A 144179-nucleotide genomic window follows, 5' to 3' on the forward strand; every position below is an offset into this window, starting at 1 on the left:
AACCCATAATCACCCCAAAACCCGGTGACACAAGTGCAAGAGTCTTAACTAGGAATGAAAAATAAAATACAACATCTGTCCGGAATACAAATTTAGACAGAAAAAATATAAATACTCTGAAGAAGATTATGCTGGTTGCGGATCGTAGTATAGAATGCAGCTCACCAAAGTCCCCGCGATAACCAGGCCTCTACATCCACAAGGCCACTAGATATATATGTACCTGCACAAAATGTGCAGCAAGTGTAGTATGAGTACGTAAATCAATGCGTATCCAATAAGTATCCCATCTAACCTCGAAGAAGTAGTGATGAGGGGTCAACTCCGACATTTACTATGGGCTAACCATAAATATCGATATTATGCTTAAGCATGGATTGTATGAAACAGTTGTAAACTCAATAACAAGAAGTGAGTGGACTATTATTTTATTAATAGGAAAGTTTTCCAACTTATTCTCGTCATTTAATAGTTTATATCTCAAGCCTAAAGAAGAAATATCACTTACAATTGGTTCCAAAGATTTATCATGCGCAAATTATGCCGAGGTCGTACGGCCCGATCCAACATAATATTTTAACTATGCAATGTCGAGGGTCGAGCGGCACGAACCATAGATGCATTTATCTGCTACCGAGGCATTCGGCCCGCTCCACAAAAGAACCAATTCAAGATTTATTAAGGGCCAAATATTCCAAGAATTACAAATTCTCATTTTAACTGTCACAATTCCTTTATCAAGTTTCTAAGTGTTTTAAACAATTAAATTAACAAGTAGGACGCAAACATCGCAAGTACAACATGATATGGGTCCTAGACTACCCGGACATAAGCATAATAGTAGCTATGCACGGACTCTCGTCACCTCGTGTATACGTAGCCCCCACAAATAGAAGCACATAATAATTTGTTTCACCTATGGGGTTAATTCCCTCTTACAAGGTTAGAAAGGAGACTTATCTCGCTCTAAAATTCCATAACCGGCTCCAAAGCCCTTCTAACAACTCAAATCAATTCCCATCGCTCCAAAACTAATCAACAAAGGTGAAAATCCATAAATATACTCTAATACTCATTATAAATCAATTTCCAACACCTCTCGAAATGTCGATAAAAATCACCCTCGGGCCCACATGCCCGGAATCCGAATATTTTCAAAGACAAACACTACCCATAGCACTACGAACTCAAATATATAATTTATTCTCAATTTCATGCCCAAATTCGTGATCAAAATCCAAGAACACCAATTTCTAGGTTTTTCTTCAAAATCCCAAATTTCCACAAATTTTCATGCTTCAATCCATGTATAAATCTTGTATTTAACTCACAATACGTGGGAATCACTTACCTTGACATGGATGATGAAAATCCCTCCTTGAAGCCCTCCAAAATCGCCCCAACCAAGTGAAAAAATGAGAGAAGAAGAGCCAAATCCCGCTATTAAAACGATTCTGCCAAACGATCTTTCGTACCTGCGGTGCCTTGGATGCATCTGCGGTCCCGCACCTGCGAAAAAATCCTTGCAGGTGTGTATTTCCCTTACCTGGCCTAGCTCTGCATCTGCGGACAAAAGGGACCGCTTTTGCAAGTCCATCCGCTCATGCGACTACTTCTCTCGCTCATGTGGTCATGCAGGTGCGCCAAAACTTCCGCACTTGCGGTGGCTGGGCTGCCCTCACTCTTTCACTTCTGCGGCTCGTAGCTCGCACCTGCGGTTGACCAAGCGCAGGTGCGATTTTGACAGTAACTGAGAGCTTCAACTGTTGCTCCCAATTTCCAACTTGGTTCGAGCCTCGTCCGATTGCCACTTGGAATCGCAAACGGACATCGATAACATTGAAATACGCCTCAACCCAATTTTCATGAAATTCTTCCAAAATGCCAACTTCCACAATAGGTGTCGAAACGTTTCCGGGTCATCCGAAACCCGATACGTACATACGCCCAAGTCCAAAATCATCATAAGAACCTGTTGGAACCTTCAAATCCCGATTCCGAGGTCGTTTACTCAAAAATCATACCTTAGTCAATTCCTCCAACTTAAGGCTTCCGAAATTAGAATTTTCTTTCCAAATCAACTCCGAACTTCCTGAAATTTAATTCTAACAACACGTACAAGTCATAATACCTAAAGTGACGCTACTCAAGGCCTCAAACCACTGAATGACACGCTAAAGCTCAAAACGACTGGTCGGGTCGTTACATTCTCTCCCACTTAAACATATGTTCGTCCTCGAACATGCTTAGGACTGCTCTGGAGTTGTCTAAAATAATTGTTTAACACCTCGTGCACCTACCCATGCTACCACAACTCAGTTGAGCACATTAGCTCGAGCAAATCTGAAGATCATTCCCTTTAGTTAGGCAAAAAGCCTTAGAGCCAAATTCCAACATCCAAAATTCTCTACTAGGTCTGCTTCCAACATACGAACACTGTTTCAAACACTACACAATGTACCAATACATGATTGTATACTCTTACTGAATTCACACTATGCACCGCATTATTCACATTCCCTTAATAACATCCTCTGACAACAATAGCCGAAATCCCACGAGTCTTATGCTCATGACACACCTCATGACACCTATAAGTCTTGTTCCAACTCTTGAAATGCCACGACAGAGAAGATGTGTAGAACTCATAACCACCTGTCGAATTACAATTTATGGAGTCTCTCCTCCCGACAAGAACCATTACCTCATTCTGGACTGAATAACAATATTTACTCTTTAATATGCTTCATATAAATTAGATCGCATTGATCCTAGGTCCAATAATCTCATCTCACCCAGTACAAACTGCTCAGACAATAAGCCACCTCAAACACTGCCAAAAGTGTCATATGATGCCACAATGTGCCAACAAGCTACAAACTCGAATGTAAATACATAAGGAAACGAACTCTGGAAAGATCTACTCAACCCACATAACTAATTTAAACAACTGAAAAGATGTCATGAATCTTTCTCAGAAAATACGGGACAAAACACACAAGAATAGAAATAGGGAACTGTGCTCAACATCACGTTGTTGTAGCGTGCAACCCGATCCACACATGATACCGTTGCGGTGTGCAACCTGATCCAACCATGATACACACTGCGGCGTACAACCCGATCCAAACAACATCTCTGTGGTAGCGTGCCACCCGATCCACACATAATAATAAATAAGGAAATACCCATCAAGCCAGAAATGTTTTATACTTAAGAAATACCTGAATATCAACCACAAACACGCGACGTGCATAATACAAATCCTGGGGAGACGGGTAGCATCATACGCTATAGAACTCAAGCACAACTAAGGTGCGATATATGATCTACATCTCGACAGCTATCCTGCTCACATAACACCACCGATACGCGGGACCTCAACGTATTGTATAAATAATCAAGCTGTCTCACGACCCACATGGCACAATAAAGTATTACATTAAATAACTGCCGACGAAATTAACATCACATGCACGAATATTCCTCCATAAGGAATGTTATGCTGAATGAACACACCCAGGCTAGTGTAGAATACACATCCACATGTGGACCCATCAACGGACCTCAAACTTATTCTTATCATACCATGCTTGGGAAAATACCCTCTGAAGGATCAACGATGACCTTTTTCCTATGACACACAAGAACAGCCGTCGAATCCGGAACAAACTTCCATAATTCACAACCAACTGAAAAGAGTGCCTTTCAGGCCTAAACTCTCACATTAGCAATAGTACCAAATCTCCATACTTGGTTCCAATCTTTAATCAATCAAGTGATTACATGTCACACTTATACATTCTTTCAGAGGGATACGCTCCCATGACCTTTCGCACCAGGTAACAAGTCTGCACATCCATACCACTGGCCACACTAATGTTGTAAAGCAAATCAAGAAGCTGCAAATTAGTACACAAAGTCTCTTACACTGGACACCGATCTCAAGTGACGCTAGAGACAATACCAGCTTACTCTAAACATTTGAATCCTCCCCTGCTCATCCGAGCTCGTGACATTCTTGTCAATATCAAACCGCAACCTTGATCCTTAGCTTCCAATTTCCCATGCCGCTCACTGCACCTAACATGCCAATACGTGAAAGTACCATAATTCCATAATAACCCCTGATCCACTAATAGAATAAATACTTCATCATATAGAAACATTTTACTTAGCTCATTTCAGAAGAACCAATGCAACACGTAACTAAATTCCCAACCCGTAGAAAATACATCCTCATGTCGTGATCTAAACGGCCATAACTCTTCCGGAAATCCCTTTACACAACAAAGCCATACGAATCGAATACCTCCCAAATCAACCAAGTTGTAGTGGCTCTCAAGCCCAAGTGTACAACCACAAACTACATGTATAACTTCACGCTGGAGAAACTGGTCATTGTCATAACTGTGTTGATTCAACCATTACCAATCGAGCCACTTCTTCTAATTTACTCGGGACTTGCCCTAGAAATAATAATAGCTCCATTCAAAACATCATGAACCCAAATCCACACTCATCTTGAGTGACCTTATTTGATGAGTCCACGTTGTCTTCAAAACCCACGAACCATCTCATATCCTCCTTATGCGTATATCCGCATCTTCAACTAGTACACCCATTCTGAAAATCCCTATATGAATCCGAAGTTATTTTCTCCCATTCCTCCAATGGCACACCGCAGACCGAAGATAACGTAGAACACTCCAAGCCACTTTTCATAATCCACTGCAAAAGCTCTATACTTAACTATACTACTGGTTTGAAATCCTTAGGCACCGCACTTTGAATTTTGAACCCACTAGAAACATTGTTAAGAGTCACCCACTCTAACTTGTTCCCAATTATGATCAAACTCCAAGGCCCTGCTAGCACATGAACACCTTCTCAAAGAAGCACTCGGCTGACTTATTTCCCTTGTACATCACATCTACATGAAATATAAACTTCGAGTCTTCCCAAAGCCTGAACATGAATAGATAAGTCCAATTATAGCACACATCCCTCAAACCCTTTGCTCAAATTACCACTGATGTTCTCTTTCTAAGTCATAACAACCCACCAATATGCCAATAATTCGAAACCTCACAAGTAGATAACCATGTAATCCAATCGTAGGCGGTGGGGCTCTCCCACTTAGCTTGGAGCTACCATTGTATAACTCTGGAACCCACTGAGACTCCTTATCCCCCATTGACATGATTTTGCACAATCAACCCGCCAAATTCCTCGAAATCCTTATGTTAAACATTTCATGAACATTCTAAATCACTAGCCACATTCACATATCCGACCTCTTACTGGATAGCTAGTAAGATCCTTGGTAGAGGCTTCATCAACACCACACGACTGCTAACCTGATCACAGGAGATAACCCACCTATAAAAATTACATGCCGACATCTTCCAACAACGCTACCCCGAGTACAATTACTACGAAACCAATAAACCCTCCTGAGCCCGTGCTCATTCATCAGCTGTAAAAATCCATTCACTACCCATTGATATCAACTAAAGGTGTGATGATACATTCCAATTCAAGTCATGTTGCCTCCCTCTTTATATTAAGCAACCCCCTTCTATCGTATCCAACCTTCCTCAGTAGTAGCCAATATTCCAAATTAGTCTGTAGTCCTAGTCACTGTCCACCATGAATCCCAAATCACTCTAGACTTTCCCCAAGGCATGTAGTTATCCTACCACATAACCCATATGTTACTTTGCCACTCTCTCACTTTGGTCAAATCCTCTCCTTTAAGCAACTACTCGACTTCTGTTTCTCACACTTGGCCTTCTATAATTTTAACCACCGCAAGACACCTTCCACATGTCCTTCCTCATCCTTCACTGCCTAGTTGTTTCCTTAAATCAAAATTTATCTCTGTAGCACTTGAACCAATTGATCGCTACCAACCTTAAACCTTTCCGAAGATCATCTTGCTCGAGCCATCAGCACTAGAAACACTGATTCGATTCCGAAATCGCTACACCCAGTTATTTCTGACAACCGCCTCTCCGGCACCATTTCACAATACCCCGCCCCGAAGGCGAATTGAAGAAGACTACAACATCGGCAAACTTAACGCATCCAATCCAGGATGACGACGCCACATCACAGATGAAAATTCTACCGCGCTCGAAATACCCAGTCTCGTTACTCCATCAACACAAACTTGAACGTTCGTAGTCTGATTGCCTCTCCTCCACCGGAACTAAATGCTAAACCTCTAAGCCGGGAAATCAGAAGTCCTTCTATCAAGTAATTTACTATCACGATCCATAGATAAGCACCCTACCATTATACCAACACTATGCGATAGCAATACACGAATCATCATAACAACCAGTGCCAAATCTCAAACCATAGGCAACACTGATACTGAGCTAAAATGACAGAACGGCCTTCCGCAAGGTGATGACAATAACCCAATCAAATACGCAGGGAGAAACATCTCGCACCACATCTGCAGTACCACTAAAATTCCTCGATTCCAAATTTATAACAAGTGCTTCACGTTGCACAAGATTGAATAGGAAGGAAATGAAGGCATAAGCCTCAAAGGAATCAAATCGCACGATGAGGAATCAAGAAGGGAAGTGCTCCTAACAATCCTTTAGCCTCTCAAAGATAAGTACACATGTCTCTGTACTGATCCACGAGACTCTGCTAGACTCGCACATGACTTGAGAGACCTAAGTGAACCTAGTGCTCTGATACCATGTTGTCACGACCCAAAATCCATTCAAGGTCGTGATGGAGTCGGACACCGCTATCAGGCAAGCCAAAAATAAATACTTAATTTGGTTCTCATTTTTTAATATTTTTGAAATCATATTTCCTTCAATTAAATAGTAAAATATAGAATTTATAGAGTAAATAATAATATTTTTAACAATTGCAATACAGGACAACCCATAATCACCCCAAAACAAGGTGTCACAAGTGAATGAGCCTCAACTAGGAATGCAAAATAAAATACAACATCTGTCCGGAATACAAATTTGGATAGGAGAAATATAAATACTCTGAAGGAGACTCTGCTGGTTGCGGATCGTAGTATAGAATGCATCTCACCTAAGTCCCCGTGATAACCGCACCTCTGCGCCCACAAGGCCACTAGATATATATGTACCTGCACAAAATGTGTAGCAAGTGTAGTATGAGTACGTAAATCAACGTGTACCTAGTAAGTATCCCGTCTAACCTCGAAAAAGTAGTAATGAGGGGTCCACTCCGACACTTACTATAGGCTAACAATAAATACTGATATTATGCTTAAGCATGGATTGTATGAAATAGCTGTAAACTCAATAACAAGAAGTGAGTGGGCAATTCTTTTATTAATAGGAAATGTTTCTAACTTATTCTCGTTATTTAACAATTTATATCTCAAGCCCAAAGAAGCAATATCAATTATAATTGGTTCCAAAGATTTATCATGCGCAAATTATGTCGAGGTCGTATAGACTGATCCAACATAATATTTAAATTGTACACTACCGAGGGTCGAACGACAAGAATCATAGATGCATCTATCTGCTACCGAGGCATTCGGCCTGCTCCACAAAAGATAAAACACATTAAACAATTAATTCAAGATTTATTAAGGGGCAAATATTCCAAGAATTAAAAATTCTCATTTTAACGGTCACAATTCCTTTATAGAGTTTCTAAGTGTTTTAAACAATTAAATTAACAAGTAGGACGCAAACATCACAAGTACGACATGATATGGGACCTAAACTACCCGGACATAAGTTTAATAGTATCTACGCATAGACTCTAGTCACCTCGTGCGTACGTAGTCCCCACAAATAGAAGCACATAATAATTTGATTCACCTATGGGGTTAATTCCCTCTTACAAGGTTAGAAAAGAGACTTAACTCGCTCCGAAATTCCATAACCGGCTCCAAAGCCTTTCCAACAACTCAAACAAATGCTCATCGCTCCAAAACTAGTCAATAAAGGTGAAAATTCATAAATATATACTCTAATACTCATTATAAATCTATTTACAACAATTTTCAACTCCGCTTGAAAAGTCAATAAAAATCACCCTCGGGCCCACGTACCCGGATTCCGAAAATTTTTGAAGACAAACACTACCTATAGCACTACGAACTCAAATATATAATTTATTCTCAATTTCATGCCCAAATTAGTGATCAAAATCCAAGAACACCAATTTCTAGGTTTTTCTTCAAAATTCCAAATTTCTACAAATTTTCATGCTTGAATCCATGTATAAATCATGTGTTTAACTCATAATTCACGGGAATCACTTACATTGACATAGATAATGAAAATCCCTCCTTAGATCCCTCCAAAATCGCACCAACCAAGTGAAAAAATGAGAGAAGAAGAGCCAAATCCCGCTCTTAAAACGATTATGCCCAGTGATTTTTCGCATCTGCAGTGCCTTGGCTGCATCTGCGGTCCCGCACCTATGACAAAATCCTCGCAGGTGCGCATTTCCCTTAACTGAACCAGCTCCGCATCTGCGGACAAAAGGGACCACTTCTGTGAGCCCATTCGCTCCTGTGACTACTGCTCTCGCACATGCGATCACGCAGGTGCGCCAAAACATCCGCACTTGCGGTGGCTGGGCTACTGTAACAACCCGACCGGTCATTTTGAATATTTTTACATCGCTCAATAGTTTGAGGGTATGAGTATAATGTACTTTGACTTGTGTGAATCATCGGTTTTGGTTTGCAAGTATTTCGGAATCAAATTGGAAGAAAGAATTTTATTGTTGAAGCTTTAAATTTGGAGACTTGACCAAGTTTGACTTTTTAGTATTTGACCTTGGTTTGGAATTCTGATGATTCCATTAGCTTCTTTAGGTGATTTTGGACTTAGGAGCGCGTCCAGAATGTGATTTGGAGGTCCGTAGTGGAATTAGGCTTGAATTGGCGAAAGTTGGAAATTCGGTGATTTCGGTCGATAGTGGAATATTTGATAGAGGGGCTGGAATGGAATTCCAGAAGTTGGAGTAGGATCATAGTGTCATTTATGATATGTGTGCAAAATTTGAGGTCATTCGGACGTGGTTTGGTTGATTTCGGCATCGGTGGTCGAATTTGGAAATGTAGAAGTTCTTAGGCTTGAATCCGAGAGTAATTTGGTGATTTGATGTTGTTTTGAGTGATTTGAAGGTTCGACTAAGTTTTTATGTTGATATATGACTTGTTGGTAGTTTTGGTTGAGGTCCCGAGGGCCTCGGGGTTATTCCGAGTGGTTAACGGATTTGTTAAAGTTGGAAAACACAACTGAAGTTGTTGCTACAGATATATCCGCACATGCGGAAGGGGGAGTCGCAGGTGTGAGGTCGCTGGAGCGCATGAGGAGTTCGTAGGTGCAGGAAGTGCTGAGCTAGGCAGGATGCACAGGTGCGAGATAGTGGTCGCATATGCGAGCCCGCAGGTGCGAGACCTGGGGCGTAGATGCGAACAAGGGGATTTTGGCTGGCTTCGCAGATGTGGAGTCTTACGCGCAGGTGCGAAAGGTTGGCCGCAGATGCGGAACCTGGGATCCTAAGTGAGTTCCGCACCTGCGATGAAACTTTTGCAGGTGTGGTGGCGCAGAAGCGAGAATTTGTCCGCGTGTGCGAAAGGCCTGGGGAGAAACCATAAATAGCACACTTCGCGAATTTTGGCTCATTTCCACTATTTTCAAGTCGGGTTTTGGAGCTTTTGGAGTGAAGTTTGAAGGGTGATTCAAGGGCTATCAGTGAGGTAAGATTCTTGAGCCCTAATACTCATATATATATGGTGATTTCCCGTTGTTTAATCATTTAATTAGTGAAAATGAGGGGTTAGGGCTTGGGATTTTGGAGAGCTTAATTTAAGGATTTGAAGGACCAAACGATGTCGGATTTTGATAAATTTTGTATGTATGGACTCGTGAGTGAATGGGCTTTCTAGTTTTGTAAATTTTGTCAGATTTCGAGACATGGGCCCGGGGGGTGGGTTTGAGCCAATTTCGGGGTTTTGGTCTGAATTGGTAGTTTTTCTTGTAGAATTCATTCCATTAGCGTATATTAATGGTATTGTACTGATTGTGGATAGATTCGGAGCATTTGGAGGCCGAATCGAGAGGCAAGAGCATCGCAGGGTAGAGATTTGACCGGTTTGAGGTAAGTAACAATTATAAATATAGTCTTGAGGGTATGAAACCCCGAATTTCGTATCATTCTACTATTTTGAGGTGACGCACATGCTAGGTGACGGGCGTGTGGGCATGCACTGTTGGGGATTGTGACTTGGTCCGTCCCATAGAAACTGTAAAGTTGCGTATTTTGTTGAAACTATATGATACTTATATGTTTTAGAAAGAGTTTCTGTAAATTGGGCTGAATGCCATGTTTTGGGCCTTGTGCCAGTGCTGTTTGGACCCTTAGGGGCCTTTTCTTGCTATCCTATCACTGTTTTCGATTAAAAATCTATACTCAGTCATGGTTATACCTATTTACTACATAACTCCTTTTTTCTTACTCTATTTTGATGCATATAAAGGTTGTTTTGGGATGAGTACCCGGTTTTTACTGAAATGCCCGAGTGGCTTGAGAGGTTTATGATTGAGTGAGGCCGAGGGCCTGATTTGTGAGGATATTTATGGGATTGGGCTGCACGCCGCAGCATGTTTGATATAGGCCGAGGGCCTGAGTGATTTATGCCATGATTTGGCTTGATATAGTGCTTGGGCTGAAGAAGCCCCTATGGAATCTGTACACACCCCCAGTGAGAGCAGGTACCTACTGAGTGCGAGTGCCGAGTGCCGCGTGCTAAGTGACTGGGAGGCATGAGTGATTGTGAGGTATGCCCGAGTGGCATGAATGATTATGAGGTATGCCCGAGAGGCATGAGTGAATGTGAGGTATGCCCGAGGGGCTGTATATGAGTGACTGTGAAGTATGCCCGAGGGGCTGTATATGAGTGATGTTTTGCCCAAGGGGTTGTTTATGATTTCATCATTTTTGCTCACCTTGCATTGAGCCTTGCTTGAAAACTGTTGAAAAATATATTTAAATGATTTTTTTTGAAACTGGGTTTAAACGAGATGTTTTGATTTTAAAAGCATGTGGTATTTTACTAAGATTTCATGATATGAACTTTATATGCTTATTGCTCGTCACTACTGCTCAGTCTTTATTTATTGTTGTTACTTACTGAGTTGGCGTACTCATGTTACTCCCTGCACCTTGTGTGCAGATTCAGGCGTATTTGGACATGGTAGCGGTTGTTGACTATTTCGGTTGCAGATTTTTCCCGGGGATAGCAAGGTAGCTGCCTGGCGATCGCAGCCCTGCTCTTCTCCCTCTTATCTTCCTTTAGATGTATTTAGCTATTTTCTAGGCTGAGTTAGTCTTGATATTGTTAGACAGATTGTAGTAGATGCTCATGACTAGTGACACCCCTATGTCGGGCTTTTCTTTTCCGCACTTTTGTTTTGATTTGAACTCCTTTACGAAGGTTTTTATGTTAAATAGCCTTGATATTATCTTTGAAATAAAAATATCGATTTGTTTTGGAAAATGAGTCGGCTTGCCTAGTTCCATGATAGGCTCCATCACGACAGAGTTAGTTTGGGTCGTGACAGTTGCCCTCACTCTTTCACTTCTGCGGCTCGTAGCTCGTACCTGCGGCTGGCCAAGCGCAGGTGCGATTATGATAGCAACTAGGAGCTTCAGCTGTTGCTCCCAATTTCCAACTTGGTTTGAGCCTCGTCCAATTGCCACTCAGGGGCCCGCCCGAATGTACTAACAAGTTTGGAATCATAAAACGGACTCGCTCGGACCCTCGAAATGCCCGAAACAACATTAAAACTAAGAATTGCACCCCAATTCAAGCTTAATAAACTTTAGAATTTCAAACTTCTACATTCGATGCCAAAACCTTTCAAATCACGTCCGATTGACCTCAAATTTCGCACACTCGTCACATTCGACATTACGGACTTACTCCAACTTCCGTAATTGAAATCCGATCCCGATATCACAAAGTCCACTATCGGCCAAACTTTCCAAAAACCTTCAAATTTCTAACTTTTGCCAAATGACCCCGAAATGACCTACCGACCTCCAAATCCACTTCCGGACGTGCTCCCAATACCAAAATCACCATACGGAGCTATTTCCAGTCTCAGAATCCCAAACGGACATTGATAACATTGAAATACGCCTCAACCCAATTTTCATGAACTTCTTCCAAAATGTCAACTTCCACAATAGGCGCTGAAACGCTCCCGAGTCATCCAAAGCCCGATCCGTACATACGCCCAAGTCCAAATCATCATACAAACCTATTAGAACCTTCAAATCCCGATTCCAATTTCGTTTACTCAAAAATCATACCTTAGTCAATTCCTCCAACTTAAGGCTTCCGAAATTAGAATTTTCTTTCCAAATCAACTCCAAACTTGCCGAAATTAAATTCCGACCACGCATACAAGTCATAATACCTGAAGTGAAACTACTCGAGGCCTCAAACCGCCGAACGATGCACTAAGGCTCAAAACGACTGGTCGCGTCATTACAAAAATCATTATAAGAACCTATTAGGACCCTCAAATCCCGATTCCGAGGTCGTTTACTCAAAAATCACACCTTAGTCAATTTCTCCAACTTAACGCTTCCGAAATGAGAGTTTCTTTCCGAATCAACTTCGAACTTCCCGAAATTCAATTCCGACCACGCGCGCAAGTCATAATACCTGAAATGAAACTACTCATGGCCTCAAACCGCTGAACGACATGCTAAAGCTCAAAACGACCGCTCGGGTCGTTACATTCGGTGTCCTAAAATTCTATACCAATATTGTAACTTCGGTTTGTTCGGCTTAAATATTAACTAGTGTATAGAGTCATAGACTGTAATATTCTTAATTAAAGTGCTCACAAATATGAAAATAAAAATGTTGTAAGTGTCGTTTATTAATTTTTTGTTCAAAACCAGCAAATATCAACCCATCGAGAGAATAAAAGTACATAAAGGAATAAATTTAATCATTAAAAATATCTCATTACTTGCTTAGAGATAATTCCTGAACTTAAAGAATACAACAAGGACTAATCCAGCTGATGTAATTCAATACACGAGAAGAAATACCCCAAAATCCTAAAAGTATTTCATTTAGCTGTTTGGTATCCTAGAGAATAAGAGTCAAAATCTGCAGCCTACATTGTTCCTCATTTTTCCTAAATAAGTACATAGGCATTACTACTAGCCCCAAAGAAAAGTATTATGTAACTTAGTATGTTATAGTTAATAATATGTGTATCGTGTAACGTATTATATATTTTGGCACTGTATCGGTATTTCAGTATTATTTTTTTAATTACCAAATACCATACCTAATACCAAAAAAATTTAAAAACTTAAACCAAAGACCATACCAAATACCAAAATTTTCGATTTCGGTATGGTAATTCGGTATTTACCAAATTATACACACCCCTACATATACATGTCCGCGGTCGCGTAATACAATTTCTGCCAGTAGATGTTTCCTTCTTCACGATCGCAATTCCTCTTTCGCGATCGCGATGTACAAACACCTGGGCAGAACATAAAAGTACTCTATTTTGAGGGTTAGCCATTTTATCATTTTTGGAGTTGTAGAGCTCGGTTTTGAGCGATTCTTCGTGGGTTTTTCAAGCAAAGCAATTGGATAAGTGTTCTATATCCGAAAGTGATTATATTTCATAAATCCATATTTATATTCATCGCTTATTTCGGATTTAGATGGATGAAATTGGATTTTTTGTAAAATCTTCCAAAAATATAAAATGAAGATTTGAAAGGCAATCCGATGTCAGAATTCGATAATTTTTTTATGGTTGAACTCGTATCGGAATGGGCGTCCGGAATCCGTAATCTTTCGTTGGGTTCCGAAAAGTAAGTCCCACATTGACTTTTGATTGACTTTTCCGAAAATGACTTAAATTAAGTCTCTTTCGAATTGTGAATAATTTCTAAAGCTCCAATTGAATTGTTGGCCAATAATTTGATAGGTTTGATTGGTTTGGAGACTAACTCAAAAGGAAAAGTTGTGATGGAGTGATCACTTGTAATTGGTTAACCTTGACTTGAGGGAATAGAACCCTTGAATAATTTGTTACGTGAAATTCATGTATAACGACGTATAGGCGAGGTAATGAGTGCTTATACGTATTGATTGTTTGCATATTTATTTGAAAATCATAAATTATTTTAAATCATGAATTAATTATTATAATTATTATTTCTCTCATACTCCTTGTCCAATATTAACGTCTTGAATTCCTGCTATAATTGCTACATGCTTATTTGACTTATGTCTCTTAATTGCTACTTGACATTTAGCATATTAAATATTAAATTACATATTTTCTCCCTGATTTCCACAATTAATTGCTACTTGTCATAACTTGTTTCCTAAATAAATCATAATTATTGTATGCTTTGTTGCCTAATAAATTCTTATTAAATGTGGTATTTATTGGAGTATTTTTACATTTAAGTGTTGTTCAATTATATTGTTTGAGCGGGTTGCACGCCACAACGAATTTATTTTAAGTTTATATTGTTGGAGCAGGTTGCACGCCGCAAGGGAATTTAATTGAAAGATTATATTGTTGGATCGGGTTGCACGCCGCAACGGATTTTATTCTAAGTTTATATTGTTGGAACGGGTTGTATGCCACAATAAAAATTAATTAAAGGATTATATTGTTGGAACGGGTTACACGCCGCAACGGAATGATAAAAGAAAGAATTGGCTATGACTGTTGAATTGACTTCAGTTATCGATATGATTTAACTGTCTTACCTCTATTCCAGTTATTATTATTATTATTGCGTACAAGTTAATGTTAGCGACCTACCTTAGCCGCGTCACTACTTCGTCGAGGCTAGGGTCGACACTTACAGAGTACATAGGGTCGGTTGTCCTTATACTAAACTCTGCATTTCTTGTACACATGCCGGAGTTGATCCCAGCGGCATACCGTAGATTATCTCGGATTCGGCTATCAGAGGAGACTTGAGGTATAGATGCATGACGTCCGCAGCTCTGAAGTCCCCTTATACTTTATCTTAGTTGTGTTCTTTCTTTCAGACAACTTTATTTCATTCAAACCCTTGTTTGTATTATTCTAGAAGCTTGTTTACTTGTGACTCTAGTTCTGGGATGGTATTTAGACATTGTTATCATTTTGGTTGTTTACTTTAATTCAGATATTATTCCAGGTGTTGGTTTCTTTACTATTTAATTAAGGTGATTTGTTAAAAAAAATTAAAATTATTCTAAAGTTGGCTTTCCTAGCAAGTGAAATGTTAGGCGCCATCACGGTCCCGAAGATGGAAATTTCGTGTCGTGACACTTGTGGTAGAGTTACGTGAGTTACATACTATTAGAGGAAAATGATATTTTGTTTGAACTGCTACATTTGTTATAAGATTTGTTGTTATTGATATTGTTGAGAGTATTGTTGACGTGGCGAGTGGTTAGTGTAATTAGATATTTGTATATAGTGGTTAGGAGGTTAATTATACAAGTAGTAGTTGTAGACTGAATATAACAGAGCATTGACAACTCATTTTCATATATAACATAAAAAGCAAAATTTCCCAATTCTCTCCTTTTCTATGATTTCTCACGATCTATGCATCTCGAAGCTTCCCTGTCTTCCACTTAACATGGTATCAGAGCTTTGTGGCTGATTAATCGTACAATTCTTGATTGTTTTCGCTATTTCATAGTCTCATTTACATCAATTGAAGGTTGTTCATTGTTGCATCCATGGGAGATCAAAAGGTCGAGAAGCTCAATCATACCCATCCAATGTTTGTGCACCCGTCTGATACTCCAAGCTCAGTGCTAATTCCGGTTCAACTCAGGGGTTCCGAGAATTATGGCCTATGGCAGAGATCGATGAGGATCGCACTGCAAGCCAAGCAAAAATTAAGTTTTGTCATGGGAACATGTACTAAAGACCAATTCAAATCTAAGCTGCATGAGGATTGGGAGACATGTAATGCGATTGTCCTTTCATGGATTATGAATACGGTTTTACCAAATCTTCTAAGTGGAATCGTCTAAACCTATAATGCGCACCCAGTATGGGAAGACTTTAGGGAAAGGTTTGATAAAGTAAATCGAATGAGGATTTTTCAATTGCATCGTAGAATTGCAACACTTTTGCAAGGAACAGATTTTGTTTCCATGTATTTCACGAAATTGAAAGAACTTTGGGCAGAGTATGATGCCATGACACCTACGCCAAATTGTGGATGTGTAAAATCAAAGGATTATGTGGATCGCCTGCACAGACAGAAGTTACTTCAATTTCTGAGTGGATTGAATGATTCCTATGCATAAGAGAGAAGGCAAATTCTGATTAAATCAGTTGAACCAACACTGAATCGGGCGTATGCAATGATTATCGAAGATGAAAGTCAGAAGGGAACATTGAATGGTTCCACTGCAGGACTGAACTCTATTATAGAAGAAAATGACATTACTGCTCTATGAAGTGACAAAGGTTCTCAATAGAAGTTCAAGAAAAATTATAATGCTTACTGTGAGCATTACAGAATGAAAGGCCATAGCAAGGAAAATTGTTATCTAACTCATTGGATATCCAGCTGATTATAAGGGCAGAAAGAAGCAAAGTGCCAATAATGTGCATTATGTTGGTAGTGGTACACAAAATGTTGGAATTAGACCTCATGGGAACACTAGATTTCATGGAGAGAGATCTTTTGAGCAGACATATGGACATCAGACTCCAAGTCATGGTAAGGTGCATACAAGGATGCTCACATTGGCAAGGGAACCACTGAAACTTACATGTTCCTTTGACCTTCACTCGAGATCAGTATATTCAAATTCTTAGGTTTCTTAATAAGGACCAAGTGCCAGAAGTCTCTGCAAACGTGGCAGGTATTGTAACGACCCAACCAGTCGTTTTGAGCATTTGCACTTCGTTCAGCTATTTGAAGTCCCAAGTAACTTTGTATCATGTATTATGACCTGTGTGAAGCGTCGGTTTTGTTTTTTTAGGTAATTCAGAATTTATTTGGAAGAATTATTCTCGACTAGGAAGCTTTAAGTTGGAAGAGTTGATCAAGTTTGACTTTTAAGTATTTGACCTCGGAATAGATTTTTGATGGTTCTGTTAGCTTCATATGGTAAATTAGGACTCGGGCATATGCCATAATATTAAATTGGAGATCCCAAACTGATTTGGCATAATTTTCCGAAAAATTGTTTAACTTTGAAAAGCTTCAAATTCCAAAATTTGGCCATAATTAGATTTTTGTTGATATCGGGTCTCGATTTGGATTCTAAGAGTTCGAGCAGCTTCGTAACAATATTTATGATTGGTGTGCAAAATTCAAAGCTCTTCTGAGGTGTGTAGGCATGTTTTCCATTAGTTTTTGAAAAAATTTAAAAAATTGATTTTATAAAGCTTGAATTCATTGCGATTCGTAGTTTTGATGTTATTTTTGTGTTTTGATCGCTCGAGAAAGTTTGTATCATGTTTTAGGACTTTTTTGTATATTTGGTTGGGATCTAGTGGAGCTTGGATGAGTTTCGGATGGGTTTTTAACGTGTTTGGTGTTTTGGCATTATTTTGAGCATAAGCATATAATGATCCAAAGGTCTATTTTTAGTTCTAGAGATCGGATTTCGATTTTGAGACTTTCGGGAGTTTGATAATAATTTATAGTAATGATCTGGAATGTTTGGTCTAATTTTATTAAGTCGCGATTGGGTTTTTACTGTGAAGCATTAGTTTATTATTTAACAAGCGAAAACGGTATCGTATCGAGCAAATGAACTCTGAATTGAGTTTTGACAGAACGATTATGTTCGTATTATTATTTTGTGACTCATATGAGTAAGAATCGTCGAAATCCGAGTTCGTATGAGGGAGTTAGAGTCTTTTTAGTAAAAAATAAATTACTGGTGCAAGCAAGTTCTGGTGCGCACCTTTTGCGACCATATTTGGTACCTTTAGTGACCGGATTTGGACATTTAGTGACCACATTATTGTTTTTATTGGGAAGCTTTTTAATAAGCTCATTTCAACATTTTTAGAGCTAGGGAACTCGGAATTGGGCGATTTGTTAGAGGATTTTGCACCATATGGAATGGGGTAAGTGCTCTCTACTCGGTTTTGATTATATTTCATGAATCTATCCTCGTTTTTGGCATTTGGTTGATGATTTCAAAAGAGATATTGGTGATTTTTGTCTAAAATTTCATAAAGTAAATTTTTGAGTTTTGAGCATAGATTCGGAGTCAGATTTGAGTGAAACTAGTATGATTGGACTCGTAATTGAATTGGTTGTCAAATTTTGTGAGTTTCATTGGGTTCCGAGGTGCAAGCCCGGGTTTGAATTTTTGGTTGACTTTGGGCTTTTGATTAAAGATTCGACCTTTATCGATTGGGTTTATTTCCTTTGGCATTATTTGATGTTCTTGAGTTGCTTTGGGCTAGTTTTGAGCCATTCAGAGGTTGGTACGCACGAGATAGCATTTTTGGAGCATTGTTTGGCTTGCTCGGTATTGGATTTGGATGGTTCGAGGTAAGTAACACTTCTAAACTTGGTGCTGAGGGTATAAACCCCCAAATATATGTGTTTGGTGCGGAGGTGATGCACATGCTAAGTGACGAGCGTGTGGGTGTGCACCGTAGACATTGTGACTCAATCGATTTTGTGGAACTGTATAGTCAAATAATCTTGTCATTATCCATGCATTTTCATGTGTTAAGGAAACTGAGTTATGACTCATGCTAAAAATCATGCTTAAGCTATATGCTTATCCTGTTGGGACCCACTGAGGTCATTTATGTTGTTGAGTTATTTTGCCTAAATTGCAATAACATACTCAGTCATATTCATTCATTTCATATCATATCTCAGTCTCTGGTATCATTTCTCACAGCATATTATCATTGTTTGGGCCGATTGGCATGAGATTTGTGAGGCCGAGAGACTGGAGAGATTGATGACTAAGTGAGGTCGCACGTCTGATTGTGAGGATGATTATGGGATCGGGTTACTTGCCACAACATGCTTTATTAATTCATGCCATGATTGGCTTACATTAGCGCTTGGGTAGGATCCACTCCTCCGGAGTCTGCACACCTATAGTGAGCGCATGTAACTACTGAATGTGAGTGCCGAGTGGGAGCGTGAGTGTGAGTGTGAGTGTGAGTGTGAGTGTGAGTGTGAGTGCGAGTGTGAGTGCGAGTGCGAGTGTCGAGAGCAAGTGCTGAGTGATTGGGAGGACTGAGTGACTGTGAGTACTGAGTGACTGTAAGGACTGAGTGACCGTGAGGAATGAGTGACTGTGAGGACTGAGTGACTGGGAGGACTGAGTAAATTGATACTCTGAGAGTATGCATATGGTTTTATCACTATATTGTATTGCATTTGACATGCACACCTGACATACAGGCATAGAGATGCATTTTCCTCATGATGTACGGTATTACGTCATTCATGACTTCACATACATATTGACATGTAGGAATAGAGATGTACTTTTCTCATGCCATCTGATAATGAAATATTTACCTGTTTAAAGTTTTTGGAAAAATCATAGTTTTTCAAACTTATTCATATTTTGGTGATTTCGGTAAAATATTTGGGTTTTACTGTTATACTTGAAAAGCATGCCTATTTTCTGGAACTGTGAATGAGCTGAGCATTATATTTTTGAGTTACTACTTGTACTGTTTTAGTTTTATTGTTATGAGTTGTTACTGGCTATTGGTGTTGGACTTAGACATTTGTCCTAGCTCATCGCTACTTTCAACCTAAGGTTAGGCTTATCACTTATTAAGTACATGGGGTCGGTTGTACTCATACTACACTTTTGCACCTTGCGTGCAAATTTTTAGATGTTGATGTTGTTGTGCATGGCGGGAGCTGGCATTGAAGATGTACATGCGTTTCGGTCATAGCTGTATTTTCTTCTTGATAGCTTTAGAATTATTAATCTATTCATGTATATTTCAAACAGATGATGTATTTATTTCATACCATCTTTGTAAACTTTAAATCTTGGAAGCTCATGATTTGTACTACCAGTCCTTGGAAATTCTTTGTATATAAGTTTGATCATTTTATCATTACATTTATCAATAAATCTCATTGAATCAGATTATTATAAATTGGCTTACCTAACGGGTTGGGGTTATGTACCATCGTGACTAGTTAGATTTTGGGTTGTGACAGGTATTCTCTGTTGTTCTTGTAGGACAACTAGTAATGAACATGATTGGATAGTTAACACAGATGCAACAAACCATATGGTTTCTAAATCTGATATGTAATCAGAAGTTTGTAAATTGCCCAACTATGAATCCGGGAAGGTTCATTTACCAAACGGGGACAAGATACCTATAGCTCATATTGGTAATTATAGGCTGATGCAAGGGAATATCTCTAATGTGTTGTGTGTGCCAGATTTTATATACAACCTTTTCTCAGTGTCAAAATAGAATAAGGAGCTAAACTGTTGCATGGCATTCTTTCCTGATTTTTGCCTTATGTAGGACCTTCACAATGGGAAGGTGAAGGGGACTGATGAAATGCTGGATGGACTCTATTATTGGCATCAGTTACTCAAGAATAAAGTGCCTACATCAGTAGCTTTAAGTGTCATAAGTGATGAAGATCTTTGGCATAGGAGGTTGGGTCATGTTCCTTACAAAGTTCTACAACATATGCACTTACTCCAGCATCAAAATAAACTTAGTAGTAGATCTCATTCTGTTAAGTCTTGTTCTATTTGTCCACTGGCAAAACAAACTAGATTTCCTTTTCCACAAAGTACTAGAAGAGCTAAGGTTGTGTTTGATTTGACTCATAGAGATGTTTGGGGACCTTATACGTGTAATGACCCAGCCGATCGTTTTGAGAATTAGAGCCTCGATCCCCTAATAACTGTTTTCCCCACGTTTGTTTCCGCTATTGGGACTTGCCGGAGAGATTGGTTATGGAATTCAGAGAGTTTTGGGACACTTAGTCCCTAGTTGTGAGTTTAATCCTTAGAGTTTGGATCGTAACCGGAACTGTGTGAAGATGGATTCGGAATGAAATTTTGTCGACTCTGTTAGCTCTGTTGAGTGATTTTGGGGTAAGGAGCGCGTCCGTAATGTGTTTTGGAGATCTGTTGTAGTTTAGGCTTGAACTGGCGAAAGTTAGTTTTTCGGAGATTTCGGCCGATAGTGGAAATTTTGATATCGAGCTCGGAATGGAATTCTGAATGTGGATGTAGGTTCGTAGTGTCATTTTTGACCTGTGTGTAAAGTTTGAGGTCATTCGGACTAGATTTGATGTGGTTCGGCGTCGTTTGTAGAATTTAGAAAATTCTAAATTCTTAGGCTTGAATCCGTGCTTAATTCATGATTTCGGTATTGTTCGATGTGTTTTGAAGGCTTGACTAAGTTCGTATGGTGTTTTAGGATTGGTAGGTATGTTTGGTTGAGGTCCCGGGGGCCTCGGGTATGTTTCGGATGCTTAACGAAATGAATTTGGACTTAGGAAAAATCTGTTGCCTTTGCTGGTTCTGGTGTTTCACACCTGCGGAAGGGATGCCGCAGGTGCGAGAGTCACGGGTGCGGAGGGAGTTCGCAGATTCGGAACTGGTGGGGCTGGTGATGGAGCACAGGTGTGCAAGTTTGACCGCACTTGCGAGCCCGCAGGTGCAAAGCGTGGGCGCAGGTGCGGAGCCTGTCTACTTTAATGAAATGCGCAGGTGTGGCGTTTGGTCCGCAGGTGCGGTATCTGCATGTGCAAAAAATTCCCACAGATGTGGCCCTAGCCCGAATAAGTGACCTTTGCATCTGCGATGATTTTTTCTGCAGGTGCGGGACCACAGATGCAGCCCCATGAGCACATATGAGGATATCGCTGGGCAGAAAAGGGAATTTTGAGGGTTTAAAATTTCATAATACAAAAATTCGATTTAGAGCTCGGTGGGAGACGATTTCTCGAGGGATTTTGAAGGAGAACTATTGGGTAACTAATTCTAACTCTATTTTGATCATAATACATTAATCTATTGTTGTTTTCCTCGTCTAATTAAGGAATTTGAGGGTAGAAGTTTGGAAATGGGGGAAAAGGTTCCCTTATTGAAAATCTAAGATTTAAATGGGAATTTGACGTCGGATTTAGATGATTTTTGTTCGAGTGAAGTCGTGAGTTAACGGGTGTTCATAATTTATAATTTTTACCCGATTTCCAGACATGGGCCCGAGGAGAAGTTTTGGGCGTTTTTCCTAATTTCACGCTTTAGCTTCGAATTAATTAGTTAAATTAATTACTTGTAGCTATATTTACATTATGCAATGAATTTGATTAGATTTGGGCCATTTGGAGTCGGATACTCGTGGTAAGAACGTGATATCGAGTTGATTTAAGCGGTTCGAGATAAGTGGCTTGCCTAACCCTGTGTTTGGGACCTTCCCCTTAGAATGTTTGATATTAAGTGATGTGTGGGCACCGTGTACGTGAGGTGACGAGTACGTACACGGGCTATTATTGCAAAAATCCCATTTTTCCTTTCTAAATCATAAACTGTTTTCCCTTATTAAATTGCACTAATACGTTTAATTGTTTAGCTTAGATTAGAGAAGCATGCTTACATGTTTTAACTTCCTATTTGACATTCTGTGCGACATGCTTTGTTAAGTCCCTACTTTCCCTATCTATGTTCAGTATAAACTGTATAACTCGATGCCATACCTGTCATTTCATCCTGTGTTGCATATTTAAAATTGGGACTACGGACGTATTCTGGGAGATCCCCCAGTCTTGCATATTTATTTTGGGACTACGGACGTATTCTGGGAGATTCCCCAGCACTGCATATTTACTTTGGGACTACGGACATATTCTGGGAGATCCCCCAGCACTGCAAATTTACTTTGGGACTACAGACGTATTTCGGGAGATCCCCCAGCACTACATATTTACTTTGGGACTACGGACGTATTCCGGGAGATCCCCATGTACTGCATATTCATTCAAAACTATGAGACGGTATCCCGGGAGATTCCCCATTGTGTTTACCTTGTTCTGAGCCAAGGGCTCCCTTAACTGCTAAATTTTCGAGAATTTCTTTAACTGTGTTATCGTAAATTTTACTTATATCTTTTACTATTTAATTTATTACATTTACTCCGGTAGGGCCTTGAACTGACCTCGTCACTACTCGACCGAGGTTAGGCTTGGCACTTACTGGGTACCATTGTGGTGTACTCATGCCCTTTCTTGCACATGTTTTCGTGTGCAGATCCAGGTGCGAGCTATCAGCCTCGGGCTTAGTGCGTGCTGCTGATTCTAGGAGACTTCAAGGTACTTTTGCTTGCGTCCGCAGATCTTCGGAGTCCGCTTCTACTCCATCGCCTAGAGACTTTCTTTATTATCTTCAAACTTTTGTATAGAGCTATATAGATTATTGCAGCTTGTGACTTAGTGATATTTCGGGTCTTGGGAAATTATTTTATATATGCCGAGTGGTACTACTTTTGGCTATTCACAATATACTATTTATCTTTAAAATGTTGTGTTTTCTTTACATTTTTCGTAATATTAGGCTTACCTAGTCGTAAAGACTAGGTGTCATCACGACACCTTATGGAGGGTTAATTTGGGTCGTGACAAGTTAGTATCAGAGCACTACGTACATAGGAGTTGCGAGTCACAAGCTGGTTTATTAGAGTCTCGCGGATCGGTGTGGATACGTCCATACTTATCTTCAGGAGGCTATGTAATTGTTAAGAACAATCACATTCCTTTGATTTCCTTGTCGTGCGAGTTATTGACATCAAAAATCTAAAACTCTATTCTATTCTTTCTCACAGATGGTGAGGACTCGTACCGGGAGGACCGACGATCAGGCACCCGAGCCCCCTGCCAGAGTCGCCAGAGGCCGGGGTCGGGGTAGAGGACGACCACACGGTGCAGCCCGAGCACCTGCGAGATCTGCATCAGAGGATCCCCCAGCAGCTCTAACTGGAGGGCCAGCACCGTAGATCCCTATTGCTACTCCAGCCCTCTAGGAGACTTTAGCTCAGTTCATGAGCATGTTCAGCACTCTAGCTCAGGCTGGACTATTTTCGATAGCTCCCGCTATATTTCAGGCCGGGGGAGGGGCACAGACTCCCGCAACTCGCACTCCTGAGCAGAGGGTCCAGGTTGATCAGGCCCCAGAGTATATTTCTATGCCCCCAGCGACTCCGATTCAGCATGAGACCAGGGTAGCTGCTTCTGAGGCAGAGCAGCTCAGACTTGAGAGGTACAAAAAGTACCACCCACCTACTTTCAGCGGACTAGCTTCAGATGATGATCTGGGTTTTCTTGAGGAGTGTCAACGTATTCTTCACTCTATGGGTATTATGGAGACGACTGGGGTTTCTTTCACCGCTTTCCAGCTGAGAGGAGCGACCTATCGGTTGTGGCATGCCTATGAGCTGAGTAGTCCATATGAGGCAACCTCACTCACTTGGACTCAGTTTTTAGAGATGTTCTTGTGTGAGTATGTTCCTCAGAACCTCAGGGATGCTTGGCGCATAGAGTTTGAGCAGCTGCGTCAGGGTGTTATGAGTGTGTAGGAATATGCAATCCATTTCAGTGAGTTAGATCGCCATGCACTGGATCTGGTTGCTACAGTCAGAGAGAGGGTTCGTCGCTTTATTGAGGGACTCCACCCCAGTATTCGGACAGTATGGCCAGGGATTTGGAGATGGACATCACTTATCAGCAGGCAGTGAGCATTGCCAGGAGAGTGGAGGGCATGTTCACCCTGGACAAAGAGGAGAGAGAGGCCAAGAGGTCTCGAGAGACTGATCATTATTCAGGAGCTCATTCACCAGCAGCACGCTATGGTAGGGGTTTTGAGAGTCGCCCTGTTCATTCAGCTCTTCCAGCAGCCAACAGTGTTTCAGCTCCTCCTAGACCTCAGGAGCCCTACTATACACCGCCAGTATCAAGTATGCCTCTTACTTGAGGTGTTATCACCGGCCAGTCCAGCAGGCCAGGTCCGAGTCAGTCTCAGCTGCCGCATCCTCTGAGGGGTTGTTTTGAGTGTGGTGACACTCGTCATATGGTTAGATATTGCCCTAGAGCCAGGAGGGGTGCACCTTCACAAACTTATCATCCTCCACGTGCTCCACTAGGTCCTCTGGCCATTCTTCCAGCCCCAGTTGCCACCCCACCTCCTCAGCCAGCTCGAGGTGGAGGTCGGGGAGGTTGAGGTCACCCTAGAGGGGGAGACCAGGTCAGGTACTATGCCCTTCCACCCTGTTCAGAGGCCGTCGCTTTAGATTCAGTCATCATAGGTATCATCCATGTCTGTCATAGGGATGCATCAGTATTATTTGACCCAGGCTCTACATATTCATATGTGTCTTCTTATTTTGCTCCACATTTGGGGATATCTCGGGATTCTTTGAATTCCCCTATTTATGTATCTACTCCTGTAGGAGATTCTCTTGTTGTAGACGGCGTGTATCGGTCATGTTTGATTGCTCTTAGTGGTTTTGAGACCAGAGCCAATTTATTATTGCTCAACATGGTGGACTTTGATATTATTTTGGGCATGGACTGGTTGTCGCCCCATGATGCTATTCTTGATTGTCACGCTAAAACCGTGATGCGGGCTATGCCAGGTTTACCATGATTAGAGTGGAGAGGTACCTTAAAGTATACTCCCAGCAGAGTTATTTCTTTTCTTAAAGCTCAACAAATGGTTGAGAAGGGGTGTGATGCATATCTAGCTCATATGAGAGATGTCAGTATTGATACCCCTACAGTTGAGTCAGTTCCAGTAGTGAGGGACTTTCTAGATGTGTTTCCAGCTGATCTTTCGGGCATGCCGCCCGACAGAGATATTGATTTTGGCATTGATTTGTTGTCGGGCACTCAACCCATCTCTATTCCTCCATATCGTATAACGCCTCCTCAGTTGAAGAAGTTGAAGGAGTTGAAAGAGCAGTTGCAGGAGTTGCTTGATAAGATTTTCATCAGGCCTAGTGTATCACGTTGGGGTGCTCCGGTCTTATTTGTAAAGAAGAAGGATGGTTCTATGCGTATGTGTATTTATTATCGGCAATTGAATAAGGTTACAATGAAGAACGGGTATCCTTTACCTCTCATCGATAATTTATTTGATCAGTTACAGGGTGTCAGGGTGTTTTCCAAGATTGACTTGCATTCTGGCTATCATCAGTTGAAGATTCGGGAGCCGGAGATCCTGAAGACTGCTTTCAGGACTAGATATGGTCACTATGAGTTTCTTGTCATGTCATTTGGGCTGACCAATGCCCCAGCAGCCTTTATGCATTTGATGCACAGTGTGTTCCAGCCTTATCTTGATTCCTTCATCATTGTGTTTATTGACGACATCCTGGTATATTCCTGGTCTCGGAAAGATCATGAGTAGCACCTGAGGACCGTACTTCAGACTTTGAGGGAGAAGATATTGTTTGCAAAATTTTCTAAGTGTGAATTTTGGCTTAATTCAGTGGCATTCTTGGGCCACAAAGTGTCTTGTGATGGGATCAAGGTAGATCCAAAGAAGGTGGAGGCAGTGCAAAGTTGACCTAGACCGTCATCAGCTATGGAGATCCGCAGTTTCCTTTGTTTGGCGGGGTATTACCATCGCTTTTTGGAGGGATTTTCATCCATTACAGATCCTATGACCAGGCTGACCCAGAAGGGTGCTCCATTTAGGTGGACTGAGGAGTGTGAGGAGAGCTTTCAGAAGGTCAATATAGCTTTAACTACAGCCCAAGTATTCGTATTGTCTACAGGTTCGGGGTCGTACACTGTCTATTGTGATGCCTCGAGGATTGGCCTTGGAGCGGTATTGATACAGGATGGTAGGTTGATCGCCTACGCGTTTAGATAGTTGAAGGTGCATGAGAAGAATTATCCGGTCCATTATCTCGAGTTAGCAACTATTGTTCACGCACTGAAGATCTAGCGTCATTATTTGTACGGTGTTCCTTGTGAGATCTACACTGATCACCGGAGTTTGCAGCACTTGTTCAGGCAGAAGGACCTTAATTTGCATCAGCGGAGGGGTTGGAGCTACTTAAAGACTATGATATCACTATATTGTACCACCCGGGGAAGGCCAATGTAGTGGCCGACACCTTGAGTCGCCGGGCAGAGAGTGGGGAGTTTGGCATATCTTTCGGCAGTTGAGAGGCCCTTAGCCTTGGATGTTCAGGCCTTATCCATCCAGTTCATGAGATTGGATATTTCAGATCCTAGCCGGGTATTAGCTTGTATGGTTGCTCGGTCTTCTCTTTATGATCGCATTAGAGAGCATCAGTATGATGACCCCCACCTTCTGGTTCTTCAGGACAGGGTCCGGCGAGGTGATGCCAGTGATGTGAATATAGGTGATGATGGTGTGATGAGGATGCAGGGTCGGATCTGTGTGCCAAATGTAGATGGGCTTCGGGAGTTGATTCTCGAGGAGGCCCACAGCTCGCGGTACTCCATTCGTCCCGGTGCCGCGAAGATGTACCAGGATTTGAGACAGTACTACTGGTGGAGGAGGATGAAGAAGGATATAGTTGGGTTTGTTTCCATGTGTCTCAACTGTCAGTAGTCAAATATGAGCACCAGAGGCAAGGTGGATTACTTCAGAGGTTAGAGATCCCCGAGTGGAAGTGGGAGCGGATCACCATGGACTTTGTAGTTGAACTTCCACGGACTTTGAGAAAGTTCGATGCTATTTGGGTGATCGTGGATCGGCTGACCAAGTCAGCTCATTTTATTCCAGTGTTGACCACTTATTCTTCTGAGAGGTTGGCTGAGATTTATATCAGAGAGATTGTCCGCCTTCTTGGTATTCCAGTATCCATCATTTCAGACAGAGGTACACAGTTCACATCACGGTTTTGGAGAACCGTACAGCAGGAGTTGGGTACTAGGGTGGAGCTGAGGATAGCCTTTCACCCTTAGATGGACGGGCAGTCCAAGCGTACGATTGAGATTCTTAAGGATATGCTATGTGTCTGTGTGATGGAGTTTGAAGGGTCATTGGGACCAATACTTTCCACTTGCAGAGTTTGCCTACAACAACAGTTACCAGTCCAGCATTTAGATGGCACCGTATGAGGCTTTGTATGGTAGGCGGTGCCGGTCCCCAATGGGATGGTTTGAGCCGGGCGAGGCCCGATTGTTGGGTACAGATTTGGTCCAGGATGCTCTGGATAAGGTGAAGGTGATTCAGGAGAGACTTCGCACAGTCCAGTCCAGGCAAAAGAGTTATGCGGACTGGAAGGTTCGTGATTTTGCATTTATGGTTGGTGAGCAGGTCTTGCTTCGTGTATCACCTATGAAGGGCATCATGAGATTTGGGAAGAAGGGCAAGCTGAGCCCGAGGTTCATTGGTCCTTTTGAGATATTGCGGAGAGTTGGGGAGATTGCTTATGAGCTTGCCTTGCCTCCCAGCCTAGCAGGAGTTCACCCGGTATTCCACGTGTCTATGCTCCGGAAGTATCACGGTAATCCAACTCATGTATTGGATTTCAGCTTAGTCCAGTTGGACAATGATCTATCTTATGTTAAGGAGCCAGTAGCCATTTTGGACATGTAGGTCAGAAAGCTCAAGTTAAATGATATTGCTTTAGTAAGGGTCCAGTGGAGGGGTCAGCCGGTCGAGGAGGCAACTTGGGAGACCGAGCAGGATATGCGCAGCCAGTACCCTCATCTTTTCACAGTTTCAGGTATGTTTTTATACTCGTTCGAGGACGAATGATTATTTTTAGAGGGGGAGGATATAATGACCTGGCCGGTTGTTTTGAGAATTAAATCCCCGATCCCCTAATAACTATTTTCCCCACGTTTGTTTCCGCTATTGGGATTTGTAGGAGTGATTGGTTATGGAATTTAGAGAGTATTGGGACACTTAGTTCCTAGTTGTGAGTTTAAGCCTTAGAGTTTGGACCGTAGTCAGAACTGTGTGAAGACAGATCCGGAATGAAATTCCGTCGACTCCGTTATCTCGGTTGAGTGATTTTGGGGTTAGGAGCGCGTCTGCAATGTGTTTTGGATGTCTGTAGTAGATTTAGGCTTGAATTGGCGAAAGTTAGATTTTCGGCGATTTTGGCCGATAGTGGAAATTTTTCTATCGAGCTCGGAATGGAATTGCGAAAGTGGATGTAGATTCGTAGTGTCATTTGTGACCTGCGTGTAAAATTTGAGGTTATTCGGACTAGATTTGATGTGGTTCGGCGTTATTTGTAAGATTTGGAAAATTCTAAATTCTTATGCTTGAATCCGTACTTAATTCATGATTTTGGTGTTGTTCGATGTGGTTTGAAGTCTTGACTAAGTTTGTATGGTATTTTAGAATAAGTTTGTATGTTTGGTTGAGGTCCCGGGGGTCTCTGGTGTGTTTCGGATGCTTAACGGAATGAATTTGGACTTAGGAAAAATCCGGTGCCTTTGCTGGTTCTGGTGTTTCGCACCTGCGGAAGGAAGGCCGCAAGTGTGAGAGCCGCAGGTGCGGAGGGAGTGCACAGATGCGGAACTGGTGGGGCTGGTGATGGAGCGCAGGTGCGCAAGTTTGACCGCACCTACGAGCCCGCAGGTGCGAAGCCTGGGCGCAGGTGCGGAGCCTGGTTGCTTTAATGAAATGTGCAGCTGCGCCGTTTGGTCCGCAGGTGCGAGAAATGCCCGTAGATGCGGCCCTAACCCGGATAAGTGACCTTGGCACTTGCGATGATTTTATCCGCAGGTGCGGGACCGCAGATGCGGCCCCATGAGCGCAGATGTGGATATCGCTGGCCAGAAAAGGGAATTTTGAGGGTTTGAGATTTCATAACACAAAAATTCGATTTAGAGCTCGGTGGGAGACGAATTCTCGAGGGATTTTGAAGGAGAACTATTGGGTAACTAATTCTAACTCTATTTTGATCATAATACATTAATCTATTGTTGTTTTCCTCGTCTAATTAAGGAATTTAAGGGTAGAAATTTGGAAATGGGGGAAAAGGTTCCCCAATTGAAAATCTTAGATTTGAATGGTAATTTGACGTCGGATTTAGATGATTTTTATTCGAGTGAACTCGTGAGTGAACGGATGTTCATAATTTATATTTTTTACCCAATTCCGAGACGTGGGCCCGGGGAGACGTTTTGGGCGTTTTTCCTAATTTCACACTTTAGCTTTGAATTAATTAGTTAAATTAGTTACTTGTAGTTATATTTACAATATGCAATTAATTTGAATAGATTCGGGCCATTAGGAGCCGGATACTCTTGCCTATACTCATGGCAAGAACATGATATAGAGTTGATTTGAGCGGTTCGAGGTAAGTGGCTTGTCTAACCTTGTGCTGGGGACCTTCCCCTTAGGATGTTTGATATTAATTGATGTGTGGGCGCCGTGTACGTGAGGCGACGAGTACATACACGGGCTATTATTGCAAAAATCCCGTTTTTCCTTTCTAAATCATAAACGGTTTTCCCTTATTAAATTGCACTAATACGTTTAATTGTTTAGCTTAGATTAGAGAAGCATGCTTACGTGTTTTAACTGCCTATTTGATATTCTGTGCGCCATGCTTAGTTAAGTCCCTGCTTTCCCTATCTGTTTTCAGTATAAATTGTATAACTCGATGTCATACCTGTCATTTCATCCTCCGTTGCATATTTAAAATTTGGACTACGGACGTATTCTGGGAGATCCCCCAGCACTGCATATTTACTTTGGGACTACGGATGTATTCCGAGAGATCCCCCAGCACTTCATATTAACTTTGGGACAACAGACATATTCCGGGAGCTCTCCGTGTACTGCATATTCATTCGGAACTAAGGGACGGTATCCCGGGAGATTCCCCATTGTGTTTACCGTGTTCTGAGCCAAGGGCTCCCATAACTGCTAAATTTTCGAGAATTTCTTTAACTGTGTTACCGTAAATTTTATTTATATCTTTTACTATTTAATTTATTACATTTACTCCGGTAGGGCCTTGAACTGACCTCGTCACTACTCGACCGAGGTTAGGCTTGGCACTTACTGGGTACCATTGTGGTGTACTCATGCCCTTTCCTGCACATGTTTTCGTGTGCAGATCCAGGTGCGAGCTATCAGCCTCGGGGCTAGTGCGTGTTGTTGATTCTAGGAGACTTCAAGGTACTTCTGCTTGCGTCTGTTGATCTTCGGAGTCCCCTTCTACTCCCTCTCCTAGAGACTTTCTTTATTATCTTCAAACTTTTGTATAGAGCTACATAGATTATAGCAGCTTGTGACTTAGTGATATTTCGGGTCTTGGGAAATTATTTTGTATATGTCGAGTGGTACCACTTTTGGCTATTCATAATATGCTGTTTATATTTAAAATATTGTGTTTTCTTTACATTTTTCGTAATATTAGCCTTACCTAGTCGTAAAGACTAGGTGCCATCACGACACCTTATGGAGGGTTAATTTGGGTCGTGACATATAAACCCCTGAATATACGTGTTATGTGTTTGGTGCAGAGGTGATGCATATGCTAGGTGACGGGCGTGTGGGTGTGCACCGTAGACATTGTAACTCAACCGATCCTGTGGAACTGTATAGTCAAATAATCTTGTCATTATCCATGTATTTTCATGTGTTAAAGAAACTTAGTTGTGACTCATGCTAGACATCTATTTAGGCTATATGTTTATCATGTTGGGACCCACTGAGGTCATTTATTTTGTTGAGTTATTTTGCTTAAATTCTAATAACATACTCAATCATATTCATTCATTGCATATCATATCTCAGTCTCTGATATCATTTGTCACAGCATATTATCATTGTTTGGGCCGATTGGCATGAGATTTGTGAGGCCGAGAGACTGGAGTGATTGATGACTAAGTGAGGTTGCGGGCCTGATTGTGAGGATGTTTATGGGATCGGGTTGCATACCACAACATGCTTTATTGATTCATGCCATGATTAGCTTACATTAGCGCTTGGGTAGGATTCGCCCTTATGGAGTTTGCACACCTATAGTGAGCGCAGGTACCTACTGAGTGCGAGTGTCGAGTGTGAGCGCAAGTGTGAGTGTGAGTGCGAGTGTCGAGCGCAAGTGTCGAGAGCAAGTTTGGGAAGACTGAGTGACTGTGAGTACTGAGTGACTGTGAGGATTGAGTGACCGTGTGGAATAAGTGACTGTGAGGACTGCGTGCATGGGAGGACTGAGTGAATTGATACTCTGAGAGTATACATATGGTTTTATCACTATGTATTATTGCATTTGATATTCACACCTGACATACAGGCATAGAGATGCATTTTTCTCATGATGTATGGTATTACATCATTCATGAATTCACATACACATTGACATGTAGGCATAAAGATGTACTTTCCTTATGCCATCTGATAATGAAACATTTACCTATTGAAAGTTTTTGGAAAAATCATAGTTTTTCAAACTCACTCATATTTTGGTGATTTCGGTAAAATATTTGGGTTTTACTGTTATACTTGAAAAGCATGCCTATTTTCCGGAACTGTGAACGAGCTGAGCATTATATTTTTGAGTTATTACTTGTACTGTTTTAGTTTTATTGTTATGAGTCATTACTGGCTATTGGTGTTGGACTTAGACATTTGTCCTAGCTCATCACTACTTCCAACCTAAGGTTAGGCTTATTACTTATTGAGTACATAGGGTCGGTTGTACTCATACTATACTTATGCACCTTGCGTGTAGATGTTTAGATGTTGATGTTGTTGTGCATGGCGGGAATTGGCATTGAAGATGTACCTGCGTTCCGGTCATAGTTGTCTCTTGTTCTTGATAGCTTTAGAATTATTAATCTATTCATGTATATTTCAAACAAATGATGTATTTATTTCATACTAGCTTTGTAAACTCTATATCTTGGAAGCTCATGATTTGTACCACTAGTCCTTGAAAATTCTTTGTATAGAAGTTCGATCATTTTATCATTACATTTATCAATAAATCTCATTGAATCGGATTATTGTTAATTGGGTTACCTAGCGGGTTGGGGTTATGTACTATCACGACTAGTTGGATTTTGGGTCGTGACAGGTATTCTTTATTGTTCTTGTAGGACAACTAGTAATGAACATGATTGGATAGTTGACACAGGTGCGACAAACCATATGGTTTCTAAATCTAATATGTAATCAAAAGTTTGTAAATTGCCCAACTATGAATCCAGGAAGGTTCATTTACCAAACAGGGACAAGATACCTATAGCTCATATTGGTAATTGCAGGTTGATGCAGGGTAATATCTCTAATGTGTTGTGTGTGCTAGATTTTAGATACAACCTTTTCTCAGTGTCAAAATAGAATAAGGAGCTAAACTGTTGCATGGCAATCTTTCCTGATTTTTTCCTTATATAGGACCTTCACAATGGGAAGGTGAAGGGGACTGATGAAATGCTGGATGGATTCTATTATTGGCATCAGTTACTCAAGAATAAAGGGCCTACATCAGTATCTTTAAGTGTCATAAGTGATGAAGATCTTTGGCATAGGAGGTTGGGTCATGTTCCTCACAAAGTTCTACAACATATGCACTTACTCCAGCATCACAATAAACTTAGTAGTAGATCTCATTCTATTAAGTCTTGTTCTATTTGTCCACTGGCAAAACAAACTAGATTTCCTTTTTCACAAAGTACTACTAGAGCTAAGGTTGTGTTTGATTTGACTCATGGAGATGCTTGGGGACCTTATAGGGTACCAACTTTTGATAGCAAAATATATTTTCTTACTCTAGTTGATGACTGTAGTAGGATGGTTTGGGTGTTTCTGCTCAAGTTGAAAGTGATGTTTCAGTTGTAATAAAGGAATTCTTATTGCTTGTGAAGACACAATTCAATAGTACTGTTAAGATTTTCAGAAATAATAATGGTGCAGAGTTCTTTAATTCCCATTGCGCAGATATGTTTAATAATGCAAGAATCATTCGTCAAAGCTCATGTGTACACACACCATAGAAAAATGGAGTTGTGGAAAGGAAGCATAAGCAAATTCTTGAAGTAGCCAGAGCTATCGTGTTTCAAGGGTCCATACCTTTATGTTTTTGGGGTCTTTGTATCCATAATGCTTGTTATCTTTCTAACAGAATCCCATCCACTGCATTAACAGGCAAAATCACCTTTTGAGGTGTTCTTTGGCAGAAAACCAAATCTTCAGCATTTGCGGGTTCTTGGTTGCCTTTGTTATGCTACCAATCCCAAAGCTAAGAGAGACAAATTTGGTGCAAAGGCAGATGCAGCAGTTCACTTGGGATATTCCACCACACAAAAGGGATATAGACTTTATAGTCTAACTAATCATTCCCTTTTTGTGAGCAAGGATGTATCATTCCAAGAAGATAGCTTTCCTTTCAGTACATCTACCATGAAGATCACCCCAGAAGTCACAGATGAGGGGGACATTTTTATTCCTATGACTGTGGACAGGACTGTTTCTTCAGAAGCTACTGTAGGCCATCAATTAAATGGTCCAGAAATACCTTCTTCAAAAGTTCATGAGGCACCAACAGTGTTTCTAGATATAGCTTCTGGGACTTCATCTGCTACTGGAGATGTATCACCAACACCTGTTGCACCAGTTTCTCCTGATCCCTGTGGTACTACTCAACACGGGGAGCTTCTTTGTATACATGTGGATGGTAGTACTATGAGAAGGTCCTCTCGACCCACTAAGACACTTGGCTGGCTAAATGATTTTCTTCATGAAGCAGCCAAGCCTCCTGGTGAATCTTCAGAAGCCAATGCAGTCTGTAGATATCCTTTTACTGACTATATGTCTTATGCTGTAATCTCTCCTTCATATTATGAGTCCCTTTTGCAATTTCTCTTTTGTTAAAGAGCTAGAGTCTCTTGCTGAGGCCTTAGGTTGATGCCATGGACTAGGAATTGAAGGCCTTGAATGATAATCATACTTGGACTCTAGTTGACCTACCAGCTGATAAAAGGGCCATTGGGTGCAAATGGGTCTTTAAGGTCAAATATAATGAAACAGGGGAGGTAGATAGGTATAAGGCACGATTGGTGGCTGAAGGTTATACACAAAAAGAAGGTCTTGACTACCAAGAGACATCCTCTCTTGTAGTCAAGATGGTAACTGTTAGGGCCATTCTGTCTTTGGCTGCAATGCATAGTTGGAAGCTACATCAAATGGATGTCTTCAATGCATTCCATCAAGGTGACATGGAAGAGGATGTATGCATATTGCCACCTCCAGGGTTTGTGAGCCAGGGGAGTCTCACAATTTTTGTAAGGTGTACAAGTCCCTGTATGGTCTGAAACAGGCCTCCCGACAGTGGAACTTGAAGCTAAGTGAAGCTATTGTGACCACGGGATTTCAGCAGAGTCACCATGACTATTCTCTTTTTACCAAGCAGTCTGGGTCAGATCAGGTACTCATCTTGGTCTATGTGGATGACCTACTCATCACAGGGTCCTCTCAGTCTCTAATTCTTGATGCAAAATCCATGTTGCAACAACATTTCAAGATCAAGGACTTGGGGGAGATGAAATACTTCCTTGGCCTTGAAATTGCTAGGAGCAAACATGGAATTTGTCAGAGAAAGTTTGCCTTAGATCTGATTGCAGAGCTTGGCCTTTCCGGTTCTAAACCAGCTAGTACACCTTTGGAGCTAAATCAGAGGTTTACCAGTGTTGAATTTGATCATAACAATACAGGGAAGACACATGCTGATGATCTGCTACTTGATCCTACTTGTTATCAGAAACTAGTTGGGAAGTTACTTTACTTAACCATGACAAGACCAGATATAGCATATGCCGTACAAAACTTAAGCCAATTTATGCATAAGCCCAAGAAATCTCACATGGAAGGAGCCTTGCGGGTGGTGAGGTACTTGAAGAATGCACCAGGCTTGGGGATATTCATGTCAAGCAAGTAGTCAAGACAACTCTCAGTGTATTGTGATGCCGATTGAGCAACTTGTCTAATGACAAGGAAGTCTGTAAGCGGCTTTGTGGTAAAACTAGGAGACTCCTTGATCTCCTGGAAGTCCAAGAAGCATAACACAATTTCAAGAAGCTCAGCAGAGGTAGAATACAGGAGTATGGAAAATGCTGTTGCAGAAGTTGTGTGGCTGGTTGGATTATTCAATGAACTGAAGATCAAACTGGAGCTACCAGTGAAGTTGTTTTGTGATAGTAAAGTTGCAATACAAATAGCAGCAAACCCCATATACCACGAGAGGACCTAACATATAGAGATCGATTGTCATTTCATTAGGGAAAAGATACAAGAGGGTTTGATTCGAATAAGTCATGTATCCACAGATATGTAGTTGCCAGACATTCTCACCAAAGGATTGGGGAAAGCACAACATGATTTTTTGTTGTCCAAGCTAGGAGTGCTCAATCTCTTTTCACTACACAGCTTGAGGAGGAGTGTTGAAAGTATTGATGACATGGCGAGTGGTTAGTGTAATTAGATTTTTGTATATAGTGGGAGGTTAATTATACAAGTAGTACTTGTAGTACCGTATATAACCGAGCATTGACAACTCATTTTCAGATATACCAGAAAAAGGGAAATTTCCCAATTCTCTCTTCTCTTCTCTCTGATTTATCACGATCTCTGCATCTCGAAGCTTCCATGGCTTCCACTTAACAGATATAAACCAAAAATAGTAATATTAATACAAATACTTTTTTATTAGTGACTACAATGTAAAATGTCTAATTTAAATCGGTGGAAGCGTCTTGCTATAAATTTAAGTGGGTTTGGCGCCCCCTGCCTAGCAAATTTTGCTGATAGCTATAATAAACTGCTAATTAAAATGGGATAAGCCCATTGTCTGAATCAGAAATATTTATTGCGGCAACCAAATATTTATGACAAATTGAAGCAATATAAATTTTTAGTAGTTGACTACGGAAACTCGATTTGCATTTTGATCACACAAAACAAATGGACGTACTAGAGTAAAAAAGGATTTATACCATAAGGCAACTTTAAAGGTAATTATAGTAAATATTCATAATATGTGAATTTGGTTTTCTAAAAGAATAAGATACGTAATTTTTTAAAACAAGTTAAACTACAGTAATTTGTACAAAAATTAATATACACTGTAATAAACCTCACGGAGAATTATATTAGTAATGTAAGGTTGGTAAGCGCCATGTAAATGCAAATCAACCTAATCTTAGACTCCTACAGCCAGCAGCATTAATTCCCAAACTGCATAAGCAAAGCCGTTCTTGGGACGTGCCCAATTAAATTAAAGTCATATATCTGTAGATAAATTAAAGCAAATTCTTTATACATTATATTACTTAAACTTCTATATAAATTGGTATTGCAGCTTAAATAATTGACAAAATTAGGCTGCAAGCTAAGGTCCTCCAATGGCAAAGAACGAGAACAATTGCGTTGATCATGAGCAGCTCCTACAAGCTGAAGCTCTAACATGGGACCACATTTTGAGTTTCGTGCGTCCTTCTTGTATAAGATGTGCAGTTGAACTACGAATTCCTGATATTCTTCGCAAACATGGGATTATGACAATTTCTGACCTTGTTGCGTCTCTACCTAATCTGAACCCTTCTAAAATTTCCTTTCTTCCCGTTTTAATGCGAATTTTAGTTCATTCTGGACTTCTCAATTACCAAAAAGAAGTAGATGGCTATTCCCTCACAACTGCTGGCTCTCTCCTCGTAGAAAATGAACCTTTTAGCAAGAGGTCACATTTCCTTTTTAGCCAAAATCCTGTTTCGTTAAAGCCATTTTCTTCCTTGAGCCATTGGTTACAAGATGATCTTCCCACTGCTTTTGACACAACGTACGGGAAATCCATGTGGGATTATTGCGCTGACGAGCCAAAATTTGGTAGTATTTTTAATGATGCAATGGCTAGTGATTCTAAATTGATTTCCCATTTGTTCATTAATTCTGAGCAGTATAAGCATGTTTTTGAGGGTTTAACGTCGTTGGTAGATGTTGGAGGTGGCACTGGAACTTTGGGTATGGCTATAGCTAATGCTTTTCCAAGATTGAATTGCATTGTGTTTGATCTCCCTCATGTCATTGGTGATCGAAAGGGAATAACGACTGGGAACTTGGAGTTTGTTGCTGGGAGTATGTTTGATAACATTCCTTATGCTAATGCAATCTTACTCAAGGTATTACATTACTTTTCCTAATTTAATCATTTTTCAGGTCCCTTCGGGATATCCGATAAAATTGGAAAGATAAAGGATAAGATTCACATGGACATTGCGCAAGGATGACATGCACAAATCAAGAAATGGTCTAAATTTTAAATTTAAAAATCATTTTTTCAACATTAATTTTATTGACCTTTATGCGCACTATAATACATGAAGTCGCAAAATAGTTTCTTTTACGTTAAAGTAATTGAACTTATACTCAACTATAATGGTCAAGTCACAGTAAACATTACCCTATTAATTAACGTTTAGTTACTTTATTATCATAGAGGATAATATTCAATTACTTTAATGTATAAGAAAACACTAATTATGTGAAGTAGTTGTTATAAAGAGTAACTTTACCCCCTATAAGTGAAATCCTTGTGAATATAGTTAGTAACAGTATTCCCTTGAGATGTTAGTGTAAAATTTAATCGAAAATATTCCTATACTGTAATTATTTATATTTCTTTAGCTGAGGGTCTTTTAGCTGAGGGTCTATCGAAAACGACCTTTTCGATCTCTTAGAGTAAGGGTAAGGCTGCGTACATCCTACTCTCCACATACCGCACTTATGAGAATCCACGGAATTATTATTGTTGTTTGTTGTTGTATAATTACTTATATATAGTTGTAACTGCATGGGTAAAACAGTTTATTTTGCACAACTGGAGTGACGAAGACTGTGTGAAGTTACTGAAGAAATGCAGAGAGTCAATTCCAAGTAAAGAGAAGGGAGGGAAAGTGATGGTCATAGACATAGTAATGGAGGATTATTCGAGCAATAATATTAATGAGCAGCTTGTTCAAGTACAGCATTTCATGGACGTTATCATGAGGATTAGTTACGGTGCCAAAGAGAGAACTAAGACGGAATGGGAAAAGCTTTTCCTAGATGCTGGTTTTAGTGACTATAAAATAACAGCCAATTTTGGCATGAGGTCTCTAATTGAAATCTATCCTTAAACAAGCATATGGTTATGGATCATCATATCTTTAATTAACAAAACAAAATGAATCTTTGCCGCAGTTGCTCGACAGTCCATAGTTTCTTAATTAGTTTGGCATCTGATATTTGGTGCAACATAAGTTGATTTAATGGGCGTATTTGGTACGAAAGAAGCACACTTTCGGGAATAATATATTTTCATCGTTGTGGATGTATTTTTATTGGTGTATTTTTGTTGACTCAGAATTATGTATTTTTATATCTAACGTGAAAAAGTTCTAAGTTTGTCCTACTAATAATATAACTCAGTTTCGAATACACCCCTTATATTTTAAAATCACATGCTAACATCCCATATATTATGAAAATTCTACATTTACGCCCCCATGAGTTATATCACTATACGTATTTGTAACTAAATTATTTTCAAATATAATACAAAAGGAAAATAATTAATATAAAGTTTTTATTTATTATTTATGAAGTTTAAAGGATAAACATTTTTATTAAAATATTTATTCACACCTTTGATTAATTGTGTTTTGGAATATGTGTCTTTTAAAATTCTTAAATAGAAAATGAACACAAATTACTTATGACTTTTTTAAAAAACAAATTAGAAACAAGAAAATTACTTAATGATTTTTAAGTCACTTTTCTACATTTCCTATTTATAAGCCTTGATATCCTAAAATATTTATTCTCTTTTTAAATCAAAGACGTGAATAATTTTTTTATAAAAAAACATTATTCATCTCGTATATATCTTTATATCACTAACGAAGCTCCACCGTGAAAGGGTGGACTCCCATGTCTAAATTATCAAGAAAAAATATTGATATTTCCTCCTTAACTTTTGATTAAATTTAAAACTATACCCTCATTAAGAAGTTAGGGGCAAAAATAATTTTTTTTAAAAGACATAATAAGATTAAATCAAAAGTTTAATAGAAGGCAAACTTTAGTCAATTTCAATTATTTTTTTTTGGTAATAAATGTCATAACAAACCAACACTTTAATGCAATTTAAGAGCATCCCGGTGTTACACTATTATAACGACAAGGACCTCCCTTATCCGCTATGTCCTCCTAATACATCCCAACAAGAAAAACTAACAAAAGAACAAATACATATTGGAACTCTAGCTATCTACAGATATGTTGAATCAATGATAGACATTTTCGCGCCTTCTTTATTGTTTGTAGGTCTTCTAGCCTTGCTTTAATCTCTCTTTGTATTTGTGCTGCCACAAAATCTATATTTACACATGTACTTCTAAAAAAATTCGAGTTTCTTGCTTTCCATGTGTGATATATCAATGCTCCCCATATAGCTGAGGCCACTTTCTTCTTCATATGCTTCCACTTCCTAGTATTCAACCAATGCAATATTTGAGTAACCCCTTTGCTCCCTAATTGTATACCCAACAATGCACTAAGTTCATCCCTTACTGCTTGATCCACGTCCAATCCGCACTCAATAGTGAGTGAAAAAGGTCGTTGGAAGAATAGTACCCAATAAGAGTCGGGGTCGATTTTCACAAGGAGTTTAATATGAGTGTTAGGGGTATACTCTTGAAGAAAGCAAATGGAATAACTAGATTGCATTTCCAAATACAGAGTTTTAATTTCTAATTCTAATTTTACTCTACCAATATTAAGCTAAGAGAATAAACTAGAAAGCGAATGATTATTTTTGGTGTTTTTCCCAAATAGTTAAAAAGTCTAGGGATGTGACCTTAACCTAGGTGTTCGCCTAATGGGTTAAATACGTTAACACTTATTTTGTTGATTGGGGTGTATTATAGCTCTCAACTCTACGTTACCCACTCAATACCTCTCGGTCATAGAGTGATTTTGTCCAATTTGTCTTTCTCAAACCCAAATGGGTATCAAGCTAAATAGTTGACGAGTTCTCACTATATCTAGTTTGAACTCTTTAATTGGGCTAATCAAACCCTCAATTATTCCAATTCCTTGTTAGCCAAGTTATCCTAGATTTGGTCAATCATTCTCAAGTAAAGACCAAGTCAAAAAGGCATGAATCAATGTTTGTAATCATTAATTCTAAAATTAAAGCATAAACTAGGCTAAATAATCAACACACAATCATAAACAAGCATTAAATTAAATAACCATAAGGTTTACACACTAAGGTTGGGTCACAACCCTAGTAAGAATCTAGCTACTCATAGTGAAAAATGAAGAAAAACAAGAAAAAATACTAATTAAACTCATAATCTAAGATTAAATGATAAAATATGATGTTTAAATCTTAAAATAGTCACAAACTTCCTAAAATAGCAAAATCCAACGGGTACAGTAGCTCAAACTTCGAAACTTGACCTAAAAATGTGATTCTCGTTTATTTATAGTGGTCCAAAAATCGCTGACGAAAATGCCCCTTAGGAGGTTCTGCGGCTGCACAATTTCATATACGGTCCGCAGATTTCTTCAGCTGGCAGGGTCTTGGATTCTGCAGCCGCATAATTCTGGTCTGCGACTGCAGAGCATCTTTTGCGGCCGCACAATTCTTTTGCGACCGCACAATTCTTGTGCGGTCTTGTGCGGTCCGCACTTCAAGCAAGGCTTCAAGTCTTTGTCATTTGCACACTCTATGAACTTTTAATCAATTGTCAGTGCAGACTTTGTTCTACGGTCGCAGAAATCATGTGCGGTTAGCAGATCAGCTAATACTCTATTGGGCTTCTTTACTTATTCTGCGGCCACAGAGGGAATTCTGCAGTCCGCACTTTCTACTGCGGCCACAGAAATCCTTCTACGGACCGCACATCTTATGTTCTGCGCCCCTTCTTGCCTTGTGAGTCGGAACACTCCTTTTTGAGTTGGATTTCATCATGGGAGCCCAAACTTCTAACATTACTGCAATTTGCACACTTTTGTTAGTTTTGGAAACATAAATCAATACATTCGAACTAAAACAAAAGTAAAAAATGTGCTAATAAGTGGTCAAAATCCACACTTATCAACTCCCCAAAACTTAAGTTTTTGCTTGTCCTCAAGCAAATAAATTAGTTCCCACCTTCTCAGAGTTACAAGTCATTATAGCGAGTCAATGGTATCATATATCAGTTGGGACCAATAATTACTCACACTACTCATGCATTATTAACAAGGTGACAAGTCAAATATTCATGCACATATAGTTCTAATATGACATTTGAGCTTCAAGAATTAACTTTACTTCAAGGACTCTTGTTCTATCATGTAGATCATGGTGGACTCCAAACTCTTCCTCCTCTACTTTCCATTTGCCAAGCTCACTTAAGAAATTAGCACTTAATCTTAAGATTCATGAAAGGTTCACTCGTCTCTCACAAGAGAATATCACAAGTACGGCTTCAAGTACCATAGGCTTGCCTCTCATGTAGATCACCTCTAATGTAAGCTCACTCGGTTTGAAATTAAGTAGAACTTCTTTCGGGTTATAACAATGGCTTTTGAATTATGGTAGGATACCATATGGGTAAGGGGTTATACCTTTCCTTAAGCACTCCACATTTTCATTTCTCGACTCACGATTACCAATTTTAGAGGCATTTTCTTTTCATTGGGGACTAGAGAGACTTTAAATCACTCTTTCTTGTTAATTTCATTATCGTTATCCCTTTTTGATTGCTCATGTTAGGTATTATTACCTCTTTTTGAATCCATCAACCTTTCCACTTATTCACTTTTTTATGCATTTTGTTTTGTTCTTTTCTTGCCTTCTCTTTTCATAGAGATCATTTTTTTCTGTTTTTATGCCTTGATACCTTTTTCAAATTCCTCATATCTCCCCCAAACTTATGCTTTAAGCCACTTATTTTATAAGAGTGTTAAGGAAAATCTGGGTGCCAAGAAAGGGTCACGACAAAATAGGTAAAGGCTTATAACATGGTTATTAAATGAGAAAGTCTAGAGGCTCAAAGGGGTTGACTAGGGATAACAACATTGGACATTGGTTGGCAATAGAAAGCTCAAATAGGCCAAGGAAAGCCTACAATCACATCTCAAACCAAGCAAAATTTAGGATTTTGCCTTGAAATACATTCGGGGCAAGTTCTAGACCATTCGCACGGATACTTGGACTAGCAAAAATTCATCTCACCCCTCACGCAACTAAATTGTAAAAGAGGATAGAGTCGAGAACCTACAACAATCACATTCAAGTTTAAAGATCACTATGGTCCAATAAACCACTCGATGATCACCAAAGTCAACTCAAGAGTCACAAAGTCACTAACTAGAGTTATTTCTTTCAAAAACCTTGTCTCTAATTATAAGCACGTAGTTAAGTGTGTTGGTACCAAATAAAGTATGATTAACTCTTCGAGAATGACTTGATTAAGTCTTTTTATTCATTACTACTACTATTATTACTTAAACACAAAAATTGACTCATTCCCTTAAGAAGGTTATCACGCCATCCATTGTTGGGACGAGCCATCTGGTTCACACAAAAACTACCTTTGGAAAGAACCGTGGCATTAAGAAAACTAAAGGCTTATTATCTACTAAAGCATAAAAAGAAGCTACTTAACAAAACAAGAACTAATATGGAAAAAATAAAGAAGCTAATAAGCAATAACTACTAAAGATAGATAAATATACATAAGAAGAGAGAGAGACGATAGATAAATATAAATAAGAAAAGAAAGAGTATCATCAAATTATTACAGACCAAATGTATCCAAAGTGTACCAGTGTATCAAATAGACTCCTCCCCCCCCGAATAAATGTAAGCATTTTCCCCAATGCTTAGCAAAATAAGAGTAAAAGAAGAGAGGGTGAAGAAAACTCCCTAAGGATCCTTGGACATCTCAGTGACCCCAGCAATATCATCTCCCTCAGGGTCAGCCAATTATATCTCATCATCATCAAATTTGGGCGTGGCTGGGTTGTGGAACATCGCACGCACTGCCTCAGTAGTATCGGTAGCAAGGTCTAGCTCGTCAGACTGGCCAACTGGTGCTACCGGTGCAGATGGTGATGAAGGATTTGGGGTGAACTGGTGCGGGTCAAGCAACATAACAAAAGGAAGGTCTCCAGTTGTAGCAAGTCTTGTCACCTCCCTCCGGAGCTTGTCTACTGATTTATTGCTTATCTGGGACTTTTTTTATCTTCTTTACTGCCTTTCCTATCTCCTCAATAACTGGCTTGTGCTGTACTAAAGTGTCCATGATCGTCTTCTGGTTCTCCAAAATCTTCTTAAGATTCTCATCAATGTCAGAAGGAGACAGTAATGCCTGAGAAGTGGACTGCGTTGCAATGGTACTAGACAAGTCATACAACTTATAAATAGCTATCTGCATCCAATTGTTAAGACTCGCCAAAGTCTGGAAGGCTCGCAAAGAAGATAGGGGAACTGTGGGCACGGGCACTAGCTTTAGAGAAACTCTAGGGGCTGTGGTAGGATATGAAGATGATGGCGGAGGCATAGCAGTGGCACTGGTAGAAGGCTCAATAGAGGTGGATAGAAGATTAGTTGCCTCAGAAGCTACCACTATGGGCTCATCAGACTGGCTTGTGGTGGTCAAAGGCTGGACTTTCTTCTTTGGGTTGCTCTCATCCATCAGTGAATACCAGTCGAATGGCTTCTTCGGCTTCACCTTAGTGTCAAAATCTCTCGGCTCTACCTTTAAATCAGTACGGTACACTGCGATAGTGTTGGGATAAGGGTATGCCGAGCTGTCCTGCTGTGCAATCACTAAAATGTTGGCCGACATCACGGCACCCATATTGTTTGGGTACCCGGACATGATAGAAGCCACAAGAACTGACCGAGGAATTGGAAGGTGAGTCTCGTTCTGGCATGGATCCAATCGGCTACAAACAAAGGTCCGTCACCCTTTTGCCTCAAAGCTCAAAGTACTCCGCTGAATGGGAACCCCAGCGGTGATCCATGATGGTGGTGGCCGTGGTGGTGCTAGAATATCAGCCAACCAAGGTCAGACTTCCTCCTTCAATGCGCACTTCTCTATATACTCATTTGGCACAACATCCTTGAAGCCCAAGTATGCATTTAGAGTATGCATATCAAACCTCACCTTGAGGTTATGTACTTTGGTCACCTTCATCTCTTTCTTGATATGAGCAAGATTGGCATAAAGTTCTCGGACAAGGTATTCTTTGGCATCCTCCACTCTCTCGGTGAACCGCATCCACCCCTTGCGTGTCTTGCACTATCTCAATATTGCGGGGTTATATGTCTCCAAATATTTCAATAAGAACTGGCGCTCAAGAGTCAGTGACCTCACTGGTCACCACATACGAAATCTAGTGAAGGCGGTCAAACTGACAAATCGATCCTCCCAAACCTCTTTCTTCTTTGATCTCTCTATACCTATAGTTGTAGCATCTCCCCCTCTACCATCATCGGGGATCTCATGTATAACCGGTGCCTTAGGAACTGGTGTAGCTGATAGCTCAGAAGCCTGGCTAGCATTCTCCGACCCATCGGAGGTGCTGTGAGATGAAGACGGCTCATCCCTGAGTTGGTATCTCCATTGCGGCCTCAACTGTACGGCCATCTGCTCCTTCTGAATAGAGGTTGAGTTGCCCTTGGACACCTCCCTAGACGGTACGTAGGAGCTAGACTCGGAGAGGTCTGCACCTCTCCATATGTCGGCTGTGGTTTTCTTTCTGATTGTCTTGGGTTGGCCAAGGGGCAAGGTAATTTTACCTCGACCCTGAGAAGATTCACCTCTTCCCTTTAATGTGTCGCTGCGGCCTCTTGATTGAACCATTGTTTGTATCAAGCAGAGAAGATTGTTAGTTGCAATTCATTGTTCAAACACATACAAGACTCATGTAGGTAACGAAGAAACACTTGGACACAGTGGGGTTATGAATTTAATGTATGTTTGCAGGATAAGGGATCTGCGGTCCGCACATTTTCGATGTGGGGCTGCAGATGGAACTTGCGGTCTGCAAATTTTTGTTGTGCGAGCACAAAAAGGAAGTGCGGTCCGTACATTTTAGGTTTTGGCCGCACTTCTGAGTCCCAAAATTGTTAACTCTCGGATGACAGATAAATGGCCAATCTGCGGCTGCCATGCAAAATTTGCGGTCCGCACAATTTGACTTGCGGCCACACTTCTGAGTTTCAAAAATGAAGACTCTCTGAAGACAGAGAATGGGTTGTTCTGCGGCCACAAGAGAAAATCTGTAGTCCACACATTTTAACTTGTGGCCGCAGATTCCGTCCTCACTTGGGTTGCCAAAAAATCCAAATCTGCGGACCGCACAATTCAAGTGCGACCGCAGAATTCAAAAACTTACGAGCAGACAGCTTTTTTAACTTAGATTTTTTTCAATTTCTTGCACAAATAGGCATGCAACGTTGTAAAAACATAAAATTTCACTAACCCAATCCCATTAGAGCATGTATCAAGTTTACCTAATTCAGATCAACCCCACATGGACACACAATTGAACTCTAATAACATATGGCCTAAAAAGAACTAAAAATCTACAATTTAAACTAACACAAAAAATTAACATGAAATTGAAGCATACTAGATAGAGTGAGTGCAATTAGTGACTAATCGAGGTGGTTGTATGTGTGGATAGTTGAAATCCCCAAGAAAAATTAACAGGGTAATAGTGTTTTGTTCAAAAAGGGAAAAGTGTAAAATGAGCCCTACTATTCTATTTATACAAAACACTTTGAAAAGGGAAAAGAGATGAGTGCGGCTGCACATTTTCTTGTGCAGCCCGCACTCTTTAACTTGGGAGCTTTATCTCAGAATTCCATCTGCGGTCCGCACATTTTCTTGTGCGGCCACAGATTTCACGTGTGACGCAGATTGACCTCCGCACTGATAAGTTTAAACTTCAAAGAGCTGGTATATTTGACATTTCAAATGTGCTATCTGCAAGAGAAATGTGTGGCCACAACGCTCTTCTACTATGGCACATAGAGATGTGCGGTCCGCACAAATAAAGTGTGGTCTGCATTATTTTGAACACTTAGCCATATTTGCGTCCACCCTTCTTGTAAGTCACACTTATCCCTATAGCATACTTCAAACCAAGTTAGAACACAAATAATACCTAACTACAAAATAAAAAGAAAAAAACATGGATTGCTTCCCAAGAAGCGCCTGATTTAACGTCGCGGAACGACGCAGAAAACACTCAAATGAAGTGAATGACCGCTACTATGTGGCTATCTCCAAACCTGCCCAAGTAGTGCTTCACCCGGTGATCATTGACTCAGAATACTTCATTGTTTTTGTTCTTCAAGTCTGATGCACGAAAAGGTATCTCACCCACAATTTCAAAAGGACCACTGCACTTGGATTTTAGCTTCCCGAGAAACATCCTCAACCTTGAGTTAAACTATAATACAAGATCGCCCACCTTGAACTCTTGGTTCCACATGTATTTTTCATGAAGATATTTCATCTTTTCTTTGTACAAGGACGAACTCGCATAAGCATGGTACTGGAACTCATCCAATTCATTCAAATGTGCAACCCTCAAGTTAGCGGCTACATCCCAATCAAGATTCAACTTCTTTAGAGCCCACATTGACTTGTTCTCTAGTTCCACCGGAAGATGACAATATTTTCTGAACACCAACTGATGTTGACATTCCGATAAGTGTTTTGTAAGCCATCCAATAAGCCCATAATGCATCATCAATCTTCATGCACTAATCCGTCCGATTAGCATTCACCGTTTTGGACAAGATACTCTTTATCTCCCGGTTGGAGACTTTCACTTGCCCACTAGCTTGTGGGTGATAGGGATTTGTGACTTTGTGAGTAACACCATATTTGCTAAGTAAAGTGTCAAAAGCCCTGTTGCAAAAGTGTGACTCCCCATCGCTTATAATTGCACGCGGAGTACCAAACCTTGTGAAAATACGCTTCTTCAAGAAAGCCACTACACTTCTCGCCTCATTGTTGGGCAAAGCAACTGCCTCAACCCATTTGGATACATAATCCACCACGACCAAGATGTAGATGTTTCCACAAGAACTCACAAAAGATCCCATGAAGTCAATACTCCACACATCAAAAATATCAATCTCCAAAATGGTTGTGAGAGGCATTTTATTTTTCTTTGAGATTCCACCGACCCATTGACATTCATCACATCTTTTCACTAACTCACTTGCATCCTTGTAGAGAGTGGTCTAATAGAAACCACAACTAAGCACTTTGGTTGTCGTTCGTGCTCCACTATGATGACCACTATATGGCGAAGAATGCCAAGCCCCGAGAATTTCACCTTGCTCGTATGCCGGTACACATCTTCTAATCATCTAATCCGCACAAATCTGGAAGAGGTATGGTTCATCCCAATAATAATGGTTACAATCCCTTTTGAGATACTTCCTTTGGCTTGAAGAGAACTCGTCCAGGATGATTCTACACACAAGAAAATTTACTAAGTCCACGAACCATGGCACCTCTTTCATTGAAATTGCCATGAGTTGCTCGTCAGGGAATGAGTCATTGATTTCAAGTCCATCATGCGGCCTCCCCTCCTCCTCCAAACGAGACAAGTGATCCGCCACTTGGTTTTCACTACCTTTTCTATCTTGGATGTCAATATCAAATTCTTGTAACAAGAGTACCCATCTCATCAACTGAGATTTGGAGTCCTTTTTGTTCGTAAGATAACAAAGCACCGCATGATCCATGTGGAAAATAACCTTTGCACCCATCAAGTACGGGCGAAACTTCTCAATTCCAAAAGTAATAGCAATGAGCTCTTTCTCTGTAACGGTATAGTTGACTTTGGCATTATTCATGGTCTTACTAGAATAGTAGATTGGATGGAAAATCTTGTTGATACGTTGCCCCAAAATAGCCCCAACCGCTACGTCACTTGCATCACACATGAGTTCAAAAGGCACACTCTAATTTGGAGCGGTGATGATGGGAACGGTTGTCAACTTGAGCTTCAACAATTCAAAAGCTCTCATGCAATCATCATTGTAATTAAACTTAGCATCCTTCTCAAGAAGCTTGCACAATAGGCTAACCACCTTAGAGAAATCTTTGATGAAGCGCCGACAAAAACCCGAGTGGCCTAAGAAACTCCGCACACCCTTCAACGAAGTTGGGGGGAAAACTTAGAAATCACTTCAATCTTTGACTTGTCAACTTCAATTCCATTCCTTGAGATTTTGTGGCCAAGGAAAAAACCTTCCTCGACCAAGAAATGGAATTTCTCCCAATTGAGCACCAAATTAGTTTCTTCACATCTAGCCAACACTTTGTCCAAATTTGCAAGACAGTCATCAAAACAATCTCTAACCACTGAGAAGTCATCTATGAAAACTTCAAGGTAGTCCTCCACCATGTCCGTGAAAATAGCCATCATACACCTTTGAAAAGTCGTCAGTACATTGCACAAACCAAATGGCATCTGCTTGAAAGCAAAAGTACCATAGAGACATGTAAAGGTTATTTTCTCTTGATCTTTCGGAGCAATGAGAATTTGGTTGTAGCCCGAGTACTCATCAATAAAGCAGTAGAAAGCACGATCGGCCAATCTATCGAGCATTTGATCTAAGAAATGAAGTGGAAAGTGATCCTTCCTTGTGACTTTATTGAGCTTACGATAATCTATACACACCCTTCAACTGGTCACCGTTCTTGTGGGAATCAACTCATTCTTATCATTGGTGACCACCGTCATGCCCCCTTCTTTAGGACACATTGAACTGGAGAAGTACATGAACTATCGTAGATGGGATAGACAACCCCGGCATCCAACCACTTGATAATCTCCTTCTTGACCACTTCTTGCATAGCCTCATTGAGTCTCCTTTGATGTTCAATGGATGGTTTGGTGCCATCCTTCAACTTGATCTTATGCATGCAAAAGGTAGGGCTTATCCCCCGAATATCCTCCAAGGTCCACCCAATAGCCTTCTTCATCGTTTGTAGCACTGCCAATGTGGAATCTACCTGCACGTTAGTCAAACAAAAGGAAAGAATACCCGGCAAAGTAGATCAAGGACCAAGAAATTCATACCGAAGATGTGGAAGCAATGGTTTCAACTCCAAGGCAGGAGGCTCTTCAATAGAAGGCTTTATAGGAGGAGTTGTCCTATTTTCAAGATCCAAGGACAATTTTCGGGGTGCATAGTTGTACGACCCCATTCCTTGCAAAGAGTTCACACATTCCATAAAGCCATCCATCTCGTCATCATCAAAGTTGAGCAAGACGTCCTCCAACATATCACCAACATTGATTGTAGCACTTGTTTCATCAACAATAACATCGGTCACCAAGCCCGCAAAAGAATACACCTCATTGCTATTTGGTTGTCGTATGGACTAACACACATGGAATATCACTTTGTCATCACCAACCTGAAAAGGGAGTTCTCCGGCTTCAACATCACAAAGAGCCTTTCCTGTAGCAAGGAAAGGTCTCCCAAGAATAATTGGCACTTCATAGTCAACCTCACAATCTAGAATGACAAACTCCGCCGGGAGAATGAATTTATCAACGCGAACCAAAATATCTTCAATCATACCCAACGGCCTCTTCATGGTACGATCGGCCATTGCAATCTCATAGGGGTGGGTGTTGATTGCCCAATTCCTAAAGTCTTGAAAACCGAATAGGGCATCAAATTGATAGTTGCCCCAAGATCACAAAGAACTTTAGCAAACTCGGCACTTCCAATTGGACAAGGGATCGTGAAAGCACCAGGATCCTCCAACTTAGGATCCATTGAATGCACAATTGCACTCACTTGATGAGTGACTTTGATGATCTCAAAATACATTGATCGCTTCTTTGTCACAAGATCTTTCATAAACTTTGCATAACCGGGCATTTGTTCCAAAGCTTCACCTATGGCACATTGATTGAAAAACCCTTTATCATTTGAATGAACTTCTTGAATTGATTCTCACCATTTTACTTGGCAAGTCTTTGAGGGTATGGGGTGGAGGCTTAGGCAATGATGCCTTAGCCTTTTGCACTACCGGCTCTGGTATGTCAATAATGTGTACCCTAGACGGGTTCATCTTCTCTTGAGTCTCTTCTACACTATTTTCAATATCAATCCGAACTTCCTCATTAGGTTGCACAACATTGTTCAGGGCCTCTTCTTCTTGCATCACTTAATCATCAACAACAATTTGCCTTTCACTTAAGGTGGGTGCATTCCCGCCTCTTCCACCTCTTGTGATAACCGCCATGGCATGCCCGTATTGTTACCTCCCTTTGGGTTTACCACCGTGTCACTTGGTAGTGCCCCCTTAGGATGAGTATTTATAGCTTGAGATATTTGACCCATTTGAACTTCTAGGTTGCGGATTGATGTGTTGTGTGAGGCAAGTTGGGTATCCAAATCGGCATTCTTTTCCATTATTTGGGTGAACATACTTTCAATACGCCTTATCTAATTGTTTGAAGAACTTGAACCATGGGAAGGATAAGGAGGTGGTTTCTCAATTGTTGGTACACGGGGCCTTTGAAAACTCGACCCCCGATTGCCTTGATTGTTGCTCCATCCGCCTTGATTGTTACCTCCCCAATTTCCTTGGTTGTTTCCGCTCCAATTTCCTTAATTGTTGTTGTTATGCCAATTCCCTTGATTGTTTTTCCACTCCAATTTCCTTGATTGTTAGAATTCCAATTGCCTAGATTGTTTTGTGGTTGCCATTGTTGTTGGCTTGGGCCATGGAAGTTGTTTCTTTGCCCTTGAAAATTGTTCACATATTGCACTTCCTCTTCTTGTTCATTATAGGAATCATCTTGCTCAATACCACCATCTTCTTGCACATAATTCTCCACTCTAGTTTGCACTTGTGGACCCTTGGTCCTCCTCTTGTACACTATCATGTTCAATCCCTCCATATAATTGACTTGCTTAGGAGCTTGAACTTGGTTTAGTTGAGCTTTTTCTAGTTGAATCATGGTAATTTTCAATTCGGCGATGGCTCGCTTATGGTCTTGCAATTATTTGTGAAGGTAGATCATATTCGGGTCACCTTATAGAATATTGGTCGGGGATTCCCAAGCCGACGACGTTTCCATGATCTCATCCAAAATCTCACATGCCTCCGCATAAGGCGTATTCATAAAGTTCCCACTGGCTAGTTGATTCACTAGACATTGGTTGGTTGTGTTAATCCCACGATAAAAGTTTTGTTGAATCACATTTTCCATCATATTGTTGTTGGTAAATTCCTTTACCATTTTTCTATAGCGCTCCCATATCTCGTGTAGCGGTTCATTCGGCTCTTGCTTGAATGCTAAAATCTCATCTCGAAGTGTAGCCATGTGCCTGAGAGAGAAACACTTAGCAATGAAATTTTCCTCCAACTCATCCCAAGTGTGAATTGAATGGTTCGGCAATCGTTCCAACCAATCTAAAGCTTTTCCCCGTAGAGAGAAGGGAAAAAACCTTAGCCTCAATGCATTCTCGGAGACATTAGTTTACTTGCTCCCCCAACAGGTATCCACTAAGCCCTTCAAATGTTTGTAAGCATTTTGTGTTGGAGCACCAGTAAAGAAACCTCGTTGCTCAAGCAAAGTGATCATCTTATTGGTGATTTGGAAGTTGCTCACCCTAATACGGGGAGGGGCTATCGCACTAACATAACCTTCGTTGGGCAATATCCGGTATGGAATCGCTCATGGTGGAGGTGGGGATGGAATTGGAACATTGTCATGAGGTACCCAGCCTCTTCGATTGTCTTGTGGCTCATGAGGTACCTCCTCTACTTGCTCCTCCTCGCCGTCTAATTCCACCAAAGGAAAATTTTCAAGCTCATTGTTCGCCATGATTGTACCTAAAATTTCACACACAAGTTAGTAACACAGAAGGAAAAGAAGATATTCCAAAAACAAACCCAAATATATAGCTAACACCGTTTTTAACTCCCCGGTAACGGCACCAAAAATTAATCCACGTCCAATCCGCACTCAATAGTGGGTGGAAACGGTCGTTGGAAGAATAGTACTCAACAAGAATCGGGGTCGATTTCCTCAAGGAGTTTAATATGTGTGTTAGGGGTATACAGTTGACGAAAGTAAATGGAACAACTAGATTGCACTTCCAAACACAGAGTTTTGATTTCTAATTCTAATTTTACTCTACCGATATTAAGCTAAGAGAATAAACTAGAAACCGAAAGATTATTTTTGGTGTTTTTCCAAATAGTTAAAAAACCTAGGGATGTGACATTAACGTAGGTGTTCGCCTAATGGGTCAAATACGTTAACATTTCTTATGTTGATTGGGGTGTATTATAGCTCTCAACTCTACGTTACCCATTCAATATCTCTCGGCTATAGAGTGATTTTGCCCAATTTGGCTTTTCAAGCTCAAATGGGTATCAAACTAAATAGTTGATATGAACTCAAGTCGGGTTCTCACTATATCTAGTTTGAACTCTTTAATTAGGCTAATCAAACCCTCAATTATCCCAATTCCTTGTTAGCCAAGTTATTCTAGACCCGGTCCCTCTTTCTTAAGTAAAGACCAAATCAAAAAGGCATGAATCAATATTTACAATCATTAATTCTAAAATTAAAGCATAAACTAGACTAAATAATCAACACTCAATCATACACAAACTTTAAATTAAATACTAATAAGGTTTACACACTAGGGTTGGGTCACAACCCTAGTAAGAATCTAGCTACTCATAGTAAAAATGAAGAAAAACAAGAAGAAATACTAATTAAACTCATAATCTAAGTTTAAAATGATAAAATATGATGTTTAAATCCTAAAATAGTCAGAAACTTCCTAAAATAGCAAAATTCAACGGCTACAGCAGCTCAAACTTCGAAACTTGACCTAAAAATGTGATTCTCGTATATTTATAGTGGCCCAAAATTTGCTGATAAAAATGCCCCTCATGAGGTTCTACGGCCACACAATTCCATGTGCGGTCCTCAGATTTCTTCAGCTAGCAGGGTCTGGGATTCTGCAGTCACACAATTCTGGTTTGCGGCTGCAAAGCATCTTCTACGGTCGCACAATTCTTGTGGGTCCGCACTTCATGCTAGGCTTCAAGTCTTGGTCATTTGCACACTCTTTGAACTTTGAATCAGTTGTTAGTGCAGACCTTGTTCTGCGGCCGCACAAATCATGTGCGGCCCGCAGATCAGCTAAAACTCTGCTAGGCTTCTTCACTTTTTCTATGGCCGCAGAGGGAATTCTGCGGTCCGCACTTTGTTCTGCGGACCACACATGTTATGTTTTGCGCCCCTTCTTTCCTTGTGAGTTGGAATACTACTTTTTGAGTCAGATTTCATCATGAGAGCCCAAACTTCCAACATTCCTGCAATTTGCACACTTTTATTAGTTTTGGGAACATAAATCAATATTTTCGGACTAAAACAAAAGCAAAAAGATGCTAATAAGTTGTCAAAATCCACACTTATCAGTGTTGTAATCCATTGACACTCCCTGAATGGATGTTTTTGAGTTTTTGTTGTTGTTATGTCACATAGTTGACAGGTGTCATCATCAAATGGTATATGCAATCTTTGTAATCTCTCTTTAGTAAGTAGTCTATCTTGGTATACAAATGATACTATAAATCTTTGCCTTGGTAACATTGCCTTGGTCCATATTAAGTCACCTTCATGTAGTCTTGTTAAGTCTGTGAACAATGCATTATAGCTCCTTGTCACATAATACACTTCATTAGATGTTAGTTTATACCTACCATTCTGATACCGTTGTGCTATATTCCCTTTTAGTGGATTTAGTTTCCTCCAATATCAGTTGTTGTCATGTGGTGGTATTATTCCATCTTGTTTTATATAAATCTCATGCACCCACTTCACCCATAACAGGTTTTTTTGTCATTCAATTGCCACAGTAGCTTTCCTACTGAAGCTTCATTTCATTTCCTGCATCCTTTGATATTAAGTCCACCAAACTTCTTTGGCTTACACACCTTTTCTCAGGCTACCAATGCTACTTTTCTATGCTCCTCTGAATTGCCCCATAAGTAATCTCTGCACCTTTTGTGTACCTCCTTGAGGATACTTTGGGGCAGGATAAAAATAGCTCCCCAGAAGTTGTAAATGAAGAATAAAACTGCATTGACCACTTGCAATCTTCCAGTATAAGATAAGAGCCTAGAATATGCCTTAGTGATCGTGTTTGTGATCTTATCCACCAGCTAGTGACACTGCATTTTACTCCACATTTTTTTTATGATAGAGGCAACCCAAAATATCTCATAGGCAAAGTCCCAATGGTAAACCATGTCATGCTTAGTATTTCCTCCTGCATCTCAGTAATCATCCCAACCAAAAAATGTTTGATTTCTCAGTATTAGCTTCTATACCTGTCACATTGTTAAAATGTTCTAATGCTTCCATTACTCTTTATATTGATCTTTTGTCTCATTTACAAAAGACCATAAGATCATCTGCAAATACCAGGTGTGTAAGTTTGAGTGTTCTGCTCATAAGGTGATACTTAAAATCAGGCAGTGTACTCATCTTCCTCAACAATCTTGATAAATACTCCATTACAAGAATAAATAACAATGGAGATATGGGATCTCCTTATTTTAATCCTTTCATCCCCTCAAAATACCCATGGCCCTCCCCATTGACTTTCACAAAAAACTTTGTAGATGTAATGCATTCCATGATCAAGTGAGTAAATGATTCAAGGAAGCCATATCCCTTCAGTTCTTCATGTATAAAATCTCAGCTGACCATATCATAGGCTTTCTTAAGATCAATCTTCATGAGGCACCTAGGAGAAGTTTGCCTATTATAGTGCCTCATGAGGTCATGACATATCAGGATATTGTACACTAATGATCTCCCTTCTACAAAAGCAACCCGGTTATCATAGATTAAGTAAGTTAGAGCCTTCTTCAATCTTAATGATATGCACTTATACAACACATTGCAGCAAGAGATGGGCCTAAACTAGGTTGCAAATTATGGTTCTGCTACCTTGGAAATCAAAGTTATCATATAAGAGTTTATTTGTTTTAACAGTTTCCCTTTTTTGGAAACTTATAGAACTGCCTTAGTCACATCCTCCCCTACTATACTCCATGCTTTCTTGAAAAAATCACTACTATAGCCATCTAGACCTGGGCTTTTGTTTATGTCTATACTAAACATGACATGCTTGAGTTCCTTCCCTGTATACTCTCTTACCAGTTCCAATTGTTGATCTACTGATAAAGTATGCCCACTCCTCAAAAAACTTGTAAATGCCATGGTTCTACACCTTTCCTTCCTCCCCAATAGATCTTTATAAAACCTCACAAAGATGTTGATTATGGCTTCAGGTTCTGTTTGCACTATATTCTCCTCATCTGTCAATTAGACATTTGCTTTCTGAAGTTTCCTATGCTTAATAACTGCATAGAAATACTTTGTGTTGTCATCTTCCAGTTTGAACCAGTTTACTTTGCTTCTTTGCTGAAGAAACATTTCAGCTAGATATGATAATTTTTTATATCTTTGAAAACTAATTCTCTCATGTTATTGTAGTCCCTAGTCCATTAGATTGCTTTGTAATTCTAATTGTGGTAAAGCTAGTGCCTTCTTGTCCTCTGCAGCTTCAGCTAATATATTCTCGAAATGCTGCCAGTTTAACTCCTTCAAACTTTGTTTGAGTAACTTTAGTTTCTTCACCACTTGCAACATGATACACCCTTCAACTTGTACTTGCCAGATTGCTACTACTCTGGTCATGAAATCTGGGTAGTTTTTCCATGCATTACAATACTTGAAAGGTCTGTTAGCATCTATTTCATTTCTTATCCGTTCAATCTTCACTAGGCAGTGGTCACTAATCCATTCTGGGAGGTAAACAGCTACAAAGTCAGACATTTGATGCAACCACTCATCATTCATAAATACCCAATCAATTTTAGAGAAAACCATATTACTGCCATGCCTATCAATCCATGTATATTTACTTCCTTTGGGTGATATTTCTACTAACCCATATACATCCACACATTGTTGGAACTCCACCACTTCATTTACTGTCACTTGATTCCCCCAACCCTATCATTTATATTTAGAATTGAGTTAAAATCTCTCATTATTATCCATGGTTTATTGATACCTTGCTTAGCAACTTCCAAGTAGTTCAACAACTCTCTCCTTTCCTCTCTAGTGTTATAGGCATACACTATTGTTACCATATAGCTCAGCTTCAGTGTAATATGTTGTACTCTACAAGTGATGGCTTGAGCATTACTGCTCGCTTGGTCCACTTTGAAGTAGTCAGGTCTCCGCACTATCAAAATTCTTCCATTATAATGATGCTGCAAGTTAGTGATCCACTTCCATCCAAGAAATATTTTATTAGCTACTGCTTCAACTTTATTTGCTTTAACCTTAGTTTCAAGTAGACTAAGGAGTCCTATTTTCTCAGAATTGCAAAAGATATTTACATCCTTTTGCTTATTAGGACCATTAATGCCCCTAATGTTCCAGCTTAATATCTTATCCATTACCTGAAGGAGTTATTTAAGTATTCCCTTCATTCCTGCTATGCTTATCCCGATGTTATCCATCCACTCCATCTTTAGTAAGCACCTGAAATGGATTCCTATCTTACACTTTCCTGGAGCTTTGTCTCTGATTGTTCAATGGAGTAACCCAGCCTACTTGTTGTGTTGTCTTCTACCCCTGCCCATGTGTCTTAGCTTTAGTTGTTAGCACCTATTTTGGCTTGGTATTTCCTTTGTCTTGCTAGACTTTCTTTGTTAATTGATTTTCTTTGGTTCCCTTATCCTCCACCCTTTCCTTGCCCTTACTTTCTACCATGTGACATGTTTCCTCCTATTGCTCCACCTGCTTTGGTGACCTAGGTTGAGATTGCTTCTTCCTGCACTCCTCCTCCTTGTGCCCATATTTTTTGCAACACTTACAGAGTATGAGTTGCCAGTTATATTGCACCCTTTGTTCCACCAAATATCCCCTTTTATTTTGAAACACAATTTTATCTGGCAGTGGTGTATCAATATCTACTTCAAAAGTAAGCGAGCAAAGTTCAGTCCTAATTTCTTCTCAGTTTGCTTATCCATCATCAATGGCTTCCCAATCAAACTCTCAATCTTGCTAAGCCCCTTAGGGCTCCAATATTTAAAACCAAGTCTTGGCAACTTAACCCATATAGGAACTGTTTGCAATTCCTCCCTAGTAAACTCCATGTCAGCATTCCATGCTTTGACAATAAAAGGTTTATTTTTAAAGTGGTATATACCCCTTTGTAGCATCTCATTCTTCCCCTTCTCAGAGTCAAATAGCACAAGAACAATCCCATTTTTCAGCATAGTTATCTTATTGATTCCATGTTTAGCCCACCGCCTTTGTATAAAATCATTAGTTACAGCAAATGGTGGGCGAGCCCCTATCATATAGTATACTGTAGTTTTCCAATACAGAATTTCAGTACTAATATCATCAATCTCGATTTCACATACCGGTGTTTCACCATGCATCTTTGGTTCAACAAAATCCAGGTTGAAACCTGCATTTGAGACCTTCGTTATGTCGAAATTCACCGGATCTAGATTGTTTTCTACTTCTTCTGCCCATGACAACTTCTTCACTTCTGATCTTCACCTGGAGACTGCAATTCCACAGTTGAAATCAATGGAACAAAGTTTTCCCCATTAGTTTCTCCATTTGCCACCTCTTCTACTATCTTGCTTGGTTCGGCAACTGTAATTGCTTGAGTTCCTCTCAATTTTCCTTAACCTCATCCTTGAGTTAAGTTCATTTGTGCCATGACTGCCTTCTTGGATAGGATGCTTACTCCCTTTCCTGTCATGGATAGCGTAGGTTTGCTAAATGTTGGCCCAAGTGAATTTTTTTTTATGATTGACAAAGGAACTCAAGCATGAACCAGGTCCATACACAGTGTACACAGACACGGGCAGATTCGAGCATAAAGGATGCACATGAAGGAGATAAGCTCAAGTTGTTATATCTGATATCTCCTGATCGAAAAGGTTGCATAAATAATAAGGAGAAGGACTCCTTACTCGAAGAGAACTTTATCCAAGATAAGGGAGGAGTTAGAAGTTGAAGATAACTAGAACTCTTCCACCAAGGAAGAGTACAGCATTAGAATTCTAGTTATTTCTTATTCTACTAACTCTATACATTGCAGGATGTTCTCATTCTACAGGTACGCACAAACGCTGAAATTAAACTTGAGTTGAGAGCAAAATAGCAAGGCATATTGCAAGAAATTCTTGCGTGATCAAGTGTGCGAATCTGAAGCTACATGAACCAGATAGAAGAACCAGTTTCAAGTGTCTGTCTTTTATTCTAGATTCATTATAGTAGGTATTTTCAAATTGTGCCTTTCAGCTTTATCTAGAGGCAATTATATTAGGTACTCTAAGTATTCAAGTTAGAGTTAACTTGAAATTGTCGCAACTGTTAGACGTTGGTTGCTACAAAGGTATTAGAGATAATCCTTAGGTTTACAAAGAGCTTTATAAATGATGTTTTGACTCACTGATTTAGTGAAATGTTGGGGAAACTCCTACTGAGTAGTAGGTCGTGGTTTTTTTACCTTTTGAACCGGGTGTTTTCCACGTAAAACTAATTGTGTTCTTTACTTTCCGCATTTACTATTTTCGCAACAGTAGTATAAGGAACACATAGAAGAACTAGGTCCTTATATAACCAGTGCACGCGAAAATTGGACACCACACAAATCACCCCCTCTTGTGTGGCATTGAAGTATAAAAGATCAATTGGTATCAGAGCGGGTTCTCCTTGAAGAGGCTTCCACCTTAGGAGAAGATCAACATGAGTGCACCACCTGAAAACTGGGAAGGGCAATCCACTGCAAGGCCACCACTCTTTAACGGCCAATACTACTCTTGGTGGAAAAACAGGATAAGAGATCACATTATAGGAAAGAACTATGAGCTATGGGACATTGTCACTGATGGTCCACTGGATATCTTAAAGATAAATGCTGAAGGAATAGAGGTGCCAAAGACAATAGCAGATTGCACTGCTGAGGACTTGAAGAAATGGGAGAAGAATGTTAAAGCCAAGAAATGGATTATTTGTGGACTTGGTCCAGATGAGTATAGCAGAATCCAAAGTTGTACAACTACTAAGCAAACTTGGGACACACTGCAAGTGCCTCATGAAGGAACACCTCAAGTGAAGAGATCTAGAGGAACTCTACTGTATTCTTAATATGAGAACTTTGCTATGAAGGAAGGAGAAACCATTCAGGAGATGTACACAAGGTTCACTACACTGACAAATGAACTAAAGTCTCTTGGAAGGATTATTCCTGAAGAAGATAGAGTTGAGAAGATACTGACTAGGGTTTTGCCTATCACTTGGGAGAGCAAAATCACTGCCATTCAGGAATCAAAGAATATTGTCACTCTCCCACTGGATGAATTAATTGAAAATCTCACTGCATATGAACTTAGGAGACAACCCATGAAAATTGATGTACCTAAGAAGGAAAGGAACTTGGCACTCTGAATCGCTGAAGGTTCTGATCTAGAAGATGATGAAATGGCTATGATCACCAAGGACTTCAAGAAGTACCTGAGGAGAGGAAAAGGCTCTTCAAGAAGTGGAAACTATAGCAAGTCAAAAACTCTTGGGAAGCAAACCAATGATGGTTGCTACAAGAGTGGAAAGACTGATCGCCACATCAAGAATTGTCTTCTATGGAAAATTAAATGGAAGAAGGAAAGAGCTGACCGAAGGAATAGGAAGAAGGAACAGGTTCAACCCAAGAAAAGTAACAACAAAGGATCAACCAAGGATATGGTCGCTGCTTGGGGAGAAAGCTCAGATGAAAGCTCATATGATGAGGATGAGGATGAACAAGCACTTATGGCTATTGGGGAATCTGATGAAGAAACTGAAGTAAGTGTAATTCATCTCAAACACAAGATTAAATTGTTGTCTAAAGAAAGGTTATCTGAGTTACTTCTAGAACTAATTGATGAATCTGAGGATGTAAACAATGAAAAGGAACAGTTGTCTAAAGAATGTGTGATTTTGAAGGCTAAGTGCAAAAACCTAGAACTTAGGGTTAGTGAAACTATAAGTGAAAATATTGTGTTGAAGAACCAGGTTCATGCACTTGACTCAACTATCCTAGAGCTTAGATCTAAAAATCTAAAACTGAAATTAGGAACAAGTAAAAAGACAGTTGATCACATACAACTCACTCTAGAAGAAAATGTAGGAAAAATAAAAGATGAGTTGTATAAAAGGGATGAGCAGGTAAGAATCCTAAAGGAGATCTAAGCAAGGTCATGCATGAGCTAGACAAAACTTATAAATGGAACAGGTCCTCCAATGTACTTTCATGGCAACAAGAACATCATAGTAGCAACAGAAGAGGACTTGGCTTTGGGAACCTGGCACCTAAGTGGGATCCCAAAAGAAAGTACCTCACACTTTCTAAGAACAAGATTTGCACACACTGTGGTAAAACAGGTCACTATAAAAGTGAATGCACTACAAAAGAAAAGACTAGTCAAAGAACAAAGAATTTGTTCAAGGGAAGAATAGGCTACCAAGTTGGGTTAAAAAGAATTTGATTCATACTTTTGCCTATAGAAAGGGACCCAAACTAGTTTGGGTTCCTAAGACTAAGACCCAAACTAGTTTGGGTTCCTAAGACTAACCCCTGATTTCCTTTTGCAGATCCAAGTAAAGGGGAGCAACCAAATATGGTACATGGATAATGGCTGCTCAAAGCATATAACAGGAAGCAAGAACCAGTTCCTTTCACTTGAGGACCTTAAAGGAGGTAATGTCTTCTTTGGAAATGGGAAGAAAGGTGAGATCATTAGGGTTGGAAAGGTAGGTAAGATTGATTCTCACTCTATTGAGAACATCTACTTGATAGATGGACTAGAGTACAGTCGAATAAGTGTATCACAATAGTATAATAGAGGTAACATGGTAGCATTCACCTCTACAAACTAGTTTGGGTCCCTTTCTATAGGCAAAAGGATGAATCAAATTCTTTTTAGCCCAACTTGGTAGCCTATTCTTCCATTGAACAAATTCTTTGTTCTTTTGACTAATCTTTTCTTTTGCAGTGCATTCACTTTTATAGTGACCTATTTTACCACAGTGTGTGCAAATCTTGTTTTCAGAAAGTGTGAGGTACTTTCTTTTGGGATCCCACTTAGGTGCCAAGTTCCCAAAGCCAAGTCCTCTTATGTTGCTACTATGGTGTTCTTGTACCCCTGATTTCCTTTTGCAGGTCTAAGTAAAGGGGAGCAGCCAAATATGGTACATGGATAGTGGTTGCTTAAAGTATATAACAGGAAGCAAGAACCAGTTCCTTTTACTTGAGGACCTTAAAGGAGGTAATGTCTCCTTTGAAAATGGGAAGAAAGGTGAGATCATTGGGGTTGGAAAGGTAGGTAAGACTGATTCTCACTCTATTGAGAACATCTACTTGATAGATGGATTGAAGTACATTCTAATAAATGTATCACAATAGTGTGATAGAGGTAACATGGTAGCATCCACCTCTACAAAATGCTTTGTGATTAATCTTACCACTGACAAAATAGTTTTGTAGGTAAAAAGAGTGAACAACATATATGTTGTAGATCTGTCCACACTTTCAGAAAATGAACTCACTTGCTTAAGTGTGTTGGATAATGATCCCCTCCTTTGGCCCAAGAGACTTGGACATGCCAGTCTAAGTCAACTCAACAAACTAGTCTCCAAGGACTTGGTGATAGGGCTACCTAACATTAAGTTCAAGGAAGATAAATTTTGTGAGGCTTGTGCAAGAGGGGGGCAGGTAAGATCCTCTTTCAAAAGCAAGAAAGTGGTAAGCACCACCAGGATGATGGAACTGGTCCATATGGACCTTTGTGGACCAATGAGAACATTGAGCAGAGGTGGTAAGAGATATGTGACGGTGCTTGTTGATGATTAATCTAGGTTTACTTGGACAATGTTTTTAACATCTAAAGATGAAGCATTTGACATGTTCACTTCTTTTGTTAGAAAAACTCAGAAACAACTAGGTAATCAACTTGCATCAATTAGGTCTGATCATGGTACTGAATTTAAGAATGCTAAATTTGCTGAATTTTGTGATGAGCATGGCATAAATCATTATTTTTCTGCTCCTAGGACTCCACAACAAAATGGAGTAGTTGAAAGAAAGAATAGGACATTGGAAGAAATGGCTAGGATTATTCTTCTTTCTAGTAAACTTCCCCATAATTTATGTGCAGAAGCTGTGAACACTGCATGTTACATCATAAATAGGTGCATTACTAGACCTCTTGTTGAGAACACTCCCTATCAGTTACTTAAAGGGAGAAAGCCAAACATATCCCATCTTAGGGCGTTTGGATGCAAGTTCTTTGTGCACAATAATGGTAAAGACTCCCTAGGTAAGTTTGATCCCAGAAGTGATGAGGGAGTATTCTTGGGATATTCTTCATATAGTAAAGCTTATAAGATTTATAACAAAAGAACTATGTGTGTAGAAGAAAGTATACATGTGGTTTTTGATGAAACTAACATTCTTTCTAAGAGGCATGAACATGATGATGAAGCAATTAGGCTGGTAAGAAACTCAAATGAAACCACATCCTAGACTGAAGCTACACCAAAGGAAGGAACATGTGATGGAACAGGTCCTTCCACCTAGGGCAACTTGACAGGGGGAACTGAACAAAAAGGAACTGATCCTCAAACCTCGGGGGAACTTGTCCATGAACATGTTCCTCAGTAACAAAACATTGAAGGAACATCTAGGGAAAATCAGCTGGTTGTGAAACCTTACAAGTATCAAAGTTCTCATCCATTGAGAACATAATTACTTATCCAACCTCTGGAATCAAAACCAGATCTTCTTTGAAGAATCTTTGTGCTTTTCATGCCTTTTTATCTCTTATTGAACCTAAAAATGTTGTTCAGGCTTTGCGCGATGCAGACTGGGTTAATGCAATGCAAGATGAACTCAACCAATTTGAGAGAAGTCAAGTTTGGCATCTGGAACCAAGACCCAAGGACATATCATTAATTGGCACAAAATGGGTCTTCAAAAACAATCTTGATGAAGATGGAACAGTTACAAGGAACAAGGCAAGATTAGTGGTTCAAGGATATAGTCAAGAGGAGGGTATAGACTATGATGAGACTTTTGCTCCAGTTGCAAGATTGGAGGCAATTAGACTCCTTATAGCCTTTGCTGCTTATATGGAATTCACTCTATATCAGATAGATGTCAAGAGTGTCTTCCTCAATGGCTATCTAAAAGAAGAAGTGTTTGTTAAGCAACCTCCGAGATTTGAAAGCAAGGAATGTCATGATCATGTATACAAGCTTGACAAGGCACTTTATGGTCTTAAGCAGGCTCCAAGAGCATGGTAAGAAAGATTATCAAAATTCTTGCTTGAGCATGGCTACAAGAGAGGTAAAATTGACAATACTTTATTCTTAAAAGAAAAAAGTAAAGATCTCTTGGTAGTTCAGATATATGTTGATGATATAATTTTTGGAGCAACTACTGATAAGTTAAGTAAAGAATTTGCTAAACTAATGGGCAGTGAATTTGAAATGAGTATGATGGGTGAGTTTAATTTCTTCTTAGGCTTACAGATTAAATAAAATTCAAATAGAACTATGATACATCAGCATAAGTATGTGAAAGAGTTGCTTAAAAGGTTTAAAATGGAAGATTCCAAAGAAATTGACACTCCTATAGCAACAACCACAAAATTTGATGTAGATGAACCTGGTTTATCTATTGATCAGAAGTTGTATAGGGGAATAATTGCACTTGACTGCTGTCAAGAGGATCTTGAGATACCTAAAAGGCACCACTGACCTTTGTCTATGGTATCCAAAAGGTAGTAATTTTAACTTAGTGGGATATGCTGATACTGATTATGCAGGTTTTCTTGTGGATAGAAAGAGCACCTCATGTATGGCATACTTTCTTGGCTCATGTCTTGTGTCTTGGGCCACCAAAAAGCAAAATTCGGTGGCCTTATCTACTGTTGAAGCTGAGTATGTTGTTTCTGCCTCATGTTGTGCTCATTTATTGTGGATCAAACAACAATTAATGCACTTTGGAATTGATGTAGGTTGTATCCCCATCTTTTGTGATAACACCAGTGCAATTAGTACGACCAAGAACCCGGTTCATCACAAGAGAACTAAGCACATAGATGTTAGGCATCATTTTTTGAGGGACAACTATGAGAAGGGTTTGATCACTGTGGAATTTTGTGCTACTGACAAGCAAATAGCTAACATCTTCACAAAATCTCTAAGTAGAGATCACTTTGAAAGGAACAAGTTAGAATTAGGGATGATTAAGATCACCTAAAAGGAACCAACTCTAATTCAAAACTTTGTTAGAAAAACTGGAATTTTTGTACATAATTAGATTAAATTTTGCTCGGTCTTATAATTTCATCAGTATACTCTTGTGCCATGTGCTAAAATATCTCATTAATATCTAATGATATTAACTTATTTTCTTGAAAAATTCATAATTACACAAGAGATTTCTCAGTGAAGAACCTGGTTCATCAAGATTACATGGTACGTACTCTCCACTCTGCATATTTTGAAATAATTATATTTGGATTATGATAAAATGGAGAGTCTTATTTAATCCTAACCTCCTTGAGCTTATCTGTTATAAAATGAACCGGTTTCATTCAAAAGAGTCCCTAAAATGCAATAAGTGCCTAGATTGTAGGGAGAGTCATAAACATCTCTTCAAACTAACTCCCAGTTTGATTAGACATCTAAACTTCTGAAAAAGTAGTTGTTACCCAATTAAACTCTACCTCTTTAAATCGATTAGGCCTTAGTTGTTTCTTCACTTCAAAGTCTAAGCCATCAAACAATTCTCTCTATCTTCTCTTATCTTCCAAACATACACATACTCATCTTCTCTCATACCCAAACACAGCAATGGCAAACACTTTTGAGAATCCCTCATCACCACCCAAAGATCCATACCCACTCCTTCCACCACACCCTCAATCACACCTATCTCCAATAAAGGAAGATTCAAGATGCTTGCTCGCAAAGTAGTCGCTAGAGGAGAACAAATCAAGAAAATCAATGAGAAACTGAAGGCAAGGCATGTAGATAAACCCCAAAAATCTAATGAATTATTCAAGTCTGCTACTGGGGGGAAGAAACTGTTTCTTCTGAAACAGAGCAGGTAACATCTGGTCCTAAAGTTACATCTGAAGTAATCTCTGAGGTTCCTTCAAATTTAGAAACTAGATTTGTTCTAGTACGAACTGTGGCTAGGGTAGAGATTGCTGAGCCTGAGAAGATCGGTAGTAAAAATAAAAGGAGAAAAGAAAAGGAGAGTAAGTGTGCTCGAGGTAATGTGAGGGGAATGGGAAAATGAGTGGTTGAATCTTCACCCACTCCTGTTGGTTTGACTGAAGAAACAAGAGTTGTGGAAGTATGATGTGAGGAATCGGCTGGAAAAGAATAAAGTGTGAGAGAAAAGGGCGAATTGGGTCTGGAGAAGCTGCTGAGGGGTTGGTTAGATTGGGGAAGAAGGTTAAAGAGCCCGTTCCTTCTGTGCAGCAACCCCTCGAGGACCTACTAAGAAAAGTGTCTAACAGTTATAATCCTAAAAAGAAAAGGAGTTCAGCAGTTAAAGTCCCTGGTATTGCTAGGGCAAATAAGAAAAGAAAGGTTGCCTCTTCTATCCCTGTAGAGACTCCTCCTACAGTAGGAAGAGCTACAAGGTGTTAGAAGAAGCAGAGTGAGGCTGAACTAGAAAAGGCCTAGAAGAAAGTAAGAGAAAAGTTATTGCAAAGGGAAAGAAGTAGGTGGTTAAGCCTGCTGAGGTAGTTGAAATTGAGGAGATAGACCTGGTTCTTCATGATGAAGAGAAGACAGATAAAATGGAGGTTGTGACTCCAAAAGCAAAGAAGATCAAAACTTCCACAAAGAAGTTTGTTTCAAAGACAAAGTCTGCAGGGCCCTCTACCTTGGCTAAAAGAATCAGGTCTGCCTTGAAGTCCAGAAAAGGGAAAATATTAGAAGAAGAAGAAGAAGAATAGAGTGAAGAAGAAGAAGAAGAATCTGATGCAGAGAAGAACAAGATGGTTAAGTTTGGAAAAAGAACCATCTTAAAAGGTAGACTCCTCATGAACTTGGAGGAGGAAGGCATGGTGATGCTGCTGAAAAAGTTACAATTGCAGGGTTGGAAGGACATGGTCCTTCAGATGGATAGAAATCTTGCCATAAATAAAATTGTGGAGTTCATGGCAAACTATGAGATCAAAAATGGCAGAGTCATTAGTGTGGTGAAGGAGGTAACAATGAGTTTTGATGACAAGGAATTGGGAGAAATCTTGAGTGTACATGCTGCAGGGTACAATGATTACAAGAAACTCAAATGGTCAAGTCTAGAGAATCTCCCTACTGCCCGTGCCATTACGAGGAAGTTTGGTGACAATGAAGAAGAGCTTCAGCCCAAGGCTATATACAAAAGTGAGATGAAGCTACCCCATAAAGTGTTGTTCGAATTTGTAAACAAAGTTGTGCTGCCTAGGCAGGAAAGGAGACACATTGCCACATTCATGGACTTGGTCCTTATGGAATGTCTGGACCGTGAGAGGCAAATCAATTGTCCTGGATTCATCATTCAGCTTCTCGATAGGGTTCTGACTGGCACCAAAACTCATGCCATACCTTATGGGTTCATTCTCACGGTTGTACCCGCACACTTTAAGGTACCCATCAAGAAATGGGAAGTTAGTATAAGCAAGGATCACTCTGGGGAAAACACTTTGACTGCTTGTGACTATGAAGTCCACACCACTCACAAAGAACCTGGTTCATCCAAAAACATACCTGTAAACAGCAAAGTGCGAGCCTTGGTGCAAGAAAGTGGGGCTAAGGATGCTAAAATTGAAAGGCTGAAGAAGAGGTTGGCAGAAATATAAACTGAGAGAGATGCTCTCACAGTTGAGCTTGCAAAGGGAAAAGATAAGAATGACGGCGTTCTTCATGATATGCTGAAACTGCTTCAAGCCAAGAACCAAGAACCTGGTCCTTCCCAGCCTTAAACCTTTCCTAGCCTAGTTAGTCAAACCAGTGACCCGGATGGTATTTCTTTTTTGATCTTTTTGCTCATGATCCAGTGTTTTTATTTCTCTTTATGCTTTGTGGATGACTAATATCAATGATAATCAACTGTTTTTGTGCTCTAACTATTTGTTGATGCTTCTTAGTTGACTAATATCATTAGATTGATAAATCATACTTGACTCCATGATTGCATTTGAAGTAGTCCCAGTGGCCGTGAGTAATTTCTATTGAAATCTGGTTATCTTACATAATTATGCAACTTTTTGATGATGCCAAAGGGGGAAGATAGGTTGTGCTTTTTACTTTGGACTATGATGTTTATAACCTAATGAACCTGGTCCTTGATGATTTGTGACTTTAAAATGGAAAGTGTTTTAACATTATGTTGATGTTGAGCTAAGTTGACACAGGGCCTATACGTATGAAAAGCACAGAGTTTGTCATCATCAAAAAGGGGAAATTTGTTGGCCCAAGTGAAGTTTGTTTTGATGATTGCCAAAGGAACTCAAGCATGAACCAGGTCCATACACAATGTACACAGACACGGGCAGATTCGAGCATAAGGGATGCACGTGAAAGAGATAAGCTCAAGTTGTTATATCTGATATCTCCTGATCAAAAAGGTTGCATAAATGATAAGGAGAATGACTCATTGCTCGAAGAGAACTTTATCCAAGATAAGGAAAGAGTTAGAAGTTGAAGATAACTAGAACTCTTCTACCAAGGAAAAGTATAGCATTAGAATTCTAGTTATTTCTTATTCTACTAACTCTATATATTGCATAATCTTCTCATTCTACAGGTACGCACAAACGCTGAAGTTAAACTTGAGTTGAGAGCAAAATAGCAAGGCATTTTGCAAGTAATTCTTGCGTGAGTCAAGTGTGAGAATCTGAAACTACATGAACCAGATAGAAGAACCAGTTCCAAGTGTCTGTCGTTTATTCTAGATTCATTGTAGTAGGTATTTTCAAATTGTACCTTTCAGTTTTATCTAGAGGCAATTGTATTAGGTACTCTAAGTATTCAAGTTAGAGTTAACTTGAAGTTAGAGTTAACTTGAAGTTGTCGCAATAGTTAAAAGTTGGTTGCTACAACGGGATTAGAGGTAATCCTTAGGTTTACAAAGAGTTTTGTAAATGTTGTTTTGGCTCAGTGATTTGATGAAGTGCTGAGGGAAAATCCTACTGAGTAGTAAGTCGTGGTTTTTTTACCTTTTGAGTCGAGTGTTTTCTATGTAAAAATACTTATGTTCTTTACTTTCCGCATTTACTATTTTCGCAAAAGTAGTATAAAGAACACATAGAAGAACCAGGTCCTTCAATAATCAGTGCACGCGAAAATTGGACACCACACAAATTACCCCCTGTTGTGTGGCATTGAAGTATAAAATATCACTAACTTGTGCCGAGAGAGAATGGTATCCTACGCTCATCTTGCCCGTCAATTTCAAATTATACCGGATAAATTTGACTTTTCCCATGTAACGGGCTTAATGGCGGAGGACCACAGTACTCTATCCGGGATCATTTGGTACGACAGATAAGCAAAAATTTACTACTTCCTTATCTCTTGTACTGAGATAATTTATGCCTACGAGAGTACGAAATAATAATTCTAGGATAAGTTATTTCACGATAAAGCAATAAAATAGATAATTCTAGGATTAATATAACATACCAAACAATCATAAAAAATAATTTTAATATAACTAATCTCAACATAACTAATCACAGTATAACTAAACTCGCATGCCCGGGACCAAATTATCTCTTAAAATGTGTTGTCGGCACCAAAGTATCGGTAACATAAATCTCCATAGCTGGGCTGGGGTCGTATTTTTGTCCGAGTTAAGCTAAGGTCAGCCTAGCCTCACTTTCAGCTTCATTAGGTAACTTTCGCTCCCCCCCCCCCCCCCCACACACTTTTAGGTCTAACAACTTATTGTTCTTTGCCAATGTTACTGACATTTTGGATTTTATGGTTTACATAGTTAATTTCTCAATTGTTTGGTAAGTAACTGAACCAAATGTAGTCCCCTTATTGTTTGTTAATTCAGAATAGAGGTGACTCTCTGCAAACTGCTGGATTTTGACTCTGCAAAATAGTTTTTGCTAATTCCATATGGAGAATGGACTTCAATTTCAAAGGTTGTGCTGTGTCCAGAGCGTTAAATTGTTATCAATCTTTGGAGTTGTGATTGCTGTTATTGCGCTGCTATCCCAACTACTTGCACTTCCATATGAAAATTACATTTCTGTTTTATCAAATGCTGGAAGCTCGACTATTTGGCCAGAAAAGAGATCGTATGCAAATTCAATAATAGGCTTTCATTTGAACATAAATATATATTCGATACAAGGGGAAATAAGGAATCAATCGGCTCAGCTTTTGCAGCTTAAGTCATCTGCAGCTCCTCCAGTTGGTTGGGAGAATGTGATTTCAGATACTGGTAATTCAATTTCATCTGATGTAGCCAAGACGTCCGTACCATTTAATGATAAAGGGCTAATTAAAAATCAGACAGCGGATGCCAATTCTAATTTGTTACGAGCTGCTGGTGCCTCTATATTGCAGAGTAAAAGAAGAAGAAGACCGACATCAATCTCCTACATGAACTCTTTACTGCTGCAGAATTCTATTAGTTTAGTGGTATGACTGTTGCAGATGTCAATTCTAGTCAGAGTGGAGATTAATTATCAATTCATTTTTGTTATCTAAACTGCTTGAATTGCTGGTTGTAGAGATCACAATGGCATTCTGCACGTGAACTGGAACTCCGAAATGCAAAGTTTCAGATTGAAAATTCTCAGATAATTAGAAACGTTCCAGAAGTTCATGCATCTATCTTTCGAAATTATTCCAAGTTTACGAGGTGACTGGATTTACTTTTGATTCTTAGTTACTACTTAATATCAATGTATTCATGATTTTAATGTATTGTGAGATGCTTTATCTAGGTAAGTTCTACAAACCGGTAGTTAGACCGACTATGTTGTATGGGGTTGAGTGATGGTCAGTCAAGAACTTGCATATTTAGAAGATAAATGTAACTGAAATGAGGATGTTGAGATGGATATGCGGGTACACTAGGTTGGATAAGGTTAGGATTGAGGCGGGCGAAGGTGGGCGTGGCTTCCATGGAGGACAAGATGCGAGAAGCGAGGCTTAGATGGTTCAGGTTTAGATGGTTCGGGCCTAGATGTCCCAGTTAGGAGGTTGGAACTGTTGGCTTTGGCGAGTATGAGAAGAGTAGAGGACAGCCTAAGAAGTATTGGAGAGAGATGATCAGGCAGGACATGGCGCGACTCTAGCACGACATGGCCCTTGATAGTAGAGTGTAGAGGTCGAAAATTAGGGGAGAAGGGTAGTAGGTAGTCGGTCATTTTTCTGATCTTTTCCGGGTTGTTTAGGGCTAGTCTGTTAGTATCTTGTCGTTGTTCTTTGATTGCTAGTATTATGGTTGTTTTCTAACTATCTTCCGCTTCAATTTTGTAGTATCTTGTCGTGGTTACTGCTTGTTGCTATTGCTATCGCTATTGCTGGTGCTATTGCTTTCTTCCATCTACTTTTCTGGTCCTTACATTATTATTATCATTTTCTGGCTATTGTTGTTGATATTTGATTGTTTTCTATTCATCCTCTCGAGCCGAGGGACTTTCGGCTGTTATATCTTAGTAGAGATATGAATAGGATTGCAACGCATTTATTCATCACTAAAATCTTCTCGAGTTTTCCTGCTCCTGCAATATAGTGCAAATGTAGCTATAACATTATGAATTTGGCAAGTTGGAAAGGAAGCTTGAGAAAAGTTTATCAACTGGGGACGTTGCTTCCTTAATGTGAAAATATCGAGGAAAAAAAGCAAAGGGATCTATTCACCTCCCTTCATCTTCTTAGTTCCATGATGCAGACTAAATGTATGGTTATATTCTTTTCTGCTTAGTTTTGTTTCAAGGTGACCCACCTGTTGGAGGTAGTATCCTGTGCCCAATGAATAGAGTTTTTGCATTTGTTGGTATGAGATTGTGATACATTATAACCAATTGAAAGACGTTTTCAATTTGTACTTTCATCAAGTCAACTAATCAGCCTTGGTTTTGGGAAAAGCATGCACCAGATGTTGAATTCTTTGATCCTTTTGCAGGAGCTATGAGCTGATGGAACGCCTCCTTAAAGTTTATGTTTATAGGGAAGGGGAAAAACCAATATTCCATCAGCCATATCAACGAGGTATTTACGCTTCTGAAGGGTGGTTTATGAAACTGATGGAGAAAAACAAACAATTTCTTGTGAAAGATCCCAAAAGGGCTCACTTATTTTATTTGCCTTTTAGTTCTCTGAGGCTAAGACAAGCTCTTTCAGAGCAAAATTTTACTCATCAGAAAGATTTGGAAAATCATCTCAGCAATTACATTGGAAGAATTTCTAGAAAATATCATTTCTGGAATAGAAGCAAAGGGGTTGATAATTTTTTTGCTGCTTGTCATGATTGGGTATGGTTTTTCTTGAGCTCTATCCCATTATGATTGTTGCATTAGATGGTGTTTTGGCAGTTAATTGTGTCAATCTACTCATTCTGCCCGGAAACCTCTTTCTGACAACTTTAGGAAAGCAAATTAAAACAGTAAGGGAGTTTTTTTTTTTCTTTTTAATAAAACGTTAGTTGTATAAAGATATAGTTTTGTTTTTGATTCTTTCATTTCTTTGGAAAAAGGTAGAATGTTGAAGAATCATAGGACATTTTCTGAATCTGCAACTTGGACGGTGTCCTTTTTTACAAATCTGGAGTACTGTCAGGTGGCAATCTATCATTCTTTTTCTAAAAGTAAAAGCACATTATAGGCACCCCGACTCACGAGGAAGAGCATGGAAACTTGTGTTAGAGCTCTCTGCAATTCAAATATAGCTGGAGGCTTCAAGATAGGGAAGGATGTCTCTCTTCCAGTAACTTATGTTCGTTCAGCTGAAAACCCGCTCAAAGATCTGGGAGGAAATCCTCCTTCAGCAAGACCTGTCCTTGTCTTTTTTGCTGGAGGCATTCATGGTTATCTTATTGCAACATTGGAGTGACAAAGAACCTGATATGAAGATTTTTGGACCTATGCCTCGTGATACTGAAGGTAAAACTGAATATAGAAAACTTATGAAAAGCAGCAAATATTGCATCTGTGCCAGGGGTTATGAAGTACATACTCCAAGAGTTGTGGAGTCCATACACTATGAGTGTGTACCTGTGATCATATCAGATAATTATGTGCCACCTTTCTTTGAGGTTTTCGACTGGGAATCATTTTCTGTCTTTGTTTTGGAGAAAGATGTTCCAGACTTGAGAAACATTCTTCTCTCAATTCCTGAGGAGAAGTACATGGAGATGCAGCGTAGGCTGAAGATCGTTCAACAGTATTTCCTTTGGCACAAAAATCCTGTAAAGTATGACTTGTTTCACATGATCCTTCACTCAATTTGGTATAACAGAGTATTTCAGGTAAAATCTGAATAAGGATGTCAAAGGGCTTGAGGATTTTTGATATGGAGGGACATCGGTAGGAGCAAATCCCGATAAAGGACTTCGCATAGAGTAGAGCAGAGGAAACACACATATCCCAGATGATTTGAACGCTTGAAAGATCATATTCTGTTCTATGCGTGAAACTGCCTGGTAACTGCTTAAGCTTTAATTAGTTGCTATTGTTGGCGAGCTGAACGTAGCAGTGTTGATACCTGATAGTATCGTTCTTCTTTGCAGCCTCGTGTATACTTGTCTAATGCTCTAATAATTTACCTATTGTTGCCATTTACCTATAGAAGAACTTCCTAGCTATCTTCCTAATGCATTTTCCATACTCGCCACATTTCTCTCAAGTGGATTGACACTGAAATTCTTTGCTAGCCTGACAGTTCATTTGATTCATTTTCTTTTCTCTTTTTCTTAATCTTGTTCTTGCGTTAGTGCATTGTAGAGCCGTTGGCCTTAAAGTATCGCAATGGAATTTATGATCCTTTTTTCCCTTCTCTATGTGAAAGTGGAATTGATGATCCGATGCATTATAAGAAATTTTGCTAATTTACAAACATCGTAGCGAGATTTCTTTAAATGGCTTTTCAGTTTTCTTTGGTCTGATCAAGATCAGTAGCAAGATAATTTTGGGCATTAATATTGTTTTTTATCCTTATACTATTCTACTACTGCACCAAACAGGCTCTAAAGGAACATTAGTAACTGGTTTTGCTAGTTGAAGCTTCCTGGTTATCATTGTACTTCAAATTTTTAGGGGAAAGCTTAAAGCGAAAATACAACACGAATTAAATTAATACTCTTTTTTCTGGTGTTCTTTCATTGGGTAATTTTGGTAGAAAACAAATAATTTTTTTCCTTTTAGAAAACGATGGTTTACAATAGTAATTTATAGCATTAAACTAATCATCACAAATAACTTTTATATATTACAATATGAATCATTTTTATTATTAAATGACAGGTTGAAAAATGCACTTGGACAAAAGAAAGAGCATTTCTACAAAGTATTGGAAGAAGAATTAACGTGGATAGCATTAAATCGTTCTCCTTAGAGAGATTCCATTTACTGGGAGTTTAAAAAGGTTTCAATAGATCATCTTGACATAAAAATTAGATTAGTGAAAGTAATACTAATTCCCCTAAAATTTAATTCAGATCTCTCTCACCAAAAGTTTTATACTATTCTAAGTAATAAATCCTCTAATAGGGACAGTAAAAACTCGAGACAAATATATGCAACTGTAGTTTGATCAGTCGTTTTTAGCCACCATATATTACTAAACTAAGATTTTCAAAGTCCCATGAATGTTAGATGATCAACCCGAAGATAACAATTAGGAAGAAAAAGTAGGTAGCACAACATAGTTGTATTTGCACTTATCCCTTCTCATATTGAGCAAATGAACTAACCAATTAAAACCAAAATTTTACATTCTAGAAAGAATAAAAGAAGCAAATACTCCACTATATATGCATGCCTTTCCCAGAGCCTGACTTGCATTACAAAGTATAGCATTTTTAGATATAATTAACTCCTAGCTAGCTAGAAATGGAAATGAAATACCTGACCCTAATGCTAACAATGATGACAGCTATGGCTATATTTGAAGGGGAATTGAGTATGGCCAATCTGATGGAGGTGAAATGTATACAAGTTTGCATGAACGAATGCAAGATAACTGGTATAGCAACTGCTGCCTGTCTTAAATTCTGCCCACTTCACTGCGTTCCACCTACGCCTCCTTCTGAAGTCCGCTATTGCAATCTCCGATGCATTCTTGGACATTGTGTTGACTACAAGAATGGTATTTCATCCGTTCCTTTTTACTTGTCATGTTTAACTTGGATAATATTGTTGTCAAAAGTTAGTACGTCATTTTACGTCTAGTGTGAAATATGTACACATTGTTTGCAAGTACAAATGACTGCATTTGTATGCACATAACACATCCATCCACAGAGCTAGACTATGACCGAACCCAGAAGTTTTGATCGAAATTAAATTATGTGTTTATCTTGGGAAATTCATTGAATATATATAAATTATTACATATTGTTTTAGTTTGACTTGACACAAACTTTAATAAATAAATAAAGACTTTTGAAATATGCGGTCTTAAATAAGTCATAGCATTTGTGTGACAGTAAAACTTTTGAAACTTGTGGTCTGAAACCTGCCATAACATTTGTGTGGCTTTAAATGCTTCCTATTAAGGAAATATTGAAAGGTGTTAATCTTTTTGGAACAGACTAATAAGGAGATAGTGTCAATCTTTTTTAGACATGTGAAATATTAATTTAGAATTCAGTAACTTAACAGTACTAGAACCCTAAACCTATAAACTTCAAATCCTGGCTCTCTGTTCATCGTTTGGAAATATTATGTGAAGCCAAAAGTGGATACTTTCTCCAGCATTTTCTACAGTTAATCTATTTGAACAAACTTGAACAAGTTTCTGGACAAGCTTGTTGGACATGAAGAATAGTTCTCCACATCAATATAATGACTTTTTAGGAAAAATAGTATCCCGACGATGAATTTTTCTTGAATTTTTGAAATATTATATTTTGCTGACAATTTTTTTATGTAGTTTTATTTTCTATAAATGAATTTTCATCTCTTCAATTTGGTGCTTATATATCATTGCAGATGAAGAGAGACTGGAGGGCTGCGTCTCCAGCTGCCGGAAGAATGATCATTGCTAAATTTCTAGTTCTATAATGACACAGCTTACCCACACAAAAAAATGCCTCATAATTCTAGTCCTCTATTTCTGTTTATTTTTCTTTTAATTAGTGAGTTTCAGCTTTCAATTCTGTCTAAAGAATTTGGATCATATGATACAGACGTTATATAACTGCAGATTTTATTTGGTGGGAGTTCCAGTGAGAATATTTGCTAATAGTTTTTTCAAATTTGTTAAATTAATGGATCGATAGAAAACGATCAGTTATAAGTTTGTGATATTAAGCTGTTGCTACATTGTAACATATGCAAGTCTACACCAAATATCAAAAGGGTCTTAATTCAGAACATTTATTCTTAGTTGCGCGCGCAACTCATAAGATGAAGTCATTCTTGACCCTAATTACTTGCTTAAGACTAATCTAAAGCAACTGCAAAATAGTTCTTTAGGGATGCTACACCTGTTCTAATGATCCAATTTTATATTTAAGAAGTTAAGCTTATTACTGAAAATTCTCTTTAGCAAAATACAAAATTGGCTGGTTGGTTGAAACTAATTGCATTGGCTAACCGAAAAATATATAAAATATGAATATTTTTTGTATATAATATATACACATATATAAAAAAAATTATTTATTATGTCAGCTATAAATATACATTTCTCAATTATTTACCTAATGCAAGAAAACAAAGGTTAATAAATTATCCCATTCTTTAGCCAATACCGAAAAAGTAATGAAGAACAAGCATATATATGATCCATCTCTACTCTTCAATAACAAAATAAAGTCTTCCACTTGGTCCTAATAGGCCCGTGCCCCCCATATTAGGCTTTAATTTCTTGGTCTAATATGTTGTTTACTTTTACTTGTTCATTATATTAAAAAAAGATATGCGGTTAAATGAGTGTAGTTAATTTTATGAAACCTTTAACACACTATTTCTCAAATTAAATATGATAATTATAATTTTTGTTCTGTTACTTCAGTGTCAAAATTTGATAACATCAGTAGGAAAGTATAACGTTAAATTGCATTTATAGGAGTGCAATTAGCTTGTTTCTCTGAAATTGTAGAAATTATGCATCCATTCTTAATACGAGCAGAATAAACGAATGATACTTTTAAAACTTGACTCGATAAAGAAAAAAACATTACATTATCGACCTCTGCGAAAATAGCAGAGAGAAAACTAACATTCACTTTATGTTTCTTAAAACAGATATACAATAAACAAATATAAAAATAGCTTTCAAAAGAAGAGGATTAATTTATTCTAATTGAGAACTCAACATACTTGTTACTACGTTAATAAAAAAATTGAAAAAAAAATAACAGATCTTTTTATACTAGTAAAGCAGTTCAGCACTTGTAAAATCCAAATAATTTTAATTAAACCGCAGCTTCTCTTAACAGTGATATTAAAACTTTATCATATCTACTATTTCAAAATATTTTTCAGATGAACCTCACTTCCAACAAGCGCTGACTACTGCAATATCGGACATCATTTTTTAAACTCCCTATGAAGATTTCTAGGTGTTATTTATATTTGGAGAAATTATATCATGTAACTCTTATAGTCAGTTGACTAATATCAGATAAATAACACCTCATTTCTACTTTCATTAAAAAAAAACAATGATCTCAATTTGCCTCGAAGCTTCAAAGGAATATGCGTCAATAGCTTCATTTATTTTCGAATTGTTGCATAAGAATAATTAGTTATGTGTGTCATATAATTTAGGGAACTTTACATAACTGTCACAATTTAAAAAGAAATATAACAAATTCGTAGCATGAAATCCAATATTACAGTTGTGGCAGAAAAATATTTATATTTGTAGCACACAATTCAATTAAAATAGGAATATTAATTATTAATCTCTAAACATAAGCAATTTGAATGGAAAGTCAATAATTCTCTGTACAAAAATCATGCCTTTTTTTCTCTTTATCTATTAGCTTTCCTTCTTTTTCTTTGTCTTCTTAATTTTATTTTCTGCCGAATCCAATATATTTTCTAAATTTGTTCCATTCGTTTTCTTTTTAATTATCTTTCTTAAGCTTTTCTCTTCCTTCTTTCTTCCTTTCTTAATATAAAGATCTTACTTCGATAATAATATACGTTAATATATACAAAACATATATAAAAAATATATATATTGAATTAATACATATAAAATATACAAAAAATATACATAAAAATACATCTTTAATTAAGATGACACTTAGACATGTGAAATATACATAAAAAATATATCTTAAATTTAATTAAGATGGCATATAAATATACAAAATATATATAAAAAAAATACATCCTGAATTAAAATGGCACTTGACATATAAAATATATTTGAAATATACATTAAAAATATATCTTAAAATAAGATGGCACTTCACAAATAAATATACAAAAATTATATACATGAAAATACATTTTGAATTAAAGTGATACTTGATATACAAAGTATAAAAGACGTATAAATCAATACATCTTGAATTTATGTGGCATTCGCATATGCATAAGATTTTAAAAAATGGAGCGAAAAAGATGAATGTTGGGCTTAATTTTGGTAATATGCTAATAATGAAAAAAAAGTGCTCTTTATGAAATAAACAATAAATGATGTTATTTTTTTAAATAATAGTTAAAAAAGGATCAAGTATGTAAGAAATTTTATACTACTTTAGTCTATGAATGCTGCCCAAGATAACAAAGGCGGTGAAAGTGGATCCATTAGAAAGAGAAGTAGGCTCAAATATCCGCCAAAGAACCTGTCAAATGACATTTGGGACCCTGGCTAAGATAAGGCTAATATGGATATAAAATGGGGAGCACTCTGAAACCTCTTTAATTTGATTTAGATCTTGTCGGAGCACTCTGAAACCTCCCTCCATTCTTGTTTTCCTTTTTTAGTTCATTTTCCTTGTATCCGATATTGTTTGTCGTTGGAATCAATCTCTATCTTCTTCAGTAAATATGGATCCATTACAGACACCCAGATGCTGCAATTACATAACAAATTGCTACACCTGTTCTGATATATCCCGCAATTAATTACACAAACTAAGGGCATTAGGTTCCAAATAACTACATTGGATTGTTAGTTAATTTTGGATCTTGTTGCTTGAATTCGACGTATACTAATTATCCTACTGAAGTGGGAATGCTGCACTGTGCTCATTGGTTTAAACTTTAAACCTCATTAAAGCTATTAAAGCTAAAAAACCAAGGAAATATAAACACTGATCCGAGGTTGGTAATAGAATTAACCTGAACCAACTTTGTTCTTTTTTTTGTAACCCGCTGAATGATCAGTTACTAATAAAACGGGTAATGCATTGGAAGGGGGGAAAAGGGAATGGATTAGAAGAAGTTGAACCTAATAGTATATTTTTCTAAGATATCATGGAAGGATAAGGCTTATCAACACACTATACAAAAAGTCAAAAAGTGTCTCGCATATATATATTTTACAGTTTTTCCTTTTGCATTTCTTGGATATGTTTAGTATGGGTACATAGGTCGGATTGATTCGCATTTTTCAATTATCAAACTAAACCAATGGTGTCGAGTTTTTAAATTTATAAACCAAACCAAACCAATAAAGTCGGGGTTTTCAATCTCGTTTTTTCTCAGATTTTTTCGGATTTTCGGATTTTTTTCTGCAAAGTCTTCGTAGCATAAAATATGTAACTTGTACTCTAAATATTTTTTAAGTCCTAGTAAAATACAACTATTTAATGTATTTTCCAAGAAACTAACACAATAATATGGTCATAGCATTATACTAAAATATGAAAGTACAAGAGGGGGTGAATTGTACCCTGTTAAAAAATTTCTAGTCGACTATGGTATGCACTTAGTCGACTGATGCGGAGACAGCCTACACAATATTATTAGTACTTCGATTCAATCAAATACTAATCTGAACAAACAGTAATTGCTTATAATAACATATAAAAGCAGTAAGGTAATTGACACCATGATTTTTATACTAGTTCGGAACCAATGTGGTATCCTACTCCAGTTTCCTTGGGTTGCAAGGATGTTATCACCTGATCTCTTTATAATATGAGTTGTGTACATCTTGTGTGATTTTTAACTTTCACCACCAACGTTTACAAGGTTAGTTTTTACTCGCTCACTAACAACGAACAAGGGTTGGTTTTAACACGCTCACCAACAACGCAAAAGGTTGGTTTTTACTCGCTCACCAACAACGACTCTTTGGTTTTCACTCGCTCACCAAAGTAACGAATAATGACACAACCTCTAAGGACACACTGCCTCTCCAATACTTTTCAGTCTCTCTTCACTCTTTTGTGTACACAGTAAATCTATTAAAAGTAAATTTCAATACTTGTTAAGAGTAGAATAAAGAACTTGTAGTTGGATAGTGGAGTTGCCCCGAGGGTAACCTCATAATAGATCGGGCTCGAGCTCGAAAATAGAACATCAAGCCTAGAGATCGAAGTGTTCATTGAGATCGAGGCCAGCAACAATCGAGATCAAGCATGACTGACGTCGAGTAAGGCGTAATAACGGAATGGTGAGATATCAGTAATCGGTCGAAGATCACGGCAGAAATTCCGGAACAGATCAAATCAAAGCAGTTATTAGTGTCAATCATGGGATCTACTTCCGTTATTAGAGTTGTACCTTATTTAGGATTCCTCTATTATATAAAGAGGGATCTCATTTACTTGTAAGGAGAAGAATCATTATTCACTGATAAGAATATACATATACGCTGCTTTCTTTGTTTTACTTATTGTTCATCATTGTTCATCGTTGTTTGTTCCATCATCTACTGTTCTTATTAACTAACCTCGAGACTATCTCGAATCGAGGTTGAGGTATTGTTTGCAAATCGGTTTGATTTATTTTATTATCCAATTTATCTATTTAATTTGTTATTTATCAATTGGTACTGGGTTAAATCATATATCCTTAAAACCACAATATAAGTTTAATTGTTACTCAATTTTTAGGGTAAACAGTTTGGCACCCACCGTGGACAATTCAACAGTATCCAAGGCTTCTTTACAATCAACCTCGAATACTGGAGGGCATCACCCTCGGATGTTACACTTTTGAGGAAAATACTTCGTGTCAAAGGGTCTTGATAGGAAAACTTTGTATTGGGCCAAACGGTCGAATGAACCGTATCCATATAGAGTAGTCGAGCCCTGATGGAAAAATATGTACGCATGTATAAATTATACAAATAAGCATTCTCTCTATATCAAACATCTTGTGTCTCAAAGAAAATTTTCTACTATACACGCTCCATACTTATGATTTTGTGAGAAATGGCTCAAGAGGCAAGTGCAAATATACCTCGTACACTCGGGGACTGTCGTCAACGATCGACATATTCGAGTAATCTAAACTCAAATTCATAAGACCTCAAAGAGGCACCCCTCGATCTATAGGCCAAGGCCATCATTCTCGGGGACTAAGTTCGAAGTGTTTTTGGAAAATAAGCCCAATAGGCATACCCAAAGGCTACGGCCAAATTAAGGCGGCTCGGAGACGTCCGAATCCCGCAATAAAAATAGGCCTTCAAATTCTTTGAAAAAACGGTTAAAAAAGGCTACCCTCGGCAAGTAATCAAAAGGGCTTTGATAAAATCAGCCCTCAAAAAACCTTAAGAGGTATCAAATTATCTTAACACAAACGTGCTAAGGCGTAAAAAGCAAAGGGGTTTCAATCGACATCGAACCCTCAAAAAACCCAATGGGTAAAGAATACGTGATAAGGCATAAAGAAATTTTTTACTAAGTCTTCTAAGCCAAAAAAGGAAAACAATAGCCATCTTTTAGAGGCCATATCGGCTCAATCTAAAGAGCCTAAGGGCCAATACACTTAGAGTTCGAGATTTTGTTCTCACTCAATTCGGATATAAGAGTTCCACTATTCCGAGCTCAAATAAAACTGACTTAAGGGGATTCATCATTATTTGATATAAAACCTTAAGGGGTTTGTTACTGTGAGTTCGAAACTTACTCGGACTCGGCTATAAAAACAGTACAATTACGGCTTCGATCAAGCTATCCGAAATACAAATCCCGAACATATTGTTGAGCTCGGGGACTCGCCCTCGCTTAACTAAAAAACCTAAGGGTTTGTTCTACTCTGAGTTCGAGCTATTGCTCACTCGATTATAGAGGCTACAACAACTCGATTGCAACAAAGTTTTCACAAGGCAAAGGCAAAACAGAATTTATCATAAATCAGAAATCAGAGACGAAACGGAAAGAAAAGGAATCTTTCATATATGCAAAGTATTTACAAAGACCACACAGGGTCTTACACAAAAAACAAAAGGAGAAAAATCCTAAGTGCCTAGTCCGCCTCAGGAGCCGCATCTTCGGGAGCTTCATCTTCATCTCCTCCACTCTAGGATCCACTCGCAGAGTCTTCATCATCGGAAAGCAAAGCTCCGGCCTTGTCCTCCAAAACCTTCACACTCTCGATATCAGTCGTGAAGTCGAAGCCACGAGCATGTACCTCCTCAAGAGTCTCTATTCGAGACTGGCGCCTAGCATGCTCGGCAACACGGGACAATCTAGCCTCAGCAGCGTCAGAAATTTCCTTTGCCCGAGTGTTAGCAGCTTCAGCGTTGGCTCGGTAGGAGGCCACAAGTGCCTCTTCCTCGGATGTGGCCCTTGCAAGCTCAGCGGCCAACCGAGTCTCGAGCTCTTCAACCTTCTAGGCTCGGGCCAAGTTCTCCTCCTCCACACTTTGGAGTTGACACTCAACCGAAGACAGTTGGGCCCGAACTGCATCTTTCTCCGAGAAGAGACAGTCCATGTTCTGCTTCCACCCCAAAGTCTCTGCCTCTTTCATCTTGGCCTCCTCACAAAGCTGCTCAACTAATTCGGCCTTCTGCTGAACCTACAGGATCAAAGTGTTAGTCGCCAATATCAAGTTAATACATAACAAGCTCCCAAAAATTTACATTACCCGTTCAATGAGCTCGGTCTGATCTTGATGAGCTCTTGTCAGCTCGGCTCGAATACTCTTGATCTCCTCTTCTTTTTGCATATAGAGGAGTTTGAGGGTGTCTCTCTCCTCCATAAGCTTTTTGAGATCAGCCTCACATCGGGCCAGCTCAGCTCGGTATTTGGAGGACGCTTCTCGATGGAGCACCGTAGCCTGTACAGAAAGGAAGGAAATCAGACTTAGAGAAATAAGAACAAACGCAAACATGGTAACATGGGCTAAAACTCACTTGGTTCAGAAGTCGCTGAGCCTCATCAAAAATGAGTGATGCATCCAGGTCGGGAACATCATCGACCCCTGCGAAGCAGCCGCAAAATATATCATCCCATTCGGGGGCCGTCCCCACATCGGGGGTCCCCATGGACCGAGCATCCCGAAATTGCCCCTTAGAGAACGTGGGGCCGGGTGGAGAATCATCAATGTTAATTTCCCCGAGCGAGTCACTTGGGGCATTCTTCTCTCTTTGAAGGGCCTCAAAACTAGACCCTTCGGGCACACCCGGCGGTTGCTCATCACGATAGGAGGCATCATCAACACCCGATGACTCGGGGACTCTGCTCGGACATTCCTCCGAGATCACCTCGATCTGCGGCTAAACCTCCTCGACCGTCACTGGCTCAGCAGTTCTCGAAGCTTCGATGCCTCCCCGCTTCTGAGCCACCAGCAGGCAGTCGGCATCTTCTCTCTCCTCGTATTCATCTCGTAGTGTTTGGACTACATCGGCAGACAGAGCAACGGGAACAGTCTTCGACTTTCGAGCCTTGCTTTTCCTGGGCTTTGGAGTATCTGGAGGCGAGGCCCTTCTCCTTTTCTTGTCTTTGGTCGGCTTTAGGACCTCCTCTTCCCCGGGGGGAGGCGACCTCATGACGACATTGTCTCCAAGACCTGTATGAGAAGAAATCAAGTTAAAAAGAAGTATTTCACATAAAAGCATCAAACACGGACATGGGAACTTACCATGATTTTTGGCCTCCAATCGATCCTTGGTCAAATCGCGCCACGAGCGCTCAACATACGAAGAGGTTGAAACCAGTTGTCAAACCCAACCTGCAAGGACCGGGACTACACCAGGAAACTAGGGGGAAGCTGCACCATAAAGAAGAATATAGATGAGAAGAGGTAAAGGAAACATAACAAGTAATCAAATGTTATACGTGAGGTTCTACTTACACTTCATGTTCCATTCTTCGGGGAATGACATCTTCTCGGTGGGGATTAAGTCGGAGGTCCTGACTCGAACAAACCGGCCCATCCATCCTCAGTCCTTGTCCTCGTCTATGCTCGAGAACAGCACCTTCGTGGCCTGGCGCTGAAGCCTTATCAGTTCGCCCTGATAAAGACGTGGACTGTATAGCCTAATGAGATGATAGAGGGTGGAAGACATCCCCTCGACCTTGCTCGAGAAGAATCTGAGCAAAATGACAATGCGCCTAAAAGAGGGGTAGATCTGGCCTAGGATTACCCGGTATTGGCGACAGAAGTCGATTATGACAGGATCGATGGAACCAAGTGTGAAAGGTTAAGTATATACACTTAAGAACCATTTCACATGAGTGGTGATGTACTCCTCAGAGGTAGGAATCACCACCTCTTTATTCTCCCAGTGGCAGTCTTTTTTCACCTGCTCTAGATCGCCTTCGGATATCGAACAGATGTATCTAGACATGGGCTCGCATCGGCCAGGAACCAAAGAGGGTTTTTCGACTTAAAAGTCGGAAGTAAGTTCACATGGCCTGGGGAAGCACTCTTCGATATGTGGCTCCACCAATGTTTGTCACCGGCCAGCCGCAGATGATGAGGCCTTTTCCTCTTGAGGAGCGGTCTTTGATGTATTTTTCCATTGCTATATGAGGTTTAAGGAAGGAGAAGGCGGAATTTGTTGTTTAATAAGAGATTGGCAAACGGAAACCGGCAAAGTTGATGAACTTGAAGAGAATAGAAGAGCTTTTGAAGATTAGAAGAAGTTTGAAAGTAAAGTTTGAGAAGATTATGAAGGTGGTCTATTTATAATAGCCACTTTGATGGTTTGAAAGCACTGGTGGCCGACCATCAATCGGCGTTAATTAATGACCTTGGGAACTGTGCAGACACGATGCTTCAATCGCTTATGTCACGATATTGATGTCATAATTGATCGAGGTATTAAATCGAAGTCTCAAATTCGTTTCTTCTCGTTACACTCTAAAAAATGAGGGGACTATCTGTATACGGTCAAAATCGGTCATACCCGATTTTGTTGGCAGGGGAGTTGCCCCGAGGGTAACCTCATAATAGATCGGGCTCGAGCTCGAAGATAGAACATCAAGCCTGGAGATCGAAGTATTTATTGAGATCGAGGCCAGCAACAATCAAGATCAAGCATGACTGACGTTGAGTAAGGCGTAATAACGGAATGGCGAGATATCAGTAACCGGTCGAAGATCACGGCGAAAATCCCGGAACATATCAAATCAAAGCGGTTATTAGTGTCAATCATAGGATCTACTTTCGTTATTAGAGTTGTACCTTATTTAAGATTCCTCTATTATATAAAGAGGGATCCCATTTACTTATAAGGAGAAGAATCATTATTCACTGATAAGAATATATATATACGCTACTTTCTTTATGTTACTTACTGTTCATCGTTGTTTGTTCCATCATCTACTCTTCTTATTAACTAACCTCGAGACTATATCGAATCGAGGTCAAGGCATTGTTTGCAGACCGGTTTGATTTATTTTATTGTCCAACTTATCTATTTAATTCGTTGTTTATCAATTGGTACTGAGTTAAATCATATATCCTTAAAACCACAATATAAGCTTAATTGTTACTCAATTTTTAGGGTAAATAGATAGACAATTGTATAAAAGGCTGCGTATCTAATACTTGAGCTTGCTAATTTTCTTATAGGCGAGTTTTGAGAGTTGTTGTAGATTGGTCTTTCATTGATGCCCATAATATTTTACTGATATTTAGCTCAAGAGAGGTGTCTCTGATTCCTTCATGAGAAATGAGCTGGATTCATTTAAGTGCTCCATGCCCGAAATTCAGGGAGTGCTCCATGATCCATGCTTTATTGAAGAAAGGGGCATCACTCAAATTGTCTCCCATTATGTTGTATTTTCCACTCAAATTTTCGTGCTCCATGCTTTATTAAAGAAAGGAGCAGGACTCAAATTGTCTCCCATTATGTTGTGTTTCCCTTCCATTTTGAATCTCCTGACTTACTGCAATCATTTCTATTATATCGTTTCACTTTGTTTTGGATCTCCTGAATTATTTTTTCAACGATTTATTCTTTGCTTCTCACAGCTTGCACCTTTTAAATCTAAAGGAGATTAGATTTGACCAAAAAGATATTTCCATAAAGAAGCTCTTCACATGGGCTTTTAAATACTATAAGGAATTGCTTTTGGATCGTTTTCTCTATGTGCTATTCAAGAACCCATAATTGACTTTCCATAATTTTTGTCTATCAAAGACCACTCTTCAATCATTCTTTCTTGTAGTTTTTCAACCTGATTTTCTTTCCTTCTTCACTAGACCAATTTATTTGCTTCTTAAAATATTTTATGTTATCTCCTTCTAATAAAATATTCCTTCCTTTGTGAAAGACTTTTCCTTCTATGGTATCTCAAGACTTTAGTGCTCTATTTGATTGTGATAGTAAAATAATACTAGTGACCCACGTCACATCCTTTTGCCCATTTGAATATTTTCTCAATTCATCCCTCCTTTATGCTTTCCAGATTCTATCTTGGTTGATGTGCCCATTCAGTCTTGCTAGATTAGCGGCAGAATTCTCCTCCTCATCTTCATTGCTTTTATTTCTATGATGATTTCATAAAAGCTTCTTTTTCATATTTGTCCGGGTCTTCATCAAAATAATCCTTCTTTGTAAATGTCTTCATTCCTGTTTTGTCCAAGTCCTTACACAACTGAAAAACCTATATAAAATAAATTTACCATAAGTAAATGTTCTTTGATTAGGATATATTGATTTGATATCATCAAAATCTGTATGTGAAACCTTGAGGCTAACAATCTTTCCCTTTTTAATGATGGCAAACCACTGGGTACAAAGCATAAAAAATTAATCAAAGAATTAATTAAAGCGCAATAAAAGAATATATCAGATAAACTAGTTACTTCCCTGAAATGTTGAGCTTTCTCTCCCTTACTTTAAGAGTTCCTTGGTCGTACTCCCCCTGTCTTCATGCATCTTGTCTATAAATATTACAAGTAAAGTTTTGTATATACTCCCCCTGTCTTCATGCATCTTGTCTATAAACTTTGCAAGTAAAGTTTTGTATTATATCTTCCCCCCCCCCCTTGTCATCATCAAAAGGGCGGAAACATCTTGAAGAAATTATGTAAGCAAGTATCCATAATCACAATATACAAAAAATTAATCGAAAACATAGTATAGTCATTTGAATAAAACGTAGAAAAAATTTAAAAACTCACGAGACACTTGTTTTTAAAAAAAAATATCATTTAGCATATAAGAAGATGTAATTGCACATAGTCACTTGAAAATCACTAGATGGTTTAAAAAGATTAAGAAACTTTTGATATCCTCAAATGTTAAAGTTTCAAAAATTTTGAACAAAAGCTTAAGACACTTAGAAAGACTACAACGTATTAATTGCATATAGGAGTCAAGAAATGGTCATGTATTCATATTACCAAGAAAAAAAAGAATATGGGATCATTCTTATGAAACCCATTTTCTTTTTACTAGTGTAGAGTAGATCTCCATGAAATGACTATTTGAATATCTCCTTTAATTAACTATCCTTCACACATGATCATGAGAACTATATTCTAAAGGATTCATCACTCAGCAAGAATTCATATAATCTTGCTTATCCAGTCTTAGAACCATTTTCAAGCATAAAATAAGTCATTAGTAACAAGTGATTCATCTCTGACTTTCAGGTCAACTTTTCTTTTCTCAATGTAAGAAAATATTTGCACACTGCAATAGCTTCACATGGAGAAATATTCACTCTTGGCTAGATGAGCCTATTGAACCTTACACTTATCTTTTTCATGACATGAGAATATTAAAAATCTCCAAGCCAATATTTCTATTTCAGTCCACTTTATTGCCTACAAGGTTTACATCTGAGAATATCCTACTAGATCAAATCAATTAGTTCTTGCATATAATAAGCCATAATTTAGAAGTCAACCGAAAATCTTTTGAAATGCAATAGAGAGTCGGTCATACCTTGATACTTTATTCGATCGGTGGACTTACTAATTTTCTCTTTACTTCACATTATTTGAAATGTGAAGATAAAGGTTAATTCTCCATCATACTTAAAGCTTGTCATGCTTTTAGTTAGTATTAACTAAATATGCTCTTAAATGCATAGTTAAAAAAATAATTGTCAAATGATAATCATGAAATTCTTTTAAATAATAACGAGTCTTGATCACAAAAAAAAATGTGGTTCAAAAACTTTTAACTCCAGAGAAAGGCGATAGAACAAAGTTCTGCTATTTTTAAACCATTTAAAAAATATTTCAACAACCATACAGAGATAATTTATAAAATTTGTAATGTGCACATGAAAAATAATATTCTAACAAAATTCTCCATGAAGAAACAAACCTTCTTGTTGTGAAACCTTGGGCTACAAGTTTACCCTTAATTTTCACAATCTTACCAATCTCGTCAAGCTTCTTGTTGGATATCCATGATTGCAGCTCCTTTGCTTGATAATAGATTTTCACACTTTTTATTCTTTCAGCTTTGTTCAACAGATCTTGCATAGCTAGAATCCATCATTCATCGCTCAATGCTTCTTCGTATCTGTCTAGTTCAACTAGCATGGATGTATCATTATCCGTTTATTGCTAGCCATCCACTGAAAGTTCTCCATCCTTATTCATAAATTTCTTAGAAAAGTATTATTGTAAAGAAAGCGCGCATGTTGAGATTTCTCTACAATTAATAGTCTGAATTTCATAAGATCGAAAGTAGTAATGAATAAGGAATATACCAAGAGTCCTACTAAGACAGTTGCAACCAAAGGGAATAAGATAACAAAAAATTAATTTTTCTTCCTTCCCAAAGCTTAGACAGAATTTCATTCATGATAAGATCCAATAAAAAAATATTAAATCACATATAAGCCAATAATAACAATTTATGCAAAAATGATGCTTTCTTTTCAATTCTGCATTCAATTCAGACGCCAAACTAAATATATGAGAAATCATGTATGACGCAAAAAAATGTCAAACAAATACTATAACTCACATCTATGATCAAATGCATCATTTTCTTATTAAGGAATATAACCTAGGCAAAAACATCAATAGAAGCATACACATGTACCTTCTAAACTTTTAAGTCATAGGAATGGTCAAGTATCTCCACATGTGCATAAGTTATTTGCCTTAAGGTTAAACATCCTTCTTGAATTTGAAAGAAGTATTGATACTCTCACCAAGAGAATGAATATCAAAAGTAATTCTCAAAAAAAAATTCTTAAGCACATGACGGCATAAAAAGTGTATGTATGCTTGTTTATCCTAATGTTAATACAAATGACATGGTTCATGCAAGACATACATTCGTGCTATTTAAAATCTCTAAGTCAGGGATAAAAATAATACCAAATAAAATTATAAAATAATGCAGCTAGTTAGCTCAAGCAATATATACTTATCATATTACACTTAAAAAAATAACTATATACGCATCACCTTATAATTCATTAAAAGAAACTTGGATAAACTTTAATGATACCAGTTACTCAAGTTTTACCAGCACGTGTAATGGTTCCTTCATCCTCTATAGAGTATGTGTAAACTTTGAAGCATCTTTAAGCATGTTCCTGGACCAGCCGTTATGCAAATATCATTTATTCCTTTTTATGGCTGGACTTAGAATTCCTGCAAAATAAATTAATTTATTTTTGGTACCCAAATCTTTTTGGGTCCTTGAGGGTTAGTAGCTGGTGTAATTGGAGATGCATATATCTGTTTAACTCTCCAAACATATTTTGATCTACCATAATTTTTTGCATAATTGCATGCAAATACTTTATGTCCAAAATTACCACAGTAGTGGCATGTAATACGAGAAGAATAATATTTACCTGCAGCTGCCTTATTAGTTGACTTGGAACTTTCCTCAGTCAACTTGTTCAAGGTAGGATGTTTACCAGTAGATCCTTTTCAGTCGACTGATAGCTGTTAAGCCAAGGAGACGAATTTGATCGATCAAAGTAGTGGCTGGGGGATTTGTGCAAGCTGCTTATATGTTTGCGAAGCTCAAAATTTTCTTCTTGAAGTAAGTTGTTCTCCAACTGATATTCTTCAAGCTGAATATCCCAGTCTTTCTTTTTCATTTCCCAACTTGTTATATTCTTCAAGTTGGATCTCCCAATCTTTCTTCTCGTGTATCAGCTTGTTATATTCTTCAAGTTGGATCTCATAATTTTTTTTCTCATGTATCAACTTGTTATATGCTTCAAGTTGGATCTCCCAATTCTTCTTCTCTTTCCTCAACTTATTATATTCTTTATGAACTTTCTCAAGATCATTGAGAACCAATTCAATATTTTTCTGCAATTCATCACATTTATCGCAATACGTAATAGAGTAGGACATACCTTGTCAATTTCTCCCATTGCTATGAAACATAGGTTCTTCGTTCTTTTGTGATCGTTTTCTTCTTCAGATTCATTCTCGTCGCTCCAAGTTGAGATTCTATGATTCTTCTTCTTGAAGTTAGGACATTTTAATTTCATATGTCCATGTTTACCACATTCGTAGCAGCATACGTTCTCTTGTTGTTGAACCTCATTCTTGCGGTTCTTTTGACAATTCTGGATGGATTGAGATTTTCTATGTTGCTTCTTTCTACTCTTCTTTTTTTTTCGTCCTAGGTATTACAGCCAGGTCTTCTCGATCTTCACCAACTTCATATTCTTCAAGAGTTGACTTGGATTCAATTTCCTTAACTTTGTTGGTGTCCTTATGGATATTTTTCAATATATCCCATATATCTTTAGCAGTCTCACAAGTGGATATATTCTTATATTCTTCTTCACTAATCGCACAATAAAGCATGTTGATTGCTCTAGCGTTTGTTCGTATAATATCCAACTGTTCTCTTGTGTAGTCAAATAAGGATTCCCCTTTTTCAAGCTTCCTTTCATCACTTTTTTTCAGAATAGGTCTAGGTCCATTCTAAATAACTAGCCAGTCTAGATAATCTATTGATTGAACATAAACCTTCATTCTTTCTTTCCAATGGCTATAGTATTGACTATTATAGTATAGTGGCCTTCTTGTTGAGTATCCCTTTTGAAATGCGATTCCAGTAATTTGATGACCTGTCATGAATCTTTTCTCACTTGCTGTTAAGCAAACAAAATAAAGATGTGCGACCTGCTCTGATACCAATTGAAAGTACAAGATGAGGGGTGAATTGTAGCCTGTTAAAAAATTTCTAGTCGACTATAGTATGCACTTAGTCGACCGATGCGGAGACAGACTGTACAATACTATTAGTACTTCGATTCAATCAAATACTAATCTCAACAAACAGTAATTGCTTATAATAATATATGAAAGCAGTAAGGTAAATGACACCAGAAATTTTATATTGGTTTGGAACCAATGTGGTATCCTACTCCAGTCTCCTTGGGTTGCAAGGATGTTATCTCTTGATCTCTTTGTAATATGAGTTGTGTACAACTTGTGTGATTTTCATCACCACCAACGTTTACAAGGTTGGTTTTCACTCACTCACCAACAACGAACAAGGGTTGGTTTTAACACGCTCACCAATAACGCAAAAGGTTAGTTTTTACTCGCTCACCAACAACGACTCTTTGGTTTTCACTCGCTCACCAAAGTAACGAATAATGACACAATCTCTAAGGACACACTGCCTCTCAAATATTTTTCAGTCTTTCTTTACTCTTTTGTGTACACAATAAATCTATTAAAAGTAAATTTCAATACTTGTTATATTTTACTGATATTTGGCTCAAGAGAGGTGCCTCTGATTCCTTTATGAGAGATGAGTTGGATTCACTTAAGTGCTCCATGCCCGAAATCCAGGGAGTGCTCCATGCTCCATGCTTTATTGAAGAGAGGGGCAGCACTCAAATTGTCTCCCATTATGTTGTATTTCCCACTCAAATTTTCGTGCTCCATGCTTTATTAAAGAAAGGAGCAGGACTCAAATTGTCTCCCATTATGTTATGTTTTCCTTCCATTTTGAATCTCCTGACTTACTGCAATCATGTTTATTATATCGTTTCACTTTGTTTTGGATCTCCTGAATTACTTTTCCAACGATTTATTCTTTGCTTCTCACAAGCTTGCACCTTTTAAATCTAAAGGAGATTAGATTTGACCAAAAAGATATTTTCATAAAGAAGCTCTTCACATGGGCTTTTAAATACTATAAGGAATTGCTTTTGGATCTTTTTCTCCATATGCTATTCAAGAACCCATTATTGACTTTCCATAATTCTTGTCTATCAAAGACCATTCTTCAATTATCCTTTCTTGTAGTTTTTCAACGTGATTTTCTTTCCTTCTTCACTAGACCAATTTATTTGCTTCTTAAATTATTCCATGCTATCTTCTTCTAATAAAATATTTCTTCCTTTGTGAAAGGCGTTTCCTTCTATGGTATCTCAAGACTTTTGTACTCTATTTGATTGTGATAGTAAAATAATACTAGTGACCCACGTCACATCCTTTTGCCCATTTGAATATTTTCTCAATTCATCCCTCCTTTATGCTTTCGAGATTCCATCTTGGTTGATGTGCCCATTCAGTCTTGCTAGATTAGTGACATAATTCTCCTTCTCATCTTCATTCCTTTTATTTCTATGATGATTTCATAAAACTTCTTTTCCATATTTGTCCGGGTCTTCATTAAAATAATCCTTCTTTGTAAATGTCTTCATTCATGTTTTGTCCAAGTCCTTACACAACTAACAAACCTGTATAAAATAAATTTATCATAAGTAAATGTTCTTTGATTAAGATATGTTGGTTTGATATCATCAAAATCTGTATGTGAAACCTTAGGGCTAACAAAATATTCAATAACAATGATAAAATAATAAAATTACATAAAATAAATATTGCTAATTAATAAGCCATAATAAAAATTAACATAATCTAAAAATACTATATAGGTCATGCTAAAATAAGTATAGCTAATAAGTACTAATATTAATTACATAACTAAGCACTAAAAAAAAAAGATAAACTAAGTTATGCATTTTCATTATAAACCAATATAAAACTAAAATAATTATCTAACACTATTGTCATTCCTAGTATTGAATTGAATTTTTTTTGTTAGCATTAGTATTGATTTGAACTTTGTTTGAGTTACTACATTTATGGGCTTTAAAATTTATTTATCATTCAAGAATGTTAAGTCTAAACTTGAAATAATACGTTGAAAGATAAAACCGTGAAAAAGTTTAAGAAATATTTATAAATTACATTACAATAAATATTTATATGTATAAAATATTTTTTAAAATTATATAAATGTACTATCGGGTTAGTTTGGTTTAGGTTTGACTTTTTTTAGTTAAAACCAAACCAAACCAATTATGGTCGTATTTTATTTTTCAATACCAAACCAAATCAAACCAAACTACATCGGATTTTTTTTCCGATTTGACTCGGATTATGCTGCGGTTTATCGATTTTCTTTGTATACCCCTAATATTTACTGCAGCAGAATTTTGTGTTTGATTGTTTGTTGTATCAAAAAATAAAAAATCACGTTAGATGATGATTAGCTCATCGATTGGACGTAGTGACATTAGGGTAGAAAAAACATCAGGTAGTTGTTGCTACAACTTTGGAGCTTCGAGTATGAAGTTAGTTTTGTCAAAGCTTAACTTCAGATGTCACTAAAATTCAACAAAAAATGTTACATAAATATGACACTTTTTAGGGTGGTCTATAACTTTTAGTCTCACACTTGTCTTATAGGCAGAACTTTAAGGTCAGAAGTTAAAAGTATTGCGGGTGGGGTAAGTGATGAGCAAACTTTTTGAACTTGAAGTTCTAGCATGAGGCAAGTGGCGATAAAAATTCAAGATCATCCACTTTGAGGGCTAATAGTGGTTATAACACTGTCTACAAGTAAAATATTTTGGAAAAACTGGCCACTCGATTAAATTGAATTTTCATAAACTTGTATCGACTATATACATGGGTGTATACAAAGGATACATCATGTATTATTTGTTCGCGCAACGAATACATCTAAGGCGGAATACAGAAATACAGATAAATAAAATATTCTTATTAAGAGTCAAAATCAATACCTTCACTAACTAAACATGGCTTTAACTAACTAAGCTACGAGAGCTTGTTGCTCTCTTGTTTCAATTCAAAATAATTAATCTCTAATTTTATAGATTTTTTATAAGATTCAATCTAGCTACGAATAGTAAATACAGTATAAATATTTGATGTGTCACGTAATTTTTCTAATTTTTATTATTTTCACATATTAGAGTAAAAATAGCACGGGCTAGCAAGTTTTCGGACTGATAATTGAAAAATAGCCAGCATTTTTAAAGTCATTAAAAAATAGCCACTATTTTGCTGCAACACGAAAAGTTTCAACATAATATACTGGATATTTCCAGCATATTATGCTGGAACTCCAGCACACGAAAAGTTCCAGCATAATATATTGGAAATTGGAGCACCTGTATATGAACTTCCAACATATTATGCTGGACCAGTATATTACGCTGGAACTCCAGTATATTATGATGGAGTTCCAGTATATTTATACTGGAACTCCATCATAATATACTGGTGTTCCAACGTAATATACTAGAACTCCAGTATATTATGCTGGAAGTTCACATGTAAAAAGTTAGACTCCAGTATATTATGCTGGAATATTTTTCAGATTTTGAACAGTGTTTTCGCTCAGATTATATCTTTACATGAAAAGTGGCTAAAATTTTAATTATTTTTAAAATCATGGCTATTTTTCAATTACCACTTGTAAATCTGACTATTTTTGAATTTCATCCATATTAGAAAGGCCGACCTTCTGAGTTCTGTAAGGGGATCAGGGCCCAAATGTTAACAAGTTTGCATAGGCCCAGTTGAGGAACGGCGAACACATCTTATACCCTAAACTTCAATTCTATATAAGTGAGTGTGTTTTGCATTCAGGAGGGTTTGTTCCTCCGGTTGCCGTCTGAAGAAAATGGTAAGCTTAAGCCATAGTTACACAATCCCTCTTCTTCATTTTGCAATGGTATTGATTTTTTTTTTGTTTGCGGGAAGTGTAGGCTCCAAAGAAGGGTGTAGCAGTAGCATCAAAGAAGAAACCAGCTCAGGCGAAGGTGGTGAATCCACTGTTCGAGAAGCGGCCCAAGCAGTTCGGAATCGGTGGTGCGTTGCCACCAAAGAAGGATCTGACTAGGTTCGTGAAATGGCCTCAGGTGGTTCGTATCCAAAGGAAGAGGAGGATTCTCAAGCAGAGGTTGAAGGTCCCTCCTGCTCTCAACCAGTTCTCCAAAACCCTGGACAAAAACCTCGGTCAGTGTCACTATGCTTTATAACCTAATTTCCTATATTTTTGAAGTGTTTTTCTAATAAGTGCTGTATTTCGTGAACAATTAGTTAAATATTTTTTATTACCTGTCCACTCTATTTGTAGGTGTTCCTCTTGATAATCAAATACTATTGAAATATAGATCATTTTTTGCCTATGGGAATCAATTGCTATTGAAATAAAGATCACTTTTTTCCTATGGAACTGACCTCTATATTCATTACGCTCGATTTGGGCTCATTTCGTTTTAACACCTGTCTTTCGTCGAGCTCTTTTTGCATATAAAAAGTAACTATGAGCTGTTAGCTTTATTCTCCCTCTGTGTGGGTGTGTATGTGTTTAGGGATACATTTCCAGTCTTAATGTCTTAAATACTGCATGTTTTCAGTTTGAACTTTCACCGGAAGTGGTGGCATAATTGGCAAAGAGGAATTATGATAAATGGAGTGTTTTGCACTATAACGTGTTTCCATATAGGCTTGACCTAGCCTCATTGTAAAAGACTGTTGAATGAGTGGGTGTTTGTTCTTGGCTTATGGATTCTTATGATTCCGATAATGTATCTTACTCTCAGAGAGAGTTTACAAACCCCTCAACTTTTGCTATATGAGCAAAATGGAGAACACCTCTGGGCATCACACCCTGACAACTATTAGCTTATTATTGTTTGGTAACCAAGTAGCTGAATGAGCTACTATTGCCTCCATTTGGAATACTTTTAAAAACTTCTTTTTGAGAAGGAGAATCAGTTTAGACATTACCATAATATTTTGTTGGAATTCCTCATCGGATAGTACATATTGTGTATTCTTAGGTCTATACCCTGTGGATGTTGTTTCTTTTGTAAAATGTTAGATTTGACTTGCACCACTTCAAAAAAAGTTAATTGTCATTAACTATTAACTTTTGTTTTCAGCATGTTGAACTTTGCTTTTGAGAAACTACTTTTTCTGGAATGTCTTCCGTTATTATCAAATATACCTTTTTGTAATCATTCTTACAAGGCTAAGCTGTGACATAATACTTGGTCATTATGTGTCTTGCCACTTCTCTAGTATGCCACAATGGAGAATATCATTCATCAGCTCTCTACTCAACCTTTTGTATTGTTTTACTTGCAATGTGGTATTTTATTTCATTGAGACTGAATTGAATTATCTTTATTGCCTTTGTCCATTGAATATGCAGCGACCAACCTGTTCAAGATGCTTCTCAAGTACAGGCCTGAGGACAAAGCTGCAAAGAAGGAGCGTCTTGTGAAAAGGGCTCAAGCTGAAGCTGAAGGAAAAACTCCCGAAACAAAGAAACCCATCATCGTGAAGTATGGTCTTAAGCACATCACATACCTTATTGAGCAGGTTTGTTCTTGTCTTGCAAAGATTCTTTATCTGGCTCATTTTTCTTCTTCTTTAAAGTAAGCTATTTCCCCTTGATATGCTTGCAGAACAAAGCACAACTGGTAGTGATTGCTCATGATGTGGACCCAATTGAGTTAGTTGTCTGGCTTCCTGCTCTATGCAGAAAGATGGAAATTCCTTACTGCATTGTGAAGGGGAAAGCTCGTTTAGGATCGGTGAGCAATCTAAGTATCTTTGTAATCTTAATAATGCTTCATGACATACTGGTCAGATGCAAGCTAACAGTGGAATTTACTGTAAAATTGTCTTCATAATCCTCTTAATTTCGTGTCCAAACTTTTTTTTTCTTGAAATTGCTGGTTTTTATTATTTGAAGGAGTTTAAATCTGGGCTTTGGATTGCAAAATAGGGGAGAGCTTATGAATAATAGCTCTGAAATACTTACAGGTTTTCTGTGGGGTGCCCTACAAATCTAAAAGCCTTAAACAGCAAATGTAAAAATGGCATCATAGTACGAATTTGTTGCAGTTCTAAGTGGATATTTTTTATGCTTCTGAAAAGTAATTTTTGTTCTCTTTTTTGGAGCCAATTTTTGCTTTTCTAGAAGCTAATCCCACTTCTGACTCTTTCGTTCACAAATTCGCCTCCAAATGCCATTATATTTTTGTTTATCATTTTCGTTTACCAATCAAAAACAATGCTTCATGACAGATTAGATACTGATACTTATGCATTGTATACAGATTGTGCATAAGAAAACTGCTTCAGCTCTGTGTTTGACAACAGTGAAGAATGAAGATAAAATGGAGTTCAGCAGAATTTTGGAGGCAATTAAGGTATCTCTATTTATATGACTAGTTTGGTTTGCTTTTTGCCCTAAAGCTATTCCAAGGATATCTCTTGATACTTGTTTGCATTTCCAGGCTAACTTCAATGACAAGTATGAGGAGAACAGGAAGAAGTGGGGTGGTGGTGTCATGGGTTCCAAATCACAGGCCAGGACCAAAGCCAAAGAGAGGGTTCTTGCCAAGGAAGCTGCCCAGAGAATGAACTAATACCTTGCTGTGATATACACTGCAATTGGATTTAGAGAGCTCGGCCTATATTTGTGTTTGGTTCACATGCTTGACAATGTTAGCGATATTAGTTTTGATAAGCTTCTTTGTGTTTGCCTTCTTTTGCAGATTATTGATCTGTGGAAGAAACTTTAAATTGTATCAGAAGTTTTTGTTAGATATTTTGTTGAATTGGGTTTTTATGATAAGAGAGATGGGAAGTTAATCAATTAACTACATTTTTAGGTATTGCTTTGCTTATTGCGAAGTGGATTTTGTTCCAATTTTTTTCCGAACATGCTAATAGTCCTTAAATGGCGGTAAAGAGAGTAAACTTTAAAATGTTCTTATGTATAGACTTATCTTCCTATACAATTTTTCAGAGTTTTCAGTATGATTTTTCTTAGTCACCTCTCTCTAAAAACCTTTTACCATTAAAAAAGACCAATTTTTCAACTTTAATTCATCATTTGAAATGTTGGAATATCTGAAAATAGGGGTAAAACAAGGATCAGCAAAATCTGGTGCAGTGTAAAGAGTTATTTGTTGGCTAGGTAGGAGTATTAGATTTAAAAGTTTGTTTGAAATTAAGAGGATTCAAGAAAGAGGGATGTGGATTTAGAATTTTCACAACTCCGCTTAACCTAGAATCATAGAGATTATTGAATTTAATTGGTGAGGAGTCGTGAGCGAGGTTTTAGGCCTTCGTGGCTTTTTACAATGTTTATTTAAGAAAATGTCTTTTTTAGATCTCTTACGTGTAAAAGAAAGATCTCTTATGTGTAAAAACAAATCTCTCGTGTATAAAAAAAAGAAAAAAAAGAAAAAAAAGAAAATGTGATTAGCTCTGAGAGCTACTTTAGATGAGGGACCAACACTTCAACTCTTCTTCTAGATTTCTTTATGCGTATGCAATTCTTATTTTTTTTTTCTTCATATTATATGATATCAATTCATTGGTCCAACTAAGCTTCCTACTTAGAACACGAGGCAGCAGTTGTACCTGTATTAGATTTTCTTCATCTGTCACTTTCGTCTTACCGTCCATCTCATTCTCATCTAGAAAAACAAAAAAGAGAGATTTTTAAACACGCGTCTTCGAAACAATTACGTACCAAATTACGACGTCGTTTGGTCCCTTTTTTGATTCCTTTGGACATCCCTCCCTCTGCTCAATCAAGAACCTGAAATCCCAACAGTAGAAGTAAAGACTTTTGTGAAGCTATTGATGGCGTGTACCTCTATTTAATTCTCTTCGAAACGCTCAAATTTCCCAGACTATAAGAATATCACAAATTTAAAATCCAGGTTAAGTTATTAATTTAAATTCTATTCATTTTTCGACAAAACGTGCATGATCCACCAACCCACTGAGCTCAAATTCATGCCTCGGTTACCCTTAAATCAATTATTTTACTTTTTATAACTGTATTTGTGGATTAGGGTTCTTGTTAAAGTCAGATAATTGAAAGCTTAAAGTGAAGAAAAAGAGAGGACACAAGATGATCAATCAGATTGGAGGGAAAATTTGTTCCTGGACGCGGACGAAGATCGTTGATCCTCTTTTCCAAATCCTCCAAAGGTAGCTATATTTACTTTTTTACCCTTCTCTTTATTAGAGCATGTAAAAATCTGTATGAGTGAAATGAAATGCTTATTCAAGCAGAAAAGATTGCATTTTTCTTTAAATTGAGTTTTTGGAGTTTTGAAGTCAGTATCTGAATACTGATATTCAATTAGTAGTAATTTTCTAATGATAAGATCAAAAAAGTAAGAAGCTTTACTAATATGCACAATGAATGGTTTTGTTGATATGCGAAAAGGGGAGCAGAGCCGAAGCAATTGGCATTCTCTGCAGCTCTTGGAATTACATTGGGGGTATTTCCCATTTGTGGTACGTTCTGTTAAGCTGCAATTATTTCTTTTTATCCTTGTTTTATGTAAATTTCTGCCTGTATGAAACCATTCCTTGTTTACTGCCTGAAGCTCATGGTGTATTGTCTGACTATGCGGTCCAAATTCATCGACTCTTAGGCGGTAATTTCATGACAAAAAGAAGGTTACCTTTGACTGTAATTCAATTATTTTCTTAATGTGTTGAGAAAAGTCGGAGTATTGAATTGAAAGGGCATGATAACGGTAAAAGGATTAGTAATAAGATGGATCGGCGAAGTTTCTTTTACTGAATTGGTAATGGATTAAACCGTGCGATATCAAAATGCTAATGAAATGCTATATTAAGATGGTAATGAAATGATTTAAGAAGGAATTTTCGGATGTAGAGATGGATCTATCGATTGGAGAAGAAAAAATGATGTGCTTGTACATATTACAACTTATAGAGCTTCTACACAGAGATATGAAATTAATGGTCCTGTGAATTGGTCAGCAATTGGTTAATTGCCATTAATGTCAGTTTAGGAGCTTCACCCCATAAGCATACGTTTGAATATCTTCCTTCACAGAGGTTTATTCAACATGCTGTGGAACTTTTATTCCTTTCTGGAGTAAGCAAAGCCAACTTCCATACTTGTTCCTTTGGTATCACATTGGTTCACTGTATATTATCATCTAAGAAGCTTATTGTAAATTCATCATTTTACTTTTTCATGATTATATGATGAAAAATTACTTCATAAATTGATGGAAATATCTAGGTTTCTTTTCTTAAGAAGCTACACAAATATGTATTAAGAAAGGCAAAGCTGTTCAATATCTTACTATGTGTGTGTGTGATGATGAAGATGAGATAATAATTAACAGACTACATGTGAGTTGATCCTGTTAATTTCCAGTTTAATTTCTTCGTCACTGGCTAGAAATAATTGAGTGAACTGACTTCTGCCTTGATAAAATTATTGAATTGTGCTAATCAAATGTTTTTCTCAACAGGTGTCACTGTGTTCCTATGTGCGATCGCTATTGCATTATTTGGATCCTTTTGTAACGCTCCAACTGTGGTGTTGGCTAACTTCATTGCTACTCCAATTGAGTTGAGGTGCTTAACGGTGGTTCTTTATAAGATCAATTGCTCGATTCTTTTGCTATCGCTACAAGTTTGTTTCTTTTCCCCTAAGACCATCCTCCCTGCCCCCGTTACCTGGTCCAAGATCTCTTTGATGGCTAGGCATCTATACTAAATACGGGATTTGTTTAATATCTATTTCTGCCATAGTTGTTAGTGTTGCACATGCTTCTTGTCACGAATCTTTACGCTAGGATCCCTAGAACAAATTCTGTGGGTTGTGAGAAATGGGGAACAAAATGAGGATGTGGCATCATGTTATGCTTTTGGTGATTAGCATCAATTTTATGCATTTTTAAATCTATGATCCTGCAGGAGTTAAAATTTCTTCATGCAGAAACCCCACATTTGGACCTAGTATTTGTGGATATCTGTTTCCTGTTTGTCGTGAAGCTGTGTCAAAAAGAAACAATTCTCTCTGTGTGTGTGTGTGTGTGTGTGTGTGTGTGTTAGGGTTCTTATGTTCAAATTGTATTGTAAGCAAGCTTCAAAAATCTGTGATTTCATTTCATTTGCAGTCCCATGATTTGCAATAGTACAACTTTGTCTATGCATGTAAACGTCTTCCTCGCTTCAGGAATCATTGCGTATTTTCCGCTTTGGTATAGTACTTGACATGGAAATGAAGAGAAAAAAATTAAATAGGTGATGGAGAAGCTATGCATTTGGTGAAAGATGTGCAGCCAAACAGAATACTTATGATTTTGAGGATTCATACAGCCGGCACCAACTAGCTTGGAACTGAGGCATTTTTGCTGTTGTCGTTGTTGGGGTTCTGACTGTTCGGCATGAATTTCCTGCATCATTACATTTAGGGGTAACACTTATTTGTTGTTCCAAGGATTTAAATGTGATGTTTTCTCCGACTGTAAACTGTGATCTGCCACTCTTTAATTTAAGCTATATTTCATCAGGTTCTGCATTGCCTCAGCAAACTTGTGATTTCATTTACATCTTTTTTTTAGTACTTGACCTGTGCAAGATATGCATGCTTAAGTCCTCATTTTAGTGCTGTGCTTCCATTTTGCAGTCTGGTAATTCCATTCCTACGTTTGGGTGAGTTTGTCACTGGTGGATCTCATTTTCCTTTGACGTCTGATGCACTAAAGAAGGTCTTCACTGGTGAGGCTTCACGAGAAGTCCTGCTCAGCATTCTCCATGCGGTAAGTATAGAAGTTTTCCCATCCAAGCATCTTGTTCTTCCTTTGTTTCTTTTATCGGTATCATCTTCTTGATTGTTAAACCAAAACTTAAGTTTGAGACTTGTTTGGAACAGCCGGCTTCTTCATACCATTTATGTTAGCTTTACTGTGTTCAAACCCAGAAAATCAGAGGAAAAGAAAACGTTAGTTCAATAAACAAATCGTAAAATAATTCCGAGCCCACAAGTTGCTTGTGTGTCCTTAAGAAATTTAATCCCCTCACTGTTACCCAAGGTTATGGATTACTTCCTCCCAGGATAGAACGTAAAAACTATTCTGTAATACTGGCAATCAAAATTACAGAATTTCAGCGAACTCAACAAACGGAGCAAATCACACTTGACACTTTATTTATTTGAAAAATAATGCAACAATGTAGAAAAGAGGGGAGAAGTTTTTAGATTTTTCATGTCTGAAAAGTGAGGCTATGTCTCTAAATTTATAGACAATGAAAGAGTGAGATGAAGAGGTGCAATTCAAAAGGTACCTCTTCTATTTCCCATTCACACCCATTCACGAAACCTAACAATCCCCCACATGAATGGAGAATGACCATATTTATAAAAATATGCATAAAACTTGTGTGATTCGCAAGTAAGAATTAATCGCATCTTGATAAGTAGGTTTTCCTTTTAACTTTCCGTAGTGAACATATGTCGGATATACTCAGTCAATCGGTAGATTTGATATCTTTGAACCGTCGAACTTTGGTGTATACCTAGACAACCATAAGTCACACAATCAACCCTTAACCGTCTTTGGTTCTCATTGTTGTGTTCGTTTCAGCCATGAACACCGCCTGGTTTCATAAGTACATAGAGAATTGGCCTTACAGAACTCTCCTTGAAGCGGCTAACACTTCACACTTACATAGGTGATTCCTAAACGTGTTATCCCGTAGATACACTATTTGATATACCCCGTATCAAACTTAGAAACCATTAAAAAGCCTTAATGCTTTATCCTTGGTGCTGAATATTGTCTCATCACGAGAATGGACCAAAAAGAGATTGTATTTGATAATGTTGAACCATCATTAATGACTTTGTTTGATCTCCTTGAACCTAGATCTTGGGATCTCCAGTCTTCTAGGTAGAGTTACCGCCACAATAACTTGTCTTCGGCCATAGTCTCATTCCCTTCGATGATCTACCTCTCTAGTTAGGCCTTTTGTAAGTGGATCCAAGACATTATCGCTTGACTTCACGTAGTCAATTATGATAGTCCCTTAGAGAGTAGTTGTCTAACGGTTATATATCTTCGTCGTATATGACAAGATTTTCCGTTATACATAACGCTCCCAGCCCTTCCTATTTCCGCTTGACCATCGCAATGTATGCACATAGGTGCCAATATTTTGGGCTAAGATGGAATTTCTTCAAGAAATTCCGGAGCCATTCAACTTCTTCACCGGCCTTGTCTAAGGCTATAAACTCAACCTCCATTGTAGAGCGGCAATGCACGTTTGTTTGGACTTTGGACGATTTCCAAGACACTGCTCCTCCACTGATGTAAAAATATATCCACCTGTGGATTTAGTTTAGGTTGATCCGGTGATTCAATTTGCATCACTATACCTCTTAATAACCGCATGATACTTATTATAGTGCAATGCATAGTCATGGATATATTTCAAATATCCCAAAACTCATTTTATTGTCATGACAGTTCAATGCGAACTTCCGTATGTCGTAGAGTAATACGTCTCGATTTTTTATTGCATATTAGATTATTGACTACACTTAATGTATCAATAGTATATTATAACAACAGCTGGAATGATTGGCATCGGTTGTGGCCACAACCTTTTAATATATAACACATTTCGCAATCACTCCGCCATTTTCAAGCATTTGTATGCTATTTATTCATACGTCTATACGATATGCAAATTATAGCACCTCCATTCATGAAAAAATCCAACTTGCAATGAATTTTGGTCATGTTCATCGGTTGGTTCACCTCATTATAGACCAACGTATTAATACATTCGTATATGAACGGTCATGTTTATACAAAATATTCAAATGCACTTTTCATGAAAAGTCACAGCCTTCGAGGTGACACCCATTTATAAAATTCAAGAAAGAACAAATCATTTATGAAAGACACGTAAACAACTTTCGAATTTGTAGTTTTATCACTAAGACTGAACAAGTAATGAATTCACCGACTACCATATCAATATCCCTAAGGATTCGTGGGGTTCAAAGAATCATATCATCTAGTTCTTCTAGATAATATATACATCACGTCTAACATTAGCTTTTGTTATGCATAAGCTAAATGCCCCCACATTTTTCATGTTTCATGTGCCTTTTCTATCAACATATAATCCATATATAAACAAACAATGACTACATAATTTAGAGTATTCTTAATGTAAATACACTAGTTTGAAACCATTTGACAACATTTTCTTGTCAAATTTCGCATGCCATTGTTTGGATGTTTGTTTTAGTCCGTAAAGTGACTTAACAAGTCGACACACCTTCTTTCTTTTCCAGGAACCACGAACCCTTCAGGTTGTTCCATATAAATTTCTTCCTCCAAATCTCCATTTAAGAAGGCTGTCTTTATGTCCATATGATGGATTTCAAGGCCATACACGTTGGCTACGCTATTACCATCCGATTAGATGTAATTCTCGTTCCGGTGAGTATGTGTCAAAGTAATCAAGACCTTCTCGTTGTCTCAATCCTTTGGCAATCAGTCTTACCTTATATTTGTCAATAGTACCATCAGCTTTCATTTTTCTTCAGAAAATTCACTCAGAACCCAAAGGTTTATTTCCTGGAGGAAGATAAACCAATTCCCAAGTATGATTACTTAATATGAGTTCTATCTCACTATTGACTACCTCTTTCTAACATTGTGTGTTCGAGCAAGACATTGCTTATTTAAATGTTTGATGCTCATTTTCCAACAAGAATGCCAGAAAATCTGGTCCAAATGAAGTATATGTCCTTTGACGTTTACTACGTCTTGGATTCACCTCATTAGGTGTATTTTCCTTTGCTTCTTCCCGAGGTAGCCTAGATTTTTCACTAGACGACTCACATTCCATTTTATACGGATAAATATTCTCAAAGAATTCAGCATTATCTGATTCAATTACTGTATTAATATGAATGTAGGGATTTTCTGATTTATGAACTAGAAAACGATACGCCTTATTATTTGTTGCATATCCTATGAAAACGCAATCAATGGTTTTTGGTCCAATCTTTACCCTTTTGGGTTTAGGAACTTGCACTTTAGCCGAACACCCCCACACTTTAAAATATTTTAAGTTGGATTTCCTTCGTTTTCATTTTTCATATGGAATGGATTGTGTTTTGCTATGGGGAACTCGATTGAGTATTCGGTTAGCTGTAAGAATATCTTCCCCCCACAAGTTCTGGATAAATCAGAACTTATCAACAAGGCATTCATCATCTACTTTAACATTCTATTTTCTTTCCGCAATTCCATTAGATTGCGGTGACTAAGGGGTTGTCGTTTGATGAATAATACCATATTCCAAACATATTTCTTCAAAAGGGAGATTCACATTCAACGCCCCTATTACTTTGTAGAGCCAACCACAAGAACTGTTGTTTTTGTCACGACAGAGCCAGAATTAATAAATGGTGAAGTTTTTAATCTTCAAACCAATCTGACACATTCAGAATTAATAAACGGTGAAGTTTTTAATCTTCAAACCGAGTAATTTGTGATACTACCAAATTTAATAAACGGTGAAGTTTTTAATCTTCAAATCTAATAATAAATTGGAGTAGAAAATCACTAAGATTTTAATCTCCAAAACGAGTATAAAATCACTTAGACTTTAATCTCCAACCAGAATAGAAAGTCACGAAGACTTCAATCTCCAGAAAATAAATAGAACGTCACGATGATTTTAATCTCAAAGATTGAGTAGAAAATCACGCAGATTTTAGTTTCCAAAACCAGGGGTATAAAATTACATGAATTTAATTTTCTTTTCGAATGGCTTTCCAACTAAATCATTGTAATCCCTACACATTTTAAGAGTTTGATATATTTATCTTATCAAACTAACATATGTATATCACATAAACAACTACTAAATTAAAATCAGTTGATATAATTTTCCGCAAAAAAATTTAGACTGCCGCTAATATATACTCTCACATATGTAAACTAAGGTGAGAATAAAGCTTGCAAAGAAAACTTTATATGATACGACTCTAAAGTTACTCAATACTTTAGAACTTCTCCGTTAAAGAAGAAACATGATCAACTAGTTTTAATGCAAATCATATCTCATTAAGTATATATAAAATTATTCATGCACTTGGTGGCATGCCAAATAATGTCTTGCCTTTCGAATATTAATACGAATAATCTTAACACATGAGATACAAGTTAATCAAATAGAGACTCATAGTGAAGCTAGGCGGCATTAGAGTTGGACCTTTAAAGAGTTTCAATCCAATTCTAATTCAAATTCTTTCCATGAAATGGTACCAAATTGTTTGGGACATAACTGAATGTTCCACGATATACATATATAAAATATCCTCTTTATGTTCTCAAAACAATTTTCAAGTATAAATGTAAGTCTAATTCATGTCTTACTTCCTTAGAAATGCTACCAAATTGTATATCAACTGCTAATAGTATTTGGTCAAAGGAATAACAAAATTAATCATAAACACATGTTATTCCTAATCATGCATATAATCTAGATTTGTAATATGAGATCATCACATAATAACATCTATCCTTATATTTATAGAAACTAAATTCATAAATCACAAAGGATAGAAAATTAATAATCAAACATTATAAGTTGAGTAAGAGAAAATAGAACCTATTTTATTATCGCAAAAAAGTTCCAATCTCTCCCATCAATGCATGATAGCAAAAACTTTTCCAAATTGCTCCGTTGATCGTTAGAACCTTACCGGTGCACTGTAAGAATATTTTAGAATCAAAAGTTCATCCATTATTCTCTCTATCGTGCTTTAAAATGATCCCAAAGCCTTGTCATATGCACATAGTCTTCACTTCCTTAAAACAAATATGACAGGAAGTGCGTGTATCTCCGTAAAGTTTTCTCAGAGATCTTAGACTTTGGTTTTTGTCTTTTGCTTTCAAGAGTTTGTCCTTTTTAATTATGTGATCATCCAATAAATCGGAGAAAACTCAAGCAATAATATTCAGTAGCAACTTTTCATAATTGGCAGTATAAATAACTCCAACTTGAAGCACTGATTCGGCTTCTACTTCGTAGTAATTCTTCTTCCCTATATTTCTTCTTGTCGGAGAAGATTTCAAAATATCCTTTGGAACTCTCAAACAGCAAACGGCACCATTCTGTGCAATATAAGGACTTGACAAATGTAATCATCAAGAGTAACTTGTTATGCCGATCTGTAAAATACCCACTTTAAATACTGCCTTTCCCTCGATCGACCATATGATGTACGATAGATAAATTCCTTAAGATTGTTAGCTTTACTGTGTTTGAAACCAGAAAATCAGAGGAAAAGGAAACGTTAGTTCAATAAACAAATCGTAAAATAATTTCGAGTCTACAAGTTGCTTGTGTGTCTTTAAGGAATTTAATCCTCTCACTGTTGCCCAAGATTATGGATTACTTCCTCCCATGATAGAACGGAAAAACTATTCTGTAATACTGGCACTCGAAATTACAGAACTTCAGCGAACTCAACAAACGGAACAAATCACATTTGACACTTTATTTATTTGAAAAACAATGCAACAATGTAGAAAAGAGGGGAGAAGTTTTCAGATTTTCCATGTCTGAAAAGTGAGGCTATGTCTCTAAATTTATAGACAATGAAAGGGTGAAATGAAGAGGTGCAATTCAAAAGGTGCCTCATCCATTTCTCATTTACACCCATTCACGAAACCTAACAATTTATACTATAGGCTGCATTATTAAGTACCAAAAGAAGAGGAAAGGCATATTTACGTTATCCATTCTTTTTGGTCAATGGATAACCGTATTGATCTTTAAAGTTCTGTAAAGTATAACTATCCATTTCGTTAATCAGTTATTCATGCATACTTATCAAAGGGTCAGAAAGGGAACCTTGGAGCAACGGTAAAGTTGTCTCTTTGTGACCTATAGGTCACGGGTTCGAGCTGTGGAAGCAGCCACTTGCATTAAGGTAGGCTGTTTATATCACACCCTTGGAGTGCGGCCCTTCCCCAAACCTTGCGTGAACGCGGGATGCCTTATGCACCGGGATGCCCTTTTTCTTAAAAAATCAATGGGTCACTTATACTTGTAATGTATGGATGTGTGAAATATGTGTTTATGACTATGACTGATTTTTAGCATTGGACTTTTGGACAACTTTTGGCAGCTGTTGGGGTGGCTTGTTGCTGTACCATTCATCCTAGCTGGACTTTATGTAGTGTTTTTGCCATGTTTTACGATCTTGGTTCGTAAGTTCAGTACCGGTCCTTCAAGCCCCAAGAGGCCCCTTATAGACGTCAAGGTTAAAGCGAGGGATGTATGATTTTTACATTGTACTAAATGTGTGAGTTTCTGCTAATACTACTTGTAAATAGAACTTAAAAGGGAGTCTGGTAGTTCTGTATATGTATTAAGTTCAACATTTCCCCATCTAAGTTCCTCAATTGCCAAAGTCCAGTCACCTCCACTGTCATCTCTCTTCTTACACAAAAGAAATGCCATTGAATTCTGCTCTTCTAGTCCCTTCACTTGCAGATTTTACAAATTCAATGTGTTGTAGACTTCGAATGCATTTGTCTTGTAGAAATGATATCAGGTAGCCACTCTAGCTGCTATTTAGGAATTAGTCAGCGCATCTTGAATTTCAGTTTTTCAGGTCAAAAATATCCTAAATTGTTCTGAAGTTAAGATTTTTAGTCTAAATAACATCCATGAGTTTGTCTTTCATGTGTTTTTGTGGGCAGTGTCTCTCTGCCCTTCCAGGGTAGGGGTAAGGCTGCGTACATCCTACCCTCCCCAGACCCCACTTGTGGGATTACACGGGTGGTTGTTGTATGCGGGAGTGTATGCTATTCTGGAAGAGTGAGTTCAGTTAGGAGGAACTATAACTGAAGGGACCAAAAATGCTTAATTTAAGGGAATCTTACGGAAATGTTCCAAATAAGTCTAACTTACTAACCTCTAGCCATTAATCATAGACTTATAAAAACTAGCCAAACAAATGCAAAAATAGAAAACCCAAATAAACAAATTAATTGATAGTTAAATATTTTTGGGTAGAAGTCATGAATACCATATTGAAAATTGCCAGTTACCAGGAAATAGAAATACAATTTCTCCTACTATTTTCGAACACAACGTTGATCATCATTATGTTATACTGCAAAATAAGTAATAAACCAAAAAAAAAAAGAAAGTAATTTGGCATCAAAAGAGTATGAAAAAAGAAATATGTGGGAAATGCAATATGATGCAGAAATGCGGAACAAATTTTATAACATTTCGAGGAAGTCGAATATCTTTGCAATCAACATTTTTTTATATTACCATTTAACTTTTTAAGAAATTCTCAATTTTTTTTTACTGATAGTACCATTAAACTCTTGAAAAGAATTCTCAAGTTGAAGTCAATTTATGTCTTGAATTACTCAGGAATTTTAGTAGTTTAAGTTTTGACAAAATGAGTTGGGGCGTATTTGATATGGTATGAAGGGATCAAGAAAAAATTGAACTTTTCCTGCAATACGTGAAGTGATCAAAATATAAGTTACTCACTATCAAATTAAATTACACCATTAAATTATAAGAAATTAAATGTTGAAACTAGGGGTGTATATAGGTCGGGTTGGTTCGGATTTTTCAATTACCAAACCAAATCAATTGTGTCGGGATTTTAAATCTATAAACCAACCAATCCAACAAAATTAGGTTTTTAAATCTCAATTTTTTTGGGTTTTCCAGTTTTTTTTCGGATTTGTTTTTTTCCAGTAAAATCTTCATAGCATAAAATATGTAACTTGTGCACCAAATATTTCTTTAGTCCTAGTAAGATACAATTATATAATGTATTTTTCAAGAAAATAACACAATAATATGAGATAAGTCATAGCATTATACTAAAATATTCAATAACAAAAAAATAAAATTGCATAAAGCATATATTGCTAATTAATAAGCCACAATGAAAATTAACATAATCTAAAAATACTATATAGGTCATGCTAAATTAAGTATAGTTAATAAGTACTATTAATTACATAACTAAGCGCTAAAGAAAAAGATAAACTAAGTTATGCATTTTCATTATAAACCAATGTAAAACTAAAAAATAAATATCAAACACTATCGTCATTCCTAGTGTTGAATTGAATTTCTTTTGTTAGCATTAGTATTGTTTTGAACTTTGTTTGAGTTACTATTGGGCTATAAATTTATTTACCATTCAAGAATATTAAGTCCAAACTTGAAATAATACGTTGAAAGATAAAATTGTAAAACAATTTAAGAAATATTTATAAATTACATTACAATAAATATTTTTATATATAAAATATTTTTAAAAATTGTATAAATAAACTATCGGGTTGGTTTGGTTTCGATTTGACTTTTTAAAGTTAAAACCAAACCAAACCAATTATGACCGAGTTTTTTTTTCAATACCAAATCACAATCGAATTTTTTTTTCGATTTGATTCGAATTATCGATTTGGTACGATTTATCAGTTTTCTTTTTACACCCCTAGTTGAAACTTTAATTGCCGATACAAAGTACTAACTCATATTCGGACAAAGTTAAGTAAACAAAATTGTGAACTCATTAAAAGGCCATATAAAGAAAGAACCAACTGTTATAGAATAATAACAATGTGACATTTGGTTGAGATCTTCACCGATTGAGATGCTAAAACTCGACTTTGTACGTTTTGAGAAAAAAAAAGTTTTAAATAATCGTTGATGTGTATGTGCTGCTCACGAACGCAACTTTAATTTTATTGCAATTTGCAATAATTAACATATCCAAGAATTCGAACTAACAATAATTCCTTTGTTATATGCTATAAAGGCTGCCCAAACTTGATATGTAATGTTTATCTCAATCGAAGAACCATAACACCATTATACAACCCCTTCATTCATATAAAAAATTTACTGCGAATAAAATTTACCACTAATTTATATAATATATCAATTAAAAATAGTAAAGATAAATATTTCCGTCTAATTTGAATGGAGAGATTAACATGTTTACTATAATTAGAAACATAACTTTTTTTTTTTTGGTTTCCCACCCGCTGTCTGGTACTCGCATTGGAGCTCGATTATATCCGGATTCGCATCGCGTAGGGTCCCATTCGGGGAGAGGCGCTCCCTACCGATGATTTTTTCATACCCAAGACTCGAATCCGAGACCTCTGGTCAAGGGAAGAGCAACCTCATCTGCACCACATCCTTTAGTGGTAGACATATAACTTTAATTAAACTTTTTTTGATAAACATTGAGAAATATAACAAAGTTGCAATGACTTCAACATTTCTTTGTTTAGCATGTCTACGCCTAGTACACATATGTGCGCACGCGCACACACACAACGACAAAACCTTAAGGATGAAGAAATATATATCACTCCACTACAATTCTTGTTTGATGATCTTTAAGTTTGAAAGAAGAACGTTAAGTAGCTTTAAGGTCTTCTGTCGTGCTTATCCTTTGGTATTTTTTAATATATGCTAATAGTAAAAAAGAGACAACATCAATAAAATAAATAGAATTCTAGTAACTACCTAGTACGTACATATATGGTATTTTAGATATGCATAACCACTAATTATATGTGGAATATTTTGGATGCTTGTTATGTTTTGTCCTTATTTCCTTTTGGGGAAACCCCAATCCCAGAAGGCAAAATTCAAAAGGACAAGAACGAGTTATATCATATATGCCTCCCCAACCCCCGGAGAGGCAAATTTGGAAAGGACAAGAACGATTTATATGCATTAGCTGTTGTTGTGATTATTAATTTTATAATCTATTTTGTATCTTTTTATTCTTATATTCACGCAAAACATATGCATGGATTTGATAAAGTCAAGTAAAGACGGACTAGTATGATTTTTTTGAATTAACCATATTTATCTGATTTCTTGCCAATAATATCATTCCAATGCAACGTGCTGTTACTGAATTCTGAGCAACAACAAACAAGTCCTTTTCCATCACGATCACTACATATTAACTCCCAAAATTACAACGAAAATACTTCAAATTATTTTCACCATTAATTATCTACCTATATCAATTTAGGGTGCAATCGAATTTATAGTTATATTGATCATAATCAATCAAGTATATATTTTACCAGCTGATACTTCTCTTGACGAAAGAAACCAAACGTAATTAATTATATAAGGATGATGAAGTACCAAAATCGTCTTAGGGTGTCATGTCTTATTTGATGCAAGTCAGTTTTCAGTAAATTATTTTCTATGAAAAAATTATTTATTTAGTTAATATATTGAAGAAGAAAATGAGTTTTCCGTGTGATTAAAGAAAACTATCGTTTTATTAGTAATATTTAGTTTTATAATGTAAACACTATCTCGTGAACAGACAAAAACAAAATGAAAAAAAAAAATACTAAGGTCTAATTCCCACCTAACAAACTTTCATGTTTTTCAATATTTTCACGCATCAATTAATTTATTTCATTTATGTCTTAATTGAAGATCAAATTGTAATCAAATAAGGGACCCTTAACCTACATTCTATTCTCAAACAGGATAAACAAAGTGAAATGGGAAAGAGGATACTAAGGATAAATATATTAACTCTTTTTGGAATAAACAAAGTGAAAAGGGAAACATGTGCATGAAGTTGATCCTAATTAAACAAGCTTGTTCCTAATAGTTTTTGGATAATCGACGCATTATTCTGATAGTTGTTTAACTTAAACACTCGTCTTAGAATAAACAATTGAATTTATATTTTAAGGCCACTAACAAACAAATTAATCCAACTCGCGTATAGAAAATCAAAGTGCAGTAATGATAAATAGAGCAAAAATTAAGATCAAAGAAATCTTATTGATTGTTGGTCTTTGACGTGGCTACATTGAATTGGATTACAATCCACAAAGGACACCAAGAGAATGGTAATCTTGCCAAAACAATAAAACAAATACACAATGATTAGCCCTAAAAGCAGTAGGAATCTTTTCACCTTTTCTTTGAACGTGTGTCCAGTACATTGTATAAGTAACTTGTCACGACCCGGAATTTCACCGTCGGGATCGTGATGACGTCTAACATTTCACTTGCTAGGCAAGCTGACGTTAGAGAATTACTAAACCAATCCTTATTCAATCCAGTAAATAACAACAAATAAGCTAAAATGAAATACAGCGAATGCAGAGTAATATAAAAACTTCATTAATTACTACCATTCGGATCTGGATCACAATTCACGAACTTCTAGGATTTACTACAAGTAAAAGTCTGAAAGAAATACAACTGTTTGAACGAAAGAAACAGTAAAAAAAAAATCCTAAAAAGATAGACGGGGACTTCAAGGTCTGCGAACGCCAACAGATCTACCTTGAGTCTCCGATTAACCAGTCCAAGCTGCTACGCCTCTCAATCAGCTGGGATCAATATCAAAATTTGCACAGGAAGTGTAGAGTGTAATATCAGTACAACCGACCCCATGTACTGGTAAGTGTCGAGCCTAACCTCGACGAAGTAGTGACGAGGCTATGACAAGACACTTACATAACAAACCTGTGCAATTTAACAGTATATGTATAAATAATAGCTAAACATGTACTATTGGGAGGGGGAACATGCTGAGGGAAATACGAGATAGAGAACTACAACAAAATGGTAACTTGAACAACCAATATACTATGAACCAATAAGGACAAGTAAACACAGTTAAAGAAAAATGCACGGCATCACCCTTCGTACTTTTACTCTCAACCTCACCATAAAATCAATAGAAACGACACGACATCACCCTTCGTGTATTAACTCTCATAACATGGCACTGCATTACCCTTCATGCATTAACACTCACAATATGGCACGACATCACCCTTTGTGCATTAACACTCACAATATGGCACGACATCACCCTTCGTGCATTAACACTCTCCCTTACCATAATGCAATGAACAAATAACAACAGGGAGATAGAATAACAAGTACAAGCCTTACTTCAATATTTGGTTCCACAATATCAACCTCAACTTCGGAATCAATACTCAATTATCACTAGAAGATACGTAAACATGATAAGAACAATCAATTTAACAATACTAGTCTAAACACGGATAACATGAACAAAGGAAGCTATAATGCAAGAAACCAAGCCCCATCCGCATGCTTTAACCCGACTACAATGCATAAGTACTCGTCACCTCACATATACATTGTTCCCCAATATTTAAACATGTAGCAAATAGACAAAACACCTCAAGTCAAGGTTAACCACGACACTTACCTTGCTTCAAAGGCCACTCAATGCTCAATTATCGCTTTTCCTCTAGAATTCACCTCCAAACTACTCGTATCTATCCATAAACGACTCAATAATATCAAATATCGCTAAAGAAATCAATTACAATGCATAAATTTAGATTTCACAAATTTCCCCCCAAAATGTTAAAAATCGACCCCGGGTCCGCTTGGTCAAAACCCGAGGTTTGGGCCAAAATCCATTTACCCGTTCACCCCTGATCCCGATTATATAATTAGTTTCGGAATCCGACCCCAAATTGAGGTCTAAATCCCCAATTTGCAAAAATCCCCAATCCTTCTTAATTTTCTAGTTTTCTACCATAAAAGAACAAAGATTAGGGTTAGGAATTTAATGGGTGATGTTAGAAATGGAAGAAAATGAGTTAAAGAGTAAAAACCTATGAATTGATCAGTGTTTTAAAAGGAGTGGGGCGTAAGGCGAGGCGTTTTACATATGTCTCAACGAGGCGTAAGCCCCGAGGCACGGGGCGTAATCCCCATAGGTATTTAATTTTTAATATTTTATAAAATAATATAATGACAGTAAATATTTATAAACAGGTAAAATTGCATAAAAATTGAAGAAAACTATAAATATGTGAAATATATATATATGTGTGTGTGTGTGCGCGCGCGCGTGTGTGCGCTCGCGCGCGCGCGCGCTTCATCCTCACAAAAAACTAGTCAAACAATCTATTATACGCTACTTACAAGCAATATTTTAAAAGGCGGGGGTTTGAGGCAGGGCGTTTTACTTGATATGGGGCGAGGCGTAAGCTTGGAGGGGGGGAGGGGGCGTAAGCCCCATGGATCTTTAAAATTTTTATTTTATAAATTAATAAAATAACATAATAACACAAAACAATATAAAATATTAATTAAAAGTTAAAAAAAATTAATTTTTTTTAAAGGAACTCATAGAAAAAAAATATCTAGCATGATTCTTAAGTAGAACTAATGCATACAAATCACGTATAACGTCTTTAACTTCAAATAATTAAAAACTTATAATTTCTTTTAAAAAAATGATGAAACTCCACATTTTACCTTCCTAAAAGTAAATAATTAATAAAATCTTATTAATACGATAATTAAAATATTACTCCTTCATGAATAAATACAAATTAGTTTAAGATATCATATTAATAAATGTGTATAACAAGGAGGGACAAATGAACTAAGACACGACCAATTACAAGTGAAGATATAAATTCGCAATACTATGTCTCATTATTAGAGTTATGCTCAATCTTCATATTTCTATCGATGAATAGAACTTTTATCATTAATTTGTTAAAGAATTTTGAAGGTCAACGATATTAATTAGGAAATTTGACACGTGATTTGCGTTAGAACTGTTAGGCGAGCTCCGAACGTTGGGCGTTAGGCGTGTTTAGGGCGCACGGTCGGGCGCTTGAGGCGTAAGCCTCACAGAACTAAGCCCCATACATGAGCCCCATGGGGTTTTGCAAGTGCCCTGCCCAGGGGCTAGCCCCAGGAGAGTCCCAGAAATGCCTTTTAAAACACTGGAATTGATGTTGAGTTTTTTCTTCAAAATCGCTATTTGGCCGAGTTCTAATGGAAGGGTCATAAAATTTTGGGAAAATCCCGCTACTGTTCTGTTTTAAGTCATAGGCGTCAGGCCTTCTTCGCGTTCGCGAAGGGCCTGTCGCGTTCGCGATGAGCAGCAGCACGAGTGGCTTTTATGTTCGCGAGTCCTCCTTCGCGTTCGCGAAGGCTGTTCCCCGCCCGGCCTTCGCGTTCGCTAGCCAATACTCGCGTTCGCATAGAAGAATGACTGACCCCTCCCCCAGGTCCCTAAAGCTCTGTGTTTGCGATAAGTTGATCGCGTTCGCAAAGGGTAAGGCCCCCATTACTTCGCGTTCGTGACCCAGCTACCGCGTTCGTGATTAAGAAAATCACCCTGCCCCAGTTTACTCTTCGCATTCGCGAGAGTACCTTCGCGAATGCGAAGAAGAAGACACCATATAACAGCTGAAGCAAAAAAAAACCCAGATTTTCTAAGTTTCAAAACACCCGTAGCCTATCTGAAACTCGCCCGAGCCCTCGGTGCTCCAAACTAATTATGCACACAAGTCCAAAAACCTCATACGAACTTGCTCGCGCGAACAAAACACCAAAATAATGCCTAGAACTACGAATCGGACATCAAATCAAATAAAATTTTCAAAAAAACTTTAAAACTTCTATTTTCAGAACCGAACGTCTGAATCAAGTCAAATCAACTCCGTTTCTCACCAAATTCGACAGATAAGTGATAAATATTATAATGGACCTGTACCGGGCTCCAGAACCAAAATACGGATCCGGTATCAATAAATCCAAACATTAGTCGATTCTTAAATATCATAAATCTTTCAAACTTTCAATTTTCAACAAAAATCAATAACTCGGGCTAGGGACCTCCGAATTCAATTCCGGGCATACTCTCAGGTTCCAAATTATGATACAGACCCACCGGGACCGTCAAAATATGGATCCGGGTCCGTTTGCTCAAAACGTTGACCGAAGTCAACTTAAATGAATTTCTAAGGCAATTTTTTTATTTTATCAGTTTTTAACATATAAGCCTTCCGGAAGAATACCTGACTGGGCACGTAAATCGAGGAAGGCTAAAATGAGGTTTTTGAGATCTCAAAATACATAATTAGGTTCTAAAATATAAGATGACTTATCGGGTCATCACATACCTCTACTTATACAAACAAAGGGGAAAGACAAAGAGACAAAGGGCCATAAGGCCATAACCAGTTCTGTATAGAAACAAAAAGAAGGACAAAGACCCATAACCAACGAACTATATTATATACAACTAGATAACTATATGTACTATGTCTTGATATTGCTTCTGCTTGCTCAATATTTGAGGTACCTTTTGTGAGAGCTCCGTTAACACCCCCTTCAAGTAGGAGCCCGTATATCGGACTCCCAACTTACCCAAAAAACTCCGACGAAGAGGTCCTGCTAACCCTTTTGTGAAGATATCGGCAATTTGAGCTGTAGTTGGAACAAAAGACAAATAAATTAGACCATCGAGCAGTTTTTTGCGGACGAAGTAACAATCAATTTCGATATGCTTTGTTCGTTCGTGAAAAAACTGGGTTTTTGCTATGTGAATCGCAGCTTGATTATCATAATGGACAGAGACCAGAAGCGAAGGGGAGATGGATATGTCAACAAGACGACGAATAATCCATGAAAGTTCTGCTACCAAACGTCGGATAGATCAATATTCAGCTTCTGTCGATGATAAAGAAATCACTTGTTGTTTCTTCGATTTCCAGGAGACGGGGAATCCACCTACGATTAAGAAGAAACCACTAACTGATCTTTGAGTATCCGAGCAAGATGCCCAATCTGCATCACAATAACCCAAAATCTGAAATAAAGGCTCGGATGAGAAAAAAAGTCCCAAACTTGGATCATTTCGAACATATCGAAGGGTATGTAAAGCATCCTGATAGTGTCTAGATCTTGGAGATTGCATGTATTGACTCAAGGTCTGTATAGTGAAGGATAGATCTGGTCAGGTATTTGTGAGACAATTTAGCTTCCCCAAGAGGCTCCGATAAATGGTTGGATCAGGCAAAAGCGCACCAGAATCAGCAGTAAGCTTAATGTGTGAATCAAGCGGAGTGCAAACATCTCTCGATTGTCGCTAGCTATTGCCTGCTTGGTTCCCCTCCCTCGGCACGGTGGAGGTTCCGTAGCACGTCATGAGCACCGGGCTAAGGGGCGGTTGAACAACTCAAGCGAACCGCCTTACCTTATTCCAACATAGGGACAGAAGGGAGAAAGTTGTGAAGGTGGCCTTGTTATCCATACCTCCGGTCGGATGAATGGAGGACCGACCGCAACAAGATGCCGTGACCGCTTAGGCTTGGTTTACTTTGGAGAATCAAACTTAGAAATGAGGTCAATTGAAAATTTCCTCTGAGTCAAAATGATACCTCCAGGCTCGTGTAAAAGTTCCATACCTAGAAAATAACTTGCTTCTCCTAGGTCCTTAATTCAAAATTCAGAATTAAGGAATGATTTTATCTCAGTGATTTCTTCTTGATTGTTTCCTGTTAGGAGAATGTCATCAACATATACGGCTAATATAGTCGTTAGAGTCCCAGATGCTTTGAAAAACTAGGAGTAGTCGTTGACCGAGGAGGTGAAACCTTTGGATCCTAAAGCAGAGGATAGTCGAGCATACCATTGGCGCGATGCCTGTTTCAAACCATAGAGGGACTTGCGAAGACGACATACATGGGAAGAGCTTGGAGGTGCAATTCATGGTGGAAACTTCATAAACACTTCCTCGTCCAAGTCGCCATGTAGGAAGGAGTTATTGACATCTAACTGGTATAAGTTCCATCCCTTCTTCACTGCAACAGTTAACAAACATCTGATAGTTGTCATTTTTACCACTAGTGAAAATGTCTCTGTGTAGTCTATTCCCTCTCGTTGTGTATCTCCTCGTACTACTAGCCTTGCTTTGAGTCTTTCCAAACTTCCATCAGATTTGACTTTAACTTTGTACACCCCTTTGCAGGGCAATGCTTTCCTTCCAAAAGGGATTTGAACTACTTCCCAAGTGCAATTGGATTCTAATGCCTCAAGCTCTTTTGTCATAACTGCTTACCAACCGGGATGAATGGTTGCTTTTTGGTAAGAATTTGGCTCAGAAATTTGGCATATAGAGTTAACAAACTATTGATTTGGTAGAGAAAGTGCAGAAAAAGAGTAAGAGTGAAATGGGGTAAAAGGTGGGTTTGGTGAAATTACTGAATAAGCAGCATCGCATATGTAGTCTGATAAATATTTAGGTGCATTATGCTCTCTAGAAGATCTGCGTAGCCCATCTGCTAGAGCTGATTCAACTCTAGATGTAGACAGAGTAACAATGGGGCAATCTTTGCCTCTAGGATTGGAAGATGATAAAGAAATAACACCTCGTGTAGTGGAATTAGGTGAATTAGATTCCTGTTGTGAAGAAAAGAATATGCATTCCCTCATTAGAGACAGGAAAACTGGCTGGAAACAATTTTGACATAGGAGTGGAATAAGGAAAAGGGAATATAGACTCAAAGAATTTGATATCCCTAGAAATAAATACATGATTCGATTGAATGTTCAAAATTCTATATCCTTTCTTTCCAAAAGGGTAACCTAAGAAGACTCTAGGGATTGCTCAAGGTTGTAGTTTATTTCTATTTCTAGAAAGAGTAGAGACAAAGCATAAACAACCGAAAGGCTTCAAATGAGAGTAATCTGGCAATTTGCCAAACAAAACTTGATAGGGTGATCTATTATTTAGAACTCTTGAAGGGAATCTATTAATCAAGTAAGTTGCTGTTAGCAAACAATCACCCCAATATTTCTTTGGTAAATGAGACCGGAATAATAAAGCTCTACATGTCTCTAATAAGTGTTTGTGATTTCTTTCAACTACCCCATTTTGTTGTGGGTTTCCAATGCATGATATGTGATGAACTATCCCTTTGAAAGTAAAGAAATCTGAAGGAGTTATTCCTGTCCCTAACTCATATGCATTATCTGATCTTATGATCTTAACCTTGGCTGAAAATTGTCTTTATATAAGAGCTAAAAAGGATTTAAAGGTAGGAAAAGCATTAGACTTTGTAGACAAAAGATAGGCCCAAGTTTCCCTTGAAAAATCATCCACAATAGTAAGAAAATATCTCTCCCTTATAAGTAGGAACATTGTAAGGACTCCAGGTATCTATGTGTAGTAATTCAAAGCACTGTTTAGAGCTAATAGAACTTGTTGGAAAAGGCAATTTGGACTGTCTTGCCATTGGGCATATGTCACAATGAAAAACTTGTTTATCTGTTGATGAAAGAGATATATTCTTTATATTCTTCATTGCATGATAAGGTAAATGCCCCAATCTTAAATGCCAAAGTCTGTTGGAATTCATAGAATCAGAAACTACAGTTTTATTCATTTTCAAACTTTCATTAGATGGAAAAATTCCTCTTACAAATGTTTGAATAGACTCTGGGGCAGAACTACACGATTGAACAAAAGACTCTAAGTTGGATGCACTACAAGTCTTCACATGATTTTTAGGGAAAGGAAATAAAGGCTCATTGGACACTCTAGACTTATTTGAATCAACTTCCAGCACATAGAGACCAACAAAAGCTTCACCAAGTACCATTTTTCTCTTCATAGAAGGGGCCTATACAAGACATTCAGATTTAGTAAATAAAACATTAGAATTTAGCTGCTTACACAATTGGTTAACAGACAAAAGATTATGGTTGAAAGAAGGAATATAAAGAACATTATGCAACTAAAGTTCAGGTGAAATTAATACACTTCCTAAACTGTACACTTTGACTTTATAAGAATTTGGTAGTGTAACTTGAATAGGGAAAGGGAGTTATTTGAAATTGTTTAGAAGTATTTTATCACGAGTCATATGTTGCGAGGCTCCTGAATCAATTATCCAAAACTTGGATGTGATAGTTGTAAAACAAGAAATAAAGGTGTTAAAATCAGTACATTTACCCACAAAGTTGGCACTTGCATTAGCATCAGAACCTGAAGTACTTATGTTTCCATCCTACACAGATTGTATCATCTAAATCAGCTGCTCATACTGTTCTTTTGTGAACCCCTGTAGATTCATTAGGCTAGGTGCAACACCTCGAGTTATAACTACTCCCCCTCCTAATGTTTCACCTTCCTCAATTATTGATGCATTAGCCTGAACATTTCCAAAGTTTATCTTTGGCTTAGTGAACTTGAAAGACGGTGGGTACCCAACCAGTTTATAATATTTCTCTTTCTGGTGTCCGTGCTTCTTACAGTTGAAGCAGAAGTTGTTTTTCCTTGCTTCAGTGTTACTATTATAATTTCCACCCCTGCACTCACTATTAGTTTTTTGTGCTTTAACATTGAAAGCACTGGGCTCAGCCGATACATGGTGACCAGAATGTACCTCCCTTTGAGACTCTTCATGTAAAATGATTGAATAAGCTTGTGCTGTGGAAGGAAGGGGCTTCATCATGAGGATGTTTCCCCTTACTCCAGAATATCCCTCGTTGAGCTCCATCAAGAAATGGATTAGCTTTTGATCTTCATTCATTTTGTGATTGTGAATTTTTGCTCCACAGTTACACTCACACCCACAAGCCATGAAGGTATTAAGAACTTTCATTTGATCCCAGATTCTTTTGAGCCTGGTAAAGTATGCTGCAACATCATTTGTTCGTTGCAAAATGTTGTTAAGTTCTCTTTGCAGCTGGAATAACTTTGCACCATCAGCTTGGCCATATCTTTATTCTAGCTCAGCCCAAAGTTCTTCAGCTGTTTGAGAGTAAATGACACTTTCTGCTATATCCTTGCTTAAGGAGTTTAACAGCCAAACAATGACCATGTCATTGCATCTCCTCCATTGTGCAAATAGAGGTGAGTTTTCAACTGGTTTCTGACATGAACCATTGATGAATCCTAGTTTGTTTTTAGCAGAAAGAGAGATCAATACTCCCCCTCTCCAATTTCCATAACTGGTTCCATCGAAACTGACATTAATAAGGTTCATTCCAGGAGAATCAGAAGAGTTGAGAAAATATGGATGAGTTCCATCCACCAAATTTGAAGCTACTACTGCGGTATTCTCAACAACATCATCAAGGATAGTCCTGGGTATGACTTCTCCAGATGAAATACCAGATTCTGAAGCAACAACCATAACAAGAAAATGATAGAACAGAAAGATGAAGGAGAATAAAAAAGGAAAAAACAACAACAAAGGATAGAGAAATAAGATCTCTAAATTAGAGCACCTGCTCCTGATACCATGAAAGCAGTAGGAATCTTTGCACCTTTTCTTTGAACGTGTGTCCTGTACATTGTATACTTATACAAACAAAGGGGAAAGACAAAGAGACAAAGGCCCATAAGGCCATAACCAGTTCTGTACAGAAACAAAAAGAAGGACAAAGACCCATAACCAACCAACTATATTTTTTACAACTAGACAACTATATGTACTATGTCTTGATGTTGCTTCTGCTTGCTCAATATTTGAGGCACCTTTTGTGAGAGCTACGTAAACAAGCCCAAAGTGTTGTATGTAAATTAGATAATCGTTACAAGTGAATAAAGTGGGATATTTATAACCTGGTTGGGATGACGATGTTTCGAGTTATTAGCCTGCATACCTGGTATGCGATTAGTGGGGTGGCGAGATCTTCTCCAATGGTAAATGTAATTATGTAACGGACGGGGATCATGATCTCAATGAGGCTCCAAGTACAGCTAAGTTTGACACCAAAAGTATTTGACCTGCTCCGAATGTATGTTCTTCATACAGCTAAGTTTGACACCAAAAGTATTTGACCTGCTCCGAATGCATGTTATTCTTACAACTAAGTTTGACACCGAAAATATTTGACCTGCTCGGAATGTATGTTCTTCCGATCATGGTTTTGTGCTTACGGGTGTCACGCCCCGACCTCAGGGAGTGCCGGCGACAAGGCCCCGGCTATACCTTGAAGCTCAAAATACAACGTCAAATGACACAAGGTCCAGAACAGAGTAAGGCTCATCAAAACCTGCTGAATAGAGAGTGACTGCTAACGAGGATCAAAACCGCCCGCTGACGAACCACCTGTATCCATTGAAGATGCAGTGCTCCTGGCAAATGGGACGTTAGTACATATGGAATAGTACTAGTATGTAAAGCTAAATGCCCTCTTTCAAAATAGAATGCCAATATAAGAAAGGGAAAACTATAGAAACAACAAGTCACAATCAACAATATCCAAATGGCCAGTTAAAACATAACAATTTTCAAAATACGAAAATAATATATATTTTTGGTTGGGAGATCATTAGCACCGATATACCACCGTGTCTTTAGCACGAAGTCTGATCACTCCCGATCGGCTAGGACATATCCCGAAGAACAATGTGGTTTGACATGTGATGCGAAAAATGGTGTTACCAAGAGTAGTACCACCATGTGCGTAACATGGCGTCCGATCACCACCCGACCGGCTAGGTCGTCTCCCCACATATGCCGTGTGAGTCGACATTAAATCCAGGGCTATCAAATATCTCATCTCAATTAAGGGGAATAATCACAATCACATCAATATTTCAATCTCATCCCAAATAAGTGAAATAATCACAATCCACTCCTACACCGGCACATGTAGTTTCGAGTGTGGGCCTTACGACCCACCCTTCCTCGGTTTGCTAATGATACTCCCAAATATATTTTTTGTTTTGCACATAAGGGAAACAAAAGTACAAACATATGTTATATTCACCTCATTATCGTCCACACTATAAATACCTTCATTAGTACTTTCAACCATTCACAACATCGTTATTTCCTTGGCTCTCTTGGCCATACTTAGGATTTTTCATTCATGGCACATTGGTCGTATTTCATATTCCACATTTTCATTTCTTTACTTTCATGGATCATCATCATAAATATCAACAAATAGAATATTCCGAAAATCACAACTTTAGGTTTATTAGCAATGAAGACTTAAAACGCAATGAATTTCTTTCCAAGAAATGGAGTAAATTGATTGGCAATCGAAGCACAAGTTAAAATCCTAAATGTGTAACACATCATTTGTTCTTGAAATACTTTTTTCCAAAAAGGGCAATACACCAATTTCAACTCATGAAGACATAAGAGCTCAAAACACATTGGAAATACTCACAAAGCATAACATTAGTTAAAACAGCCACATTTGGGCATGACTTGGGTACATAAGATTTTAGGCAAAGCTATTTTTGAAGTTAGTTTGGGACAGTTAAATCAAGTCCTATTTCATAACCTTTCTCACATCATTTTATTTCCTCGGCACCATTGACCACAAGTATAACTTTCATTCTTGGTATGTTGGCCACACTTTATATCTCCAACCCACTTCTTTCACTTTCAGGCATCCATATAATCAACAACAAGACATTTCTACTCAAGACTTTAAACACATATTTGAGCAACTAACCAAGTTAAGGGTCTTAGGCACATGTGATTTCTTACACAATTCGACATGCTAGTTTTCATTAGAATCACGTTTTCAAATCATAACATATTAATACACAAACCACACTTAATCACCTTATCAGATAGTAACTCAACATAACATGAACATTTGGAATACAAATTGAACGCATATATATTTTGACACAAGGCTTATTTGGAATAATCAATTTATAATGAGCAACACGGGACTTACAAGGCCATTGTGGGGTTCAATTCTAAAAGAGGAGTTTAGCCAACATACCTTGTTTGAGCTTTCCTTAAATTACTACAACGGCCCAACACTTCTAGCAATAACAATCTATAGGAAGATAGCAAAAATCGGATAATAATTAGAAGGATTCACATGGTGTAACTCTCTTAGGAAATTTTTCAAACACCTAGTATGCAAAATAGACTATAAAGCTCTACAATGGTAATCCCTTCCTCCCTCGACCAACTTCAACAAGAAACTAACCAAAATGGTTCATTAACCTCACATGCTACAACCTATTGTCACATGCACGACCTATTTCCAACCCCCACAATATACTTGAACTCATAACCTCTTGTATGAAAGCTTAGGAGTAGGACTTACCCGAATAGATAATAATCTAGTGATTAGCTTCCTTGATTCTTGAAGGTTGGTGCCAGATTGGATGATTAGGATGCTAGGTTTCCTCCTCCTTCTCTCTCTAAAATGCTCTTACCTCTCTCTAAAATTATCAGATATTTGCTTCAAAATAAGTCCCTGGGGCTATTTATCAAAATGGGGTTGGGTTATAAAAATAGGGAAATGGATCCTCCAAACTCAGGTTTGCGGTCGCAAAATGGACCGCATAATAGATATGCGGTCTGTAAAATGGACTGCGAAAGTGATGCCTAAAACTGGAATAGTCTACGACAGGTCTGCGGTTCGCAAACAATTTATGCGGCCCCAGAATGGACCGTAGAATCATCCAACACAAATTTGCAAGCCAAATCTGCGATGAAAAATGCGAACCACGAAATGGATGTGCGATCGCAGATTGGACAGCAAAACGACCTTCAAAATTCAACCATTTTTCTGCTCAACTCTACGACGGGTATGCGGCCTGCATAATGGATCTGCGGTCGCGAATCTGACCATATAACTGGCCCTTCATCAATACTTTTCCACCAACACCTCGATGCATTCTTCAACCCAAAATGCTCGTATCGCAGCGAGCAAGCTCACCGCAAAGATTAACTACTACATCCATACACATTACCCGACCTCGGCACCACAAAACCTGAATTTCTTGGCGAAATTTTACGGGGCCTTACAACGGGTCCGAAGCTGCTTTTACTACGTGTCATTATTTTATTATGTGATGCGATAAGACCGAAATTTACCCATACAATAGTCTGAATGGTGATGTGTAGAAGCATATTATAGATAATATAACTAAATATTTCAAACGGTCTTGATACTCAAATACAATACGTAGTTTATAATAATGCCAAATAATCTCATATGATGTTGTTTACCTAAAAATTGAGTAATAATTAAACTTATATTATGGTTTTAAGGATATGTGATTTAAACCAGCACCAATTGATAAACAATGAATTAAATAGATAAATTGGATAGGAAAATAAATCAAACCGGTCTGCAAATAATTCCTCGACCTTGATTCAAGATAGTCTCGAGGTTAGTTAATAAGAACAACAGAGGATGGAACAAGTAGTGATGAACAATAAGTAAGACAAAGAAAGCAGCATATATGTATATTTTTATCAGTGAATCCTCTCCTTACAAGCGAATGAGATCCTTCTTTATATAATAGAAGAATCCTAAATAAGGTACAACTCTAATAACGGAAGTAGATCCCATGATTGGCGTTAATAACCCCTTTGATTTGATTTATTCTGGGATTTCGGCCCTGACGTTCGACCGGTCACTAATATCTCGCCATTCCATTATTATGCTTTACTCGAAGTCAATCATGCTCGATCTCGATTACTGCTGGCTTCGATCTCAATGGACACTTCGATCTCCAGGTGTGATGTTCTATCTTCGAGCTCGAGCTCGAGCCCGATCAGTTATAAGGTTACCCTAGAGGCAACTCCCCTGCCAACGAAATCGGGTATGCCCGATTTCGACTGTATACAAATACTCCCCTCGTTTTTTGGAGTGTAACGAGAAGAAACGAATTTGAGACTTTGATTTAACATTTCGATCAATTATGACGTTAACATCGTGACATAAGCGATTGAAGCGTCGTGTCTGTGCAGGTCCCAAGGTCATTAATTAATGCCAGTTGATGGTCGTCCACTAGTGCTTTCAAACCGTCAAAGTGGCTATTATAAATAATCCACCTTCATAATATTTTCAAACTTTACTTTCAAACTTCTTCTAATCTTCAAAAGCTCTTCTATTCTCTTCAAGTTTATCAACTTTGTCAGTTTCTGTTTGCCAATCTCTTATTAAAACGCAAATTTCACCTTTTCCTTCCTTAAACCTCATATAACAATGGCACAAAAACATCAAAGACCGTTCCTCAAGAAGAAAATACCTCCTCATCGCGGCCGGCCGGTGGAAAAACACCGGTGGAGCCACGTATCGAAGAGTGCATCCCCGGGTCATGTGAACTTACTTTCGACTTTAAAGTCGAAAAACCCTCTTCGGTTCCTAGCCGATGCGAGCCCATGTCTAGATACATCTGTTTGATATCCGAGGGAGATCTCGAACAGGTGAAAAAGGACTGCTGCTGGGAGAATAAAAAGGTGGTGATTCCAACCCTCGAAGAGGACATCACCACTCATGTGAAGGGGTTTTAGGTGTGTATACTTACCCTTTCATACTGGGTTCCGTCGATCCCATCATAATCGACTTCTGCCACTAATACCGAGTAACCCTATGCCAGATCTACCCCTCTTTTTGGCATATTGTCATTTTGCTCATATTCTTCTCGAGCAAGATCGAGGGGATGTCTTTCACCCTCGATCATCTCATTAGGCTATATAGCCTCCGTCTTTATCGGAGCGGACTGATAAGGCTTCAGCGCCGGGCCACGAAGGTGCTATTCTCAAGCATAGATGGGAACAAGGATCGAGGATGGATGTGCCGGTTTGTCCGAGTCAGGACCTCCGATTTAATCCCCGCCGAGAAGATGCCATTCCCCGAAGAATGGAACATGAAGCGTAAGTAGAACTTCACCGATAACATTTGATTACCTGTTATGTTTCCTTTACCTCTTCTCATCTATATTCTTCTTTATGGTGCAACTTCCCCCTAGTTTCCTGGTGCAGTCCCGTACCTTGCAGGTTAGGTTCGACAATTGGTTTCAACCTCCTCGTATGCTGAGCGCTCGTGGTGCGATTTGGCCAAGGGTCGATGGGAGGCCAAAAATCATGGTAAGTTCCCCTGTACATGTTCGATGATTTCCTATGAAATACTTCTTTTTAACTTGATTTCTTCTTACACAGGTCTTAGAGATAATATCGTCATGAGGTCGCCTCCCCTCGGGGAATAGGAGGCCCTGAAGCCGACTAAAGACAAGAAAAGGAGAAGGGCCTCGACTTCAGATACCCCAAAGCCCAAGAAAAGTAGGGCTCGAAAGTCGAAGACTGATCCCTCCGTTCTGTTTGTCGATGTAGACCAAACACTACGAGATGAGGAGGGAGAAGATGCCGACTGTCTGCTGGTGGCTCGGAAGAGGGAAAGCGTTGAAGCTTCGATAACTGCTGAGCCGGTGACGGTCGAGGAGGTTTAGCCCAGATCGAGGTGATCTCGGGGGAAGGTCCGAATAGAGTTCTCGAGTCACCGGCTATTGATGACGCCTCCTGTCGTGATGAGCTACCGGTGGGTGTGCCTGAAGGGTCTAGTTCTCAGGCCCTTCAAAGAGAAGAGAATGCCCCGAGTGACTTGCTCGGGGTAATTAATATTGATGATTCACCGCCTGGTCCCACGTTCTCCGAGGGTCAATTTCGGGATGCCCGGTCCATGGGAACCCCCAAAGTGGGGACGACCCCCGAAGGGGACGATATATTTCGTGGTTGCTTCACAAGGGTCGATGATGTTTCCAACCTTGACGCATCACTCATTTTTGATGAGGCTCAACGGTTTCGGAACCAAGTGAGTTTTAGCCCATGCTACCATGCTTGCGTTTGTTCTTATTTCTCTATGTCTGATTTCCTTTCTTTCTATATAGGCTACAACGCTCCATCGAGAAGCGTCTTCCAAGTATCGAGCTGAGTTGGCCCGATGTGCGGCTGATCTCAAAAATCTTACGAAGGAGAGAAACGCCCTCAAACTCCTCTATGTGCAAAAAAAAGAGGAGATCGTGAGCATTCGAGTCGAGTTGACAAGAGCTCATTGAGATCAGACCGAGCTCATTGATCGGGTAATGTAATTTTTTGGGAGCTTGTTATGTATTGACTTGATATTGGAAACTAATACTTTGATCCTGTAGGTTCAGCAGAAGGCCGAATTGGTTGAGCAGCTTCGTGAGGAGGCCAAGATGAAAGAGGCAGACACTTTGGGGTGGAAGCAGAACATGGACCGTCTCGCCTCGGAGAAAGAAATGGTTCGGGCCCAACTGTCTTCGGTAGAGCGTCAACTCCAAAGTGTGAAGGAGGAGAACTTTGCCCTAGCCCAGAAGGTTGAAGAGCTCAAGACTCGGTTGGCCGCTGAGCTTGCAAGGGCCATATCCGAGGTGGAGGTGCTCGTGGCCTCCTACCGAGCTGATGCCGAAGCCGCTAAAACTCGGACAAAGGAAATTTATGATGCTGCTAAGGTTAGATTGTCCCATGTTGCCGAGCACGCTAAGCGCCAGTCTCTAAGAGAGATTCTTGAGAAGGTGTGTGCTCGTGGCTTCGACCTCACGGCTGATATCGAGAACGCGAAGGTTTTGGAGGACGAGGCCGGAGCTTTGTTTTCGATGAGGAAGACTCTGTGAGTGGATCCGAGAGCAGAGATGAAGATGAAGCTCCCGAAGATGCGGCTCCCGAGGTGGACTAGGCACTTGGGATTTTTTTCTCCTTTTGTTTTTTGTGTAAGACCCTGAGTGGTCTTTGTAAATACTTTGCATATATGAAAGATTTCTTTTCTTTCCGTTTTGTTGATTTCTGATTTATGATAAATTCTGTTTTGCCTTTGCCTTGTGAAAACTTTATTGCAATCGGGTTACTGTAGCCTCTATAGTCGAGTGAGCAATAGCTCGAACTTAGAGTAGAACAAACCCTTAGGTTTTTTAGTTAAGCGAGGGTGAGTCCCCGAAATTAGCAATATGTTCGGGATTTTTAATTTCGGATGGATTGATTGAAGCCGTAAATTTACTGCTTTTATAGCCGAGTTCGAGTAAGTTTCGAACTCACAGTAACAGACCCCTTAAAGTTTTATGATGAATCGTCGAGCTATATTTTATTTGAGCTCGGAATAGTGGAACCCTTAGGTCCGAATTGAGTGATAATAAAATCTCGAACTCTAAGTGTATCGGCCATTAGGCTCTTTAGATTGGGCCGACATGGCCTCTAAAAGATGGCTATTTTTTTCCCCTTTTCAGCTTAGAAGACTTAGTAAAAAAAAAAATTCTTTATGTCTTGACACGTATTATTTACCCATTGGGTTGTTTGAGGGTTCAATGTCGATTGAAACCCCTTTGCCTTTTGTGCCTTAGCACGTTTGTGTTAAGATAATTGGGTACCTCTTTAAGGTTTTTCGAGGGCTGATTTTATCGAGGCCCTTTTGATTACATGCCGAGGGTAGCCTTTTTAAACTATTTTTTCAAAGAATTCGAAGGCCTATTTTTATTGCAGAATTCAGACATCTCCGAGCCGCTTTAATTTGGCCGTAGCATTTGGGTATGCCTCTTGGGCTTATTTCCCAATAATACTTCAAAGTTATTCGGAGTGTTAGTCCCCGAGAATGATGGCCTTGGCCTGTAGATCGAGGAGTGCCTCTTTGAAGTCTTATGAATTTGAGTTTAGATTACTCGAATATGTCGATCGTCGACGGCAGTCCCAGAGGTATATTTGCACTTGGCCCTTGAGGCATTTCTCACAAAATTATAAGTATGGAGCTTGTATAGTAGAAAATTTTCTTTGAGACACAAGATGTTTGATATAAAAAGAATGCTTCTTTGTATAATTTATACATGCGTACATGTTTTGCCATCAGGGCTCGACTAATCTGTACGGACACGGTTCATTCGACCATTTGGCCCATTACAAAGTTTCTCTATCGAGTCCCTTTGACACGAAGTATTTTCCTCGAAAGTATAACATCCGAGGGTGATTCCCCCCCAAGTATTTGAGGTTGATTGTAAAGAAGCCTTGGATACTGTTCAATGGTCCTCAGGTAGCACATAATTGTCGCTTCGTTAAAAACCTCTCTGGAAAAATCCACTTGGGACAAAACCAATCTAAGGGGAAAAAAAGTGCAACACATGCTTTAAAACCTAAGGTCTCGATATATTCGATCGATCATCTACAATGAGTTAGTGTCGAATATATAAATGAAAAAAGAGGAATAAAGTCATACCTTATCAATAATACCGTTTGAGAAGTGATATGTTCCAATTATTTGGCAGTTGTTCGTCGTTCATCGTGCTGAGCTTATAAGATCCCTTTCCGACGATGTCGAGGACTTGGTAGGGTCCTTCCCAATTTGGTCCGAGCTTTCCTTCATTAGGATCTCGAGTGTTGATGGTGACTTTCCTCAGGATTAAGTCCCCGACTCTGAAGTGGCGAAGGTTGGTTCTTCTATTGTAGTATCTTTTGATTTGTTGCTTTTGTGCAGCCATTCGGACGAGTGCGGCTTCTCGTTTTTCATCCAGTAATTCGAGGCTAGTATTTATAGTCTCGTGATTTTACTCTTTTATTGTATGTCAAAACCTGGCACTGGGTTCCCCGACTTCGACTGGAATCAAGGTTTCGAAGCCATATACTAAGGAGAACGGAGTTGCCCCCGTACTGGACTTTGACGTTGTTTGATATGCCCAAAGGACTTCGGGTAATATTTCTCTCCATTTCCCCTTAGCGTCATTCAACCTTTTCTTTAGGTTTTGGATAATTGTCTTGTTCGTCGACTCGGCTTGTCCGTTCCCACTAGGGTGATATGGCATTGATAATATCCTTTTTATTTTGTGGTCTTCGGGGAATTTCGTCACTTTGCTGCTGATAAATTATTTTCCATTGTCACACACTATTTCGGAAGGTATCCCAAATCGACATGCGATGTGATTCCAGATGAAGTCTCTAACCTCTTTCTCTCTCACTTTCTCGAAAGCTTGTGTTTCAACCCATTTAGAGAAATAGATAGTCATAAATAAAATGAACTTAGATTTACCTAGGGCCGATGGCATAGGACCGACGATATCCATCCCCTATTTCATGAATGGCCATTGGGATAGGACTGAATGAAGTTGTTCTCCGGGCAGATGAATCATCGGTGCAAACCTTTGACATTTATCACATTTTCGAACAAACTCCTTAATGTCTTTCTCCATGTTATCCCAGTAGTATCCTGCTCTAATGATTTTGTGAATCAGTGATTCGGCGCCGGAGTGGTTCCCACAAGTGCCTTCGTGGACCTCTCGTAAAATATAATCAATGTCTCCTAGTCCTAAGCATACTGCCAATGGTCCATCGAATTTCCTTCTGTATAATGTTCCATCTTCATCCAATGTGAATCGAGCGGCTTTGGTTCATAGGGCCCTCGACTCCTTAGGGTCCAATGGGAGCTTTCCGTTCTTCAAGTATTCAATATAGTTATTCCTCCAATCCCAGGTTAAACTTGTAGAGTTTATCTCGACATGACCTTTCTCGATCACGGATCTCGAGAGTTGAACGACAATCCTCGAGCTAATCTCATCTTCCTCGACCGATGACCCTAAAGTTGCAAGTGCATCGGCCTCATTGTTTTGTTCTCGAGGCACATGCTGTAAAGTCCATTCCTTGAAACAGTGCAAGGTTACTTGCAGCTTGTCCAAATATCTTTGCATTCTATCCTCTCGAACTTCGAAGGTTTTGTTTACTTGGTTCACCACCAGTAAAGAGTCACACTTGGCTTCAATGACTTCCGCTCCCAAGCTTTTAGCTAGCTCGAGAACTGCAATCATGGCCTCGTACTCGGCCTCATTGTTAGTCAACATAAAAGTTTTGATAGATTTCCTAATAGTGCTACCCATGGGCGGCTTCAAAACGATGCCTAGCCCGGACCCCTTCACATTCGAAGCATCATCTGTGAAAAGGGTCCATACCCCTGATGATGTACCTAATTTTAACAAAAGTTCCTTTTCGACTTCAGGTATGAGGGTTGGCGTGAAATCGACCATGAAGTCCGCTAAAATTTGAGACTTGATGGTCGTTCGGGGTTGATATTCGATATCGTACCCACTGAGTTTGACGACCCATTTGGCCAATCGGCCCGATAGTTCGGGCTTGTACAAAATATTACGAAGTGGGTAAGTGGTTAATACGCATATGGGATGACATTGAAAGTATGGTCTTAACTTTCTAGAGGCGCTTATAAGTGCAAGTGCCAATTTCTCCAATTGTGGATATCTAGTTTCTGCTTCTCCTAAGGTTCGACTTACATAATAAACGAGAAATTACGTACCTTTATATTCTCGAACTAGGACGTCACTTACCGCGATTTCCGATACTGCCAAGTACAAGTAAAGTTTCTCATCTGCCTTTAGAGTGTGAAGCTGTGGTGGGCTCGATAGGTACCGCTTCAATTCCTCTAATGCCTGTTGGCATTCCGGGGTCTAGGCGAAATCATTTTTTTTTTAGTAGAGAGAAAAATCTGTGACTTCGATCCGATGACCTCGAAATGAATCGGCCTAAGGCAGCTATCCGTCCAGCCAGCCTCTGCACGGCTTTTACACTGTTCACAGTGGTGATGTCTTCGATGGCCTTGATTTTATCGGGGTTGATCTCGATCCCCCGATTCGATACCATGAAGCCAATGAACTTGCCCGAACCGACCCTGAAAGCACATTTCTCGGGGTTGAGATTCATGTTGTTTTTCCTTAAAATCTTGAACGTTTCCTGCAAATGAACCAAATGGTCCTCTGCGCGCAGGGGCTTAACTAGCATGCCATCAATATAAACTTCTATTTATTTACCAATTTGTTCTTCGAACATTTTATTTACGAGGTGTTGGTAAGTAACTCCTGCATTTTTTAGCCCGAAGGGCATTACATTATAACAATATGTTCCATACTTGGTGATAAATGAAGTCTTTTCTCGGTCCTCCGGGCTCATTTGGATTTGATTGTACCCGGAATAGGCATTGAGAAAAGTAAGGATCTCGTGGCCGGCAGTGGCATCGATCATACGATCAATGTTAGGCAGTGGAAAAGAATCTTTGGGGCACGCCTTATTTAAATCCTTATAATCTACACACATTCTAAGTTTATTCCCTTTTTAGGGACTACAACTACATTGGCTAACCATTCAAGATATTTCACCTCCCGAATGGACCCTATTTTGAGAAGTTTAGTTACCTCGTCCTTTATGAACACGTGCTTTACCTCGGACTGGGGTCTTCTATTTTGCTTCACCAGTTTGAACCTAGGGTCCAGGCTTAGCCGATGCGTCGTTATCTCCGGTGGGATCCCTGTTATGTCTAAATGGGACCAAGCAAAACAATCTATGTTATCAATAAGAAATTGAATAAGCTTTTTCCTGAGTTCGGGGGTTAATCTCGTTCCCAGGTATACCTTTCGCTCGGGTAGGTACTCGATCAATATAACCTATTCCAGCTCTTCGACCGTTGATTTGGTGGCATCAAAATCTTCGGGAACAATAAAAGTTCGAGGGGTCAGAAAATCCTCCTCCTCTTCTTCTTCTTCTATCTCCTGCTTCCCTGATTCGGTCGAGGTTGGTGGTTGTGATTGCTATTTGACTTCCTGTTTACTTTTGATGCTTGACCTTTCCGAGGTTGATAGTGTCGATATCAGCGTTACCTCACCAACCGCAAACATTTCCTTTGCAGCATGCTGCTCTCCGTATACTATTTTTACACCGGCCAATGTCGGGAATTTCATCATTTGGTGAAGAGTTCAAGGGACTGCCCTTATATTGTGGATCCAAGGCCTTCCGAGTAAGGCATTGTACCTCATGTCGCCCTCGATTACGTGGACTTGGTATCTTGAATGGTTCCAGCCACGTTCACCGGTAGAATAATCTCTCCTTTAGTTATTTCACTGCCATATTGAAGTCATTTAAGACCCGAGCTGCTGGCACGATTTGATTTTGTAGGCCGAGCTGCTCCACGACCCTCGATCGGATGATATTTGCCAAGCTACCTGGATCCACTAAAACACTCTTAACTTGAACTTTATTTAACAAGATAGAAATTACCAGAGCGTCGTTGCGGGGCTGAGAAATGCCTTCTGCTTCTTTATCGTTGAATGATACAGTGCCTTTCGGGCACATAATCTCGGGTTCGTTTTTCCCTAGTGATTGATACCTTAGTGCGTTTGAATATGGGTCACTGTGGGGTGTCGACCCCACCGACGATCATATGAATGATATGTTGGGGTTCCTCATGTTCATTTTTCCTATTGGCGTTCCTTTCTCTGAAGTGATTCTTGGCTCGATTGCTGAGGAAATCTCGAAGATGGCCCTCATTAAATAGACGGGCTACCTCCTCCCTTAATTGTCTGCAATCCTCGGTCTTGTGACCATGCGTGCCATGATACTTGCATATCAAATTTGAATTTCTTTGGGAAGAATCGATTTGTATGGGTCTAGGCCACCTAGTATCTTTGATCCTTCCGATTACCGATACAATTCTCGATGCATCAATGCTAAAGTTATATTCCGATAACCGAGGTGCCTTTGTGGGATCTTCATACTTGTCAAAACCAATTTTGCTCATAAGTCCCCGAGAATTCTATCCTCGGCCACTTCTTCGATCACTCCGGGCAGAATTGCGTCCTGAACCATTGTTCTTTCAATCTGTTGTATATGGTAGATATCGGTCTTTATACGATCTTGGCTCCCTGTCGACGTCCCTCTGGTTTTTAACTGCCGACATGTTTGTATGTACTGAACTGGAAGGGGTTCCTAATTGGTTGTCCTCGACCCTGATCTTCGATTTATGTCGATTGTTCACATCTTCCCAAGTTACAGCTGGATACTCGATCAAATTTTATTTCAACTGTCGTGATGCTATCGAACTCTGCTCGTTCAACCCTTGGGTGAAAGCTTGAATTGCCCAATCATATGTGACCGGTGGCAACTCTATGCGTTCTATTTGAAATTGGGATACGAACTCCCTCAGCATTTCATTATCCCTTTGTCTTACCTTGAAAAGGTCCGATTTTCTCATTGCGACCTTTATGGCCCCAGCGTGTGCCTTTACGAAAGAATCTTCTAATATGGCAAATGAGTCGATGGAATTTGGTGGCAGGTTGTGATACCAAATCATTGCTTCCTTCGAAAGGGTCTCTCCGAATTTTTTCAACAGCACATATTCGATTTCATCATCTTCTAAACCGTTACCCTTGATGGCGCATGTACATGAAGTAACATGCTCGTTGGGATTAGTGGTCCTATTATATTTGGGTATGTCTGGCATACGAAACTTCTTTGGAATAGGCTTCGGAGCCGCACTTGGAGGAAACGACTTTAACTTCTTCGAATCCATCCCTTTCAAGATTGGCGGTGCCCCCGGTATCTGGCCAACTCGAGAGTTGTATATCTCCACTTTTTTATCGTTGGCTTCGATTCTCTTCTCCCCAGATTCAATTCTTTTGGTGAGATCCTCGAGCATTTTCATTACCGTAGGATCAATCCTCGATTCGTTACCATTCGACCTTTCCGGTACCGGCTCGGTATGTCAAGAAACTTCCGGTTCGACCCTATTCGGAGCTCTATGTTGATTTTGTAACTGAGCAATAGCAGCTGCTGAGCCTGAAGCATCTCGAATATCACTTGGAGACTGACTCCTTTGTCTCATCTGCTTTGTGTTCCTTGGTCACTAGATCTGCCTTCTCTACGTATGCTCCCCTCGAGACCTGCGCTTAGATCCACATTTAGAACAACGTGCGAACTGACATCGACTGGGTTGGCAACCGGTGCTCCCCCGAAAGTAGCATGTGGCAGCTCGACTCCTGGATAAATCACATTTTCGTTTTCACCGTAGAATTCGAGGCCATTGTCACCGTGCGTGGATGTATTTTGTGAGTTTGACATGTTTTAACCTGAAAGCAAAGACACTTGACAAGAACAAGCGTAAAATAGAGCGTTCTACCAAAGTCAGTACTGAACAATCACTATTATCCTTAGCCCCACGGTGGGCGCCAAACTGTTTACCTTAAAAATTGAGTAACAATTAAACTTGTATTGTGGTTTTAATGATATGTGATTTAAACCAGCACCAATTGATAAGCAACGAATTAAATAGATAAATTTGACAGTAAAATATATCAAACCCGTATGCAAACAATTCCTCGACCTTGATTCAAGATGGTCTCGAGGTTAATTAATAAGAACAATAGAGGATGGAACAAGTAGCGATGAACAGTAAGTAAGACAAAGAAAGCAGCATATATGTATATTTTTATCAGTGAATCCTCTCCTTACAAGCGAATGGGATCCCTCTTTATATAATAGAAGAATCCTAAATAAGGTACAACTCTAATAACGGAAGTAGATCCCATGATTGACGCTAATAACTGCTTTGATTTGATCTTTTCCGGGATTTTCGCCCTGACTTGCGACCAGTCACTAATATCTCGTCATTCCGTTATTACGCTTTACTCGAAGTCAGTCATGCTCGATCTCGATTACTGCTGGCTTTGATCTCAATGGATACTTCAATCTCCATGTGTGATGTTCTATCTTCGAGCTCGAGCCCGATCAGTTATAAGGTTACCCTCGAGGTAACTCCCCTGCCAACAAAATCGGGTATGCTCGATTTCGACTGTATACAGATGATGAATACATTTCTTGAAAGATAGATAATGGAAATAACATAGTTTCTATTTTGTTGGAGAAAATTATCACAATACTTTTGCTAGATCACAAATATCAAATCTAGCAGGAATAGAGAGGCTAGATAAAACCAGAGATATTTTAACTCCGTAGAGAATACACTATAGAAGATAAAGTTCCAAACTTAATTCTCTAGTTTTTATCAAGTATTTTTAATGTTGAGCTAAAATAGTCACTACTTTATTAAAATTAATACGAAAAAATATTTTTACCCTTTCTTCATGAGTGTTGTGTAAATATTAAGGACATGATGTCCTTAACATTTACACTGCACACATGAAATTAAGGACATAATGTCTTTAACATCTATACTGCACATATGAAGTTAAGAACATGATGTCCCAAAGTTTAACAACGGAAGGTGCAAATATGAGACACTTTGTCCTTAATATTTACACAACATTCATGAAGTTAAAGACACCGTATCCTTAATATTTACACAACACTCATAAAGTTAAGAACACTATGTCCTTAACATTTACACTGCACACATGAGGTTAAAGACACCATATCCTTAATATTTACACTGCACATATAAAGTTAAGGACATTAGGTCCTAAAGTTTAACAACAGAAGGTACAAATACAAGTTAAGCATATTATTTTCTTAACATTTACGTTGCACACATAAAGTTAAGGTCGCCATGTACTTAACATTTACACTGCACATATGAAGTTAAGGACATGATGTCCTGAAGTTTAACAACGAAAGGTGCAAATACATGACACTTTGTCCTTAATATTTACACAATATTCATGAAGTTAAGGACACCATGTTCTTAATATTTACACATCATCCATGTCTAGCACAAGGGTATTTTCGTCCGGACGGATAAAAATTTATTAGGCACTGGCTAAAGAGTAAATACATTTTAAACAATGACTAAAGAGTAAAGACAACTCTAATTAGTGGCTAACTGTGCACTTCCCTCTTACTAAGACCACGTTTATCCGTAAAATATCTTTCCTTTTTAAAATATTATTTTTAATAATGTGTTTGTCCATAAAATTTTGCAAGTTTTTGAAATTTTTCGAAAATGAGAAAAACTTATTTTCCCACTCACAAAACTGCATTATTTTTTCAAGTGAAATGTATGTCCAAACATAGTTTCAAATTCCAAATATTATTTTTCAACTTTACTCCAAATACTATTATTTTTTAAAAATTATAATTTTTATGTCCAAACGCCTACAAAATATCCTCACTTTTTTATTCACTTCATGTTCGGTACACGTTTTATGAGCAACTAATCTTGATTCACATCGAAAATTTTTAACTAGGAATAAATTAATGATTTTCGAATTCATTTTCAAAAGTCGAACACAAATCTCTAATTAAGAATAAAAATATATTTATCATTCTACCCCAAATTTTGATGGTTAAGATAACCTTCAATCGGACTAGGGGTGTTCATGGTTCGGTTTGGGTCGGTTTTTTCCTAAAAAGAAACCAAACCAAGTAAGTCGATTTTTCAAATATTGGAACCAAACCAAACCAATTAAGTCGGTTTTTATCGATTCGATTTTTGTCGGTTTTTCTGTTTTTCAGTTTTTTGTCGGTTTTTTCTTAAATATGAGACATACACTACCAAACGCATATTCCGACGAGTACATTTTCAACGTAACGCTATCAAACCAATTGCTATTTGAGAAATCTATCATTTACCAAGATATATTGATGATAATTGACTCAAATAGTGATGAATAACTTAAGTACTCAATTAAAAATTAATTATTCTTAACATGAAATAAATTCTTGTACTTAATAAAAGAAAACTATCAATCAAACTAGAAGGCAAAGAATTGTATTATTATAATAGCAAAGAACTAGACTAAAAATACAAATAACTAATATGTACCATAAAATTTTAGAAACTTTATATAAAATATACATATATATATGTGTAATAATAAATTTAAATAGCTACTTTTATAGTCGGTTTGGTTCGGTTTTTTTTTTTGTTAAAACCAAAACCAAACCAAATTTGATCGGTTTTTAAAATTTAAACCAAAACCAAACCAAACTTAAAAATATCGATTTTTTATGTCGATTTGGTTTGGTTTTTCGGGTTTTTATGTCTCGGGACCAACAAACTAAATTTACGGAGGAAAAAACCTTATTTTTGTCATGTATGTAGGGCCCCATCCAGTCAGCAGAAGTTAGCTAAGAAGTAGTCTTGTTCCAAAATCCAGATTTTATTGCATTTAAGTAGGAATGAGTTTTCACCTTTTCTGTTTAACTGCTCAAATCTTCTATCCAATTGTTCAAACCATCACATGTCCCCCTCCATTACTATATATATTAGCCTGCTAACCTTTTTTTTTCTCATCCATCTTTTTCTTTGCCATTTATTCTTTACCTTCTCTTGTCTAAAATTGGCTGTTTCTTGATTCTAGTGAAACTGCATTTTGGTTCCATTTTTCCATCTGGGTGTTCCTAAAATTCCCATTTAAGTGTGAAATTTAGTCACATTTGACTACCATTGAAGCATTTTCAGTAATGTCTGTTGCTGGAAAAGGGTACCCAGATCTACAAGAAAGCAGTGGAATTACTAGTAATAATAATAATAATGCATCTTCTAATTGTTGCTCTGAAGCTTTAGCTCAATTGAAGCTTTATCAAGCTTTCATCTTTTCAATCCCTATTTTCTTTGTTTTTATCTTATTATTGTTATTCTACTTATTTTATCTTCGTCGTCAGAGAGTCGATTGGTCCTCTCTGCGAATGAGGACTTCCACATTGCACTCTGCTACTGAACCAGATGAACTGTCACAGGTATGTAAAGGAACAATTTTTGTGTGTAATTTTTTATTTTTCTTAGTTAAGATTAAATCTTATTTTTTTTAATCTTTTTTTATTCTGGTTGTATTTTACCAGTGTGAATTGGGATTGAAGAAGGAGGTGAGGGAAATGCTGCCTATTATTGTGTTCAAGGAAAGTTTCTCTGTCATTGACACTCAGTAAGTTTCTGTCTGCCTTACATTTTTGTATGTAAATTATATTAGTATTGGCTAGTATTTTTTTAAGTACAGACTTCCAACCAGCAGATCTAAAATTTGAAGTAATATGTTTAGAGGATTGCAGTTTATCGTCTATGTACATTTTTATGTCTATTTGTATTGCATATGTATACATGGTCCAAGCCGACAGTAGGAGGTTCAATTGAACCTGATGTGAAGAGATGGCTAAATAGGGCTCTGCCCCCTCCCCACGCAAAAGTACGTAATGCAATTAAAGGCAGAGCCAGAATTTTAACTTTATGGGTTATGGATTGTAGAACAACAATTTTAAGATATTTGATATTATAATAGTTTATACATATTTAACGAATTTAGCCTTTAATTGTTTAGAAATATAGGCTTTTTTCTTTCGGTCATGGGAGGGAAGTAGTCGTTATGTAACTTGTTTGGGTGCAGGAGCGGAGTGCAGTATAGGCGATACAATTACAAATAAGTCAATGGTTTGTTGTAAATCTTCTAACAGACTGTTATATCTCCAAGATGTAGCCGGTTGAGAATTACAAATCATAACATATTGTACAAGTTGATAGTGCAACGAGTGGGTAGGTAGGATAAAGGGAGATAATGGTGCATACCATAGAAAATCAAATAAATGTCGGAGTCTGGAATTATAGTAGATGCCAAATGAAATCACTACATCTTACAATGAACGCCTCTTTAATTTGCTCTCTCTTGTGTGAGAAGTGAGCTATGTCAAGTTCTTTACCTTTGTGGCATCTCCAAGTAGTTTATTGTCTGAGTGAAAATACCTATTCAAATTCTGTCAGAGCATTGAGCTACCATGTTACAACATTTGCTCAATCTAAATATCTTACAGTTCATTAGTCTGGAAAAAAGTTACAAGTTCATGTAAATGCATTTGGAGTAATTTTGGTAGCAATATTAGATACATCTGCAGACGCGAAAATACAGAATGTAATCTTGAGATATGAATGAAACTTCACACTTTCTGGATAGATGAAAACATGACATATGTATCCAAACATAATTTCAAAGATATCTAGCAAATTTCTCCGACTTCTAGAGCTATTGTTATTCTTACACTGAATTAGTCGACCAGCTACTGAGTCACTTGCCTGCTTTGAAGGTGTATTTGGAAAGAAAGTACCATAAAGAATTATGCTAGCATAAATATATCCCATCAATAATTATTGATTTCAGTAAACTTTGCAGAACTGGCAGCAAATTTGTCATATTCTGAAAAGGTGCCTCTTAATGTTACACACCACGAACAATGATATGTGGATCTTGTGATGGCTGAAAACGTGTGAAAATATTTAACTGGTCCTCACAGTCATGAATAGCCTTTGATATTGCGGAGTTTTGGTCCTAGACATTTGTTTGTTCTACCTTCATGTTCTTGTACTTGCAGCTAATTTCATTTTTTATCTTAAAACCAAGATATTCTCACAACTTTAGTACTACAATTCTGATGGTGGTTTCTGTAGCAATTGTTGCTGGGAAATGCAACACCATTTGCTTTTGTTATTATGAATACGGAAAAGGCCTAAAAATGCCACTCAACTAACAGAAATGGCCTATCTATGCCATCCGTTAAAAAGCCATTTATGTTAGTTGAGTGGCATTTTTAGGCCTTTTCCGTTATGAATATTTAAGGAAATTTTACCTTCTATAACAAAGGTATACACCCTATTTATTATAAATCAAAATCATTTTAAAATTTTAGTTTCTATAGCTACCTTTTATATTTTATAGCAAAATAAGTATTTTATGGTATATACTACCATTGAGGCATGAAATACGCTATTTATATTTTTCCTCTCTCTTAGACAGCTATACATACCCACTTTTAAGGAATTGCCGTTACTGTATTCATGAATACATGGCGCGAATACATGTGAATACATGCGCGTACAACTGTATTCATGAATACAGCAGCGCGAATACATGTGACAACTGTATTCATGAATACAGCAGCGCGAATACATGTGAATACATGCGCGTACAGTTGGACTGCCCTGATTTTATGCGCTTTTTGCTGTTGTATTCATGAATACATGGTGCGAATACATGTGAATACATGCGCGTAGCTCTTTTTTACTGCTGTATTCATGAATACAGCAACGCGAATACATGTGAATACATGCGCGTACAGCTGAACTGCCCTGATTTTAGGCGCTTTTTACTGTTGTATTCATGAATACATGACGCGAATACATGTGAATACATGTGCGTACAGCTGGACTGCCCTGATTTTATGCGCTTTTTGCTGCTGTATTCATGAATACAACAGCGCAAATACATGTGAATACACTACCGTAACAACTGAATAGTAGCTATAGGAAGTAATTATGTATATGTTAGCTATAGGAATTTAATAGCCACTAAACAATAGTAGTTTCTGAAAATTCCTCAATATTCAATTCCATGTTGGAGAGAATAGAAAATAGCTCTTTATTTATTAACTATGTAGAAGTTTCAGTTTGACGATCTTTGTGAAAAAAATTCTTTGAGGGATTCGTCTTTAAACCATCAATTTGCAAAGTCTCTTAGTTTTAACTTTCTTTTTTTCTATTTTAGTTTGCAACCGATTCTTTGAAGAAAACAAAAGGTTTCGTAGAGACATAACTCAATATTTAAACATTGTTTTCTGATGAAGTTTGATCTTTCCTTGGACAGATGTTCAGTGTGCTTAGGGGATTACGAAGCAGAGGATAAGCTTCAACAGATACCTGCTTGTGGGCACACATTTCACATGGATTGCATTGACCACTGGCTAGTCACTCATAACACCTGCCCCCTCTGCCGCCAATCTATCCTTACTCCAACGAAAGCTAACACTGAAGAAACGCCTGATAGAGCAGAAACTACTGAGACAAGTTCAAGTGAACAAGATGCTGATGAAACATCTCATCAAAGAAACTCTGAATGTTCTGAGGGACCTCAAATAGGCCAATCAAATCCAAAACCAGAAACCAGAGAAGAAACAGAAGAAAGATCGTCTAATGAAGAAGATGGCGATAGTCTTAATGTTGAC

The 144179-nt window shown here is 38.2% G+C and overlaps 8 protein-coding genes, 1 non-coding gene and 1 pseudogene across 10 annotated transcripts in view; 8 read left to right on the forward strand and 2 right to left on the reverse strand.

Annotated features, from left to right (window-relative positions):
* Positions 1-37324: 37324 nt before the first annotated feature.
* On the forward strand, positions 37325-39216 carry LOC104089757 (myricetin 7/4'-O-methyltransferase 2-like). Its single transcript, XM_009594725.4, has 2 exons — positions 37325-38172; positions 38857-39216. The coding sequence occupies exons 1-2, from the start codon at positions 37399-37401 to the stop codon at positions 39166-39168; spliced, it is 1086 nt and encodes a 361-aa protein (XP_009593020.1). The 5' UTR covers positions 37325-37398; the 3' UTR covers positions 39169-39216.
* Positions 38210-38312, forward strand: LOC117275093 (U6 spliceosomal RNA). Its single transcript, XR_004505261.1, has one exon. It is a non-coding gene; the product is annotated as a U6 spliceosomal RNA (small nuclear RNA).
* Positions 39217-70129: 30913 nt separating the features above from the next.
* Positions 70130-74230, forward strand: LOC104089755 (probable glycosyltransferase At3g07620; annotated as a pseudogene).
* Positions 74231-75208: 978 nt separating this feature from the next.
* LOC104089756 (protein TAP1-like) lies at positions 75209-76619 on the forward strand. The gene is made up of 2 exons (XM_009594724.4): positions 75209-75544; positions 76390-76619. The coding sequence occupies exons 1-2, from the start codon at positions 75289-75291 to the stop codon at positions 76443-76445; spliced, it is 312 nt and encodes a 103-aa protein (XP_009593019.1). The 5' UTR covers positions 75209-75288; the 3' UTR covers positions 76446-76619.
* Positions 76620-95539: 18920 nt separating this feature from the next.
* LOC104089754 (large ribosomal subunit protein eL8y) lies at positions 95540-98687 on the forward strand. The gene is made up of 6 exons (XM_009594723.4): positions 95540-95677; positions 95760-96009; positions 97214-97383; positions 97470-97598; positions 98127-98219; positions 98307-98687. The coding sequence occupies exons 1-6, from the start codon at positions 95675-95677 to the stop codon at positions 98436-98438; spliced, it is 777 nt and encodes a 258-aa protein (XP_009593018.1). The 5' UTR covers positions 95540-95674; the 3' UTR covers positions 98439-98687.
* An 843-nt stretch (positions 98688-99530) lies between these two features.
* On the forward strand, positions 99531-109386 carry LOC104089752 (uncharacterized). Of its 2 annotated transcripts, XM_009594722.4 has the most exons (6): positions 99531-99746; positions 99882-100020; positions 100262-100332; positions 101331-101436; positions 102494-102626; positions 109031-109386. In XM_009594722.4, the coding sequence occupies exons 2-6, from the start codon at positions 99941-99943 to the stop codon at positions 109184-109186; spliced, it is 546 nt and encodes a 181-aa protein (XP_009593017.1). In that variant the 5' UTR covers positions 99531-99746; positions 99882-99940; the 3' UTR covers positions 109187-109386. The 2 variants fall into 2 exon arrangements, with proteins under 2 accessions (XP_009593017.1, XP_033510342.1); XM_033654451.2 differs by having other exon boundaries at positions 99568-100020.
* Positions 109387-119454: 10068 nt separating this feature from the next.
* LOC117275091 (uncharacterized mitochondrial protein AtMg00820-like) lies at positions 119455-119796 on the reverse strand. Its single transcript, XM_033654452.1, has one exon. The coding sequence runs from the start codon at positions 119794-119796 to the stop codon at positions 119455-119457; it is 342 nt and encodes a 113-aa protein (XP_033510343.1).
* Positions 119797-119874: 78 nt separating this feature from the next.
* LOC138894718 (uncharacterized) lies at positions 119875-122282 on the reverse strand. The gene is made up of 5 exons (XM_070179446.1): positions 121857-122282; positions 121707-121757; positions 120851-121370; positions 120617-120744; positions 119875-120198 (listed from the first exon to the last, which is right to left on the reverse strand). The coding sequence occupies exons 1-5, from the start codon at positions 122280-122282 to the stop codon at positions 119875-119877; spliced, it is 1449 nt and encodes a 482-aa protein (XP_070035547.1).
* Positions 122283-128246: 5964 nt separating this feature from the next.
* On the forward strand, positions 128247-130108 carry LOC138894719 (structural maintenance of chromosomes protein 3-like). Its single transcript, XM_070179447.1, has 4 exons — positions 128247-128277; positions 128808-128902; positions 129362-129493; positions 129623-130108. The coding sequence occupies exons 1-4, from the start codon at positions 128247-128249 to the stop codon at positions 130106-130108; spliced, it is 744 nt and encodes a 247-aa protein (XP_070035548.1).
* A 10286-nt stretch (positions 130109-140394) lies between these two features.
* LOC104089751 (RING-H2 finger protein ATL58-like) overlaps positions 140395-144179 on the forward strand; it is a 4344-nt gene continuing 559 nt past the window's right edge. The window contains exons 1-3 of the mRNA XM_009594720.4: positions 140395-140936; positions 141039-141121; positions 143822-144179. The exon at positions 143822-144179 is cut by the window's right edge and continues 559 nt beyond it. Coding sequence (XP_009593015.1) covers positions 140661-140936; positions 141039-141121; positions 143822-144179 — 717 coding nt within the window. The 5' untranslated portion in view covers positions 140395-140660. The remainder of the gene's footprint in view (positions 140937-141038; positions 141122-143821) is intronic.

The sequence above is a fragment of the Nicotiana tomentosiformis genome, chromosome 6, assembly GCF_000390325.3.
Source record: "Nicotiana tomentosiformis chromosome 6, ASM39032v3, whole genome shotgun sequence".
Classification (NCBI taxonomy): Eukaryota; Viridiplantae; Streptophyta; class Magnoliopsida; order Solanales; family Solanaceae; genus Nicotiana; species Nicotiana tomentosiformis.

Excerpts from the sequence above, each read along its gene's own strand:
- LOC104089757 (XM_009594725.4), top strand. The coding sequence starts at position 37,399 with ATGGCAAAGAACGAGAACAATTGCGTTGATCATGAGCAGCTCCTACAA. Across the intron at positions 38,173-38,856 it reads CTAATGCAATCTTACTCAAG|TTTATTTTGCACAACTGGAG; the intron begins GTATTACATTAC and ends TGGGTAAAACAG.
- LOC104089756 (XM_009594724.4), top strand. The coding sequence starts at position 75,289 with ATGGAAATGAAATACCTGACCCTAATGCTAACAATGATGACAGCTATG. Across the intron at positions 75,545-76,389 it reads TTGTGTTGACTACAAGAATG|ATGAAGAGAGACTGGAGGGC; the intron begins GTATTTCATCCG and ends ATATCATTGCAG.
- LOC104089754 (XM_009594723.4), top strand. Across the intron at positions 96,010-97,213 it reads AACCCTGGACAAAAACCTCG|CGACCAACCTGTTCAAGATG; the intron begins GTCAGTGTCACT and ends TTGAATATGCAG. Across the intron at positions 97,384-97,469 it reads TCACATACCTTATTGAGCAG|AACAAAGCACAACTGGTAGT; the intron begins GTTTGTTCTTGT and ends ATATGCTTGCAG.
- LOC104089752 (XM_009594722.4), top strand. The coding sequence starts at position 99,941 with ATGATCAATCAGATTGGAGGGAAAATTTGTTCCTGGACGCGGACGAAG. Across the intron at positions 100,021-100,261 it reads CTTTTCCAAATCCTCCAAAG|GGGAGCAGAGCCGAAGCAAT; the intron begins GTAGCTATATTT and ends ATATGCGAAAAG. Across the intron at positions 101,437-102,493 it reads GCTACTCCAATTGAGTTGAG|TCTGGTAATTCCATTCCTAC; the intron begins GTGCTTAACGGT and ends TCCATTTTGCAG.
- LOC117275091 (XM_033654452.1), bottom strand. The coding sequence starts at position 119,796 with ATGACAAAAGAGCTTGAGGCATTAGAATCCAATTGCACTTGGGAAGTA.
- LOC138894718 (XM_070179446.1), bottom strand. The coding sequence starts at position 122,282 with ATGAATGAAGATCAAAAGCTAATCCATTTCTTGATGGAGCTCAACGAG. Across the intron at positions 121,758-121,856 it reads GTGAAACATTAGGAGGGGGA|GATGGAAACATAAGTACTTC; the intron begins GTAGTTATAACT and ends CAATCTGTGTAG. Across the intron at positions 120,745-120,850 it reads AGAGATATTTTCTTACTATT|CCAAGGTTAAGATCATAAGA; the intron begins GTGGATGATTTT and ends GACAATTTTCAG.
- LOC138894719 (XM_070179447.1), top strand. The coding sequence starts at position 128,247 with ATGGGAACAAGGATCGAGGATGGATGTGCCG. Across the intron at positions 128,278-128,807 it reads GATCGAGGATGGATGTGCCG|ACCAAACACTACGAGATGAG; the intron begins GTTTGTCCGAGT and ends TTGTCGATGTAG. Across the intron at positions 129,494-129,622 it reads TGCAAAAAAAAGAGGAGATC|GTTCAGCAGAAGGCCGAATT; the intron begins GTGAGCATTCGA and ends TTGATCCTGTAG.